Here is a 109,143-nt window from a genome sequence, read left to right on the forward strand (position 1 = left end):
AATATACTTTTTATAATTATTTCGAATTATTTTCACAATTTTTCAAACTTTAATTAGGTGTTTTTGCATAAAACTGCAAACGGTCAAAAATTACCGCACAAAACTGAACTAGGCAACTCTGTCTAGTGAGAGAGCGATCAGCTGACACGTTCTTACGGGAAAAATAAAAATTGTTTTGATTTCTACGTTCCGGGCTACGTACGTACGGGCGTTGCACGTTGGTGTTTTTGTTTACATTGCACACTCATAAGATAGGTCGTGTCAGCTGACACGTTTTTGGCACGTACGTTCGTGAGTAACTGCCGCATAACTGCCGCATTAGGCTTCAAACAGCTGTTCCCTGATCATATGTTTTTGGTTATTTAATTTTGGATTCAGATATGAAATCCGTGTACAAATTATCAAGGAGATTTATACACCTTCAACGATATTACAGCAGCTTGGCCAATAGCAATGCTGATACTACAATTTATAGCCTAAGCTCAGGTAAATTCTTTAATTTCAAAGTATTAAATACATGGCATTTTATTATTGTGGTTTCCTTTAATTTAGGACACGGCAAATGCGGTGTTTCGGTAATACGCGTATCTGGGCCGCGCACAAAGCATGCCCTACAAACACTGATCAGTCCTAAATATGAGCCAAAAGCACGCCATGCCTACCTTAAATCCTTCTATCATCCACAAACTAAAGAAGTTATCGATAAAGGATTGGTGCTGTGGTTTCCTGGTCCATATTCTTTTACTGGCGAAGATAGCTGTGAGTTTCAAGTGCATGGGTCCTTGGCGGTTATTGCTGCAATGCTCGATGCTTTAGGCAGAATACCTGGTCTGCGTCCCGCAGGGGCAGGCGAGTTTACAAAACGTGCTTTCTACGGTGGTAAACTTGATTTAACAGAAGTCGAAGGACTAGCCGATCTTATACACTCGGAAACAGAAGCGCAACGTAAACAGGTTTTTATTACATAGATATTTGTATGGAATTAGCGAACTTCTTTGTTTTATTGCTGTTGTAGTAGCATTCTATTGGCCGTTGCGTAAGCAGTTGTGGTTGTTGTTGTAGCGATAAGGTTACTCCCGAAGGCTTTGGGGAGTGTTATCGATGTGATGGTCATTTGCCGGATACAGATCCGGTAGCACAGCACCATTAAGGTACTAGCCCGACCATCTCGGGAACGATTTATATGGCCACATTAAACCTTCAGGCCATCCCTCCCTCCCCACCCCAAGTTCCATTAGGAGCTTGGGGTCGCCAGAGCCTCGGCTGTTAATGAAAAAATATTCGCCACGGATAGGTGAGGCTGACAATTGGGTTAGGAGAAGCTATATATTGCGTGAAAACTTGAAAAGGTTGCGCTACACAACCCCTTGAATCTGGTATTTTGGTTGCCTCTTACGACAGGCATAGCTACCGCGGATATATTCTTACCCCCTGACCCGCTGGGGGCTTGCTACTAAGCAGTCACACCAAATTTTCCCGTTTCGTGATAACTGACGGCAATTGGAAACAGCAATGGAGATAAGGTGTTCGTTCCTCTAATTGTTCCTCCAAACTGATCGGATGTCTCTCCCGTGTTTCTACATTCAAGCACAAGAATCGATAGGTAGATTTTCTGGCCGGATCGTCTCTCGGTCCTATAACATGATCTAGCCAGAAAAGCCATGAGGCTTCTATTAGTTGCATTGTGCTCATATCAGCGAAAGGCTTATACAGGTCATCACAAAACTGCAATCTTTCTTTGAAGACAGCAAGCTTTTTATAGGATTTCGCATACCGGAAATATTTGGTTTCTGGTAGATTTAGCAGATTTGAAGTCACACTGTTAACCGGCTGGCGGGATCGCCTTTCTTGTGGATTGGATATATCACACTTAAACTCCAATATAGAGGCATGCACGAGTTCGTTTTTTAACAGCTCGGCTCGCCATCTTCTGAAGTTGTTTGCACCTATGCCGTTCTGCTTCATGTATTTTTCTTCTAAGTGGGTGCCTCTATCTTCGCGTCACGGTAACGCTTCCATACACAGAGCTTTGCTCGGCCTAGGAGCGTTGCTCCTCATCATATCGGTCTTTTGTTGTTGTAGCGATAAGGTTACTCCCCGAAGGCTTTAAGGCTGGAACTGGCTCATGACAATTTTTTAAAAAGTGGGAATTGTTTGGTGCCTGAGCTTCCAAAATATTCACACCTGCGCATGAAATTTTTTACCGCTTTTTTGGACTTGTTAATCGATGATTCTCTTAGCTTTGTATTTTGATTTTTCTAATTATATTGTTGTCAACAGGCTATGCTACAAAGTTCCGGTACCCTTTCACGTCTTTATGACAATTGGCGCAAACACTTAATAAGCTGCGCTGCACATTTGGAAGCATACATAGATTTTGCTGAAGAGGAAAATATTGAAGATGATGTTGTGCAAAAATTAAACAAAGAACTACGTCTACTCATATCGGAAATACGAGATCATTTAAACGATCAACGACAAGGGGAAATGTTGAGGAATGGAGTACGTACCGCAATAATAGGTGCACCAAATGTTGGGAAAAGTAGTTTTTTGAATATGATATGCCAACGAGAAGTGGCGATTGTAACACCAATGGCTGGTACAACACGAGACATTATTGAGAGTATGCACAATTTCGGTGGTTATCCTGTGATTTTCTCCGATACGGCCGGCTTACGTAAGCAGACTCAAGATGCTGTTGAGTTGAAAGGTATAAGCAAAGCAAGGGAATGCATACAGAATGCTGATTTAATACTTCTAATAGCCGATGCCCGTGATCTGATGAAACATTTGAAAGTTGATAACCAGATAATGCTTTTTGATTATGAGAAAGCATACTTACAACAGCTAGATTTAGATGCTGATGCGTTGGCTGATAAGCGTGTGAAACTAGTAGCGAATAAAATTGACTTACTAACAACGTTAGAGCGGAAAAAGTTATCACAGATTGAGAACCTCTTGTGTCTCTCTTGCAAGGAACCTGCCACTGATGATGTACAACAATTTTTGCAGGGATTTGAAGGACTATTGCAAGAACTGTGAGTTAAAATAAACTTTTGTTTATGTCTACCTTTTAGATAGTTTTAATGTGATTTTTTTCTTTCCTAGCTGCGGTCAACCTTCCGCTGAAAATCCACGTATTACACATGCACGCTACCGTCAGCAATTAGAACGCTGTATAGAGTATTTGAATATATTCTTAAATGAATATGCTCCAGATATTTTTCCTGATACAGCAATTTCGGCGCAGAAACTTCGAAATGCTCTTAAATGTATTGAACGAATTACTGGGCATGTAAGCTGTGATGATATTTTGGATGTAATTTTTAAGGACTTCTGCATAGGAAAATAGTAGGTCATTAAGCTGTTTTTTAATTTGGCTAAGTAAGCTAATTTTGTCGGTTTAATATATTCATTAAACTACAATATCCAAGTATTACTGTTTTGTATATTTATTTATTTGAATTAGTCTACGAACATGAAAAATATTCTTACAGACTATGAGTAAATTAAAATTTAGCAAATCAATAGATTAAATTAAATTTAAAGTATACAGAAAACACGATGTCGAGACCGAAAAATCAATATCGATAGAATTAGAGATTATATTGAATTCATTAACAGCCCTTGACAAAGGGGCATTCCGAAGATAGTTTTTCTTAAAGTTTTCGCAATAAAAATATTTGAATATCACAGTGTCCTTTGCGGGACAGTGTCCTAAATGCGCCCCAGAAGGTAAGTACAGTCAACAGTTCCTTTTATAATACCAGAAACAAAAGTTAACGAGAAGACAGGTCTTTTTTTCTAAAGATTTAAGATTTATTAACAATGATCGAGACCTGTAGGAGGGAACTGGTTCCGAGAAGCGAAGGCAAAGCAAAGCGTATTTAAGAAACACTTTTTGAACACGTTCTATCCTGTATATCCTAAATTGATGAAATGGACGCCAGCTAAAGGCTGCATACTCCAGATAGGGACGTACAAAAGTGCTGTAAAGCAACTTTAATGTATAGGGATTTGAGAACTCAGAACTATTTCTTCTAAGAAAACCTAGCATAGCATATGACTTCGATACTATAAAATCAATGTGGCAGTTGAAAGAGAGCTTGGTATCAAAAATAACACCAAAATCCTTTATTTCACTGGATATCTGCAGAGTATGAGCTGAAATACTGTAAGATGATGCTAAAAGATTATTAGATTTTGAAAAAGAAACATGAAAACATTTGCTGATATTAAGCGAAAGGTGCGACTTCAGGCACCACAAGTATAAATTATTAAGGTCTAACTGAATTTTCGCCATGTCAGTTAGATTGGTAACTCTCGAAAATATCTTCAAGTCATCGGCATATAGCAAAAAGTAACTGAACTTAAAGCATGAGGAAATTTTGGGACCCCAGTGTCGCAACATACGAATAAGGGGAGGCATTATCAACCAAAACCACGCATGGTCTATTACGTAAGTGCGACTTAAGCCAATTTAAAAATCCAAAATGAAAGCAAAGACACAAGCTTCGCGATCAGAGTCCTATGGGACAAGGCTTCGAAAAGTCCGTGTAGACACAGTCTACCTGACATCTGCTAGAAAAAGCCTATAGACAATACTCTCTAAACACTGCCAAATTTGAAACAGTAGAGTGCCCTGGAATAAAACCATGCTGGTTTGGACTGAAAAATAAATTTTATCCCTAATAATACATTCGAGTAGCTTTGAAACAGTAGATAGTTTAGAAACTGGTCTATAATTGCTTACATTGCTTTTGCTACCACTTTTAAAAACTGGGGTTATGGATGCCAATTTCCAAGCATCTATAAAGACACCCGTGGATAGCGATCTGTTAAAGATAGTTTGTAAAGGGAATATCAAAGTTGGACAATTTCTTAATAACACTGCAGATATTCCATCTACGTCAGTACGTGAGGAAGGCTTCAATTTTGAAATCCATTAGCTACATCTTCATATGCGAGAAGAAGCGACCCAAAACCTGACGATTAATTTGCATCAGAAGAAAAATTGAGATCAAGGTCTGACTCAGAATAAGTGTTATCAAAATTAGACTTGAAGAAGTCGGCAAACAAATTTGCCACATCTACAGGAGTATGAGCTGATTTGTCATTAAGAAAAACGGTTGATGGTATTATAGAACAGGACTTTTCGACTTCAAAACGTTCCAAAAGGTCTTGGGATTAGAGTTGATGCTATGTTCGATATTAAGAATATAATTTCTATGCAAAAACTTATCCAGACAGTTAAACTCTTTCAGCAAACGCTCGTAGGTATTATAATGGCATTGACGGTTGGTTGCCTTATACTTCTTGTAAAATTTATTGCGAAGATTTTTTAACTTCTTCAAACGATCGTTATACCAAGGTTACTTATATGGTTTGATTTTTATCATGGTAGAACAAATGGCTAACAAAATTTCTTTGAATTTGTAAAAACTGGCAGAAACATCTAAGCCATCCAAAGAGTCATCCCAGATAACATCAGAACAAATAATATTTAGATGATCAAAATCACAACGAGCATAATTAAAAGCCATTTCATTCTCCGGAGAAACCTGTGCAAAGTGATAAAACTAAATTTTCAGAACCAGAGCAACATGATGCAACCCTGGTAACGATATTGGATCAAGACATTCAGATAGATCATGATGCAAACCATCATCAACTAAAATTAAATCTAAAATTTTATCGAGCTTGTTAACATAATTGTTAATTTGAGCTAAGTAGATTATCAATAACATAAGTCTTATGAAAAGAAGACAGATTATTAGGAGGTAAGATCATTACATGAATAGCTATTTGACCAGCTAACGCAACCAAGATCAAAATCAACAAAAACGCAAATCTGGTTCTCACCCAGTCGTATTGTGTACAAACGTTATAATGTTTTCAGCATGCTCGATATAGAGGCTGTCAGCACTGTTCGGTGGAATATACGAAGCAAAGATATACAGCGAACTGGAAAAAGAAGATCCACCAATGCACACATACAGCTGATCCAAGTAGTGGGTCAACATTATCAAAATTGATTAACGACGAACAGTATTTTCGTGTTATCAAAAAATTCAGCATCAAAGAAGTCGGCAGTGAGCCACGTTTCCACAATCACAAAAACGTCATATTCCAGTTGCGAGCTAAGCGACAAGACAACGTTAGACTTTGTTCTAAGTTCGGAAGTATTTTGAAAGTATATGCTGAGACTGTTATTAGCGATAGTATTGGAATCACCAATTGCATTAATAAAGTTATTTGTTTATTTTATTCCGCTTGCGAAGAAATCGAAAGGGGCGAATATTTACACCATCTGACTTATATAAGAATACTTCTCGAAAACTCCGCATTCCGGATGCGTTTAAAGAACGTCCTTGCTCAAAACCTTTTTGTTTTTTTTTAAACATCTAACTTCAAGATGTATGCAAGTTAAACTCAAATGGCACGATTTTGGAACATGTTCATATCAAACTCTAACTAGCACTTCAATGTTGTGGTATGCAAAATTATTGCCTTCATGCCCACTGGTCTTTCAGTATAAAAGCTGACATGGTTTCAGTACATGCTGTTTTCTCCAATATTTTAACCGCCTTCTTCGCGGCTATTTGCGACTGAATGTCACAATAGTTAACTGACACTTTGTGGGAATAGCATATTTTGCGATCAGCACAGTATACTCTTCCATTAGCTTGGAAACACACGTGCAAACCGCTTCATTCACTATTTGTGCACCCATGTGTCAGCCTTCCATTCGTACTAGTTATACTGTTTTAGCAGTTAGTTCGACTTGAAAAACAAAAAGGTTTCATCCTACTAAAGCAGAATTGACTGGTTTTTCTTTTTCATGATAATTTATTTATATTTCCTTTATTGCATAAAATAAAATTAACACCACATTTGTTTTTCATAAAAAATAAACAAACTAACAAACATTACATGCAATATACTACGATTTCACAACTTTTATCATTCCGAAAATGTTATAAGAGCATTTCTTACAATTTAATTTTTATTATCGATACAGCCTAATATTTTACTTTGTGTGTTGCATTGTCATAAGTGATTGTAAATTATTTCATAATATTGCATTTTCCGAATTGTTTTTTTTTTTTTTGCTTTATTTTCGCATCCTTAAGTATGTATATGTACATATTTGTTTCATATTTTTATTTTCATTTCGCTATCGTAATTTCGAATTAAAAATTTTAATTTGGTTAAATTGTTTTAATCAGTTGATTAGTTCTTCAGCAGTTTAAAAAAAAACTATAAAATAATTGTATGCTTGCAGCTACATGTAAACTTGTATCTATTCAATTTTCCAAATTAGCAAACCTACATACTTCATACTACAATCTTTTTTTGGTTTTTTTCGATTTCCAGTTAGGGATCCGTACGTTAAGTCGAAAAAAAAAATATCGTAAAAAATGACGAATTTTAAATTTTTTTATATGTTGACATTTTTTTGCCTAAACCCAAAATGTCAAAATGTTATAATGTCGAAATAAAAAAGGCCGAAAAAATACAAAATGTCGAAAAATGTCGAAGAAACTCAAAAAAAAATTTTTTTAATGACAATTTAGTTTTCAATGGACATTTGCAAAATAAAACTAAAATTTTGATAATTTTCCAATTATTTATGATATGGATATATACGTAGTTATAACTATTTCCTAAAAAATGTCATTGCTGTTTTGTGGAATACTTGTGGTGCACTTCATGCCATCCATTTTTTCCGAAAATTTTGAAGAAACGTTTATATTAAAATAGGTGTTTTTATATATCGACTTCGGTCGTAATCTGCGCTTTATAAGCATCTATGAATGTGTTTCGATTTTGAGTATCTTAGATTCATTTTGTAATGGTAGTATGAATATTTTGAGTCAGGAAATAATTGTGTATGTTTCTTTTTTCAAAAGATGTACTACTTCCACTTTGTCACTCAGTTTTCAATCTAAGTTACCTTATTTTTTTCATTTTTAAGTATGCACGAGGCACATATGAGTAATTTTGTAAAACAATGAGGTTTTTTAATATTTTGGGTTTTTTACTTTGCTTTTTTAATCTACGTTACCTTTGCGTTTGTTATTTTTTTTAATTCACTCAAGGAGTATGTGTATTTTTATTTTTTTATTTAATTGTTTTAGTTGAAATTTTTGTTTGAAACAATTTATTCGCTTTTTGTTTGTTGCAACGCCCAAAAGAATGAGTGCCGAAATTGTTACATCTAATAAGGGCAAGAGTACGCTTGTTCTGAAGGGATATGTATATCATTCAGTGTTGGCAACCCTTAATTGTAGATTAAATTCCGAAAATGTTCACTTGGCAAATGTATTTGTATAAGTATCTACTATTGTATTGTGCCGTTCATTTAAATATGTATGTGACATCGCTAATGTATAAAAAAGTGTCAAAGGGCATAACGTGACATACTCCTTTTTCTTTTGCCGAACATCCCACAACCGGTAATTAAATACGCGGTAAGACTTTATATATTTATTTGGTTTTTATGTAATTATGACCTGTAAATTGTATGTTATTTTATGTTTAATAAAGATTGAGCTACGGCTAACACCCGACAAACATAATATTCAGAAAAGTCGTATAAAGATTTGTTTTACTGGAAGTGCGAGAAGAAAAATGAATTTAAATGTAACGCTCGCGTTACGACGGTGTTAGATGGATTCAAGGGGTTGTGTAGCGCAATATATAGCTTCTCCAACCCAATTGTCAACATCACCTTCGAGCGGCGAATCCCGTTTCACTAACAGACGAGGCTCTGGCGACACCAAGCTCCTCATGGAACTTGGGGGTGGGGAGGGAGGGATGGCCTGAAGGTTCAATGTGGCCATATAAATCGTTCCCAAGATGGTTGGGCCAGCACCTTAATGGTGCTGTGTTACCGGAGCGTATCGGATCTGTATCCGACAAAGGACCATCACATCGATAACACTCCCCAAAGCCTTCGGGGAGTAACCTAATCGCTACAACAACAACAACAACAACAACATGGAAACGTGCATATAGTAAAAAAGCCTGCTTCAGCACACGTCCACGATCCATTGGCATATATGAAGCTGAAATTTACAAAGCAAATGCTAATTTAAAGCAACAAGCCAAAGCTAGCAAGAGCAAACCATCACAAATAATAAATGCATCTATAGTTGGATGTAAAAGAGAATGCAGGATAAACCTACCGAATTCCCAGAGCAACTTGCAAAGAATCAAAAGAGTAAGAACAAGCATACTGGCGGAACCTTCAACTTTGGATGAAATCAACGTTCCAGAAGACCTTCAGCTCGTGGAAGAGGAAAGTTTTTTACCCCCGGATAAAGAGTTTGGTAATGAGCGAATTTTAATTTTTAGCACAATAGAAAACTTAAAGGTTATGGGGGATTCGAGGGTATGGCTTGTGGATGGGACATTCAAAGTTGTACCAACAATTTTGAGACAACTATTTACCATGCATGCCCATTTAAACGGAAATGTGGTTCCTGTCGTTTACTGCCTAATGAGTAGCAAAAAAAAAAAAAACAATGTTACGAGGAAGCTTTTTACGAAATCCTTAAGTTAGCTTGCAAGAATAATATGCACCTAAACCCTGATTATATTATTTCTGACTTCGAAAAAAGCAATCATTTCAGCCACGAAGGCGTTCTTTCCAAATGCAATTAATAAAGGATGTTTTTTTTCATTTTGGGCAGATTTTGTGGCGGAAATTTCAAAGCGAAAAACTTGCCTCGATTTAGGGAAAAGATGAACACTTTTCTTTGCAGGTGAGAATGCTAAAATGCTTAGCTTTCTTGGTAGCAGAGGAAATACCACAATACTTCGAGGAAATTAAAAAATCCATGAGCAATCAAACTGTAGGTATATTAAAATGGCTGGAAAAGAACTACATAGCCACAGCAGATAAGTCCAAAAAAAGGCGTGATTTCAGTAAAAATCATTTCTCAGTGTATCCACTATCGTTTTGGTAAATACATGAACAAAGGATATAAACATACCAACAACGCAAAAATGTGTAGAAGCTTGGCACAAAAGAATGCAAGTGATAATCGACAAGGACCATGTTGGAGTATACAAACTTATATATTACTTAAAAGAAGAATATATTGTTAAAAATAAAATAAATTTAATTAGATCGCACAATATTATTAAACCAAAAAAAGCGTATCAAAGAAAAAAGGAAATAATAAATAAAATTTTAAATAAAAAAGAAGAGTATTCCAAACTCCATTTTTTTTTAATTTAGCATATTACACTACATTATCATAATTGTTTTTGCGTTTCGCATTTTCTATTTAAATATTTATGTATATCAATATGTAAGTATTTTACCTCTTGAATTTCCAAATGTTAGCTTTTAGTTGTATAAATATTTTGAGTTGAATAACAACATAAATATCTTTCTTTCTTAACAAATTTGAACTCTGAACATAAATAATTTTGGGACATTACATAGGTTTGGTGGTGCTGAACCACTAAAGTACCCTGAATTTTTATGATTTTTGCAACAATTACCTAGTTGATGTTTTATATGAAAATTCAATTTGTCGAAATAATTCATTAAATAATTTCGACATTTTTTTTTTTTTTTTGAGATTTTTTTTTCGACATTTTTATTTTCGACATTTTTTTTTCAACATTTTATTTTTCGGGCTTTTTGGTGTTCGAAATATTTCTATTCGACATTTTTTTTCGGTATTTTTAGTTTCGACATTAAAATTTTCTACATATCGTACCAGAAACTTGCAGTTAGTTTAAGTACAATTGTTATAGTTGTTTTAAAGCGCGGCTAAACCAAAAAGCTAACGAAAAAAGTAAAAAAAAAAGATTAAATAGTTTTTGTTATGCTTTATCTTTCTTGGTTACATAAGTACAAATTTCGTGCTGAAAGAGAGAGCGTAATGTATTTAATATTGAGAGCAAAATATTTTTCTAAGCATGTTTAAGCTACTAGTCTAAGAGCTAGTAAGCGTTTTGAGCAGGTATTTGAGGCACAATGAAAATTATGTACAATGCTTTTTTAATGGTATCTAAATATAGAAACGCAGAACTGGCTAAAGGGGTGGCGGGGCTGAAACAACCCTTGTATTTAACAAAAAAAATAATTTTTGTATGCTAAAAATGTTTTTGAGGCACTTTGAAAATTAAATATATTAAAATTTAATATTTGAAAAATATAAAATGAAATAAGCCAGATTATTTGGTTGGGTCTAAAACCTTGCCAGGTGATTGCAAAATAATTTTTTTTTTAATTAAAAAAAATGTTTTTGAGGCACGTTGAAATTTTAACCACATATTATTTATAATTTTTAAAGAATATTGTCAGAAAGAGCGTTTAGATGGGACTTTCTACCTGCCAGGTGTTGACAATATTTTCATGAGTGCGAGTGAACAGCGTTATGCCTGCATGTAAGTGTGAGTGAGATCGTATATCGGCAGCTCTCTTCGTCGAATAATAGTGCAATGCGATTAGCTGTGGGGAGAGCACGTGATTAAAAGTTCCCGTGCTGTTGTTAATTAAAGTTTGGGAGTAAAATTATTTGATGTTATGTTTAATATTTTTTTAAAATAAATATTATTTACAGATAGAAAAAATTAGTTTGTGTAATTTGTGGCAAAAGCAAAGATAAAGTTATCCTTTTTAATGAAAATACTCTAAACAAAATGTCTTGAAATATTGATAATTCGGCAATTACATAAATTAAAGTACAAGGATGTTGGTTTGCCATTAAATGTTATCCACATAGTTACACAAATTTTGTTGCTGTAAAGAAAAAATATAACACTTCGAGGGAATCAGATATACGTCAATCAGGTATTGTAATAGTTAATATTTCTTATATTTAGATACCATTAAAAAAGCGTTGTACATAATTTTCATTGTGCCTCAAATAACTGCTCAAAAATGCTTACCAGCTCCCCTACTATACATTTCATTTATAAATATCCTTATTGTTACTATTGATAAACTTTTTTTTTTTTTAGCTTTTCCACACAAATTCTTCACTTTTTATAACATTATCATTAAATTTTTTTTTTTTTTGGATAAAATATTTTCGAACAGTTATTCAAATATATTGTTAAAGCATTTGGGTGAACCATTTACTATTGTATTTAGGAATAACTAGCAAAGTGCAACAGTAATAAGCGTGTGAGCTTTATTTTTTTAAGCAAAAATAGTTTCAAGTCGTTTTAGTAAATTATTTTTGATCTTAATTCCAGTTTTGCTTGTGACTTTCGTTGAAATTATATTTAAAATTATATTTGAGCTTGCTTTGCATAGATCTAATTAGTAATATAGGCTCTTCGGTCGATTGGCAAAGAATAAGCGCTAGATGCCCTTAAGGCGCGTATATCAGTCATCGGCATGATATGAAACGTAAACAGCATCACCACCAATACTTATTAAACATTGCCCCTGTAATAATTTAAAGATAATAGAGTTTTAAAAGAGAATTGAATTACTTAATACTTAAGAATTCATGAGCTTAACACCGGTTTATAATAATTGAATACTCAAATATTACATTTGCTTGAGAGAAACTGAATAGAAGTAAACATTAACTAGCATATTGCGATCATTGTTTACCATATGTGACCCGGCCTATGAAAAAGTGGCTTATGACTCAAACAAATTTTTTCCAATTTTTTTCTGGTTTCTATAGTTTTTGAGACGCTCTTTCACGTGGTGAAAACTAGAAAGTCCTAACTTGTTTAGAACTGTTCTGGACATGATATTTTCATCCACTTCCATTTGACCTTCAACTTGAAACAATGCTTGTAGTTCGTCCTCGTAATTGATACCAACATCATCGAAATAATCATCATCATTCTCTTCGTTTTCACAGAAATATGTTTGAAAAACCTCGCTAAATTCTTCTTCGACAGACATTATTCACAAGTGACACACGTCCTACTCGTTCAGCATTGTAAATTTTACCAAGTAGCGCAACTAACAGCTGATCGGTGAAAATTCGCACATTCACACGCACAGTTCTCGACTCAGTTTCAAAACAAAACTTTAGATTATTTAATTCAAATTTTAAAGTGCGATAATCCTTACAAATTTATGTATACAGAATATATATGGCGTTTTTGTTGTTATTAAAACAATAGTTTTATTTATATTAAAGCTTTTATCATTTTTTTTTTAACTTTGAAAAATCTCCGAACACCATTCCTTCATTATATGACATTCGACTGCCTAGTCCACTGCCTTCCACTCTATTCGCAACATAACCTCTACTTAAGCTGCCAAACTATATAGTAAACAATGTCGTTCAGCATTGCTTTTAAATCTGAGCACTCACACGATTTTTTTTCGGTCAGAAACTGGTTTGTGCTTTGCATTAAAAAAATCGCTCTTGTGTGTATCATGGCGCAACGATACAAGGTGGCAGCATGGAACAGCTGATTATAAACTTTTTTTATTTGATTTGATATATCAACTTCCGGTGCAGTACGATTTTGACATTTGTCCATCGAATTTACAAAAACAAAGTACTTGGAATTTTTATTTATGTTTGTAGGTATGTCACCATGCTGCCACCTTGTATCATTCCGCTATGGTGTGTATATAACACACGAACTTATCTCATTTATGCTCTTTTGCCTTTTTTGGTTGCCTTTTGGGCATGACTGTTCATAATGCAAAAGAAAAACTACTAAGAAACTGAAGAAATGCATTGTATCTTTAACAGCTGTTTCTCGCAATTTCTTTTTTGAGTCATAAGGCCGGGTAACATATAATCTGGTAGCTTAAATTGAGGTTATGGTGCGAATAGAGTGGAAGACAGTAAACGAAGGCGAATATCGAATGGAGTGGAATGAAGAACAGCAGGAAGAGCAGAGTTGCATTGCACCAATATACCTTAAATTTTTGTCTCAATATTAAAGATAAATGTAATATGGCCATTAGTGATGTTTGTGTGTGTGGGTCAATTTTGACCGATCAGCTGTTAGTTGTGCTACTTGTTAAGGTTTACAATACCACGTAATCATCATCAGTCAATTTCGTGGAGGCCGCCGTGGTGTGATGGTAGCGTGCTCTGCCTGCCACACCGAAGATCCTGGGTTCACGCCCCGGTCAAAGCAACATCAAAATTTTAGAAACAAGTTTTTATACTCAGCTGAGCAGAGCTCACAGTGTATATTAATTTTGCTCGCATAATGGTAATCCGTAACGGCATAAACTAATCGAGATAGATATACGACTTCTATATATCAAAATGATCTGGGCGAAAAAAGAAATTCATTTAGCCATATCCGTCCGTCCGTCCGTTAACACGATAACTTGAGTAAATTTTGAGGTATCTTGATAAAATTTAGTATGTAGGTTCCTGGACACTCATCTCAGATCGCTATTCAAAATGAACGAAATCGGACTATAACACGCCCACTTTTTCGATATGGAAATTTTCGAAAAACCGAAAAAGTGCGATAATTCATTACCAAAGACGGATAAAGCGATGAAACTTGGTAGGTGGGTTGACCTTATGACGCAGAAAATAAAATTAGTAAAACTTTGCACAATGGGCGTGGCGCCGCGAAAAAATCATCGCCTGCTTGATTGTCAGCTTCAGGAACAGCAGGAGAAACAACAGTTTGAGCAGCAGCAGAAGAGCTTAACAAAGTAGCACTCGAAAGAGTATCAGCGCCAACATTGTTCTCCTCAGTGGCAGAGCTAGCTTGACTAGCACTCAAAGGTGATGTGATTTGATTGTTTGTGTTATCAGCCGACTCAGTGGCCAACTCAGCACCATTTAATTTTATAGCAACACTTCTTTGAGAGCGTAGATTGTATGGAATGCTGGTAGACTTTTCAGGTGGATTGCACTGAGACGAGTTAGTTACAGTTTTGTTATTGTGCGAAAAATCGTCGAATTTACTCTTTAGAGAGTTAATTTCTTTATTTAAGTTTGATATCATAGCAAAGAGATTCACTGAGATGTTTAAACAGTTATTGCAGATAAAAAAAATGTTTTTGCAATTAATAAATATTTCAGAAGAATCATCAAATTCAACTTTAACACAATAATTATGAAACTTAGAGCCACATAATTTACAGGTAACACAGGTACCGACTTTAATGCGAGTAGAACAGTCCAAGCAAGTTATTGTTTGATGCGAAGACATAACGAAAATTGCTTAGAAAAGCGGAGCGAAAATTAATACGTGCGCGCACGACAGTTGGCAAAGACTTGTAGAAGAAGATGAAAAAGTTCTGCAGGGCGAAATCAAAAGCCCTTGGAATCTTGGCAGGAATACTGTTCGTGGTATTATATATATATAAATAAATTAGCGGTACCCGACAGATGATGTTCTGGGTCACCCTGGTCCACATTTTGGTCGATATCTCGAAAACACCTTCACATATACAACTAAGGGCCACTCCTTTTTAAAACCCTCTTTAATACCTTTAATTTGATACCCATATTGTACGAACACATTATAGAGTCCCCCCTGATCCACCTTTATGGCGATATCTCGAAAAGGCGTCCACCTATAGAACTAAGGATCGCTCCCTTTTAAAATACTCATTACAACCTTTCATTTGATACCCATATCGTACAAACACATTCTAGAGTCACCCCTGGTCCACCTTTATGGCGATATCTCGAAAAGGGGTCCACCTATAGAACAAAGGCCCACTCCCTTTTAAAATGCTCATTAACACCTTTCATGTGATACCCATATCGTACAAACCCATTCTATAGTCACCCCTGGCCCACCTTTATGCCGATTTCTCGGAAAGGGGTCCACCTAGAAACTAAGGCTCACTCCCTTCTAAAATACTCATTAACACCTTTCATTTGATACCCATATCGTACAAACACATTCTAGAGTCACCCCTGGTCCACCTTTATGGCGATATCTCGAAAAGGCGTCCACCTTTAGAACTAAGGCCCACTCCATTTTAAAATATTCATTAACACCTTTCATTTTCCCTTTTAAAATATTCATTAATACCTTCCATTTGAAACCCATGTCATACAAACACATTCCAGGAGTACCCTAGGTTCATTTTCCTACATGGTGATTTTCCCTTATTTTGTCTCAAAAGCTCTCAGCTGAGTATGTAATGTTCAGTTACACCCGAACTTAGCCTTCCTTACTAGTTTCAATTAGAATTAAATGTTTCTAAGCGGGGTCGCCCCTCGCCAGTGTTTGGCAAGCACTCCGAGTGTATTTCTGCCATGAAAGACTCTCAGTGAAAACTCATCTGCCTCACAGATGCCGCTCGGAGTCGGCATAAAATAAGTAGGCCCGTCCCACCAATTTGTAGGAAAAATTAAAAGGAGCACGACGCAAATAGAAAGAGAGAAGCCCGGCCTAAAATCTCTTCGGAGGTTATCGCGCCTTACATTTATTATTTTTTTATTTCGTTATTTCGAAAGGGTAGCGTCGCAATATGCCAGTAAATGTTTCTTTCTTTCCAGTTTCTCTCCAACAAAAAAAGGTAATTGAATATGCAATTATTATAAACCGATGTTGAGCTCATGAATTCTTAAATATTAAGTAAAAATTGAACACACCATTAAGCGTACGAATATTGAATAAGTTATTATATCTGATGCTTACTTGATTTTTATGCTGGTTATCGACCAAGATTAACTCACTCATATAGAACGAAACCATGGCATTCCCACCAAGTGCTGATATATGAGCGCGTACTACTGCCAGTAACTGAAATCGAACACAAATAAGTTGTTTTGAAACAAAACTTCGGCTAAGTGGAGAATTATTGCACCTCTGCTGCTAATTCAAAGATTTAAGAACACCTATCTTAGAATTTCTTTGAGGAGCAGCTTATCTCAGACTTATTTTAAAACCCGCTCTACCTCAGTATGTGTTCAAAAAATATTCTAAAATAATTTCTACCATTGTGTCTTTCTGATCTCCGAAAGGTTGTTATCGTTATCAGATTTATTTTCAGATTACGCTATTCTAAGCACTAAAACCGCTCACATGTTTCGACCTCCATATTTTTTCGATGGTTGCCAGTTTTCGCACTAAGCACATACAGCAAACAATTAGTCTATGTAAACTCGTCTATATTATTTCATAGGCTGTTTTGAAATCAGAAAATCCAAAATTTCCGAGTACTATCGATCATGTTATTTTGCCTGCTTTTGAAATTTGAAAAACTACTATTAATTTTGTGAGACCTTGAAAATTTCACCACGCCTAAAAGCTGCTAAGACCCTATTACAAGAAAATTTTAGAAGTCTGGGACTCAGAAACAGATGTGGAAATAACTCAGTACGAAGATAGCGACTCTCCATGTTGTTGTTGTTGTAGCGATAAGGTTGCTCCCCGAAGGCTTTGGGGAGTGTTATCGATGTGATGGTCCTTTTCCGGATACAGATCCGGTACGCTCCGGTAACACAGCTCCATTAAGGAAATAACTCAGTACCGTTACGAAGATAGCCACTCTCCATGTTGTTGTAGCGATAAGGCTGCTCCCCGAAGGCTTTGGGGAGTGTTATCGATGTGATGGTCCTTTGCCGGATATAGATCCGGTACGCTCCGGTAACACAGCACCATTGGGGTGCTAGCCCGACCATCTCGGGAACGATTTATATGGCCACGTTAAACCTTCAGGCCATCCCTCCCTCCCCGCCCTCAAGTTCCATGAGGAGCTTGGGGTCGCCAGAGCCTCGTCTGTTAGTGAAACAGGATTCGCCGCTCGAAGGTGAGGTTGACAATTGGGTTTGAAGAAGCTACATATTTCGCTGGCAACCTGAAAAGGTTGCGCTACACAACCCCTTGAATCTCGTATTTCAATCGCCTCTTACGACAGGCATACCTACCGCGGGTATATTCTAACCCGCTAATCCGCTGGGGGTAGCGACTTTACATGAAAAGCTATCATTAGAGTTATGAAAAGTTGAAAACGTTTCGATTTGCTTTGAAGTTTTATAAATTTCGAAATAATGTCATTAAATGTATGAATATTCGAAAATATTAAAATTTTTACAAGCTCTTTCGAATTCAATATAAGTAAAGAAAGAAGAATTTAAAAAACTCAAAATAGAGTTTCTGCGCGCATAAAAATGTTTTACTATCCTCTAAAGCGAACCCCGAAAAACATTAGATTTTTTGAACTCGAACTAACATCGAAGGTCCCGGCAAAGCTAAATCAAGCATATAGAAACAAATTTTTTTCAATTATAAAAAAGTTTTTCTAAGCAAAATCGCTCCTGTCGTGTCGCACTGCCAGTGTTTTGGCCAACACTCCAAGTTTATTGCTGCCATTAAAAGCCTCAGTGAAAATTCATCTGCTTTGCAGCTGCCGTTCGTAGTCGGCACAAAACATGTGGGACCTACATCCCGCCAATTTGTAGGTAAAACTAAAAAGGAGCACGACGCGAGTGCCCCAGTGGGTTAGGGGGTCAGAATATACCCGCGGTAGGTATGCCTGTCGTAAGAGGCGACTAAAATACCAGATTCAAGGGGCTGTGTAGAGCAACCCTTCAGGTTGCTAGCGCAATATATAGCTTCTCCAAACCCAATTGTCAACCTCACCTATCCGCGGCGAATCCTGTTTCACTAACAGACGAGGCTCTGGCGACCCCAAGCTCCTCATGGAACTTGAGGGCGGGGAGGGAGGGATGGCCTGAAGGTTTAACGTGGCGATATAAATCGTTCCCGAGATGGTCGGGCTAGCACCCCAATGGTGCTGTGTTACCGGAGCGTACCGGATCTATATCCGGCAAAGGACCATCACATCGATAACACTCCACAAAGCCTTCGGGGAGCAACCTTATCGCTACAACAAAAACAACGCGAATCGGAAGAGAGGCTTGGACCAAATCTCCACCGAAGTAAATAGTGGCAAGTATTTATTTTGTATTTGAACTACGTACTTCGAAAATTTTTAATTTCACAATTTTGGAATACCTTCTCTGAAGTCAGTCAACGAATATAAAAACCGAATATAATATACATATGAACCTTTGTATTCGCAAAAGTTCTTTCGAAGTCGACCATTTTAGGAGTTTCGAAAAATTTTCATTACATTAATTAAAACTCAAAAAACTCACCTCAGTTATGAATGAATGTACAAAACCGCTTATGCCGCCGGTTTCACGTATCGAAGTTGTTTCGCGAATAAAAAAGAAATTTAAATTACCTAAATATTTATCAATACGCCCACCTGGTACAAAACTGAGCGGTGAGATATCAACGCCGTAACGATCGCGTAATGGAAACTGTAAGTAAAAGTAAAAGATGACAAGGCGTATGATTACAAAATAATTATAATATCTTGACTTACATAACAATTACGATTAATCGCATTTGTTTTCTTGCTTTGCTGGCGTGATGGGGATGTTTTTGACAATTTGAAGCTATTTAAGCCGTAAGGCGGAAGATTTGATGTGGGTGTAGGCGTCTCAACCATTTGATCTTCATCTAATGGAAAAATGTAATCCTCTTCTTGTAGTGTTCGCTGTTTATTTCCAGTGGACACACCATTAGTATCGGGTGCATCGGCAGCTGTGCCATTCGTAATGTTTGGAGCTGCTGCTGCTGCTTTACGGCGATATTTAAATTTATTGGCATCACCCAAACTGAGAGCCATACCAGTGACAAGTAGCTGTATTTGATCCTGAAGCAAATTTGAGAAAATTATAGGAAAATCAAAATATTTCATAGTGTGAAATAAATACTTACACTTTCGGGTAGGTCTAATCGAAACCTTAGATCGCAAATTGCACAAGGTATCATTGTACGGAGCTTAAAGTAAATAGTCTGCAAAATTCTGAAAATAAATTATGTTGATAAAATAATATATTAAAACTCGATTTTTTTGGCTACAAGGACCAGATTTGAATTTTCTTTTATAATAAACGAGAAGAATAAAGGCTATTGTAGATAATTCCATCAATTTCGGGAAGATCTGGTTGACTGATTTGGACAAAGCTAATGGTATTGAACACCTAAAGATGTCAACCACAACTGACACAGATGGCCTCTCAGCTGTCCTGTTGAAAAATTGTTCATCTTTGATTGTACCTTTAAGGCACATATTTAATATATCACTATCTGCCGGAGTTTTTATTGATGCATGGAAATTGACTTTTATTACGTCTATCCTTAAAGGTGGTACAAAAATGATATCGAAAATTATAGGCCGATATCCAAACTTACCACTGTGTCAAAGCTAGTTGAGTGCATAATTAAGAATAAAAGTTACTTCTCCGTGAAACATCTACTATGGCCTCAGCAGCACGGGTTCGTTGCGGGTAGATCTAACATAACTAACTTGGCTGTTTTTATGGAAGACTGTTTGGAGTCCTTTCAAAAGGGCAAACAAAATCGACGCGGTCTATACCGATTTTTCTAAGGCTTTCGATAGGGTATCGCATCGAATACTACTGGCAAAACTTGAATGCTTGGGCTTTCACTCTGAGTTTTTGAAGTGGATCCCTTCTTACTTAGAGAACAGAAGTTGTGTAATTCGGCTAGATAATGTGTTGTCTTTTCCATTCGCAGCAACTTCTGGTGCCCCCCAGTGCAGCGTTTTGGGTCCGCTACTATTTGTCATATTTATTAACGACATATCATCTTGGTTTTCAAAGTGTGAGTTTCTTCTTTATGCAGATGACTTAAAAGTTTTCCATGAAATCAAGTGCGTGGATGATTCTTCAATCTTACAAAGTGAGCTTAGAAACTTATACCATTGGTGTGTCCGTAATCTTCTTTTTCTAAATTTTGGTAAGTTTCATTTTACCACTTATGCTAAAGGTTCTGGTTTAGTTCCTACATCGTATAGTATCTCAGACGTTCAATTAAAGAAGTTAACTGATTTGGGTGTGTATTTTGATACCAAGCTTACTTTTACCACTCACATAAGCTATATAGTTTCTAAAGCGTATGCGATATTGCCTTTCATCCGCCGTAACTGCTCATCATTTTCAGATCCTTATACTCCCAAACTTTTGTCCACATCCTTAGTGAGATCGAGGTTGGAGTATGCGGTATTTGTGTGGAGACCTTTTCATACTGTTTATGTCAAGAGGTTGGAATCTGTTCAGACAGCTTTTGTACGCTTGGCGTTGCGGTGGATGAACTTTGTAGACTCTATACCATCATATCACTCTCGGTGTTTACTGATAAACCTTGTGTCACTAGACTCCAGGCGAGTTCTGTTGTCAATATGCGTTGTCTTTGATATCGTTTCGGGTTAAATTGACTGTTCTTACCTCCTCATGAAAATTCGTTTTAATGTACCCTCTCGTATCCTTCGTTGTAAAAATTTTTTTTATATGGGTGTTGCTAGAACGGTTTATGCAATGAATGATCCCCTTAGAAGGACACTTTCTCAATTTAATGCTTATTTCTATTCCTTGGCGATTGATTTTAGTTGTAGTAAATTTACATTTAAGAATCTTGTTCGTTAACACTTGTCATAAAGTTATACTTTTTATATAAGCTATGTAAACTTGAAGTTTCGTACACTAACAGTCTGTAAACACCTTGTTTCTTGATTAAATAAATAAATTAAATAAATAAAAATAAAAGCCACTTTGTTCTTCTTAATGAAGTATATAAGTGGACTGACACTCTTCTTTCACAGCAAGTCTTTCAGCTTGTTCTCGTTCTGAACCTGAATAATTTTTCCGTTAAAATATCTTGAAAAAGATGCCTAGCTTTTTAGATTTATTTAGACATTTGAAGCTTGATGATTAAATTGCGGAATACGGAATTACCTAAATTTACAAGTCATCTCACAAGCGTGGGGAATCCATCACAATATTGACGAGGATAGTAGAGTTGTATTTCACGCTTATCCGAATCTAATTTCGACTTCGATATATATATGCGAAACCGTTTAAGATATCGAAATAAATTACCACCCTTTGTAACAACCCTATAAAGCATTTCGTTTTATATTTTACAATGATATCTTAGAAACCAAAAGTTCCAACGACCAAAAGTGGTTTGTATTTGTAAATGAAAGCCAATAAAAACTACAACCGTTCATTTGTAGAAATGCCAGATCGGTAAAACAACGTTTCATAACAGCAAAGTTGTCAGCCCTATGTTCCGGTAAGTTTTCAGCCCTATGAATAAAAGCAAATATAATAAACTTATAAAAATTTATTTTATGCATATACAGTGTAAACGTGTGGCATCTCGAAGGCAAACAATAGCCGTGTTTTTAACACGCGTATATCCGTTTACGCTTAAACTTTATCAGCCCAATTCTAAACGAAAATTCCGTGCGAGTTTTCTCCCTTCTCCCATTCCTCGTATTCTAAATAAAAATTCCTTGTGAGTTTTTTCACTTCTCCCTTTCCTCCTATTCTGAACAATGTTCGAAAAAGCGGAAACCGGTTATGGGAGAAAAGTAGGTATTATGAATGTGAGGGAGAGGGAGATTTCTCTGCCATTTCATAGGAGTTTTTTCACTTGTTAAATTAAAGGCAATGCATCAAAATAGTTAAAGGAAATTGGTTATTTTAAGAAAGAACACTTATTTGTACAAATTTGTGCTAAAAGATGTATTTATATTCTACCACAATATTCTCACTTCTAATACAACAACAACTACAACCACAATATTCTTTATTTTAAGTTGAAAAGTATATCATAAGCAACGGTAAAGCTCTTGGTATACAAATTTGATGCAGCCATCCAGAAATTGCGCAAGGATTTTTTAATAAGGCTTAAATAGATTTTGGCATATGATGAAGGACGAATTCAACTCAACTTGGCCGCCAGAAAATTGCTTTGCTGAATGAAAGCAAACAACTCCGGCAGATTTGTGTTATGCGGCCGTCTTCTTCTTATGTTCCGCTGTTGATGTTGCTGTGGCACCAATTCATTACTCATTTCAGTGAATACCACATGAAATGCAATAAATACTGTGCAATGTTTATATTTTATTTCTTAATTTCCAACAAATTTGCAACAATAATTAAACTTTTCAATTTTTTAAACAAAATAAGAAATGTGCAACGAAATTTCAATTAACAAAACAGCTGACTTCGAAAATTCGAAATTCCTATTCCCCAATTATTGTTCTCCCTAGGAGAACAGAATTGGAGGAATTTTTCCGCGGGAATAAAAAAATCCGCGAGAACAAAATTCCGCGAGAATATTTAGAATTGGTCTGTATATGGACTACTAAGCCACAAACTTTAAATACACCTCTGAAATTGCTGCGCATAAGTTTTGTCCTACTAAACTTCAATACGCATTATACTCAGATTTAACTGAAATATGTGTCTTTGTTTCACCCTCTACACTAATTCTATGTATTTTATGTGTGCCCACAATTCATCGCAACTGATTCAGCTATATGTTATACCCTATGGTCATCAGAGCGTTGTGTCTGCGCTTTTCGGTACACCCTGTTGCTGTAGCTAGTTGTTTAACCACAGCCGCTAGAACCCTGCTTCGAACTTGAGGAGAACAGTAAAATAGTTGGTTCCGAGAGATTAAATAGCGAGCTGCAAAACTACATATATTTTCCATTAAACTAATATTCTCACATTATTCATTAACTCTGTTAAATAATTAATCACTATTATCAAATGTATTATAATTAAACACGGTTTCGTTAATTCATTCCAAAATACGGTATTCCTGACAACCCATAACGTGTTGAAAATGAGTGAGACGGTTAAAATTACAAAGTTGAAAGTGGAACAATTGAAGGGTATTTTGGCACAAAATAATTTGCCCACAAGGGGAACTAAAGCGGAACTCGTTCAATGCTTGAGTTTTTGGGTACGGACGAAATTATTGAAGTTGATGTGCCAATAAGGGAAAACGAGTAATTGCAGGAACAGTTGGACCAACTACGATCTATGATGACTACAATGATGGATGCTATTGCATCAGTACAGGCGCCTGTTGCGCAGCAGCAGAGAACAGAACTGCAAACACCAGTACAAGAAACGCCGACGAGGACGCAACAAGTAACAGCTTCTATTTCCCAATTAGAAGGTGAACGTTTGTACGAGCGAGAAAGAAAGCTAACGGCTTCGGTTAAGGAAATTGCAGAAACTCTGCCTGAATTCGATCCATATGCAGAAGATTCGGTTAGCGTTGAACAATTTATTAATCGTGTTGGTAATTCGTTAAATGCATATAACTGGGAAGAAAAGTGTATAATGTTGGCAGTTTACAGCAAAATGCGTGGTGTAGCAAAAATATGGTTAGACTCGTTACCAATGTTATGTTCTAATTGGAATGAATTTGCCAAATGCTTAAAAGAAGAATTCAGTCACGAAATGAATGAAGCAGACATAAATTTTAAAATGTGTAATGCCAGTAGGAAAAATGACGAGAGTGTTACTGATTATTGTTTTCGTATTTGTATGCTGGGTCGACGATACAAGTTAAGTGATGCTGCTATCGTTAAATATACGCGTGAAGGACTTAAACATCGTGAACTACAAATGGCTATTGCACCGCTGAAATTCGATTCGGTTAAACATTTACGCGAAACTATTGAAAACTATGTGCTAAATTCAAAATCTCAAAATAATAAGGTGAATATGCAAAATGAACTGAAGCAAAAGTTTGAATTGAAAAACAATAAGTCAAGTGCCAGCCATAAAGCAGACAAAAAACCGGTTGTGTATTATAATTGCTCTGAGAAAGGTCATATCTCTAGTCAGTGTTCGAAACCACAACAAAAACAACGTTGTGCAGATTGCAACAAAGTACATGGCCGAGGTGAAGCTAGGAGCTGTGGCAAGAAAAATGTAAATGTACAACGTGCAGAAAATAACTTTATGAAATCCGTTGTCGTGAATGGACAAAAATTTATTGCTTTTCTAGACACAGGTAATCAGTGCCACATGGCTCGTAAATTGGTTGCAAATAAATTGCAAAACAATCGTGAAAGCTGTAAAATTTCAATTAATGGAATTTGTGGTGGTACGCAAATCGCAAATGAAAAAATTAAATTTAAAATACAAATTGATGAACTAGAGCGCGAAATAGTTGCATACGTGGTAGATGACGAATTAATAAATGCTGATTTGTTTCTTGGTCAAGACATTTTCAAGAATACAAGTGTAAGTGCTTGCAACGGTAATTTCATATTTGGCAGAAATATTAAAAAACGATCGGTTTATAAAAATCTCTATGAAAAAAACGATATTAAATGTAGTAGTGATGATGGACCCACTCAGCATTTAGATGATTAAATTTTGAATTTCACTACATATAAAAACAATTTGACTCCTATTTCTGACTAAATAATGAGTTATCATACAATTGAACAAAAGAAATAATAAAATATGAATATTTTTGATGATCAAAACCCGAAAAGAATTTTTCGATCACTTTTTGGAATAATTTTTGAACTCCTTTGATGATTAAATTTTAATATTTCATAAAAACCAACAAAAAGAATAATCAAATATGATTACCTTTGATGATCAAAAACTGAATATACTTTTTCAATTACATTTTGGAATCATATTGAATCAAATGTGTTTATTTTAGGTGATCAAATATTTATAATAATTTTTAATTCAGCTTTCTGAATCTTTTCTGGCTATATTTGTTGGCTGTATAATGAATTTTATACTTGTTAAAATTTTGCTTTTCATTATTATTATTCACGTACACACATTTTTTCAATCATGAAGTTCAGAAAAAATATGCACATACATATATCAAAATTTTATTATTAAGATATTCTTCAAGACAATATAATGCAAATGCTGTTCGACCGAAGATTTCCCCAACCATTTCTCCGCCTTCGGCTTCCCGGAAAATACATAATAGTTGGACAATAAAAAGGTGTGAGCTATTTGAACCCCAGGTAAGTGAAACTCTCTTGACATATGTACCTGGATATGTCTTCAACATCCCGTACCGTATGGTATTTTAAGATATGTATTGACGATCATAGCTGATGTTGGATGTTGTAGTCGAGGTGTATATCGGTCAAGTTTGTTTGCGAGTGACCTGTGGTTCAAATAGCTCACTTCCGCATGTTTTCTTCTCCTGATGTAATAAGATTACTATGTAGTATCTTGTTTTGAATGAGATATGAAGAATAAATGCATCATAATCGCATTCAAAAATGATTCAAAAATCTCAACCCAAACGATTGAAATATGTTCACGAATATGATCAGAAAATGACTGTGAAAAGCAGTCAAATATTGCTCTAAAACAATTAAAGCTCAATTTTACAATGATATCAAATATGAATAAAAAGCGTTACGAAATAGGAATCACAATGACAATTCAAGATCGGTAATAAACAAATATCAGTCAACATCCAAGAAATTAGTAAAACTAAAATCTAGCATTAAGTTTTTGTTAAAGTGTAGAAAAACTAAGGTCATACCGAATGTAATCAAAAATTCCACAAAATGCAACAATTTATTTGTATTTGACTCAGACACACATTCAAATATATACAGACTCTTGGACAAACACACATACTGTTTTCACACAAAACTATTAAATTTACTAATTAAACATAAGCACAACAAATTGAAGATACAAAACATGGAAATTGAGGAAGTCACAACAAAGCTAAGGAAACAGCTGGACGCGAAAGAATTCGAAGTTTTCATGGAAAGTGAGAAGAATATTACCAATAAGTTAAGAGTGACACTGAAGAAACGACAAGAAATGAAACATGAGAAACTGCGATGCCAACGCAACAGTGTATTAACCACGAATAACAACAACGACTGGTTTGTTAATATTACGAAAACTGAGTTTCCACAAGATATAAAAGCATTGTTAGCTAAAGGGCCGAAGTTCGCGTTACCCATAGAAAAACAACGATTCCCCCTCTTCCAATACATCGCCGACGGAGAGGATCTCATACAAACTCTCAGCGTGAAAGAGGAACAAGAGCAAGCGCGCACAAAGTTCTCATTACTTATGAAACATCACACGACAACTAATAAAGAAAGTGCAATAGACCGTGCAATATTAGACACATTATTTCGGACGCGGGATTTTCTAAGAAAAAATGAAAATATTAGAATTTTAACTTCGGACAAGGGAAACAAAACCGTCGCAATGGAGATAGATGACTATAATAACAGAATGAGTGATATTTTAAATGACTTGACTACATATAGAACTTTGAGACTTGATCCAACCTCCAAATTACAAAACAAAAATAATACTATAGTCGATAAACTATTTAAAATGGGATATATTCCGAAGTCTGAAAAACACAAACTCACCACAACCACCGCCCTTCCCCCTAGACTATATGGACTTCCAAAAATACACAAAGAAGGACTACCACTCAGACCAATTTGCTCAGCTTTGCTGTGTAAGTTCATAATTAATATTTTAAGGAACATAACAGCCAACTCTCCATATAACATAAAGAACGCACTTGAATTTAAAGAGAGGATTAATAATAGCTTGATTTGTGATGATGAAAAACTTATCTCCTTCGACGTGGTTTCTTTGTTTCCTAGCATACCTACACAATTAGCACTTGACATTATACAAGATAAATGGACGATTATAAAAGAACACACCAGGATACCAAAGAAAACGTTTATGGATATACTTAAATTTTGCATCGAAGAAAATAGGTACTTCAAATTTAACGACACAATCTACACACAATTAAAAGGAATGCCCATGGGATCACCTGCATCGCCAGTCATTGCTGACATAATTATGGAAGAACTTTTGGAAAAAACAATGACAAACTAAAACAGAAACCGAGAGTACTTACAAAATATGTTGATGACCTTTTTGCAATCATACAAGAAAACGAGATTCAAAATACGCTGAATACGCTTAATTCCTTTCACAAGAATATCAAGTTTATTGTAGATTTAGAAGACGGGGGCAAATTACCTTATCTGGACTCCATTATAATAAAAGAAGGTAACCAGCTAAAATTACGGTGGTATGAGAAACAAACAGCGTCTGGACGAATCATCAATTTTAACTCTAAACATCCTAAAACGATGATCATGAATACAGCAATGGGCTGTATACGACGCATGTTAAATATATCTGACAAAACTTACCACAAGGAGATTACGAACGAAATAAAATATTTATTAAAACAAAATGACTTCCCAGACAACATTATAAACTCCCTAATTAAAAGATCAAAATACAATATTCAGCATCAAATTCAAGACAAACCCAAACTATTCAAATCGGTAACTTACGTACCCCATTTATCTGAACGCTTAATGATGTCAGATTGCTACGACAAAGAGAAAATAAAAATATCTCACAAGCCTACAAGTACCCTTAAAAACATATTTAACAGAACTAAGTCAAAAATACCGGAAATGGACAAAAGTAATGTCATTTATAAAATCCCATGTAATGGAAACCAGAAAGAGCTGTGCAACAAGGTATACGTTGGTACAACCAAATCAAAATTAAAAACGCGATTGGCACAGCACAAATCAGACACCAAACAATGCCAAAATTCTTTTACACATAAAACTGCGCTAATGGCACACTGTGCATCGAGCGGACACTCTCCCAATTTCGCTAAAGCATCCATCTTACAGCAAGAAGCAAATTATTCCAAGCGTTTCTCACTTGAAATGTTACACATTATAAACACTCCGCCAAATATACGACTGAACTACAAGACTGACACGGACAACGTCGCGCATATTTACAGACATTTAATTACAAATAAAGTAGTAACAAACTCCACGCCTAAGCAAGAGGACGTGTAAATTAATGTATGTCATTTGTTGTTACTGTTTCATCAATATTTTGTTTATATAATGTTATTTGTTTGTATAGATTTTGCAGTTTATATCCCTGAGGACGGTTACCGCGGAGTAACCGAAATATATCGGATTTTTAAAGAAAACTTGTGTTTATTTTTTAATTGACCTCGAGCCGGCAAAAATATATATTAATCATAAATAATTATTCAAGAATAATCACATTTAAGATACATTTTTCTCCCGGCGATACATTAATTTTCGAATAGAAAATGCTTTTAAATTTAAACATATTTAATCATCTTCGGGTATGATATTTAAATATTTTTTGATCAAAATTTTCAAAAAATGCTGGCTTGGGGTAATTTCAAACGAGTTTGATCAATCTAGTCAACGAATATCGTGATGTTTTTGCAAATGACTTGAATGAAATTGGAAAAACAAATGCCATTGAAATGCAAATCGAATTGGATACAGATGTTCCTGTAGCACAAAAACCATACAGAATTCCGGAACCGAAAAAGGCAATCGTAAGTAAAATATTAGATCTTTTTGAAAACGATATTATTGAAAGATCAGATTCAGTTTATGCTAGTCCAATAAAGTTTGTGAAAAAGAAAGACGGTACAGACAGAATGTGTGTTTACTATCGTAAAATTAACTCCCATTTGAAAAAAGAAAATTTTCCTATGCCTAACATTGAAGAAACGTTACAAGAAATTTCCAATTTTAAATATTATATGACACTCGATTTAAATTCAGGCTATTATCAGGTTCCAATAGCTCGTGAAAGTCAGAAATATACAGCGTTTATTACATCTGACGGTCTATATCAATTTAAGTGTATGCCATTCGGGCTTAAGAATGCGCCGGCTGTTTTTCAGAGGCTCATGCGAAAATTAAAGACAAAGTTAAATCATCAGATATGACAAACTACATGGATGATATTTTGGAAGGGAGTCATACAACTGATAAGATGATCGAGAAATTAAAGAGTATTTTTCAAGCGATGCGAGATCTAATCTAACGCTAAATGTTAAGAAATGCGAAGTTTTGACAACAAAAGTAGAATTTTTGGGCCATGGTTTTGGTTCTCGTGGTATTAAACCAGGGTCAAGGAAAACTAATGCAGTCGAACAATTTAAAACTCCATGTAATGTTCATGAGGTACGTCAGTTTTTAGGCCTTAGTGGGTATTTCCGACGATTTGTCCCAGGCTACGCTATTTTGTCCGAACCATTAAGAAAACTTCTACGAAAAGAACAACAATTTCAATGGACAGAAGAACAACAGACAGCTTTTCAGAGACTTAAAGACGTATTGTATTCGTAACCTGTCATGATTTCATACGACGCTAATGCTGAGCACGAAATTCACACATACGCCAGCTCAGTTGGTTTAGCCGCATTACTTTTGCACCAAGAAGGTCATAGCTTCAAACCCGTACTCTATTACAGCAGATCAACAAACGACAATGAAAAAAAGTATCATAGCTACGAGTTGGAGACGCTTGCAATTGTAGAAGCTCTTGAACGTATGAGGTATTATGTTTACGGAAAGCGAGTAAAGGTAGTAACAGACTGTAATGCCATTAGTACAGTAATGCAAAAACGCGAACTCATACCACGAATTGCGAGATGGTGGTTAAAGGTACAAGACTATGACATCGTTATTGAACATCGAGTTGGACGGCGAATGGAACATGTAGATGCGCTTAGTCGTGCACCAGTTGAAGACGCGCGTGATGTTGATACCGCATCCTTACGTATATTGAAGACGGATATAACAACCGACGTTTGGCTTTTCGCAATGCAATTGAACGACGAAGGCATCAAACAAATAATAGAAAAAAACGATTGTATTGTATTGTTCATGACAAGATACTTTTGAGTTGTTCCTAAGTCACTTCGTTATCGTGTTGTACATGACTGTCATGACAAGGCTGGACATTTGAGCGTAGATAAGACTATCGACCATATTCAAAACTTTCTTTGGTTTCCACGAATGCGAAATTTTGTTAAGGCATATATAAAATCTTGTGTTGAATGTGCCTACAATAAAATACCTAGTGGGAAAAAAGTGGGAGTATATTATTTTAATGAAATGGAACCGATACCATTTAAAACGATTCATTTAGATCATCTTGGTCCTTTTCCAAAAAGTTCACGTAGAAACGAACACATATTCGTATTAGTTGACTCATTTACTAAGTTTACAATAGTTCGTGCTGTTAAGAGTACTGCAATTAAACATGTGATCGTGGTTCTCGACGAAGTCATCAGCTACATCGGAGTTCCTTATCGTTTTGTAACAGACCGCGGAACGTCATTCATTTCTAAAGAGTTTGCTAAATACTGCAACGATTACGATATTAAACATATTCAAAACGCAGTTCGTACACCTCGTGCGAACGGTCACGCTGAACGCGTTAACAGGACATTGCTTAGCATGTTACGCACTATGACTCAAACTGATAAGAAATGGGACGAAAAGCTACGCGATATTCAATGGGTTTTTAACACAACACGTAACCAGACAACAGGACAGACTCCATACGAGTTGGTATATTCATTTAGACCCCGAGATATCCTCAAAAATAAGTTAACAACGATTTTACATGACGACGAATCGCAAAGCACCGTCGACATCAATGATCTTCGACAATTAGTAGCAAAACGAGTTACACAGCAACGGTAAAAGGCTAATATACGTTTTGATCAAAAACATACAACCCCAAGAAAAATTAATGTCAACGATTTGGTATTAGCCGAAAACGAACCTGCGAGCACAGGTGAATCCCGGAAACTAGAACCCCGTTACAAAGGTCCTTTTATCATAAGTAAGGTCCTTGATCGACATCGGTACGTTATCACTGATCTACCAGATTTTTCGCGAAAGAAACGCCAGTACACATCGGTATATTCTTCAGATAAACTTCGACCGTGGTGTAATATTTCCGCTCTCGACGAACAAATGTACGATATTAGCGACGGTCCCGATAAAGAACTCGACAGCGAGGGCGCTGGTATAGTCAGGAGAGGCCGACTGTAAACGTGTAGCATCTCGAAGGCAAATAATAACAATCCTTATACAATCTTCAGCAACGCCATACATGCAACCCTGCTTCGAACTTGAGGAGAACAGTAAAATAGTTAGTTGGTTCCGAGAGATTAAATAGCGAGCTGCAAAACTTACTACATATATTTTCCATTAAACTAATATTCCCAAATCATTTATTAACTCTGTTAAATAATTAATCACTATTATTAAATGTATTATAATTAAACAAGGTTTCGTTAATTCATTCCAAAATCCGGTATTCCTGACAATAGGTACATCTATACATTTGTGGGCAGATGCACAGACGATTAATATACAAACAAAAACCTAAGACCAGTATTTGTTACCGATCCGGGATGACCGTTATGGGATCTTAATCACTTTTCAGCCAAGTCTGAAACGAGGATCGTACAAGTAAATTGCCAGTGCGGAAAAAACAGGAGTTTTCCCTTTGCCCCGTCTGATCTTCAGAACTACCAGTTTTTACAAAATAACGGAGTATTTTTGCTCTTACAACCATAATTTCAAAGATAAAATCGCCTTTTCCTCTAAAAAAATATCCCAAGGTACATACGAAAAGGCTATAGTTTCGTTAAAACTTAAAGAATTTTCTGAAGGTTCATTATACAAAAATGACATGTCTATAGATATATATTCCACTTCTAAATTATTCTTGACATACTTGCTTTCAAAGACATTAAATATAAAACTTACCGCTGAAAATGTTTCGGAAATCCATTTATATTTTGATTGATGTCTAATTTAGCACGCCATATTTGAGTAAACATTTGCAGATTCTTTACCGCGTCTATATCCAACATGCCGGGAACACTTTGTGTATTGACCACGTGAAAACCTTCCGGTGGATAGGTTTCCATGAGCAATGAAATAATTTCTAAATCATCAATATCATCTACTTCTAGAACACATGTATCTTTATTGCCACAATTTAAATCGACCTCTATCACTTCATCATCCGACTCATCCGTATCTGATTGCTTATTGTCTACAGCTGCTCCATTAGCTGCCACACCACCGCTACTCACTACATCTGGATCTATACATTTTAGCTGATAAACTTCTTGATTACGATCAAATGTCTCTTGCAACTTCTTTTGTAATTCATTTAATTTTTGTTTATCTGTCCAAGAATTTCCAGCAACAATCTTTGGCACCTCAGGCATTGGCAAAGCGGTAAGAAAAAGCGCTGTGCCTGTGGCTATTAGAGCAATCATTCGTTCACCTATCGCCACTTGTGCTCTCAAACCAAATATGGCATTCATACCTTTCGCTTTTAACTTATTGATCAGTACACGATGCAATTCATATTCCAAGAAGGGCAAACCATCTGATATTTCTTTAGCGTTTAACTCTGAACGCAAGTCTTTTTTTGTGCGTACCACTTGAGCTTGCATAAAGCAACCACGCCCAGTAACATGTAAATGATCCGGCACCTCAAGTGTTGCTAGTAATACATCTGGTACACGTCCTTTACGGCATACAGCACATTTCTTCATTTTCACATTGAACGGCACCGATGCAAGACTATAGGGCACATGACAGACACCACATGCAGAATTTCTTAAGAAATTTACATGCGGCGGTTGGACATTTCTCTTGCTGGCGGTGCCGTGCGTTGTGACACCAACCGATGAAGACATGGATTCTTTAACAACTGGCGCAATAGCTTCATTAGCAATACCATTACGTATATCTCTGAGCGTTTCTCGTTCGTCTAGTGAAGCTGACATCATAACACCGGCAGGAGCCACGCTAATACCAATGCCGACCGGTTTCACTGTTGTAGTAATTATATCGGTTTGGGATATTGAGCGGTTGTATGCCATATTTATGACGGCTGCTGTTCCTGTAGCAGATAAAACGCAAACGTCGTCGCTGTGAATTTTAAATTAAGTTACCATAGACATTTTCTTTATGCATATTTCTACTTACGAGATAGTCGTAGTTTCCGAATAGCCCAAAACGACATTACAACCTAGCGCACGTGCATGTGATCGTATTTCCATGCGCAGCTCAGTCCACCATGAATCACGCACTTCCGGTTCGTCAGGATTTGGCACACGCTCCAACAATTTCACTGAACGTGCTGCCACAGTTGCACCAATATGTAATATAAAGCCAGGTGGATATTTGGTTAAGGTCAAAAATGGATATTCCAAAAGGCCATCCATGGCTTCTGCGTTTGCGCTTTTGCTACCCAGCGGTTGATTGAGACGCATTAGCGCAGTAGCGGCTACCAATCGTTCACTCGGCACACATAAAGAGTTTCCTAAGGAAATGGAAGAAAAGTAGTTTTCTGAGCATTTTAAACATATCTGCAACCATTCCTACATACATATATACAAATAAAATATATGTGACCCGGTCTATGAAAAGGTGGCTTATGACTTAAAAAACAGCTGTTTACAGCTGTTTCTCGTAAAAAAAAACAGCTGTTTCTCGCAATTTCTTTTTTGAGTCACAAGCCACCTTTTCATAGACCGGGTCACATATGGCTTTCTTTAATAAATATTAAAAATGTATGCAATACAATTATATACTTTATTTGTACAATGCCTAATCAACATTTACCAGCAATTACAAAAGATGTATGTGTGTAAGTAGTATCTGTGATATTCACAGAGAACATTGATTGCCACAATTAAATGAAGTAGAAAATTTGCGTAGTACTTTTATACATTTGCGTCTCATATATTGAGTGCCATATAGTGCTTCGTAATAACAGTATACTTCTCTAAATTGTTCAAATTTAGCCACCTCGCTGTCACCATATGGGACGGTTTCCTTTGACCCTGTCAACATTTTCTATCACACAAGTCACTTATTCGATACATTTCTGAAGAAATTATCGCCCTTGTTCCAAACTCTTCTCAGCTTTCGGGAAGAAATGTTCCCCCAATGCGAAACGACATTTAAATATGAAAGCGACACAGCATTGAGAAATCATTTCGATAGATATAGAATTTGCTAAAGCGATAAGAAGAAAAGGGTCGAATAATAACTTATTCGATGCATATTTTGCGAAGTTTAAGTCGAACAAGTAAGGAAGGCTAAGTTCGGGTGTAACCGAACATAACATACTCAGTTGAGAGCTATGGAGACAAAATAAGGAAAATCAATCTGGGGTAACCCTGGAATGTGGTTGTATAACATGTGTATCAAATGAAAGGTATTAAAGAGTATTTTAAGAGAGAGTAGGCCATAGTTCTATGGATGAACGCCATTTAGGGATATCGCCATAAAGGTAGACCAGGGCTGACTCTAGAATTTGTTTGTACGATATGGGTATCAAATGAAAGGTGTTACTGAGCATTTTAAGAGGGAGTGGGCCTTAGGTCTATCGGTGGACGCCTTTTCGAGATGTCCCCATTAAGGTGGACCAGGGGTGATTCTATAATGTGTTTGTACGATATGGGTATCAAATGAAAGCTGTTAATGAGTATTTTGAAAAGGAGTGATCCTTAGTTCCATAGGTGGACGCCGTTTCGAGATATCGCCATAAAGGTGGACCAGGGGTGTCTCTAGAATGTGTTTGTACGATATGGGAATCAAATGAAAGGTGTTACTGAGCATTTTAAGAGGGAGTGGGCATTAGGTCTATAGGTGGACGCCTTTTCGAGATATCGCCATTAGGGTGGGCCAGGGGTGACTCTAGAATGTTTGTACGGTATGGGTATCAAACGAAAGGTGTTACTGAGCATTTTAAGAGGGAGTGGGCATGAGGTCTATAGGTGGACGCCTTTTCGAGATATCGTCATTAGGGTGGGCCAGGGGTGACTCTAGAATGTGTTTGTACGATATGTGCATCAAACGAAAGGTGTTACTGAGCATTTTAAGAGGGAGTGGGCATTAGGTCTATAGGTGGACGCCCTTTCGAGATATCGCCATTAGGGTGGGCCAGGGGTGACTCTAGAATGTTTGTACGATATGGGTATCAAACGAAAGGTGTTACTGAGCATTTTAAGAGGGAGTGGGCATTAGGTCTATAGGTGGACGCCTTTTCGAGATATCGCCATTAGGGTGGGCCAGGGGTGACTCTAGAATGTGTTTGTACGATATGGGTATCAAATGAAAGGTGGTAAGGAGTATTTTAAAAGGGAGTAATCCTTAGTTCTATAGGTGGACGCCTTTTCGAGATATCGCCATAAAGGTGGACCAAGGGTGACTCTAAAATGTTTGTACGATATGGGTATCAAACGAAAGGTGTTACTGAGCATTTTAAGAGGGAGTGGGCATTAGGTCTATAGGTGGACGCCTTTTCGAGATATCGCCATTAGGGTGGGCCAGGGTGACTCTAGAATGTGTTTGTACGATATGGGTATCAAATGAAAGGTGGTAAAGAGTATTTTAAAAGGGAGTAATCCTTAGTTCTATAGGTGGACGCCTTTTCGAGATATCGCCATAAAGCTGGACCAAGGGTGACTCTAGAATGTTTGTACGGTATGGGTATCAAACGAAAGGTGTTACTGAGCATTTTAAGAGGGAGTGGGCATTAGGTCTATAGGTGGACGCCTTTTCGAGATATCGCCATTAGGGTGGGCCAGGGTGACTCTAGAATGTGTTTGTACGATATGGGTATCAAATGAAAGGTGGTAATGAGTATTTTAAAAGAGAGTAATCCTTAGTTCTATAGGTGGACGCCTTTTCGAGATATCGCCATTAGGGTGGGCCAGGTGTGACTCTAGAATGTTTGTACGATATGGGTATCAAACGAAAGGTGTTACTGAGCATTTTAAGAGGGAGTGGGCATTAGGTCTATAGGTGGACGCCTTTTCGAGATATCGCCATTAGGGTGGGCCAGGGTGACTCTAGAATGTGTTTGTACGATATGGGTATCAAATGAAAGGTGGTAATGAGTATTTTAAAAGGGAGTAATCCTTAGTTCTATAGGTGGACGCCTTTTCGAGATATCGCCATTAGGGTGGGCCAGGTGTGACTCTAGAATGTTTGTACGATATGGGTATCAAACGAAAGGTGTTACTGAGCATTTTAAGAGGGAGTGGGCATTAGGTCTATAGGTGGAAGCCTTTTCGAGATATCGCCATTAGGGTGGGCCAGGGGTGACTCTAGAATGTGTTTGTACGACATGGGTATCAAATGAAAGGTGGTAAGGAGTATTTTAAAAGGGAGTAATCCTTAGTTCTATAGGTGGACGCCTTTTCGAGATATCGCCATAAAGGTGGACCAAGGGTGACTCTAGAATGTTTGTACGATATGGGTATCAAACGAAAGGTGTTACTGAGCATTTTAAGAGGGAGTGGGCATTAGGTCTATAGGTGGACGCCTTTTCGAGATATCGCCATTAGGGTGGGCCAGGGTGACTCTAGAATGTGTTTGTACGATATGGGTATCAAATGAAAGGTGGTAAAGAGTATTTTAAAAGGGAGTAATCCTTAGTTCTATAGGTGGACGCCTTTTCGAGATATCGCCATAAAGCTGGACCAAGGGTGACTCTAGAATGTTTGTACGGTATGGGTATCAAACGAAAGGTGTTACTGAGCATTTTAAGAGGGAGTGGGCATTAGGTCTATAGGTGGACGCCTTTTCGAGATATCGCCATTAGGGTGGGCCAGGGTGACTCTAGAATGTGTTTGTACGATATGGGTATCAAATGAAAGGTGGTAATGAGTATTTTAAAAGGGAGTAATCCTTAGTTCTATAGGTGGACGCCTTTTCGAGATATCGCCATTAGGGTGGGCCAGGTGTGACTCTAGAATATTTGTACGATATGGGTATCAAACGAAAGGTGTTACTGAGCATTTTAAGAGGGAGTGGGCATTAGGTCTATAGGTGGACGCCTTTTCGAAATATCGCCATTAGGGTGGGCCAGGTGTGACTCTAGAATGTTTGTACGATATGGGTATCAAACGAAAGGTGTTACTGAGCATTTTAAGAGGGAGTGGGCATTAGGTCTATAGGTGGACGCCTTTTCGAGATATCGCCATTAGGGTGGGACAGGGGTGACTCTAGAATGTTTGTACGATATGGGTATCAAACGAAAAGTGTTACTGAGCATTTTAAGAGGGAGTGGACATTAGGTCTATAGGTGGACGCCTTTTCGAGATATCGCCATTAGGGTGGGCCAGGGGTGACTCTAGAATGTTTGTATGATATGGGTATCAAACGAAAGGTGTTACTGAGCATTTTAAGAGGGAGTGGACATTATGTCTATAGGTGGACGCCTTTTCGAGATATCGCCATTAGGGTGGGCCAGGGTGACTCTAGAATGTGTTTGTACGATATGGGTATCAAACGAAAGGTGTTACTGAGCATTTTAAGAGGGAGTGGACACTAGGTCTATAGGTGGACGCCTTTTCGAGATATCGCCATTAGGGTGGGCCAGGGGTGACTCTAGAATGTTTGTACGATATGGGTATCAAACGAAAGCTGTTACTGAGCATTTTAAGAGGCAGTGGGCATTAGGTCTATAGGTGGACGCCTTTTCGAGATATCGCCATTAGGGTGGGCCAGGGGTGACTCTAGAATGTTTGTACGATATGGGTATCAAACGAAAGGTGTTACTGAGCATTTTAAGAGGGAGTGGACACTAGGTCTATAGGTGGACGCCTTTTCGAGATATCGCCATTAGGGTGGGACAGGGGTGACTCTGGTATGTTTTTGTACGATATGGATATCAAATTAAAGGTATTAATGAGGGTTTTAAAAGCGAGTGGCCCTTAGATGTATATGTGAAGGCGTTCTCGCGATATCGACCAAAATGTGGACCAGGTGATCCAGAAAATCATCTGTCGGGTACTGCTAATTTATTTATACATGCAATACCACTAACAGTATTCCTGCCAAGATTCCAAGGGCTGTTGATTTCGCCTTGTAGAACTTTTTCATTTTCTTCTACTTAATATGGTAGGTGTCACACCCATTTTACAAAGTTTTTTCCAAAGTTATATTTTGCGTCAATAAACCAATCCAGTTACCATGTTTCATCACTTTTTTCGTATTTGGTATAGAATTATGGCATTTTTTTCATTTTTCGTAATTTTCGATATCGATAAAGTGGGCGTGGTTATGGTCAGATTTCGCCCATTTTTTATACCAAGGAAAAGTGAGCTCAGGTAAGTACGTGGGCTAAGTTTAGTGAAGATATATCGGATTTTGCTCAAGTTATTGTGTTAATGGCCGAGCGGAAGGACAGACGGTGGACTGTGTATAAAAACTGGGCGTGGCTTCCACCGATTTCGCCCATTTTCACAGAGAACAGTTACCGTCATAGAATCTATGCTCCTACCAAATTTGAGAAGGATTGGTAAATTTTTGTTCGACTTATGGCAATAAAAGTATTCTAGACAAACTAAATGAAAATGGGCGGAGCCACGCCCATTTTGAAATTTTCTTTTATTTTTGTATTTTGTTGCATCATATCATTACTGGAGTTGAATTTTGACTTAATTTACTTATATACAGTAAAGATATTAAATTTTTTGTTAAAATTTGAATTTAAAAAATTTTTTTTTTAAAAAGTGGGCGTGTTCTTCATCCAATTTTGCTAATTTTTATTTAGCGCATATAGAGTAATAGTGGTAACGTTCCTGCCAAATTTCATCATGATATCTTCAACGACTGCCAAATTACAGCTTGCAAAACTTTTAAATTACCTTCTTGTAAAAGTGGGCGGTGCCACGCCCATTGTCCAAAATCTTACTAATTTTCTATTCTGCGTCATAACGTTAACCCATCTACCAAGTTTCGTCGCTTTATCTGTCTTTTGTAATGAGTTATCGCACTTTTTTGGTTTTTCGAAATTTTCGATATCGAAAAAGTGGGCGTGGTTATAGTCCGATATCGTTCATTTTAAATAGCGATCTGAGATGAGTGCTCAGGAACCTACATACCAAATTTCATCAAGATACCTCAAAATTTACTCAAGTTATCGTGTTAACGGACGGACGGACGGACGGACGGACGGACGGACGGACGGACGGACGGACGGACGGACGGACATGGCTCAATCAAATTTTTTTTCGATCCTGATTATTTTGATATATGGAAGTCTATATCTATCTCGATTCCTTTATATATGTACAACCAACCGTTATCCAATCAAACTTAATATACTCTGTGAGCTCTGCTCAACTGAGTATAAAAAAGGAGTTCAGATATAGAAACCGTCGCCAAAGCTGGGATTAATAGGAAGCACCGCTGGGGAGTCAGGGTATCCGGAAATGCGAATAAATTCGTGCCCCATATAAAAGACTGCGATGTATGTCCTTACAATAGTCTAAGAGCCCGTGACTGCCAGACCTTCATCATTTTATAAAAGATTAAATTTCGTCAGTGCATACTTCCAACTGAAGCAGAATCGTTGGTCTATTATAAAACTTGAGACATGGTGGCTTTAACAAATATCGTGCAAACATTTTGCAGAAAAATAGACCTTTCTTTCGTCATTTTATAAAGACTGATTTTCATATATTGTCTTCGTCACGATATAAGAAGCAACTAGCCTCATTGCCAGACACTTTCCATAGACGAATTCAATACCAGGTGTTGTTATCCCAAAAGCTGATTGCTTCTTCTTGATTTTTTTCCATACAACGCCTTGTACAATATGCAAGGCGAATTCAGTACCAGGTGTTGTTATCCCAACATCTGATTGCTTCTTCTTGATAATTTTCCATACCAAGCCTTGTACAACAATATGTCAGTTAATCGAAATCAATGAAAATTTTCTTTTGAATTGACATTCTTCTGCACGGCGAATTAATTGAATTGGCTTTGCCACCACCTGGTATGGATTCGCCTTGACAATATGTCAGTTAATCGAAATCAATGAAAATTTTCTTTTGACTTGACAGTTAGTTAGGTTGCTAAAACCATTAACATCTTTCCCATCATTTGTATAGGACATAGAAGACTCGACGACGGCCGACTTCTTCTCAGTGAAAATTTGATTTTGAATTGCAGCTGCCGTTCAGAGTCGGCATAAAAAATGTAGGTACAGGCCCCGCGCGGCCACCGTGGTGTGATGGTAGCGTGCTCCGCCTACCACACCGTATGCCCTGGGTTCACACCCCGGGCAAAACACCATCCAAATTTTAGAAATAAGGTTTTTCAATTAGAAGAAAATTTTTCTAAGCCGGGTTGCCCCTCGGCAGTGTTTGGCAAGCGCTCCGGGTGTATTTCTGCCATGAAAAGCTCTCAGTGAAAATTCATCTGCTTTGCCGTTCGGAGTCGGCATAAAACATGTAGGTCCCGTCCGGCCAATTTGTAGGGAAAATCAAGAGGAGCACGACGCAAATTGGAAGAGAAGCTCGGCCTAAAATCTCTTCGGAGGTTATCGCGCCTTACATTTATTTGTTTTTACAGGACCTGAAAATCTGTAGGCAAAAACTATAAAAAAATCGATGCTAATTGGAAGAGAAGCTGAGTCTGAATCTCCTCGGAGGTATATTACGCCTTGTACAACATTTTCATCCATATACCGGCCTAATTTAACATTAGCTCTTAATTTAGGCCTACTTGCAGAGCGGGAAGTTATTCCATATTGTAAGGGATATTTTAAATCATCACCATATGGGCCTCCCTTTACTGTTGAATTGATGATTTCAATGACTGTAGTAATGCGAATAATTATGTGTGAATGAACGTGTACGTGGACCATATGTATTCTTACAACAAATTAGACAAGGCAATAAAGTTTTATTAGCACCTCGTAGAAAAGAAGGTCGATCGTATATTGAAATTATATTTAGGCAATTCACCATAGTATCGTATTCGTTGTAAACTCTTAAGTTGCATGATTTCAAATATAAAATTAGATTTAAATATAGCACATACGACGAATAGCAGACATTGTAAAATTAAGCAGCTAAGAAAACAAAGCTTCAAATAAGAAATCATTGCTTTTTCCTGCACCCGAATTCCAACATTCGCTAACGCTAAAACTCGCATCGCTAAAAAAATCTAAAACAGTTACAGTACGCAGAAAAGTATGCCACATTTAGTAGGATATGATTACAAAGAATACCAGCTAAAGGGCTAATTAAACTTCCTTAACCCTAACGCCAGTCGTAACCATACCCATATCCATAACCATGTGATCGATTAATGGTGCCTTAACCTAAAAATCGTGAAAAATTCATAAAAATGAAGAAAACGCAAAAAATTACAAACACATTCCACAAAAAATAAGTCTCTTAGTCATAACGTATTCAAAACAATGAATAAAATCTACAAAAAGTTATTAAATTCACCAACCCAAATATTTTTAGGTTATGGATATGGCGAGAAACCAAAAACCAATAGGATAGCTTTTTATGGTTATGGCGTTAGCGTTATGGTATGGTACCATAAATCGATTACATTGATTTCCATAAGGTAGTTTCGATCAGCTGTTTTATCTGGTTATGGGTTTATTTTTATAAGTCACCATTAATTGGCCCTTAATCTCTAATACTCTATTAAGGATATACGCCGCCACCGCCGCCGATTTGCGACGTTTTTCGCACCCCGCCGCCGAATGTCAAAAATATCTTTATATATAAATATATTTTCTACTATTTAAAATTGTCTAGGCCATTTATTGTTCATCTCAGAAATTGGTCCGATATGGTCGAAAGGGGTATCAAGGGATGCGCATCACTGCCAGTTATAAAAATCGAATAGCGAAATTTAACACTTTCTAACCGTTCAAAAGTTATTTGAGAAAACGGCGATTTCTATGCCAGCTTAACACGGATTTTGCATCACCGAATTCATCAAGTAATTGAAACAAAACACTTAAAGAAAAGTTATATAATAAATTTAAATGCTCACTTCGCATAATTTTTTAAAAAAATTAATAAAGAACAATGAATTTAAATAAAATGTCCCAAAATGTCGCACATTTTTTCAAATAAAAAGGTGCCGAATTTTATATCCGGATTGGCTGAAAGAAGAAGCGAAATCAGTGATGCAAAATCCTTTAGTAGGATCCAGTGGTTTAAATTCTCCTTTGAAATGATTCGCAGCTCACACTGAAGTTGCATATATCTTCAACACGTATGAGAAGGGTTTGAAAAATCACTTTATTTGCTTAACTATAAAATAGCGCCTGAAATCTTACTTTTGATTTTCACACTTCATCATTCAACCCCCAAGTCTCCCGGTTCGACATTTCCTAAAGTTGGCGGCCCTATCCCCAACTAGTCCTTTGGAGTGAATCACATTGGATATAACCTATCAACCATTTTTATACTCAGCTGAGCAGAGCTCACATAGTATATTAACTTTGTTCGCATAATGGCAATCCGTAACGGCATAAACTAATCGAGATAGATATAGATATATATCAAAATGATCTGGGCGAAAAAAGAAATTCATTTAGCCATGTCCGTCCGTCCGTCCGTAAACACGATAACTTGAGTAAATGTTGAGGTATATTGATGAAATTTGGTATGTGTATTCCTGGGCGCTCATCTCAGATCGCTATTTAAAATGAACGAAATCGGACTGCAACCACGCCCACTTTTTCGATATCGAAAATTTCGAAAAACAGAAAAAGTGCGATAATTCAATACCAAAGATGAATAAAGCGATGAAATTTGGTAGGTGGGTTGACCCTATGACGCAGAATAGAAAATTAGTAAAATTTTGGACAATTGGCGTGGCACCGCCCACTTTTAAAATAAGGTAATTTAAAAGTTCTGCAAGCTGTAATTTCGCAGTCGTTGAAGATATCATGATGGAATGTGGCAGAAACGTTACTCCTATTACTATTTGTGTGCTAAATAAAAATTAGCAAAATCGGAAGACGAACACGCCCACTTTAAAAAAAAAATTTTTTTTAAGTAAAATTCTAACAAAAAATTTGATATCTTTACTGTATATAAGTAAATTATGCCAACATTCAACTCCAGTAATGATATGGTGCAACAAAATGCAAAAATAAAAGAAATTTTCAAAATTGGCGTGGCTCCGCCCTTTTTCATTTAATTCGTCTAGAATACTTTTAATGCCATAAGTCGAACAAAAATTTACCAATCTTTCTGAAATTTGGTAGGGGCATAGATTCTATGACGATAACTGTTTTCTGTGAAAATGGGCGAAATCTGTTGAAGCCACGCCCAGCTTTTATACACAGTCGACCGCCTGTCCTTCCGCTTGGCCGTTAAAATGATAACTTGAGCAAAAATCGATATGTCTTTACTAAACTTAGTTCACGTACTTATCTGAACTCACTTTATCTGGTATAAAAAAGGCCGAAATCGGAATATAACCGCGCCCACTTTTTCGGTATCGAAAATTACGAAAAATTAAAAAATGCCATAATTCTATATCAAATATGAAAAAAGGGATGAAACATGGTAATTGGATTGGTTTATTGACGCAAAATATAACTTTAGAAAAAACTTTGTAAAATGGGTGTGACACCTACCATATTAAGTAGAAGAAAATGAAAAAGTTATGCAGGGCGAAATCAAAAGCCCTTAGAATCTTGGCAGGAATACTGTTCGTGGTATTACATATATAAATAAATTAGCGGTACACAACAGATTATGTTCTGGGTCACCTTGGTCCAGATTTTGGTCGATATCTCGAAAACGCTTTCACATATAAAACTAAGGGCCACTCCCTTTTAAAACCCTCATTTTTAATTTGATACCCATAACGTACAAACACATTCTAGAGTCACCCCTGGTCCACCTTTATGGCGATATCTCGAAAAGGCGTCCACCTATAGAACTAAGGCCCACTACGTTTTAAATAATCATTAACACCTTTCATTTGATACCCATATCGTACAAACGCATTCTAGTCACCCCTGGTCCACCTTTATGGCGATATCTCGAAAAGGCGTCCACCTATACAACTAAGGCCCACCCCCTTTTAAAATACTCATTAACACCTTTCATTTGATACCCATATCGTACAAACACATTCTAGAGTCACCCCTGGTCCACCTTTATGGCGATATCTCGAAAAGGCGTCCACCTATAGAACTAAGGCCCTTTCCCTTTTAAAATACTCATTAACACCTTTCATTTGATACCCATATCGTACAAAGAGATTCTAGAGTCACCCCTGGTGCACCTTTATGGCGATATCTCGAAAAGGCGTCCATCTATAGAACTAAGGATCACTCCCTTTTAAAATACTCATTGCCACCTTTCATTTGATACCCATATCGTACAAACACATTCTAGAGTCACCCCTGGTCCACTTTTATGGCGATATCCCAAAATGGCGTCCAACTTTAGAACTATGGCCCACTCCCTTTGAAAATACTCATTAACACCTTTCATTTGATACCCATATCGTACAAACTCATTCTAGAGTCACCCCTGGTCCACCTTTATGGCGATATCCCGAAATGGCGTCCACCTATAGACCCACTCCCTTTTAAAATACTCTTTAATACCTTCCATTTGATACCCATGTCATACAAACACATTCCAGGGTTACCCTAGGTTCATTTTCCTGAATGGTGATTTTCCCTTATTTTGTCTCCAAAGCTCTCAGCTGAGTATGTAATGTTTGGGTACACCCGAACTTGGCCTTCCTTACTTGTTAAATATGACCAACACGTGACGGCTCCTGTTACAAATGTGAATACGTAGGCACATTTTTTAACAAGGTTAGGTTTTGTCCTTCGCAAAAACACTCAAAGTGGTGAAGCAAAAGCTTTCTCAAGACAATCGAACAAATGACTGTGTGTGCTACTACCCTAACGTAGGGGATAGTCGAACTAGTCTGAAAACTGAAGGCGGTCATCCATAAGGAGTTCTTATATTATAAGGCCGGAAACGAAGACTATTAAAGTCAATGTATCGAACACAAACGTCTGTAAATTTTGGTCTACATTTGAATACTTTTATCCACGTTCCTTGTAAAGTTTAAATTATATAGATGCGCCAAGGATATCACCCAAGTATTACCCAATGATATCCACTTAGACTGCTTATAATTTCGAAGGCGGCATCCTTGGCCGAATAGTTAATCCCTAACGTTTCAAGGTGTTTTTTGGTGTAGCTCGGAAGCATAGCGCGACACAAACATTCGTCAGAAAGTCTTCGGAGCTACAACTAGAGCTTCTAGGAAAGTGACGTCGACGAAGGTATGAGTTCGAGGCAAAAACCGCACATCTTTCCGAAATGGCCGAAACGTCGTGTTCCTAAAATACATATAAAAAAAATTTCCAAATATTATTTTTTTAAATTTTCGCTTTAAGAGCCTTCCAGATACTCATCTGTAAGTTGATATTGTTCCAGACCGTCAAACATACCACTGACGTCAGCAGTATGTTTTCATTAGTTGTGGATAATGTGATACTCTGAAGTTCAGCCATTCAATTCAGATGTTTACCCATTCAATTCAGATGTTTACGCCGATCACTTTCTATATAATACAGCCTACGCTGCCGCCGCCGATTACGTGACCGGCGTAAACCTCTAACTCTTATATGGGACTTAGGCGATTATTTCTTATGACCATATGGTACTAAATGTTGTATACTTTTCTATGCACTTGATACTGTTTTAGTTTTTGGTAATAGAGTTTTAGCGTTAGCTACTTTTGGAAATTAGGGGCTGGTCAGTCTTAGCTAAATACTTAATTCGGCTACAATACATACAATAATTGAAAAAAAAAAATTGCACCCAATTGTTATTCATTTCAAGGAATCAATGGGGCTACACATGTAAAAAAAATATTTTGCGCATGCTCATAGTAAAAGAGTAAAGAAAAAAATATCAGCATGCCACACACAGATATCGATTCAATATAAAAAAAGGTTGTCCCGAAATAATTGTATAGTAAATTCCGTTTCTGTTTTTGATGGTGTTCTTGATTCGAGCAAGAAAAAAAGTTTTATTTTTCCGACGAATATAACGACGTCCAAAAACTTCCCTCCTAAATATGGAAAAATCTTGTGGCGTTCAGAAATATTAAATGTGCGCGAAAATACTCCGATTTAGATATCTCTATTCCGGCCTCTAGTAACTGACAATTAATATAACTCAATTCCATGGCGCTACGATACAAGGTGGCAGCATGGAACAGATGATTATAAACTTTTTTTATTTGATTTGATACATCAACTTCCGGTGCAGTACGATTTTGACATTTGTCCATCGAATTTACAAAAACAAAGTACATGGAATTTTTATTTTTGTTTGTAGGTATGTCACCATGCTGCCACCTTGTATCATTCCGCTATGCTCAATTCCAAATTTTCCTAAAAAATTTTACGGGCAGTGACAACCATGATACAAAAAATGGAGGTAGTTCCATTTAGTGTGACGTTAGCCACTTGACTTTTGCGGGGACAATGACAATTTCACCAAAAACAAGCTACCTGATTGAAAAATGTTACGCATTTTTCTAATTTTGATGGATTTAATATTAACGAATACGACTGAATTACTTTCATAGTTATTTTAAATAAAAAAGAAAAAACAATGAGCGCCAAGCCTTGGAAATATTTTAATACGAAATATCAGCCTTGAAAAGAAGGTTTTTAATGAGTTTTCGAGCTCCCGAAATTTGTTTTGGTGGAAGAAACATGGATCGAAGTATGCAAAGCAAGGGAATATAGCCCGTACGTTCCCAAGGCCGTCGGTTCTATGTACGGAGCGACTCGGGATTTTCCCGACCAAGGACTGCCATTTCATTTTAACCCCATTTAATTTGTTGCGTCCCTCCCACAAATTGTTCTCCTCCCAGCAGCTCATTGCAGCGGAGCTGCTCCATATTCTCTTGCTCCAGGAAGGTATCGAACCCAATCCGGGTCCGTCTCCTGACCCCGGTCCTGAGAAATGGTTTTGCTGCATCTGCCGGAAAAGAATATTTTTAGGACGGGCATACTCTTGTCAGTGTGTCTCGTGTAAGGGAAGGTTGCATCGGACAGGTTGTTCTGGGCTAGACAAACCAGACGTCCACGTAACTTCTATAAATCTTTTGTGGCTCATTGCTGTTCACGTCCTAGGACGTCCCGTAGTCTGCGCTTTAGCGCCCCCGTTACCTTCCAACAGCACCGCTGCTCAGCAAGCCACAACAAGTACCCGCTGTTGCTCGCGCCCCACGGCGCCACCAACTCACACGGCTGCTCCCACTTATACCTAAAATCTCCGTAGTAGAGCCGGGAGCAATGCCGAGCATTAGCCCCTGCCCCCGTCTTCTTCCCCCCTCTTTTCCGACAGCAATTGTGTAGGTCAGGGAAACAGACTCTTAGTCCCTACCTCCCTTTGCACCGTTTGCCAGTACAGAATATATACGTTTGCGGCATCCACCCAATGCAGCTCCTGCCATGGACGGTGCCACTTTCCTAGATGTTCTGGTCTCTGCGACGGCAACCCCCCGACGGGTTTCATTGCGCCATGTTGCCAGGCCGCATACCCAAATACACCGGGTACCCCAATGCCTACCCAAGGACGTCTAGTCCCAGGGCCTCAACGGTAATCGCGTTCTGGCCTTCCACAACCCAAGCGTAGTCACCCGTCACTTACTCCCAGAGTGACGAAGTCTCCCCCTATGCACTTCAGAATTCTGCAGTTAAACTGTAATGGATTAACTAGGAAGATCACGGAGATAGTCGACTTCATGAAGCGGCACAACATCCGCATTGCTGCGATTCAAGAGACTAAACTCACAGCAAGATCTGCATTGCAGACCTGTTCTGGGTATAATGTCCACAGAAAAGATCGCGAGAGCGGAAATGGAGGCGGCCTCGCGTTTATCATACACCACACTGTGCAATATCATATATTTGATCCCAACATCGACCGCAGGGACAGTGTCTTAGAACGTCAAGGATTTGCTGTCCGGTCGGGCGATGCAAATCTAGAAATCATCAACATCTACATCCCTCCTGTCACCTGTTGCCCTAGTGCATACCGCCTTGATATCAGCGGCGTACTCAATGGAAACAATCGCATTATCTTAGGCGATTTCAATGCCCATCACGATCTATGGCATTCAAACTTGCGGGTGGACAGTAGGGGTGAGATGTTAGCGGATCAAATAGAAGAAACGACGTTCTGCACTAAAAACGGAGACGCCCCCACACGTATGGTAGGAAGCTGTAACAGTTCGCCGGATATTTCAATCGTGAGCGCAGAACTCGTAAACTGCGTCAACTGGCAGCCGATGGTAACATTGGCATCCGACCACCTGCCTATACTTATTTCGCTCGAGCGTCCCGCCGACTTCGTCGTCGCAGAAAAACGCACTTTCATTAACTTTAAAAAAGGAAAGTGGGACGAATACAAATCCTTTACAGACAACTGCTTTGCTGCCCTCCCTATCCCAACTGATGCCCGCCAAGGGGTCATTGAATCCGCCTCGGCTCGTTTCATTCCCGCCGTTAGAATTCTCGAAATTCGGCGCCACTTCCCGGCAGAGGCCGCAAGTTTAGCGAGAGAACGTGACCTTATAAGACAGCTCGATCCATCAGCACCCATATAAATTGCGGTTTAAATCAAAACCCCCACCATAGAACAGTACTCGTAGCGCTAGACCTATCAAAAGCTTTTGATACGGTCAACCATGGCTCGTTACTGCACGACCTGGAAGGTTCTACCCTTTCCCCATGTCTTAAAAGGTGGACCGCAAATTATCTGGGTGGTCGTTGTTGTTGTTGGTGGTCGGCAGGCATCGGTGCAATTCAGAAAAGAAATATCAAAGCCAAGAAGAATTAAACAAGGGTTGCCTCAGGGTGGTGTCCTATCCCCACTTTTGTTTAATTTTTACATATCAAAACTACCTTCGCCACCAGAAGGAGTTACTATCGTTTCTTACGCCGATGACTGCACAATAATGGCCACAGGCACGGGCCCAAAGATCGATGAGCTTTGCAACAGAATAAACGGCTACCTCCCTGATCTCTCCAGTTTTTTCACCCGCGAAACGTGGCATTATCACCGACTAAATCATCCGCGACCCTATTTACAACTTGGACGTCCCAAATGTCGACAATTTTGAACATCCACGTCGATGGCACTACGCTACCGACTGTCCTACACCCCAAAATCTTGGGTGTGACGTTTGACAGGGTCTACATTTTGGTGAGCACGCAGCCGCAATTGTTCCGAAAATCCAGAGCCGTAATAAAATCCTCAAATCCCTTGCTGGCAGTACTTGGGGAAAAGACAAAGAAACGCTTATCACCACATACAAAGCAATTGGCCAGCCGTTTGCGTGCTACGCGTCCCCTAAATGGTCGCCAAGCCTAAAAACTACCCACTGGAAGAAGCGACAGGCCTGCCAAAATACTGCGCTCAGAACCGCCACGGGCTGTCTTCTTATGTACCCAGAACACCATCTACATAATGAGTCGAGAATACTCCCCATCAGGGAGAGAAATGAGATACTGACCAAACAGTTCCTGTTGAATACCCAGAAACCTGGGCATCCCAACAGACATCTGATTGATGAGCCAGCACCGCCTAGGGACTTAAGGAGTCATCTTCGTAAGCATTTTGAGGAAATACGGCACCTGAGAACTCAGCCGTATGAAGCAAACACAAGCAGGTCCTTGGTGAACTCCACAAACAGGCGTCGGACCTTTATGCCGGGAATTGCCCGGTGAATCCAGTACTCGGGGAACAGTACCCAAAACTTGCGAAAGAGGAACGCATACTCCCCAGGGAAACGCGGGTCACTCTGGCTCAACTTCGTTCTGGATACTGTAACAGGTTAAACTCTTACATATCCAGAATCAACGTCGACATACAAAATGTATGCCCCGCTTGCAATGTGTCCCCACATAACACCAACCATCTCTTTAATTGTAATGTGGAACCAACGCTTCTAACACACCTTTCATTATGGTCCACCCCTGTCGAAACAGCAAGTTTCCTTGGACTCGCGTTAGAGGATATTGATGACAATTTGTGATCGGTCGCAGCTATTAGGTGGGGCGAAACATTGCTACAACAACAACAACAGCCCGTACGTTTGCACAGAACAAACATACACGTTGATCAATTGCTTGCTCAAAGGTCCTTATAAACCGACACCGCAATTTCTTGATAAATTGGCCACAGGTCCACATTTTTTATTTTTTTTATTTATTGTATAATTCAAGCGTTGCGCTTTAGGAGGGAATCATTAGTTCTTTTTTTAGGGAGAACATTACCCTGTAGCTCTGCAGGTTAGCTACTAATTATGAGAGTGTTTTTGCCCGTTGTACCAGAGGTCACCTTGGGGCAACCCCGCCTATACACATTCTGTTTTCTCAACATGCCTTGAGAAATATTCACTGTAGGGGCATGATGCTTAGCTGTAGAGGCCATGCTAGAACAATAGGATTTTTCATGTATTTTTTTCTGTCTAGGGGTCAAGCTGCCATAAAGATATGAGTCATTAACCAATGCAACAATTTTTCAATAAAATTGCATGTTTTACTGTATTCTCAATTGATATGTATGCACATAAATCGTGCTAAAGCATATTATTATTGTCTCAGATGACCATTGCGTTTTCATCCCAAAGGAATTTTCCATCCCGAAAAACCACAATTTCGCCTTAAACAATAACGGTATGGCAACGCTTCTGGCAAAACAACAAACATTATGAAACTTCAAAAATCCCCAAATACGTCAAACAATTTTGAGTGGAACTACCTTCTTTTTTGTATCATGGTGACAACTGAGCTATCGCGCTGGAAAGCTAATCGGCGTATTTTGATTGATAATATATATGATATATGTACATATGTATTTCTGGCAGATGTATTTGTCTTAAAAGTACAGCAAACACTCAAACAGTAGTGACAGATACAATTCAGCGAGCTTAAACACGAAAAAAATTATTTCATAGAGGCACAACAATTTATTACTGGGTTCATCTTTGACTTTTACTTACGTTTGCGTTGGAAAACTTTTTTTTTGTGATTTAACAATTTTTTTGTATAATTATGTATTTTAAAGGCGGGTGAAATGAAAAGAGAATAAATTACGGTAAATTTCTTTATTACAAGTCCATGTGCGAACTTTGTTTCTATGACTAAAAAATAAGACTTTAAGAAGGAACATTACGCGGATCAAGAAAGTTTCATACGACAAAAAGCTGACATTTAAAATTCCGTAATATGTATGTATGCGATTGTGACTGTCAATAAGCAATAAAATAAAGAAATTCAAATAGTTCCAAGACTTTCTCGTTGGTTAGGGCGCTTCATACTGCAAATTTTTCAAACTTATGGGTCAGCAGATACAATCCGTCACCATCATGATGTGCACATACCGAGTAACGTGAATCATTTTATTTAGCAATAAAAAAACAGGTAAGGACGGGACTGTGTTCGGCTGTGCCGAAGACTTCATACCTTTCATGAATGGGGCTGAACAATAATCTTATCCCATACGTAATCTCCAAATAATCGGCTGTATAAGATAAGAAATATATAGTGAACAGATGTACATACCTAAACGATTTTTAAGATAAATATAAAATAAAACAAGTAAAGGTGTCTAAGTTCAGGTGTAACCGAACATTATATACTCAGCGTGAATTTTAATTGTACATTTCATTTCAGATAAATTACTTTTCTACATAACACGTGGCACCTCCCGTTTAAAAAAAAAATTTCTCCCCATTTCCTCTAACACTAAAACTTGATAAGTGAAATATCATTGATTCAAAACTATTTTTTGCTAAGTTATAGCTTATTATTCTAGCCTACGACCCTTTTAAACTTGTTTTATATCTAAGTTGCCGTGATCTTTAACCGATCCCGTCCATTTTTACTAGAAATATTTTCTGCTATAAGGAAAATATCTGTACACAATTTCACTCTGATATGTTAATTTTTCTTCGAGTTATGGCTCCCGAAATATGGAAAATTGCTTGGTCATAAAAGGGGCGGTGCTACACCCATTTTCAAAAATTTTAGTGTTTTCCAATTTAATGTTATAATTAAATTTAGAAAGTAAAATTCAATTGATACAATACAAAGCTCTTTTTCGCTAAGATATAGTTTATTATTTTCGTCTACAACCCTTTTTAAAATATTTTATATAAAAGTGGGCGTGGTCTTTAACTGATCTCGTCCCTTTTTTCTAGAAATATTTCCTGCTATGGGGAAAATTTGTGTACCCAATTTCATTACGATCCGTTAATTTGTCTTCGAGTTATGGTTCCCGAAATATGGTAAATTGCTTAGTCATAAAAGGGGCGGTGCCACGCCCATTTTTTTAAATTTGAAGTTTTTCCTATTTATTGTTATAAATCCACTTGGGAAATGAAATACCATTGATATAAAGGTATTTTTGCAAAGGTATAGCTTATTTTATTCGTCCACGACCCTTTTAAAAATTTTTTATATAAAAGTGGGCGTGGCCTTTAACCGATTTAGTTAATTTTTCGTCAAAGCATTCTCTACCGAATTTTGTTACGATAGGTTTTTAATAACATTTGTAAATTGATTTTATCACAAGGGGCGGTGCAACGCCCATTTTAAAAAAAATTTTCAAATTTTTTTTCAAGTCTTTGATGAAATTTGAAGCTTCTAGCCATAAAAAGGGGCAAAAATTACAGTTTATATGGGGTATATAATATATATACCACCGATCTCTATGATTTTTTCAGATAAAAAAAAAAAAAATAAATATAATAATAATAAAAAAAAAAAATAATAATAAAAAAAAAATAATGCAAACGAAAAACTACTAAGAAACTGAAGAAATGCTTTGTTTATGTTTAACAGCTGTTTCTTTTTTGAGTCATAAGCCACCTTTTCAAATGCCGGGTCACATATGGTGAAGTTTGAAGCTTCAATCTGATAAATTAAGGAAGATATGACAAAAATCCTCTTTTTCTGAAAAATCAGTTGTATGGAGGATATATGCTATAGTCGTCCGATCCGGCCGGTTATGACAAATGTCTGATCGGACACCTAAATATACCCGCTCACCAAATTTTATCAAGATATCTCAAAAATTCAGGGACTAGTTTGCATACAAACAGACAGACGGACAGACGGACATGGCTAAATCAACTCAGCTCTTCCTCCTGATTATTTCGGTATACAATTTTGAGATTCCTGCCAAAGTTAATATACCATTTCACTTTCATGAAAGGAATAATAATAATTTATCAATTAATAGCATGCAAAAAAAAAATAAATAAATGTAAGGCGCGATTACCTCCGAAGAGATCTAAGGCCGAGCTTCTCTTCCAAGTTGCGTCGTGCTCCTCTTGATTTTTCCCTACAAATTGGCCGGACGGGACCTAAATGTTGTATGCCGACTCCGAATGGCATCTGCAAGGCAGGTGAATTTTCACAGAGAGCTTTTCATGGCAGAAACACACCCGGAGCGCTCGCCAAACACTGCCGAGGGGCGACCCCGCTTACAAAATTTGCTTCTAATTGAAAAACCTTATTTCTAAAATTTTGATGTTGCTTTGCCCGGGTGTGAACCCAGGGCATACGGTGTGGTAGGCGGAGCACGCTACCATCACACCACGGTGGCCGCGAATTAATAGCATAGCTCAATCTTATACGCCAATTTTTCACAGACGCGTACCATAAATGGCAAATGCCACATATGTGACGAGCCTGAAGTATGTCAAAATTAGCAAATTGGCAAAGCATGACGGGTGCGACAAGTGATTCGTTGCATATCTGGCGTTTTACTTTTTAAATAAACACAAGCAACTCAGCTGTCAAGTTATTCCTTGTCCGCCAAGTAAGTGATGTATTGTATCTGTGTAAGCCATTAATGTCACTTCCTAGCAAACTTATATGATGAATTGCAAAATACATTTTGAAAATTATGTGCCCGTAAGGCTCGGTTTTTCAGTGCACGTTTATACTCCAGTCAAATTGACTAGAGTTTAACCCTGCCATTTCGGCTGCTTAAGCTGAGATAAATCGCAAAATTTTTTATTATCGGACAAAGTGGCAAGGTTAAACTATAATCAAGTTTAGTAAAGAAATAAATTTTTGTGCATTTATTTTAAAAACCCGCATCTATTAGTTAGATGCATGTAAATAAAAATGGAAAATATAACTTTAGAGGGCTATTCTGATTTTCAAAAAAAAATCAAATCGATCGGGCCGCTCCGTTACTTTGTCCACTGGCTTTTTATCGGCGCGAGGTTCTTACTCTATGTATAACGTGCATTTCTTAATAAGGATAAGGCCAAAAGAGCTCGTTTGTGGGCCTTTGGAATATTCAGGTCGACGGTACTACGCTACGGCAATTGCACCTAATGTACAGAACCGCAAATACAGAGTCTCTCGCTAAGAGCACCTGATGTATATTGGAACAATTCTCCGTTATCCATTGTCAAATTTGGTTTGGAGACAAACCAGTCTCGGCGCACATAGGTAGATTTTCAAGTTTTAGGCGGCCAAAAATATTTGATTGCCTATATCTTCTTAAAACTGTTTAATAAATGAAAATTTATACAAATTTGTGTAATTAATCGGTTATATTAAGAAATAGATATTACACTGTGCAACACTAAAAAAAAAACCTGCGCAGTGAGGCTAGTTTTCTTGTTGTACAGCAAGAAGTGTAATAACTTAGTTCTGTCTTTATCTAGGTTGAATTTTTAATCGGTTTTATGAAAAATTATAATAATTTGTGTAACTAATCGGTTATATTAGAATAGATATTACACTGTGTAACACTAAAAAATACCTGGGCAGTGCAGTTGGCAAGCTAATTGTGCCAAGTACCATGTTCGAAACTAATTTTCACTTGGACGGACTTGGAAACATAACAAAACTGGTTTTGAACACCAAAAATCAAAAAAAAAAATTAAACATTTTTTTAACATCCTAAATAAAATAGGTTCTTTATCAATTTATAACTTTTAAAAATCACAAACACCATTAATAATGTTAGTATTTACCTGAAATATTAGAATCCATCACAATTACTCAATTCAATTATCTTAAAACTTAAAATAATCACGTTAAAACATGCGATTTCACATAGGTTAAAAAAAAAAACTATAACACGCGTTTCAGAAATAGCTAAATTCCAATTACTTGATAGCTAATATCAGGTATGCGATGGCTGGGAAGGGGTAGAATTATTGTTCCCCTGTCTATTCTTAAGCTGTGGGAGTGCTTTTTTTTTTGTAATTGTGGCAACTTTCAGAAACTCAATTATGGCCGCCTAAATGTCTAAAATCTACCTATGTCATCAGTCATTTTTCGTTCTAATAACTACCTTTACAGCAATTGGATAGCCGATTGTGTGCTATGGATAAACAAGCAGGAGGAGGTTGCAGGTATGTCAAAACACCGCGCTCAGAACTGCCACAGGATGTCTTCTTGAGGTACGAGAACCACATCATTTAAACAATGTGGCGGGCATAATCCCAATAAAGGAGCGAAATGAAGTGCTGAGCAAACAGTTCCTGTTATATTCCCAAAAAAAAAAATGGCTGACGAAGGCCCGGCTCAAAGGAATATAAGGGTACATTTCCATAAGCACCACGAACGGATTCGGCACACAAAAATTCAGTCGTTTGAAATAAAATAGCTGGGCCCTCAGTCTCATCCATACTCGGTCGTTCGAAGCTGATAAATTCCCTGCGAAGGCCGTTCTCAATACATGAAACACACAATAGAGGAAAACTGACTTCCCAGGGAGATACGTGACACACTTTTATGAAATTTGAAGCTTCTAGCCGTAGAAAAAGGTGAAAATTACAGTTTATATGGGGTATATAATATATATACCACCGATCTCTATGATTTTTTTAGACAGCAATATATGCTATATACGTAAGCATTCGTTGAAATTTGAAGCCTAGCTCTTAAAATGGGGCAGTTACGAAGTCTTTTATCTGAGCAATCGGTTGTGGGGGATATATACTAGACTGAGTTGGTCCCCATACAAAAAAAAAAAAGTTGTAATGTCCGCCTCTAAATTTAGAGATTATGTTGAGAGGGTTTCGGAAAAATTCTTTTGAATTTTGTATAGAAGTCAGAGTCTGACTTTTCACCTCGTATAACAGCTGTTATCTAAATTTCTCAAAAAAAAAGAATTCAGCCCTTCAAATAAGGGGAAAGAGCGGACCACGCCCACATTTTTACTTTTTAAATTTACCGAACGCGTTAACAAAAAAATAAAATAAAATTTCGAAATGTAGAATTTCGAACTTCGTAAGCCTATATCTATTTTTTGGAGGCTAAGTTCGGAAAACGGAGATAGCACTTTGTTTACTTAAGCCTCGATCTCTACGAATTTTAGAGACGCGTGAAAAATGGGATATTGATATAGTAAAACGGTGGTAAAACGTGTAAGAAGGCGCCGCAAAATGTCCGGAGAATCGGCTAGAGATGTTCCTCTTTCCGCAGAATGTGAAATTTCTCGCGTTATGAAAAGTGTTCTCGATCGTCTCCAACAAGAAATACGCACAAGATTTATACGACTAAACGACCTTAATTTTAAATTTGGATTTCTCTTAGACGTTGGAAATTTGATAAACAAGATAATAAGAGAAAGAAATTGTAAGAACTTGGGTGAATTTTATAATACAGATTTCGATGGAACAAAACTTTTTATCGAAATATGTGACCGCAAAATATATAATAAAAAGTATTTGCCCCAGGCGCAAGAAAACCTCACTACGTCACTGGTTCTACCCTTATCCCTCATATTCTTCTAAATGTTCCAGGCATGACTGTAGTTACAATAACTCGAAACTATTTGCGCTGACTATTGATACTACCTCCAGAATAATGAACTGCAATAAAACATCAGCGCACTTTTCAGTGAGCGAAAGTAGCAGAAATAGCATTCAATCAATAGCACTAAGCCCCTGAAAGGTCAAGTTCCGAACACTTGCCGTTCTACTTTCATAAGCAGGCGTTCGTTTTGAAAGCCCTTCTTAAAAATGTTATCGAGAATTTGGTTGAAGAACGCTTTATCTCAGAGCCAGTTTCGGAGACTTTTTGTCAAAGAAATTTTGAAACACCTTTTCGAAGCAAATTCTACGTGTGATAACACGTTCTAATAACGACATAATGAAAGGTATTTTTTTTATATGTATTTAATTAGCGAGCTTTGCTCATATTGCTTTATACAATGGTTTTTTTTTTTTAAATCAAAGAGTTCTTCAATCATCTACTGAAATAGTCGCTTTCTCGAACCCATTGTCGAGATAGGGCGATCTTCAGCTATATATAAATGTATATGTATGTAATATGAAATAAAAACACACTTACCTTTTGGGGTTATGCTTAGATCTGAGTCTGAAGAGCGTCGACACATTTCGATTGGCATCTCTTTAGATGTACCCGCCGCCGTTGCTGTCGTAGGTATTGAACTCGTTGCCGCTTTTGATGCTGCATCAGCCGCTATCGGCGCCCCTGTAGATGCTGCTACCGAGTTAGGTGCTGTTGTTGTTGCTGTTGTTGTTGCTGTTGTTCCCGTCGTATTATTTAATGGTGTCTTTGATGGACTGGTTGATGGTTTTGCACGGTTACCACCGCTGTTAGTACTCGATGATACGGTGGATAAAGTGGTGGCAGCACCAGTATTGGTGCTCGATTTTGATGAACCCCCAGCTGCTACAATAGCTGCCTGAGCTGGTGATGTAAAACGTTTCAAACTAGGACTGTCTGTGATGCCTGAAGTTGTGGCAGATGCGGTTGCAGCTGCTATTAATGCGCTGTTGGATGCAACTGCCGCTGTTGCTGCATTAATCTCATTCAATGACCTATGATGGTGGTGTGGATGATGATGTTCGCGTTGACCATTATGATGGCGATTTTTAGTGCAAAGTAGCGGTGTAGATGGTGGTGAAGTAGGCATGGTCGCGGGCACGGAGGATTCAAGTGTTGGCGAATGCGTCAATAGCATTGGCATTGGCGTTGGCGTTGGCGTATGCGTCAATGATAATGGCGAAGGCAATGGTAATGGCGGTGGCGCAAGCAAGTGTGAAGTTATATTACAACAATTACTATTATTAGTACAAGTTTTATTTGCATATAAATAATGTGGGGTAGGATTGGGGAGACTAGAATTTGAGGAGCGCTGTACACTGCTAAAAATATTGCCTATTTCTACGTACTTTCTGCTATTTATAGGGGAATTAGTTTTAACTTCAATATCGTGAGCAGATGACGCTGCAGCTGCAGCCACACTAAGTACGCTGCAACCCAAAACCGGGGTAGGTATTTCATCGGTAGCTGCCTCTGAAGCGCTGTCATCTATTACTGTGGCAGCATCGTCGTCGTTGTAGTCTTCTATAAAAGGAATATTCAAATCAATTTCGGAGGGTGTGGGAGTTGAGGGACATATTTTAAATATAGGATATTTATTAGTCGTAAATGTTTTAATGGTAACTGGCAAATATGCAGAGCTTGCATCAGAATCTGAAACATAGCCAAAAGCATTGGCATTAGTCGCATACATATCATCCTTTGTAGTCGTTAAATCAAATCCTTGAACATTATTAGTATTGTTAACGGCAGATAGTGGCGTAATACTTGTAGCGCTGCTTTTCAGATTCATGAGTGAACGTGAATGAGAAATGAGTGTAGCTGATGGTGGCGGTGTATACATATCGCCATCCCAATTTAAGCTAATCTCAGGCTGCGACGAATAATATGATTTACTATCAGCGGTAGGTAGTTGAAGTAGTAGGGATTGTGGTGGTGGTGCTGTACGACGTTGTTGCTTTGGTGATGGCGGTGGTGATTTTTCAATTTTTTTTGGTTTTGAATGTATAAAATCCTGGAATGAGGCAACTTGCAGGTGAGAAAATGCACTTTTTTTTAATTTATCTTGAGCTTATTTTTGAACACTTAATTGTATTAAAGGTATACGAAATAGAACTCAATACGAAACTCTAAAAATTACCCGAATCCAAAAATCATGATTTGGGATAAATTAACTTTCTTATAAAAAATTATTAAAATAAGGATTAACAAGTAAGGAAGGCTAAGTTCGGGTGTAACCGAACATTACATACTCAGCTGAGAGCTTTGGAGACAAAATAAGGGAAAATCATCATGTAGGAAAATGAACCTAGGGTAACCCTGTAGTGTGGTTGTATGACATGGGTATCAAAGAGTATTTTAAAAGGGAGTGGGCCATAGTTCTACAGGTGGACGTCATTTCGGGATATCTCAATAAAGGTGGACCAGGGGTGACTCTAAAATGTGTTTGTACGATATGGGTATCAAATGAAAGGTGTTAGTGAGTATTTTAAAAGGAAGTGGGCCTTAGTTCTATAGGTGGACGCCTTTTCCAGATATCGCCATAAAGGTGGACCAGGGGTGACTCTAGAATGTGTTTGTACGATATGGGTATCAAATGAAAGGTGCTAATGAGTGTTTTAAAAGGGAGTGGCCCTTAGTTGTATGTGTGAAGGGGTTTTCGAGATATCGATCAAAATGTGGACCAGGGTGACCGAGAACATCATCTGTCGGGTACCGCTAATTTATTTATATATGTAATACCACGAACAGTATTCCTGCCAAGATTTCGCCCTGCAGAACTTTTTCATTTTCTTCTACTTAATATGGTAGGTGTCATACCCATTAAACAAAGTTTTTTCTAAAGTTATATTTTGCGTCAATAAACCAATCCAATTACCATGTTCCATCCCTTTTTTCGTATTTAGTATAGAATTATGGCATTTTTTTTTTCATTTTTCGTAATTTTCGATATCGAAAAATCGGGCGTGGGCATGGTCGGATTTCGAACATTTTTTATACCAAGATAAAGTGAGTTCAGATAAGTACCTGAACTAAGTTTAGTAAAGATATATCGATTTTTGCTCAAGTTATCGTGTTAACAGCAGAGCGGAAGGACAGACGGTCGACTGTGTATAAAAACTGGGCGTGGTTTCAAACCGATTTCGCCCATTTTCACAGAAAACAGTCATAGAATCTGTGCCCCTACCATATTTGACAAGGATTGGTAAATTTTTGTTCGACTTATGGCATTAAAGGTATTCTAGACAAATTAAATGAAAAAGGGCGGAGCCACGGCCTTTTTAAAATTTTCTTTTATTTTTGTATTTTGTTGCACCATATCATTACTGGAGTTGAATGGTGACATAATTTACTTATATACTATAAAGATATTAAATTTTTTGTTAAAATTTGACTTAAATTTTTTTTTTTTAAAAGTGGGCGTATTGTTCATTCGATTTGGCTAATTTTTATTCAGCACACATATAGTAATAGGAGTAACGTTCTTGCCAAATTTCATCGTGATATCTTCAACGACTGCCAAATTACAGCTTGCCAAACTTTTAAGTTACCTTCTTTTAAAAGTGGGCGGTGCCACGCCCACTGTCCAAAATTTTACTAATTTCCTATTCTGCGTCATAAGGTCAACAAACCTACCAAGTTTCATCGCTTCGTCCGTCTTTCGTAATGAATTATCGCACTCTTTCGGTTTTTCGGAATTTTCGATATCGAAAAAGTGGGCGTGGTTATAGTCAGATTTCGTTCATTTTGGGATGAGTGCCCAGTAACTTACATACCAATTTTCATCAGGATACCTCAAAATTTACTCAAGTTATCGTGTTCACGGACAGACAGACGGACAGACAGACGGACAGACACACGGACGGACTGACGGACGGAAATGGCTAAATTAATTTATTTTTTCGTCCAGATCATTTTGATATATATAAGTCTACATCTATCTCGATAAGTTTATGCCGTTATGGGGTACCGTTATGCGAACAAAATTAATATACTCTGTGAGCTCTGCTCACCTGAGTATAAAAACTCCAACTAGGTATTACTTCAGAGTTTTTTCTATCAAGCGACAAAAAATAATTTGGAAGTTATACACATTTTTGGAATAACGTCTTTCAATAGAATTTCGCATTTCATTCCATTCCCATTTTATCACCCTTAATTCACCTGCACATGTTGTGACAATGTCCTCAGGTCGCGCAGCAATGAGCGCCTTGGCGTCAAATCAGTTAAACTGTCATCGAAACTTTCCAACTCACTTGGCTGTATCCATTTCGCATCAACTTTCTCGTTATCCTTACATATTTTCAAATATTTTTGCATTTTCAAACGTTCCTCCTCCTCAGCACACAACATTTTACACATCATTTCTCGCTCCGAATCAGAACTATCCGAATTGCTGAGCGAGTGTGCGCTATGCGAACACATCGAAAGAACCATATCTGTATCATGTGCATTTAACTGCAACTCGTGTGCTGCGTGCTTGTCCCTGAAAGGATGATAACTACCAATAGCAGCTATTACATCAACAACATCGCTACGCTCGCAGCTACCGCACGCCAGCGTTGATGTTTGATTGTAGTACTCATTAATTTTATGTTGATTGTGATATAATTGATTTTGTGGTTTGCTGCTGGCTATGCCATCATGTAAACGTTGCAACTCAAGCAATGCATCCAAACAGTTTTCATCATTACGTGCAGCAGCATCAACAACGTTGGCAGTGCTGGCAGTATTACGGTAGATATTTGGTGAAGAGCGTGTACTATCAGAAAATTCAGATATAGATGCGACGTTGGAGTGAGCGACGATGCTGGATTTATTCGCACACACACCGCTTACGTCTGCGCTTCGTTTTACTGTTGAATCAGCGCTCACTGAACGCATGATTGAATAATGCGGCATGTTAGGCGTATTCGCATTTGCAACGCCACTACTACGCTTTGCAGTTGTTGTTGTGGGTTTGCATTGTAACAATGCTGATTTTGAGGCAATATTATCATATATTTTATCTTTGGCTTTAAAACTTTGTCGACGGCGCATATCGTAAGCGGTAGCGTTTGAACTATGACTCGAAGAGCCCGAAGTGGTGCCGCCGCCATCATCTCTTATAATACCACCACTAACGCATAAACTGCTATATGAACGTGAAGTGCTACTTGGCGATTTTGAATCGAGACTATCGCCAAATTTACGTACTATAGCATTATATTTCTCGTTGAGCATATTACGTGAAGAATGCGTAAATCGTTTCACATGATGACGCAATTTTTTTGCTGGTTTTTCGCCACGTTCATCCTCTTGACGCATTAAATCGTACATTATTTCATTATCTTCCATTGCACCAGTATTGGCATGCTGCAAATCAAAATTTGTTGATGAACATGATTTGCGTATGTGTAATTCATATGGACCCGTTTGTTCGGCGAGATTGATGTGCGAACCTTTCAGAAATTCTATATATTTCATAGTGCGCCTAGCACCAGCAACAACGCCAACAAAGGCAATAATACAATTGAGGTGAATTTGTTTAATTGTTTTTTGTTAATATGGTTAGAATATAAAAATACAAAACGAAATAAAAACGAGCAGGCGCATTGATATTATAAATTTTGATTATAGCATGAGCGATGTACGTAAATACATTGTACGTAAAGGGATTTTTTATACAAGCCATTTGGATATTCGGGTGTTAAAGTAATATAACAAATACATAGGTTCGAAAATACAATTCAATGTTATTAACAAGTCTCATAGAAAGTTACGCAATTTTTTTGTACAATGAATTCGATTTGAGCATTTTTTTGTTTGGTAAAAAGGGTAATTTTTGTTTTTTATTTTTTTTATTTACATACATACATTGTCAATTACATATTTGTAATAGCAGCGCACAAAATGAGTGGGACGAGTAGAAGACGTGTTTAAGGCGGTATAAGGAGGAAAGGAAAATAATATTTTTTTTTTTTATTTATTACCATAGTAGATTGTGAATAAAAAAAATTGAATTCATTTGAGGTATTCATTCATGTCAGCTTGATTATCAATTTAGATGATTACCAATGACTCTACCCTTTTCAGTTTAACCCAACGAATTAATTATAAACTACATAACAAATCTACAAAAGAATAACGGTTAGGTTAGGTTAGGTTGAACTGGCCGGTCCATGAGGACCTCACATAGGCTGATTCAGTCCGTAGTGTTACCAGAAGTTTGTTTTAACGACCAAACTGAAAAACCCTATCAAAAATCAGGACCTTAGTTATAAAATAACTCCGTCCTCTTGGCAAATACTAGGAGCTTCCTAGGATTTAAGCCACTTGCTGCTTCTAGATCTGACAGCTGTATCACTCCTAATAGCTGGAGTCTTAGCCTGGCAAGTGCAGGGCACGAGCATAGAACGTGCTCGATCGTTTCCTCCTCCAACCCGCACTTCCTACATCTGCTATCACTGACCAAGCCTAATTTAAAGGCATGTGACGCCAGAAGGCAGTATACAGTCAGAATACCCGTCATGAGTGTCATATATAGGGTATAACAATGTGCGTATACGAACGTAACAAAATGCAACCCTTTAAGAATAGAAGTCAAGATGTAATTAGTAATAAGAATAATGTACGAAGAGAATGAATAAATGGTCAGTCACTATCCAGAAAGCAAACCCACGAGTTGGTCACATTAACTGGCGACGAGATAAAAAAAAAAAAACACGTGTGCTAATTTATCAAGCTGAAGAGCTTATCGGAGTATGCCCACCGAATCACCGAACAATACGGGAGGAAGCACCGCTAATGTACAAAACGCGCCAACGAGCAACATGGCGGTCAATAACACTAATGCGAGAACAAATCTTTTTAACTTCGAAGCCTTCGACGCAAAAATTACTACATTTTCGCGTTGGGTAAAGCGATTAGAGGCTGCAATGGCAATTCATGGAATAAGTGACTCCGCCGAAGTCCGGCGTAATCTCCTTTTGTATTACATTGGAGCAAATACGTACAATATCCTCTGTGACAAATTGCTGCCACAAATGCCAGAGGAAAAACAGTACGGTGAATTGGTATCAATGCTAAAAAACCATTTCGACCCTAAGCCTAACGAGATATTGGAAAACTACAGGTTTAATTCCAGGAAACAAAATGGCGGTGAGTCGTGCACAGAATTCATCACGGCACTTCGACGATTGGCAGTAGGTTGCAATTTTGGTGCATATTTAGATACTGCATTGAGGAATCAATTTGTGTTTGGTCTAACAAATCAACGAATTCAAAGTCGACTTTTAGAAGAAAAAACCTTCACGCTAGATCAAGCCATTAATTTAGCAATGGCAGTCGAAACGGCAGAAAAGGGAGGTGCAAAACTGCAGATTAAAGAAGGTGCAAAAGAAGGGGTAAATAAAATGGTTGAAAGAAAAAGCGGATACAAAGGTAAAACAAAAGGTAACATAAAAAAGTCATCAAATGATGGTAAAGAAAAGCACCAATGTTTCCGCTGTGGCAACACTGCGCACACAGCGAAAGAGTGCACATACAAAGACGCAAAATGTCATTTCTGTAAGAAACGAGGGCAATTACGAAAAGTGTGTTTTCAAGAAAAGAAAAAGAAAATAAATCAAATAGACACAGGAGTGGAAAAAACTGTGGAAGAGTTACTGCAAGTTAACGAAAAAAGCGTAAACAATATACGACAAAAAATTAAGTGCGAGCTCAAAGTAAGCGGCGCAAACATACAATTTGAAGTAGATACAGGCTCGCCAGTATCAATAATTAATATGAAAGATGCAAAGAAACATTTCCCCAAATTAAAAGTATTCCCTACGGACACTGAGTTAATAAGCTATTGTGGCACTTCACTAAATTGTGTTGGGTATGTATGGGTTAGCGTAGAATCCCAGAATAATACAGTACCAGTGAAGCTATACATTGTGCGATCCGATCGAATGCCTCTACTCGGTAGGGAGTGGCTTCGCAGTATTAAGTTAAACTGGGGTGACGTAATGGAAAAACAGTTAACGTGCAACAAAGTCCATTCGACGCCATTAAAATCTAACAATGTTATTGAAATGCTAAAGGGCAAATATCCCGAAGTTTTTTCTCCTACAGTAGGTAAAATAACAGACATGCAAGCCAGATTGCACTTAAAGCCAAATGCTACACCGAAGTTTGTAAGAGCGCGAAGGGTGGCTTTTCCACTGTATGATGTGGCGGAAAAGGAAATAGACAGGCAAGTGGAAGAGGGGCTTCTTGTGAAAGTTGAACAGATTGAATGGGCAACACCTTTAGTTGTAATACCCAAGAAACAGGGTGGCGTACGGATTTGCGGGGATTACAAGGTTACCCTTAATCCAGCTTTGGTAGTGGACCAGCACCCATTGCCCACAATCGATGAGTTATTTTCCAAAATGTCAGGTGGAAAGAAGTTTTCCAAGATCGATCTGTCGAGTGCATATCTACAATTATAGGTGCACCCGGATGATCAAAAATTTATGACGCTGAGCACTCACAAAGGTTTATATCAACCCACGAGACTCATGTTTGGCATTGCCAGCGCACCCGCTAAGTGGCAACGGTTAATGGAACAGTTGGTGGGAGATATTCCCGGAGTGTCGGTATTTCTTGATGACATTAAGATCACAGCAGCCAACGATGAAGAACATATCTTTCGGCTAGACACAGTTTTTCAACGACTGCACAATCACAATATGCGTGTGAATATACAAAAGTGTGAATTTATGAAAGACCGTATAGAATATTGCGGATATGTGATTGATGAATGTGGTATACATAGGGTCAAAAGCAAAGTGGATGCTATACAAAAAATGAAAAAGCCTACAAACAAAGATGAAGTACGGGCGTTCTTGGGCCTAATTAATTACTATGGCCGTTTTGTAAAAAACTTGAGCAACATCACCTATCCGCTAAATAAGCTGCTACAAAATGATGTAAAATTTGTATTCGACAAAAACTGCGAAAAAGCATTCGCTAAAGTGAAAGAGCAAATGCAGTCCAGTTTATTTTTAACACACTATGATCCAAAGCTGCCGGTGGTATTGGCTGTAGATGCCAGTCCCGTTGGAGTAGGTGCGGTCCTCAGCCACGTCTATGAGGACGGTTCGGAGAAACCTTTGCAATTTGCATCGCAGACCCTTGACAAAACGCAGCAAAAATATAGTCAAATTGATAAGGAAGCATATGCTATTATTTTCGGTGTTCGCAAATTTTACCAGTACTTGTATGGTAAACGTTTTATACTAGTAACGGAGAATAAACCGATTTCACAAATATTTTCACCGCATAAGGGCTTGCCCCTGTTGTCAGCCACAAGAATGCAGCACTACGCAATATTTCTGGCACATTTCGATTTTGAAATTCGATTAAAACGATCCAAGGATAATGCTAATGCGGATGCAATGTCGCGATTACCGATTTCGGAGATTAATGGAAAGATAGAAGAGGTAGACATGATCGAGCAGGAGATGATAGATAATCTACCGGTTACAGCCAACGAGTTAAGAAAAAAAACTGAAGAGGATGACGAAGTAAAGATTCTGCTACAATGTTCGAAATTGGGAAGAGATGCGGACCCAAAACATCGTTTTGGAATCACTCAAACAGAATTCAGTCTACAACACGGTTGCTTAATGCGAGGTTTACGAGTGTATATACCAGCACCCTTACGAAAGAAAATTCTCGACGAGTTACATTGTGCGCATTTTGGAATTAGTAGGATGAAGAGCCTGGCAAGAGCATACTGCTGGTGGAACAGGATGGACAAAGATATTGAGGACCTAGTCTCGAATTGTTCAGAGTGCCAACTTTCTAGACCAAACGCAAAGCTAGTAAAGCCGGTTCACAGCTGGGTGGTCCCAAAGAAACCGTTTGAAAGAGTGCACGCCGACTTTGCAGGACCATTCATGGGTAAATACCTTTTCATTTTAATCGACGCTTTCAGTAAATGGCCTGAAGTACATATTGTACCGAACATGACAACGAGTATCATGATTCAGAAATGCCGAGAAATATTTTCCACGTTTGGAATCCCCGACGTTTTTGTTAGCGATCACGGAACGCAATTCGTTTCCAGTGAATTCCAAAATTTTTTGAAATTGAATGGGATTATCCACAAGATGGGAGCTCCATACCATCCCGCAACCAACGGCCAGGCGGAAAGGTTTGTCCAAACGATAAAAAATAAACTTAGAGCCTCGAAATGCAACGCGGTAGACATGAATTGCGAATTGACAAAGATCCTACTCGCATATAGAAGGGCAATTCATCTATGCTTATGTTGGGTCGACAAATAAAATCGCGCATAGATTTACTACTACCACAAAACGCAGGAAAGCCGAGCGAACGTAAAATTGTAGAATCAAAATTTTCGGTCGGAGAGAGAGTGGCGGCACGCGAGTACCTGGCAAAGGAAAAATGGCGTTTTGGAACGGTTATTGAGGTGTTAGGAGAGTTACATTTCAGTATTCGATTAGACGATGGTCGTATTTGGAAGAGACACGTTGATCAGTTAAGGAAAATCGGCAGTAAGACGAGCTTGGAAGTAGAGGACGACCAAACATCTGCTTCGAAACCTACAACATATCGGTTTGTATATCCTAATCCTAACCAAGATAAAAGTTTCATTCTAGGTTCGAGCCGACAACGCAAGGAGCGTCAAACCCGGAAGGGGAAGCCAATAAAGGAGTCGAAATAAGAGAGGCAGTAGAGACCCCAGTTAACATTGAAGGTGACAATTTACGTCGACAATCAAAACGAACACGGAACATACCACTACGTTTCCGACAATCATAATTTCAAATGTAAAATATAAATAGTCATGAATTTCATTTGTTCTATTTTCCATATCAATGTAAACGTACTTAGGTTTATAAGCAAGGAAGCTTAATCCTTACACTAATGCCATATGAATTAATAAATAAGTGAAGGATTAAGGAGGGGGAGAAGTGTCATATATAGGGTATAACAATGTGCGTATACGAACGTAACAAAATGCAACCCTTTAAGAATAGAAGTCAAGATGTAATTATAATAAATAAATGTAAGGCGCGATAACCTCCGAAGAGTTCTAAGGCCGAGCTTCTCTTCCAATTTGCGTCGTGCTCCTCTTGATTTTTCCCTACAAATTGGCCGGACGGGACCTACATGTTTTATGCCGACTCCGAACGGCATCTGCAAGGCAGATGAGTTTTCACTGAGAGCTTTTCATGGCAGAAATACAATCGGAGCGCTTGCCAGACACTGCCGAGGGGCGACCCCGCTTAGAAAAATTTTCTTCTAATTGAAAAATCTTATTTCTAAAATTTTGATGTTGCTTTGCCCGGGAGTTGAACCCAGGGCATACGGTGTGATAGGCGGAGCACGCTATCATCACACCACGGTGACCGCCAGATGTAATTAGTAATAAGAATAATGTACGAAGAGAATGAATAAATGGTCAGTCACTATCCAGAAAGCAAACCCACGAGTTGGTCACATTAATGAGTCTACAGTCCTCTCTTTTTAATGATAGAAGCAACTTTGTTAGTCTAAGGTTGTAAGACCTACACATAATCTTCGACACTTTACAGCTCCGCGCTTGAACCCACGCCTTTCCTGCTTGGTCGATCATGTGCACCTCTCGCCTTCGCTCAATCTCCCCCAGTCTAATTGGGACGTCTATGGAGCAAGCTTCAAGGGATGTGCCCTTTTTAGCTAGTTCATCCGCCTTTTCATTCCCATCTATTCCCATATGCCCTGGGACCCAATATAGATGTATGCTTCTCCATGTCCCGATTCTCTCCAGAGACTGCTTACACTCTAACACGCATTTAGATGCTGTGCCATGCGAGATTATTGCCTTAATTGCTGCTTGACTGTCAATATAAAAGTTAACACGGTTGCAGCTTAAGCTATTCTCTTCCAGGGTTTCTACTGCTATGGTTACGGCTAATATTTCCACTAGGAAATCGCTACAGTAATCCGGCAGACCCTACTTTGGAACCATATGTGTACACATGTATCGCCTCGTCCGCCATTTGAGCACCCTTGCGCCAACCGTCCACCTCTATTGTGGCCTTAAGATCTGATGGGATGATGAGATAAATAACGGTATTTTATACAGAATAGGCGTGACTTTCCACAAAACAAAGCTTTGTTCACTCTGGGTTCAAATAGTGACGCTATCGTACGTCAAATTTAAGTGAGAAAAAGAAAAGTTAAAAATTCCTTTTTTTCAATATGGCACGTCGGTAAGTTCGCGATTATATTAATAATTTTTAAGAAAAATTTAATAAAAGCTATGCAAGTCGGTAACTAATGAAATAAATTATTATATTTAACTCCATTTTTTATTTTAATCTAGTTTATTTAATTTCTAGTTTTTTTTTACATTTTATTTAAGGCGTTACCATATGGTAACCGTGGGTCGAGTAGGGTGCAAGTTTTTTTCGTATTTCATGGGATTTTCTATGCTAGGGCACAGTTTTCTGCGCGCTTCAATGGCTTTTCTGTGCTTTTTCGTAAATTTATCTGATATAATCTGCAGAATTTTTTAAATACTACGACTTTCAGAGGTTTATAGTTGCAACAAATACTTGATTACATTGAAGAGCGGGATAAGCAGGAGATCAAGGGGTTGTCTAGCGCAACCCTCTCAGGGAGTTGCCAGCACAATATATACATAGCTTCTCCAACCCAATTGTCAACCTCACCTACCCGCGGCAAATCCTGTTTCATTAACAGACGAGGCTCTGGCGACCCCAATCTCCTCATGGAACTATGGGGTGGAGAGGGAGGGATGGCCTTGAAGGTTTAATGTGGCCATATAAATCGTCAAGATGGTCGGGCTAGTACTTTAATAGTGCTTTGTTACCAGAACATACCAGATCTATATCCGGCAAAGGACCATCAACATCGATAACACTCCCCAAAACGTTCGGGGAGTGTGTTTATCGTTAATACAACAACAACAACACCAAGGTCAACTAGCCGATATACCAACCACTCTTTATATCGGGCCTCCTGTAGATGGGAACATATCTGGCGAAGATGATGCTGAAGATGATTGTGCTGGAGTCCCAGATAACGTATGCCCCGCTCAGTTAAAAGGCGGCTGTGGAGTAGTAATGGCTAGTGGACGACGTTTCGCTTATCCGCTGTTGGCTTACCTCAAGTCATGTGGATATAATGCTACGGAAACAGTTCGCGAAAATAGAATTTCAACAGGCTGTCCACTGATGAATAAAAAAAAAATAATTCAATGGAAAGAAGTTACTCGGAATCTATTGAAATGAAAAGCACTGGCATATGTTTGGTTTGGTAAAATGGAAAGATAACAATGTTGTGTGAATGTTATCTACCAGCTTCGGTGAAAATCGGAAATCAATGACACAGCGTTATTCAAAGGTACGTGGAGCCAAAATTAATGTATCCTGTCCTTGTGCGACCACGGAATGCAACAGATATATGTGCAGAGTAGAGCGATTCGATCAAAACTTGGCGCAATATCGCATCGCATACAGGGGAAAAAAGTGGTGGTCAAGCATTTCTACGTCGCTGTTATATGCCTGTATTTAAAATGGATTTTCCGGAAAAGCGTAACAATTAATTAAAAAATGGACATCATTTTCATGCTCAGGAGGTCAAAATCTATAAGTCAGCTTCTTTCCAACTAAATACAAGACAAAAAAAGTTATGGGAATAACCGGGTTAAATTCAGAAAATTCAATTCAAATTAAGAATACTATCATTCAACTTTCGACAAACACAATTCAGATATTTCTATATACTTAAAACATTCTTCCCTATTGAAATTTATATTTGCTATGTCAAGGTCTGTTGATTCTGTCTTAGTGGCTGGCGATTTTAATCTACCCTTTGTGTCGTGGAATTTTATTGACGGAATGCTAGTTCCCACTGCTTGTAATGTTGTATTCTACGAGTTTTTAAATGACCTTGCAAACATTGGTCTTTATCAACTTAACAGAATTCATAATAAATTTGGCAAATATCTTGATTTGATTTTTTCAGACGACACATCGAATTGTTCTGTTACTCGATGTGATCCAGTGGTATTGCCTGAGGATGTTTATCATCCAGCACTTTCAATTTACCTGGATTGTCTTAGCTTACCCGTGCGGTATACTACCGATCCGAATGCGTCTTCCCACCGGTTTCTGTTTAGAAAGGCCAATTGGTCTTTACTAATCGACGAAGTCTCTAAAATAAAGTGGCCTGAGTACGACGGAGATATTGAAGCGAGCTCCGTCCATTTCACCAACGTTTTACATGCGATATTCCTCAAATGTGTGCCTTTTTCAAAACCTCCTCAGCATCTCCAGCTACTGCTTGGAGCTCTAGAGAACTTAATTATCTAAAAAAATAAAAAAACACGCTTCTTCAAGCGTTTCAAATTATCTGGCTCTAATAGTGACTATGCTGTATACTCCATCTTGCGCCTTAAGTACAACAGGCTACAGATAAGATGCTATAAGAATTATCTGATGAAGATTAAGCATCGGATCTCTTCCAATCCAAAAGCATTTTATTCCTTCGTCAACTCCAAAAGAAAAATTAAAGGGTTTCCTTCTGTAATGAAGTATAGCGATCGGATTTCCAGTATTGACTCCGAGATTGCAAATATGTTTGCTGACTTTTTTAAATCTAATTACTCGACTATCCCTGACTCCCCTCCGGTGGATGATCAATACATGTTACCTTCGCTTAACTCAGTAGGTATCCCATATATTCATACAGATGTGGTACTAAGGCATCTGGAAAGTCTGAAAATTTCCTACTCCAGTGGACCTGACGAAATGCCATCTGTTGTGCTCAGAATTTGCGCTCAATTTCTTTGTCAAACCCTTACCTGCTTATTTAATGCTTCTTTGAGGCAAGGGATAGGTAGAAAGCAAACCGTTGTGTTTAACAATTGTTTGTCTGAATTCATCAATGTATCTTCTGGAGTTCCACAGGGCAGTCACCTTGGTCCAGTGTTGTTTCTGCTCTTCATTAATGACTCCCAAATGTTTTGAAGCGCTGCATACCGCTGATGTACGCTGACGATGTCAAACTGGTTATACCCATTCGCTCACCTGAAGATAGGTCACTTCTTCAATTGGATCTGAATAATCCGGTTGAGTGGTGTGACGTGAACGTCATGTCACTAAATTTACCGAAGTGCAAGTTTATGTGTTTTACGAGGAAATCTTTTAAAACCTATCAGTACATGATAGGCGATTATATCATTAAGCAAGTCACAAACTTTACTGATCTTGGCGTTATAAGGGACCCTAAACTGGACTTCAAATTACATATCGAATCGTGTGTGAATAGGGCTAGAGGCACTTTGGCTTTCGTAAAAAGGTGGTCAAAGGAATTCAATGACCCCTATGTCACTAAAACTCTTTTTTTATCGTTAGTAAGACCTATATTGGAATATGCTTCCATTATCTGGAACCCGCGTTATCAGGTTCATAGCGAAAAATTGGAATCGGCCCAGAAGCAATTTTTGCTCTTTGCTTTAAATCATTTGCCCTGGGATCCATCAAGGAACCTACCGCCCTATTGCAGCCGGTTAAAACTTGTACAGCTGCATTCACTACAGAGCCGTAGGGAGATGCTTGGCGTTTTATTTATGGTAAAACTATTAAGGGGGATGATAAACAGTCCATTTCTGCTTGGCGAGGTGATGTTTAATGTCCCTTTTAGGCCCTCTCGGTATTTCCAACCGCTATATTTAAATACATGTAGATCGAATTTTCAAATGCATGAACCTCTTCATTGTCTGTGTCAAGATTTCAATAATCACTGCAATAGTATTGATAATTGCGACACACTTTACAGTATAAAAAAATATATACTCACTGGCTTGAACTCATAACTGTTTCAAAATCACATGTTAAACTAAATCTGTTACCTGCTCCAGTTACTTTGGGCGGGTGGCTTGGAATCGCTTCCTTTCCAACCTCCCACACATCGCAGCCCTACTCATTGTGTGTTATATATACATCAGCTGCTCGAAATCACGTCCATTCCGACAGCACTAATAATCAATAGTTACTTTGGGCGGGTGGCTTGGAATCACGTGCTTTCCAACCTCCCACACATCACAGCCCTACTCATTGTGTGTTAAATATACATCAGCTGCTGGAAATCACGTCCATTCCGACAGCACTAATAATCAATAATTACTTTGGGCGGGTGGCTTGGAATCACGTCCTTTCCAACCTCCCACACATCGCAGCCCTACTATTGTGTGTTAAATATACATCAGCTGCTCGAAATCACGTCCATTCCGACAGCACTGATAATCAATTCCGTTGCTCGGCATCACAGTCCATCCCGACAACTAATTCAATAATATATGTATATACATATTTTATAATATAATTTTGCTCACTATGTATGCTTGTTAATTTTACACTGCAATCCGCATTTATGTATATTCATTCATTCATTCATATTTAGTCTGATTGATTGTAAAATTTGTAGACTAACAAATAAATAAATAAATAAATAAAAAAAAAATAAATAAATAAAATAATAATCTTTCCGAATTCAGCAAGTTGCAATTCATGTTTAGAAAATGACAACTCATATTAAAACAATTACAATTAAAGTTTATAACTGAACTTGTCTTAAAATGGATTGCAGCTTTCTGAATTTAAACTGAAAAAGGGTTGGTGTATTTTGTTTATGTAAACTAAGTAAAAATAGTGTCTAGATAACCTGGTAACCAAACCTGTGTGAATACCCCAGTTATCAACTTATACATACGTACAACTTATAATTATACTATTCAATATTTGCAGTATCATTTGCATTCTCATATACATTCCACTACTTCAGTACGCGGAAATCCTATAAAGGTAAGGCCACAGCTGCCGAATACAGTCAAAAAAATAATGCACAGATATTTTACTGTTTTAGCGAAGCCATCAGATCCAATTTTAAGTTTTTTTTTTTTCAAGTTAAAGTTTTAGAAGCACTTTGGGCCTTATTTCCGATATTGCTAGGTGTTTTACCTTGCGGGATAATTTAGATATTAAGGGAGAAAGAGTTTTATGATTTTGTTGGCATTATATTCAGGCCATTTTCGTTATCCTTTTTTCGTTTCACTTTGGAGTTCGGTTTGGAATGACTTCAAATCGGTTTAAAGTTAGTTTTACGTCTTTTGAAATTGCTAAAAAAACAGTTACAGGAAGTGTCTAGTGTCATTTACATCGTTCCCGAGATGGTCGGGCTGGCACCTTAATTGTGCTTATTACCGGAACGTACCGGATCTTTATCCGGCAAAGGACCATCAACATTGATAACGCTCGTCAAAACTTTAGGGGTGTGTTTACCGCTACAACAACAACAGTGTGAATTTTTTAATACTTTGCATAAGGTGTAAATAAATTTGAAACATATTTCTACGAGTTTCCTTTTCTCTTTCTCCGGCATTATCACACTGGATCACAAATTCCAACTTCTTTTCTGCACCAGAGACGCCATTATGAAATTCCTATATAAAATCACCCCCTGATTCCGAAAATCAAGGTAATTTTTAATCCTATGGCAACGTTTTTGCGATATTTACGAATTACCGTTTTTTCAAACAAAAAAAAATTGGGGCCACTTAATCATATATATCTCAAGAACGAATTGAGCAATTCCAAAACGGTTTGAAGCTTTTAAAAGATAATATTCGCTAACTAACTGATATATGAATACTAACACATATGTACCAGTAGGGTACTTGAGTATTAAATGGATATATTTACTTAAATGCTTATAACTTTTGTATTAGTCCATCGATTTTGTTGAATGAAAGCTTATTTTTTTTTCTAATAAAATAGAGCTTAGAGAGAAAAAAAAATCTGCAAAAAAATAAAGTTCTCGAGATCTTTCCTCGCAGAGTAAAATTTTTTTATATTAAATTGAAAAAATCCGTTGTTGTTGAAAGTCTGAAATTACAGAAGGGTTGGAGAAACTGATTGAAAAAATCCGTAATGATTGTTCGTTATCTTTGAATCTGCAGGGCATACCAAAAAGTGTTGTATGCACAGTTTATAGCAAATTTTATTACCTTTTAAAAACTTCAAACCGTTTTGGAATTGCAAATTCGTTCTTGAGATATATATGATTCATTTTTAATTTTTTTTTGTTTGAAAAACGGTTATTCGTAAATATCACAAAAACGTTACCATGAAATTAAAAATAACCTTGATTTTCGGAATCAGGAGGTGATTTTACATAAGAATTTCATAATGGCGTCTCTGGTGCATTTTGGCTGTAAACCAGTGTTATCCTTCGACTCCGCTTATAGCCGAGGTGTCAAGTAACCATAAAGTTATAACACCCAGCTAGGATTAAAAACTTTAAAATCTTGTGGGAAGAAACAGCTGCGAACAACAACAACATCTTATGAATTTTTGAAGCTATACATTATGTAGAAACGAAAACATACTAGATAAATTTAGAACTGATGCAAGGCTCATACATACATACATATGTTCGTATGTTCGAAACAATTTTCTATGGAACATTTTTTACTTTTGATTAACTCACTTCTTACGTTTAAAAATGATGCAAACATTATTTTTATTCTCATACATCGATGTTTACGTAAGTATGAATCAATGTTTGCTTCATATTAGCATTATTTCATACATATATAGTTATTACGTTTGTACATATGCATATGACCTTAACCACATTCATATAAACGTACATCCGTGCAATAAAATTGTCGCAAAAATATACGTCCTGTGAATGTGTTTGCGTGTACGTCGTTTGTGCTTGTATTAATAAACACAAACGCCAATAGGCGTCATTAAAGAAACCTCATACACAGTAAACTGCAAACTTGCACATATATATTATTTCCTATTACGGCATAGATCTATAGCGAATACTCACTCTTCAATTAATGCATTATCAGCAGCAGATGATGTAGTTGGTGCATTTATCTGATTGCTTGTTATATCTTTGATCAAGGTGACGGCGGTGCCAACGCCACGTGCAACCACGCCAACATCTCCTTCCAAATCGAAGCATTGCGTATAACCAATAACAGCATTTGCACCCATATTAATGGCCTTAAGACCCATTTTTCGTTGCACCTATCAAATGTAAAAATTAATGAGTACAGAGCTTGTGAAATGTATGTTTAGAACTTGGGAGGCGGGTTGATAAGCGCAATTCAGAGCTTCCGCAACTCAATTATCAAGCTCAGCTACGCGAGGCGAATCCTGTTACAAATATGAATGTATCATACACATATTTAGCAGGCGACCCAAGTTCCTCATGGAGCAAGGATGTGGGTGGCGGGATTGTCTAGAAGGTTCAATGTGGTCATGTTAAATCGCTCCCGAGATGGTCGGGCATGTACCTTAATAGTGCTTGTTACCGGAACGGACCGAATATACAGTTCTCCGACAAAGGACAATCAATATCGAGAACACTACCCAAAAACTTCGGGGAGTGTCTTTATCGGTACAAAAACAACAACAACAACAACAAAAAGGTTAAAACTTACCTGTCCCGACAGCTTAAGAAATACAACTTGTCTAGCCTCATTGGAAGCGCGTGGCGTACGTATTTTATCAATCCATTGATATTCGGGATCATCATTGATGACTAACTCCTCGACGAAACCGTGTATAACTTGCGCACGATATCCGAAAGGTATACATTGCGCTATAAATGTTAATTTTCAGTTTTATCTATTTGTGTAAGTAATTTTGTTTATTTCTTACAATGGAAGAATGGTATGCCACACGAACTCTGTCGAAATTTATTTAAGTCCGAAAAAAGATCCACCTTCACAATGACATTGACTTCGCCTCGTATACCGTGCATTGTATCGAAAACGGGTATCCAACCAGAAAGGACTGTACCTTTACCATGCATTCCTGGCCCAGATGTTTCCAAGCATAAAGGGTTCAAGCTTATATATACCTTGCCAATGGCATCATTCGCCGAGTATGTATCATAATCCATCAAACGTATTTGCAATGGTTCATCTTGAAGCTCAGCATCATCCACTTCGAAACGAAACCTTGATGAAAATTCATGAAAGATAAATAACTAAGTACAAAGTATAAATAACTAAGCTACAAGTACTTAAGAATCATAACTAACAGCAGGACTGGAGTGTCATTGGCACCCAGATAAATTGCGGTTTGAATTAATACCCCCACCATAGAACAGTACTCGTAGCGCTAGACCTATCAAAAGCCTTTGATACGGTCAACCATGGCTCGTTACTGCAAGACCTGGAAGGGTCTACCCTTCCCCCATGTCTTAAAAGGTGGACCGCAAATTATCTGGGTGGTCGGCAGGCATCGGTGCAATTCAGAAACGAAACATCAAAACAATGGAGAATTAAACAAGGGGTGCCACAGGGTGGTGTCCTATCCCCGCTTTTGTTTAATTTCTACATATCGAAGCTACCTTCACCACCGGAAGGAGTCACAATCGTTTCCTACGCCGATGACTGCACAATAATGGCCACAGGCCCAGGCCCAAAGATCGATGAGCTATGCAATAAAATAAACGGCTATCTCCCTGATCTCTCCAGTTTTTTCGCCTCGCGAAACCTGGCATTGTCACCGACTAAATCTTCCGCGACCTTATTTACAACATGGACGCCCCAAATGTCGACCATATTGAACATCCACGTCGATGGCACTACGCTACCGACTGTCCTACACCCCAAAATCTTGGGTGTGACGTTTGATCAGGATCTACATTTTGGTGCGCACGCAACCGCAATTGTTCCAAGAATTCAGAGCCGTAATAAAATCCTCAAATCCCTTGCTGGCAGTACCTGGGGAAAAGATAAAGAAACGCTCTTGACCACATACAAAGCAATTAGCCAGCCGATTACGTGCTACGCGTCACCCATATCGCCAAGCCTAAAAACCACCCACTGGAAGAAACTACAGGCCTGCCAAAATACTGCTCTCAGAATCGCCACGGGCTGTCTTCTTATGTCCCCAGAACACCATCTGCATAATGAGGCGAGAATACTCCCCATCAGGGAGAGAAATGAGATGCTGACCAAACAGTTTCTGTTGAATACCCAGAAACCTGGGCATCCCAACAGACATCTGATTGACGAACCAGCACCGCCTAGGGGCCTAAGGAGTCATCTCCGTAAGCATTTTGAGGAAATACGGCACCTGAGAACCCAGCCGTATGAAGCGGAAAAACACAAGCAGGTCCTTGGTGAACTCCATAGACAGGCGTCGGACCTTTATGTCGGGAATTGCCCGGTGAATCCAGTACTTGAAGAAAAATATCCAGAACTCGCAGAAGAGGAACGCATACTCCCCAGGGAAAAGCGCGTCACTCTTGCTCAACTTCGTTCTGGATACTGTAACAGTTTAAACTCTTACCTATCCAGAATCAACCCCGACATACAAAATGTATGCCCTGCTTGCAATGTGTCCCCACATGACACCAACCATCTCTTTAATTGTAATGTGGAACCAACGCCTCTAACACCCCTTTCCTTATGGTCCATTGTTATGTTGAAACGGCAAGTTTCCTTGGACTCCCGTTAGAGGATATTGATGACAATTTGTGATCGATCGCGGCTATTAGGTGGGGCGAGCATTGCTACAACAACAACAACAACTGGAGTAGTATGACTTAACTAAAGCATTAATCTTAATATCTAAAATCTTCGAAGCATGTTACTTCCGTTATAGCAGAATTAAGAATAACAACGATATTACCAATAAAACAACTAACTTAGCGTGTGCTACGATACAGAAACAACATGGAACTTGGGGTGTGGAGGGAGGGATGGCCTGAAGGTTTAATGTGGCCATATAAATCGTTACCGAGATGGTCGGGCTAGCACCTTAATGGAGCTGTTACCGGAGCGTACCGGATCTGTATCCGGCAAAGGACCATCACATCGATAACACTTCCCAAAGCCTTCGGGGAGCAACCTTATCGCTACAACAACAACAACAACAACATACAGAAACAACGAACGATTGTGGAATGCTGCTGATTTAGAGCGGAAGCTCCGGCTAAGAAAGAAAAAACATTTTACAACTATAAAAACAATGCAGTCAACTCCTTTCTAAATTCTCGAGTTTTAGATGACCTCTATTAGAAGCCTGTTATGTATGTGACTAAATTGCCCATCTTATCTTATGGACTTATCATTTCTATGCTATGCTATCGTACCACAAACACATTTTCATATGTATGCGGTTATTGTTTACTAATAAGTACCCCACCCACAAATGTGACTTACCAATCCGTGTTCCATTGTGGATTTAAGCTTTTACGACAAACATCCGTTTTATGCGTTACATTTCCTAATTTTATTTCCACATAAGCATCGGTAGTATCACTACTTCTATCCATTACGGGCAAATTACGCCCTGCTTTGATCTTAACACCAACTTTTCCAGGCATATTTTAAACTTTCTAATTATCACTGTTTATTGGTGGCCTCCAGCCTCGATTGATCTATGCAATTGTGCACACACATGCAAAATACCTCTGGTTATTGGTGAATTGACCAAGATATACCACACGTTACTCTGCGCCCCGAGCTTACATATACTCTTCCAGCAATTTACGCTGCCTCCATCCGTTACAATTATGCTAGTTCACAACAGCTGAAACTTCCTTAAATGAAAAAATGAGGTTCATTAGTAATTTGCATAAAATTAAACGCAGGAAAGTAAAAATGCACCTCCTTTTCGCACTGGTTGTGAAGGAAAATCTATGCACTCTGTTCCCAAAATAACCAATAAAAACTGTCAAAGTATGAGAACAGTTTAAAGCACTGTAGGAAATCCGACCAGAAATTATCTATTATATCGATATTAGGTTGCTTGAAGTTGAATATATGCATAGCAGCCATTTTGCTCCCAAATCGAACTGACACCCGTTAACTGTGTTGTTTCTTTGCGAATTTTTGAAAAATATTAGTAGTAGAAATAGGAAGCAATCAGTTTACAAATACCCTTAGACATTTTTTTTTATTTTTATAGTGAATTTATTAACTATGCCTCGATTCATTAATATGGCTGAACATTGAACATAGGTAATTTTATCAAAAGTGAGGACACCAAGAAATCGTGCACTTTTGTAAACATATGAATATACGAAACCTAAACCAATTCAAAATTCATCGTTCAACGTCAAAACCTCGACTATTAAAACGATTCACGCAAAAATGTCATTAGTAAATAATGGAGATGCCATAACGAAATGTACTCATTGGGCATGTTAACTTATTCAGTCTAGAACAGGAGAGAGAGAGGTGACCTCGACAACAATAACCCGATGCCGGAAAAGAAAAATTGTATTTCTTTCCGGAGATATTTGCAGTAGAAGTTGGCAGTTTTCATGTGATTGTTGTAATGTTTTTGTGCCCTGAAAAAGATTTTGTGTACAAAGGGATTTTTCACGCATTTAATTTTAATCCCACTTCATTGGTGGAGCGGCCAGGGTAATTTTTTTATAAGCTCGGCTGAAGGCCGCCAACGCAACCCGGGACAATTTTTCGGTTTTTCGTCAATATCTTTTCAACGAGCTAAAATTTTTATTTCCGCCTTCGAATTATTGTTATCGAGGTCAATACGCGTTTTTTGACACTTCTCTCGATATTTTTGGGCACGTATTAAAAGTCGACCTTCTGTTCTATTAATTCCGTATGTTCGGAACATTCGTCTCCATTTAAGAATTTGGGGAATCGGTTTATATTTGGAATATTTTGTATATACTTATTTGATATATTCGGATCTCGTGAGGTAGTATCAAATGAACGTATTCCGGATATTCTAAATTAACGGTTTATCCGGAACGCTTCCATGAATATTTAAACAGAAAAGACCTTTCAGAAATTTCAGAATAAAAAGGTGAATACTCCCTGTGTAGCAGGACCGCGCAAAAGCTTAACTCTTCTGTCAAAGTCAAGGTAGGAATATAAAGTTCTAAGACATTAATCCATTTTCTTTTGTTTTTGTTTTTTTTCAGTTCATTGCGGCTGCTGAGTAGGGTATTACCGCATGTCGGCTGCCTGTTCAAAATCGCGCTATCTCAAAATATTTTTCAAAAATTTCCCAATTCAGGATTTGTCACAAAACCGCCCTGTATTGGAACTAGATTGAACAATGCTTCATCTCAGAATGCTTTTCTTAACTCCCTCTTATGACAAAATGCATTGAACTTATGCTCATATAGGAGTTTTTGAAACAAATTTTGAAATAGTGCATTTTTGAATAAAATTCTAACGTACGGTATTCTTCAAATAATTTCTGAAAGAATGACCAAACCAACATAACTTTACCAATTCTTGAAATATTTAGGAGAAAATGAATTATTTCCCGAAAAACTTTTGGCAATTATAAATTTATTATCACTACTAATATACTACCAAAGATACTTTTCTACTACAATTTTCACTGAAGGGGATAGAATTATTCCCCGTTTTCATAACTTCGTAAAAGAAACCCGTCCAGCTTTTTCAATTTGGGAGTGTCAAAGATTTGTCATCATTGGAGAACAAACCTCTAGTAATTGAATCATGGAATATATGGTTCTATACGTGTCAAGACATTAACCAAATACCTATATGACACTACTTTATCTTTGCTTGGATTCCAAGCTAAAAAAACTGACGAAACTTTATCGGAAAGTCAAATTACAAAAACAATTTCCAACAAGAGGAAGAGAGACCAATATTGTCCACAAAATAAAATAATTTGGCATGTTTTTCTTTATGTTTAAAATTTTATTTTTTCATTAACGTTTTTCAAAACAAACACAATGCAAATAACAGGAAAAAAATATTTCCCGCTCTGGTGGGTCACTTATTTCACACGAAAGTTCATTTTAGTGGTGCATTTATGCACAAAATTTTCAAACTAAAAACAAAATTTTGATTTGTCAGAAAAAATTAAGAAAAAACAACCGAATGTCAGAAAAACGTAACGAAATACAAACTGGCTCGTTTGTTTTTAACAAACTAGATTGTATTTTTCTCGTATTTTCTTTGTTTTTTGGAATGTAGCTTACAATCTTACACCAGTACCGAAGTCGCAATAAAGGCCCGATTAATGGTGACTTATAGCCATAAAGCCATAACCAGATAAAACAGCTGATCGAACCTATCTTAAGGAAATCAATGTAATCCATTAATGGTGCCATACCATAACGCTAACTCGATTACATTGATTTCCATAAAGTAGGTGTGATCAGCTGTTTTATCTGGTTATGGCTTTATGGTTATAAGTCACCATTAATTCGCCCTTAAGAGGGAGTGCAACAAAAAATTGAAGAATACACGAAAATAAAGTAGTGTCATATAGGTAAAAGAGCTAAAGATTGTTGTTTTCGTGTGGTCCTTCAGCCAGCTTATAAAAATTACCCTCGCGGGACCACAAATGATGTTCGATCAACAACACATGAAAATTTTCAACATCAACAGCTAATATTTCCGGACCGACACACGATTTATATTTTATACTGGTTGTGCTCCTATTAATTTTTCCGACAAAATGGCGGAATGTGACTTACAGGTTTTAAGGGCCAATTAAACTTCCTTACCCCATAACCATTTCCAATGTGATCGATTAATGGTGCCTTAACCTAAAAATCGTGAAAATTTCATAAAAATGAGGAAAACGCAAAAATTTACAACCATAAAAATCATCAAAAAAAAAAATAAGTCATTTAGTCATAACGTATCCAAAACAATGAATAAAATCTACAAAAAGTTATTAAATTCACCAACTCAAATATTTTTAAGTTATGGATATGGCGAGAAACCAAAAACAAATTGGTTGGCCATGGTATGGTTATGGCGTTAGCGTTATGGTACAGCACCATTAAGGGCCATTTAATGGTGACTTATAACCATAAAACCATAACCGTATAAAACAGCTGATCAAAACTACCTTATGGAAATCAATGTAATCAATGTGTCCATCCCGACAACTGGTTTAATAATATATATACATATTTTATAATATAATTTTGTTCAATTTGTATGCTTCTGTAATCCGTAACTACATTTAGTCTGATTAATTGCTAAATTTGTAGACAAATAAATAAATTTTCTGCGCAGCAATTTCAGAAGAGTAGATAAAGTTTAATGCTTAGCAGTCCATATAAAGTTGGAGTGTAAATCGACCCAGTCTAATGTAGAAAGGTGTAAAAAAAAACACAGCTCTTTAGTTTGTAATTCCGGCCCCACCGCCTTCTGCGCTTTGTCGAAGCGATTCGTTCTTTGCAAATCCGGCCAATGAGAAAATTATACTGCATCTCTTCAAAAAACGCGAGTACTCCATAAATAGTGTAAGGAATACTCCTTTAGGAGTATAGGAGTGTTCAAAAACTAATCTGTATTCATACAAAAAATGTGCCCCAATTAACATTGCGATGTCCTAGGAGAGGAGTAGGTAATCCCACTCTCGTTTGTTTGTGAGTATTCCATAGAGTACATGCGTGAGAGTACTTTCCAAAGTACTTTCACTGTAGTACTCCATGGAGCACCCATACAGGATCATATGCCAAAGTACTAAAGAGGAATTGTGTCGGAAAGAATTATCGAAGTGAATTTAAAATAAAATGAAAGTAAATGAAGAGGGGCAATACAACTTTTATATTTTATACTACGAATATTCTTATGTTATTTAACATTTGCGTGAATAAAGAAACTAATATTTCTCTATACATACTATAGTAGGTGTTTTTTTTCCAAGCGAGCTTGAAAAAAACGCTTCAACTAGCTAAACAGTAACATTATTCCAAAACCATACAGATGGTGGAAGTTTATCAGCTAATTGTCACTTTTTTTAGCTGCTATGACATTTCTACTTCTAGCGCAGTATATTTTTGATACTCAACCAGAGAATTACAAAAACAAAATACATGAAATGCGTGTGTTTATTTGTATGTATGTCACCCTGCCGCCACGCTGTTATTTTGTTAATTTTGTTTTTCTGCACATTCGTATGTTCATTTCATTCGCTCGTTCACAATAGTGCCCTATTTTTGAATATGCAACACTATCAATCAGGTCGACAATTACCTAAGCCAACTCAACTCGATTACTTTTTATTGTTGCTTTCCATGCAATTCGGTAAGCTAGCTAGAGTTTTAATTGTAATAGTTAAGCATATATGACACTACTTTATTTTTGCTTGGATTCCAAGCTAAAAAAACTGACGAAACTTTATCGGAACTTCAAAACACAACAACAATTTCTATCATGAAAAAGCGAAACCACTATTCCCCAAAAATTTGCGAATTTGACATGTTTTTGTTTATGTTTTACATTTTATTTTTACATTAACACTTTCAACAATAAAAAAAATGCAAATAACACGCGAAGATTATTTCGGTCTTTAATGGTTCACTTTTTTCACAAGAAAGTTGATTTTAATTGTGTTTTTATGCACCAAATTTTCAAACTAAAAACAAAATTTTCATGTGTCAGAAAAAAATAAAGAAAAAACGGCCGAATGTCAAAAAAAAACCTATCGAAATACAAACTGGCTCGCTTGTTTTTAATAAACTAGATTGTATTTTCCTTGTATTTCGTTAGTTTTTTGAAATATAGTTTACACACTTACATCATTACTGAAGCCGTATTAGAAGGGAGTGCGACAAAAAATTGAGCATAAAATACAAGAAAAAATACACGAAAATAAAGTAGTGTCATATAGGTATAAGCAAAGAAATACAGCTGTATATCCCCTTGAGTATCTTGTATTTATTAAGCACTTCCGGTTATATTAAAAACTTATTATCTATCCTTACTGATATTCGTTTCTTTTTCATTCTAGGTAATTCGATTTGACGATATGGGCATAGCAATATTCCAGCTGTGGCTGTAAGAAGAACGTACATTTGCTCAAACTACAAGAAAGCTGCGACAACTGTCCCTCGGCCTTTTTAGTATCACATTTAAGGCCCTACCACGCATATTATGGGAAAGGGTCAAGTTCAAAGGCTCAACATCACCTGCAAATCGACTTTGATAGCACGAAATGGGGCTGCATATATTCCAGCATTATATCTACAACACTCATATCTATGCAAACTGATACTAACAACACCACCCGCGCAGGAAAAATTGAGCACCATCAGTGTGAGCTTCGAAACTCAAAATGGTTTCAGAAAGGGCACGACTACGAATAAGTTTATGTCTTTACATATGTAGTTTGTACATATAAATATGCACATATGTAAGGTTTACTAGAAGGAAATTATTTGTAAAAACCATTGTATACATAATTTATTCATAATTAAATATTATTTAAACAAAAGGGACGTGTTTCATTCATATAAAAAGCGAATTGACAGAAGGTAACCGGTACGGGTAACCGATAGGCCAGTTACCCGTGTTGTTGTTGTTGTTGCATATGTTTTGGTTAGCGATAACGAAAACATACCTAATGAAGTAACTTAAAAATGTAAATAACATCGAGCGAGAAGGAATGTCGAAAACACAATAGGTAAGAGCGAGAAAGCGAGTCACACGTACACTATTTTGAGAGAGCGCATGCATTACCTTTTTCACGACAGCAATGTAAAAGTCATTAAAGCCGAAGTCATTGGTGCCGTATGTCGTATCGCTGTATCCTTATCCCTAACGTAATCAGCTGTTTATCGTTACGACGGTAAACCAAAACCCAATTGGTTGGCTACGATACGGTTACGACCTTAGCGGCACCAATAATCGATTGCATTGATTCTCATAAGGTTGGTCGAATCAGCTGTTAAAATGTTACCGATACGGTTACCGATAAAGCACCAATGTCTCCAGCTTAAGACTATAATTGGTGACCAAGTTATTGGTAGCGACTAAGTAATCGATTAGGTAACGGGTACCTGTCTTGTAGGGATGTATACATAAAGCTGGAGTCATTGGTGCCGTATGTCGTATCGCTGTATCCGTATCCCTATCAGTAATCAGCTGTTTATCGTTACGACGGTAAATCAAAGCCCAATTGCCCTACAAGACACGTTGATAGTTTTACTCAAGAGGCGTCACTCGATACTTTGTTGTTGCCAAAGCAACCCTGTCATGTCGAATGTGATTCTCAAGGAAGTTTTGTTTAGTTTTTTTTAATTGAATCCTATATAGTTATGCGGTAAAGTGACTTTGCATAATTACGATTTTTGGAAAGAGAATTAATTAATTAATTTAATACAATCAATAAAATAAACACAAATACCTCACGAAAATGTATAGAAGGCGTTTTTATAAATACATCTGATAAAAAAAACCAACGACTACCTTGAGAAAACATCGAGTAATTTGCTTTGGCAACAACAAAAGTATCGAGTGACGCCTCTTGTTTTACTAATACACTCACACTTGTAATTGACAATGCTGATCCTGCGATGACGTAAACATTGATACTCAAATTTATGTATGTTCCTTTGTTCGCTCACGCATGTCCGCATGTACCCAACGACAGCCTATAATTATGAAAAAGAACTCAAACTGGGAAAGCTTCGGACACCTGGTACAGAACAAAAAAACATACAGCAGATACCATTATGCATGTGAGACAGATACATAATTCTCAACGGAATTTTATGTATGCGAGAACAGTTTATCCGATTTAATCATGTTGTCACTACTGACTGTCATATGACAATCAAATGATTATCACGGTTGTTTTGTTATTTTTTAAATTCCGCCGTTTTCAACCGACGAAAACCATATAAAAAATAAATTTAAAAAATGAAAAAGAGAGCATTTCAAAGCTCCATGCTAAAAGAAAAAAAATCTAAAATAATATTAAAAAATACCAAAAGCTGTCGGAATGTGTGGGGCGCACTCAAAAAATTGATACGCGAAAAATAACAGTGGTTAGTGGTGATTCATTTTTAAACGTGTTTCCGCATGAGGAAAGCGCTCTTCTGTTGTTTTGTTATATTCTGAATTTAAATTGAACATTTTGAACTCTAATTCTTATAAAACTATTTATTTTAAACAAATAAGAAACACGTATGCTTTTATCACGTACAAAATTAAAAACGTAATGAAATAAAGTAAATAAAAAGCAAAAAGTATTGTTTCATTTTTGGCGGAATATAACAATGGTCATTTATGATAGTATAACAGTCAAACCTGATATCTACAGTAAACTATCATTTATGACACTTTTTGATAGTTAGAGTGCTAGCACTGATCCAGGAAAATGAATGAGAGTGAGCAGTATGGCTATATACTTAATCAGTAGGCCACGTTGGTGTATAAGAAGGAGACAAAAACTCACACGTACACAGTTTACATCACATTTGCGCAAGTCCCCTTAAGTTTGTGATAGAAAGTTTGTATGAGGCGCTGATCGTTAGGTTGACATTGCTGACAATCAGATGATAGTCATATGATAGTCAGTATTCTTGTAGGGTGGTTGGCTACGATACGGTTACGATCTTAGCGGACCAATAATCGATTGCATTGATTCTCATAAGGTTGGTCGAATCAGCTGTTATAAGGTTACCGATACAGTTACCGATAAAGCACTAATGTCTCCAGCTTAAAACCAGTGCGCGGTTGCATTTTATCAGAGTTGCCATAGTAAAATTTTATTATCAGTTATTTGCATGCAATATTTTACTTTTGGCAACTCTGTTCGATCGTCATCGTGTCGTGATCACTGTCGTTAAAAACGAGCAATGATCGGCTGATGGTGGTCCGCAAACGCATTGCAAAGGAGTATTGTTAGAGTACTCCAACATGAAGAAAATGGAACACGTAATCCAACAATTTTTGCGTTTAACATAAGCTTATGCATTACAATAGCATCGCCACAATGAACCAAGATGTTGCGTTTGTAAATATGAACGAACTTCAGACTTGCAATTGAAGTTAATTACGCCTTGGCCATTCACATTCAAAATTTTGCGATGCACTGTTGTAAACATTCTCCCTATACAACAAAAATACTTGCTAACATATTTTGTGTCGTATTCGATTGCTATATTGCAGTTTTTAATTGTGAAAAATGTTAGAAAATTTACCAACCAGTGGGAAAAATAATTTCACTTGGAAAGTGTGCCAACACCCTTAGCCAAAGCAGATGTCAAATTCTTCTTCTTATGATTTGCTTGGAACCAAATTGGGCAGTTGGCTACATTTCAATATCAGATGCCGCCAGTGTCGCTCATTCTACCATTCTCCATAAAAATACGTGCAATCTACTCATATTCATAAGCATGTGTTAAACTCATTGTAATAACCTACCAATTCAATAATTTATAAGTCACAGTTTATTAATATATTTGGTACTTTATTCATCAACGAGATGTTCACTGTTTGAATGTCTACAACCAACTAACTACTCTCTCATTCGGCCTGTATGGTATGGCTCTCGTTCTCATTGTCAGTTCTCCACATCCCTCCTTTATTAATAAGCTTCAAGCGCAACTTGGAGTTACCAGCTGGAGCACTACTTCCGGGTCGATCGGGATCAAGTTCCCTAGGTGTTTCTGATGAAGCTTCCGTTAATGGTGGTGTCATGTGTGTATATACAGATGTCGGTGCGGCTGAAAATAAAGGTGGGACGGTGGCTTTAGGTGAATTAGTCTCCCCAGGAGTAGCAGTTGTATCCTTCGATTGGGCTATGGTTTCAGATGGCACTTTTTTTATATGGCTTATATTTCGACGTATTCGTTTCCCATCTGCCGTGACTACAACTTCATTTCCATACCGTTCCAAGACTATGAACTCCGTTGGATCAAACGTTGGTGTCAGCTTATGGGAGAAAACGACATTTCGAAGTAGTACCCTATCTCCAGGAACTATATCAGATGTTTTGGCTCTTCTTGCCGTATCCCCTTTCTCTTTCCCTTTTTGCTTATTTATCAAGTCTAAATCCCTCGCTTCCGAATCCAGCATGTCATTCGTTATATCATGTATTCCAGGAATTTTATCCCGAATAATGCGATTGAACATGAGTTCTGTTGGGGCTGATCCCGTGGTGTCATGTGGGGTGACATTATGCATTAAGATAAATTTCTGAATTTCCTCCTTGTAGTTATTTCTGTTGGTATGAGCAATTTTCAAGCGTTTCACTAAGGATCTATTCATATTTTCGACCTCACCATTCGCTTGAGGCCAATAAGGTGGCGTGGTGATTAGCGTAATGTTGTTGTTTTTGCAATACTCTTTGAACTCATTACTTACAAACTGCCTACCGTTATCTGCTCTAATAGTTTTGGGTATTCCCAAACGACAAAATATTTCATCTAAAATTTTTATTATAGCTTCAGACGTAATTTTCCGTAGAAACTTTATTTCTTGATAACGTGAATAATAATCTATCATGACGAGTACGTATTCATTATTGGGTAGAGGACCCAATAAATCTGTAGCAACACTTTGCCAGGGACCATTAGGAAAAATGTGCCTCTGCATGGGTGCTGGGTTATTTGGTCTGGAAACTCCCAAACAATCTCTACAGTTTTTTACATATGCCTCCACCTCTCTGTCAACAAGAGGCCACCAAACTTTGGCCCGAACCCTTCGCTTCATGGCGGACTCACCCGGGTGTCCCTCATGTGCCAGTTCTAGAATTTTTCTTCGTAAAGCTGTTGGTACTACAATGCGAGTACCTCGTAGGACGATATAACCCACTGTTGACAATTCATGTCGAAACGGATAATATTTGTTCCGGCCGTCAGAAGGCCACGAATCGTTCTTAATATATTCGATGGTGTCAGCGATCCTGTTCCTGAGAACTTTTTTTTGAAATCTCGGTGATGGTCACCGCAGATGGGGTTGAACGGCAAACTATATGGAAAATTGATTGTTCTCCCTTCTCGTCAAAGGATTTCGTTTGCTCGATTTTGCATAATCTCGAAATAGAATCGGCAATATTTTCTTTTCCCGGACGGTAAATAACTTTAAATTTATACGGTTGAAGTCTTAACAGCCACCGCTCAATCCTGGTGGGTGGATTCGAAGTCGGTTTAAAAATAGCTTCAAGGGGCTTATGGTCAGTGACCAGTTCAAAATTCAAACCAAGTAAATAATAGCAAAGAGGATAGATATACAAGAGGGCGCACTGTAGAGTTTCTACATGGCGTTGAAACAAGTTGGTGTTCCTCTAGAAAAACCAGATTAGGTTTTCACCATGCGTTTTGTTATTCTGTCCGCACCAGCCTGAGCTGTCATTTTTATTTCTTTCTTGTTTTGTTCGTGCGCGCGGCCATTTTTGACACTTTTGTTTTGTTTTTTCATTTGCATAGTTTGTTTTGTTTATCCAATAGAAGATAAATGTTATTCTAATTGATCGGTGGAATAGTGAATAAATTTTACAAAGTGAATAATAAATATTAAAATAGCAAAATTTTAAGTGATAGTGGTGATTGTGCAAATGCTAACTTGTGCAGTAACATTGTTTAAAAGTAGAAATATGTTGTTACGATGATAAGTGCATAAATGTATGTATGTATATATGTACATGTATACTTACATATGAAACCGCTGAAATGCTGACGGTTCTGGGCCTTTCATTTAAATAAATTTTTATATAAAATTTTTAGAAAATGTTTAAATGTGATATAAGAAATGTGAATGTGCGTTAAAATTTGCAAAAATGTGACAAATCAGAATATGTGATATGAAGTAAAAATGGTGTATAAACGTATACGTATATGAAATTTATAAAATGCCGACGGCTTTTGTGCATTCAAATGATCCAAAGGTAAAGTGTTAAGATAACTTACGTTTGTTTCTAAAATCCAACAAATTCATTGTACATATTATGTATAGATAGTATGTGCTTAAAAAAATCCATACATATATATATAAGTGTGCAATACTTTGTGTTCATCTAAATCATTATAAATAGACTTTTTTCCAATTGGACTGATTGTATTTTATAAGTTAGCTTTCCCCCCACTACTCCCACTCAAAATGACAAGTGAAAAGTGCGCCAGAATATCAAAAAATTATAACGAATTGTCCAGTTATCTGGAATTCGATTATTCTAAAGTGAATTTATATTGTGCGCGTACGCGAAATTTTTAAAAGTGTTTCTTTAAAAAATAAAAATGCCGATCGACAAAAAAAGGGTTGTTTTGGGATGTGGGCGTACAAACCTGTCCACCCCAAGACCAAGATTTTTTAAAATCACCCAGGAGGCAGAGTTGCTGGCAAAATGGACATCCAACTTGGGAGCTGCACCTAATCCTAAGGGATTCATCTGCGATCTTCACTTTGAGGAGAAAGCAATTGGAAAAAAGAAGCTGCTTAGCAATGCAATACCTACGTTGCATTTAGGTAAGTAGATTTTCTTCAAAATATGAATAAAGATAAGTGCATTTGTATGTACGTTTGAACATCACAGTGTAGCTTTATTAGGGTGCTCCCATATTTTTTGTTTGCGATATTCGTAGTGCCAAGTGAAATGCACAAATAAATATGCATATATGAGCCGTTTATTTTGAAAGTGGCATAAGTCATTTCCAACTCATGGTCTTAAATGCATTGTTATTTTTGAACGAATATTTGAACTCCAAGTAAGTGAAACTATGTTGACATACCTGGATACGGCTTCAACATCCCGTATCGTATCCGTATTTTAAGATGCAGACGATAATGCTGATGTTGGATGTTGTAGTCGCAGGTGTATATCGGTCAAGTTTGTTTGCGAGTTAGCTGTGGTTCGATTAGCCAATGATGAAATAAGATTATTATGTAGTATCCTATTTTGAATGAGATATGAAGAATAAATGCATTATAATGGCATTCAAAAATTATTCAAAAATCTCAACCAAAACGATTGAAATATATTCACGAATATGATCAGAAAATTACTGTGAAAAGCAGTCAAATAATACTCTAAAACTATTAAAGCTCAATTTTAAAATAATATCAAATATGAATAAAAAGCGTTTCGAAATAGGAATCATAAATGATTATTCAAGAATAACCACATTTATGGTACATTTTTCTCCCGATGATACGTTAATTTTCGAATAGAAAATGCTTTTAAATTTGAACGTTTTTAAAATTTTTTAATCAAAATTTTCAAAAAATGCTGGCTAGGAAATTTCATAAACTATAAGATTTGCGTCTTGTTGCACTGCCATAACCGTTTAAACGGTTAAGCGCTAATTAAGTAAGTAAAGTACCTACCCAGCAGGCATTTTTAAAAATAACAACAGACCATATACATATTTACAGTTTCTTTTATAATTTTTAAAATTGAAAAATATACTTTTCATTGCCAATAAAAATAACCAGTGCTGCTCAAAATTGTTTATATGGAAGTGCGAATCACAATACATGTACAAAATTGTATGTGCACTGAAACTTTTTTGTATTTAAAAAACTATATTTAAAATTTTTTTAATTGTTTGAGGTCGGAAAAAGTTGAATATTTGGTTTCATGTTACAAAATATTTGCTTAATATATTATGTCAATAGTTATATCACCAACATACAAAAGCCAATAAATAAAATTCTGAAAGTAGCGAAAAACTACGTTGACCTCTAGCCTCAAGTTTTTTTTGTTTGTTTTCATAGGACACGATGAGGCACCCTTGCACAGCTTTACAAAAGTGTTGAAGCGGGCGTGCTGTGTTCCAAGGTGTCAGCCTACGGACGGAGTAAAGGTTTTTGAGTTCCCAAAATCCGAGACTGAACGTAATACCTGGGCTTTGGCATGCAACTTAAATTTGTCAGAAATTGCAAATAAAACACTTTACATTTGCGAGTGTCATTTTAAGCGTAGGCATGTGTCAACCAAACGGCTTTTGAACGGTGCTTTTCCGACATTCCATCTAGGGGTAGAAAATGATGAGGCGATTGTTGCAAGCGAGGCTTCTAGCCATCCCTTGTCGCCTAATGATTTAACCCTAGAGGAGTTTCAGCGTTTTTCTGATTTGGAATATAACCGGCAACGTTACGATATACCCTACAGCTATGAAGGTCTCGAAGAAGGACTTGAATTGGTTTGTGACCATGAGAAATTTGAAAAGCAGGCTCAGGGTTATCGTAACATTATCCGAGAAAAAGACAATATAATCACAAGTCTTAATAAAGACATTCAAGAAATAAAAGCTAAAATTGAAAAAATGGAAAATGCCTGTATAATTCCTTCAATAAATGCTAGTCCTGATGCTGTGACATTTGCCAAAATGATCGTCAAGTCGAAGCATACTCGGTATTCACCTGAGGAGAAAACATTGGCACAAAACGTCCAATACATGTCCTCTAAAGCATATGGGCTCTTGATTAACGATTTGGGCTTTCGACTGCCTCATAAAAAATCTTTACTGCGATATCGTCCGATACCATATGTCCGCCCGGGCATTGATAATAATATTATAACTAATTTAAAAGAAATGACAAAGACAATGTCAAAAAAAGAAAGAATATGTGAGATTTTGTTTGATGAGGTTGCCATTAAAAAAAGATCTCATATTTAATAATAAAGAAGATATTTTTGAAGGCTACGTTGATAGCGGCAATGGTAATCGTAAAAATTTAATCGCAGACAAGTGCCTATTTTTTATGGTAAAAGGTATTTGCAGTTCGTGGAAGTACATTTTATCATATTACGTAGTGCATACCTCTGACAAGGATTATAATCTTTTAGATAAAATTAAGGAAAATATAGATGTCGCAGAAAAGATTGGTCTTAATGTTAAAGCTATTTTATGCGATCAAGGTTCATCCAACCAGAAAGCATTTAAAGAGCTTAACATAAATCAGTCCAATTCTACATGGATTTACAATGGGCAAAAGATACATGTTATGTATGATTATTGCCACTTAATCAAATCTATTAGAAATAACTTTTTAAATAATACAGTACTTCATACACCTGATGGACCTGTAATGCATGCCGTTGTAGAGAAACTTTACAATATAGATAAAAAAAATGAGAATTTTAAAATATGCCCCAAGTTAACCAGATCCCATGTGCATCCGAGTTCCTTCGAAAGGATGAGTGTATCCAGAGCTACGCAACTATTGAGCAATTCGGTGGCAGCCGGGATCCAAATGTTGAGTGAAAATAATATGCTTGGAAATGAACGGCTTATTTTGAAGAGTGCGAAACCAACTCAACTCTTCATCAAAAGAATGAATGATTTATTCGATGAGCTCGATTCAAAGTATATTGGCCACAAAAATCCCTTGAAATGGCCTCTGAAAAGAGGTGATGTGGATAAAATTGCTCGCATTAAAGATCACATAGCTTACTTCGAACGACTTATCTCAATGCACACGCGGAAATTGCAATGCTTTGAGGGTGTTATTTTAACACTAAAATCTATGTTAAATTTATGCGAAGATATTTTTGAAAATTATAGTGACATTGATTTCGTCATTTTGGGAAAGTTAAATCAGGATGCGCTAGAGAATTTCTTCTATAAGTTACGCGCGAGTCAAGGTGTCAATTGCCACCCAACAGCTAACGAAGTACAGTACATTGTCGCAAGACTGATGTCAATGCAAATTTTACGACACCGGTTCAAGGACAAGGGCAGTAACTGCGAGGATGACGATGATGTGTTTCTCGATTGGGTCGAGAACAAACATCCTCTGAAAGTTACTGGTCAAATCCTTATGGACAATGATATTGATGAAGATCCAGATGACAAACGAGCAACAGAGGATGAAGATCAAGTAGTAAACTATCCCGACACAGAAATAGCCGTTTGTGAAAACACTGGAAAACGAATCGCGGAAGAAGATCCTTTTGAGGGCATTCCCGATGAAATAATTTTAGAAGATACTCCAAAAAGACGGAGGAGATTGGATAGTTATATTGATGTATATCCAGAGGACAAACGAGCGACAGAGGATGAAGACCAGGTGGCAGACTATCCCTACAAAGAAACAGCCGTTTGTAGTAGCACAGGAGAAAAAGTCGTGGAAGAAAATCCCTTTGAAGACATTCCTGATGAAATCTTTTTAGAAGAAATTCCGGAGAGGCCTGGAGAGCTCCAGGTACAACGTTATTATACGGGCTATTCGATGCATAACCAGTTTAGGAATAAGATAAATTGCGAAAAATGCATAGAATTAATGTCCAAGAAAACCATTGATTTGGCGAATACATCTGAGGCCCTTATAGTAGCGAAAAATTATAAAGCGCAAGATGACCTACGTTTAATGAACCCAGATGATGACTTTTTTGAGATAAGTCGTTTGCACATGAAATGGTACATGGAAATGTTTAGCATCAGCAATCACAAACCGGGTATAAAGAAAACAATCATCGACTATATTCGAAGTAAAAGCGATAGGTATTTTCCATTTTGGTTTAATAAAGCTGACGAATGCGCGGAACACCGCTTACAACTGTTGAATTTCATGGTAACAACTTTATTGTACAAAAATGCGAAATGGTCAGCACGTAGAGTGGAAGCTCAATTGAAAAGAACAAAATATTTAGCAAAGAAAAAAAAGCACAGTAGTTAAGCTGCAGCCACAGCAAAGGTTTTACGGGCATCTTTGGTCTTGGGTAACTTCCCACCTAATGAAAGTACAACCGAGGTAATGAATAAAAATTTTAAAATGTAGAAAAACATATAGTTCAACTTTCCTTTTTACTTTCTTTCTTTTCAGCTTTCATTTACATACATACATACGTATATAAAATGTATTTATTTCCATGTCCTAGGGCTTACGAAATTTGTAAAGATTTTACTAATCATGTATTTCTTCTTCTTTTTTCAGCTAACACGAGCCTAGACGAGTTGGTGTCAGGTGAAAATGATGTATTCTTCATTGATACATCGTGTGAGAGTTCGCTATTAAGTGGTAGGCGAACTCGAAAATCGTGTTTACCTTAAAAAAATCTCGTAAAATAAACATTTGACACACGAGCCTAGGTTTTCAAAATCGATTATGTTAGTCGTTTTTGTAAACCAGGTGAAAAAATCAGAGAATATGCTCTTTTGCTTCTCTGAGAAATGATTCAATCTTAATTGATTATATCCTGAGAGAATTCGCCATTAAGAGTGTGGCGAATTCGTAAATCGTGTCTAGTTATACCAATTTTCATTAAACTGATTAAATATTTTTAATAAATTTTTCCTTTTTTTTCTTTTTAGATTTTTAATAATTCTTTTTGTTTCTTTTCAGCTTTTTTATTAATTATTCTTGTTTTACTTTCAGGTTTTTAAATAATTATTATTACATACCTTTTCTAATTGTTTTGCATCTAATTTTCTCTTTTCGTTTTAGGTTTTTCAATAATTTGTTCCTTTTCTTCGTTTCAGGCTTGTTTAAATTGAGTGGGAGTAGTGGGGGGAAAGCTAACTTATAAAATACAATCAGTCCAATTGGAAAAAAGTCTATTTATAATGATTTAGATGAACACAAAGTATTGCACACTTATATATATATGTATGGATTTTTTTAAGCACATACTATCTATACATAATATGTACAATGAATTTGTTGGATTTTAGAAACAAACGTAAGTTATCTTAACACTTTACCTTTGGATCATTTGAATGCACAAAAGCCGTCGGCATTTTATAAATTTCATATACGTATACGTTTATACACCATTTTTACTTCATATCACATATTCTGATTTGTCACATTTTTGCAAATTTTAACGCACATTCACATTTCTTATATCACATTTAAACATTTTCTAAAAATTTTATATAAAAATTTATTTAAATGAAAGGCCCAGAACCGTCAGCATTTCAGCGGTTTCATATGTAAGTATACATGTACATATATACATACATACATTTATGCACTTATCATCGTAACAACATATTTCTACTTTTAAACAATGTTACTGCACAAGTTAGCATTTGCACAATCACCACTATCACTTAAAATTTTGCTATTTTAATATTTATTATTCACTTTGTAAAATTTATTCACTATTCCACCTATCAATTAGAATAACATTTATCTTCTATTGGATAAACAAAACAAACTATGCAAATGAAAAAACAAAACAAAAGTGTCAAAAATGGCCGCGCGCACGAACAAAACAAGAAAGAAATAAAAATGACAGCTCAGGCTGGTGCGGACAGAATAACAAAACGCATGGTGAAAACCTAATCTGGTTTTTCTAGAGGAACACCAACTTGTTTCAACGCCATGTAGAAACTCTACAGTGCGCCCTCTTGTATATCTATCCTCTTTGATACGGCGCATCGGTTGCTTAACTGGTTTTACGGACTGATCAACTGATAATTTTACTTTAATATTGGGTATTTTAGGAAAAGGCTTTACTTCTTCAACGCTGTTCACACTCAGACCCAACTTCAACACTTTAAGCTGGATGGCAGTATCGCGGCCAAGAAGTGATTGCTTGCCATCTTTAATAACGTAAAAAGTCGCTATATTTTCTGAATGCTTTTTTACCGGTCTTGGTGCCTCGAAAACAAAAAGAACTTCTAAAAGCTGACTCGCTGCATATGCTTTGAACCGGTTAACTGATTCTGTGCGAATGTTCCACATTACTGCTTTTCTACAATTAAGTTCGTCCCAGGCTTGCTGACTAAGCAAATTGAAACGAGACCCTGAGTCGATAATCATAGCGATTTCGCAACCTCCGATATGACATTTAATCATTTCGTTTACTAACTCCGAATTTTCTACCTGAAGGCAGTCATGTTCGTACGAGCTATCCGATAAATTGTCTCTATTTTCCTCAATGCACCTTACTTTTGACGGCTGAAATCGACGATGTTTTGATTTGCTAACCCCTGACTCATGTTTTCGTTTCAAACTTTTTGTTTTGCATTTGCGAGCAAAATGTCCCAATAGTCCACATTTATTACATTTTGATTTCTTTGCCGGACAGTCAATATTAAAACTTGCATGACCAACCCTGCCACATCTAGAACATTCAGCCATACTACTTCCAGCTTTGAGAGATGTCGAAGATACCTTGTTAACTGTTTCGTTCTCTTGCTTGGGAAACATACCTTGCGATTGCTTCTGGATTTGTTCATGAATTTGGCACGCCTCAATGATTTCATTCAAGCTTTGCTCTTTTTCAAGAAGGCGTTTTTTTAATTCTACACTAGCCCAAGAGTCAATAATTTTATCCTTTAATGAGATATCTTCAACTTCTCTTTTAGTTTCTCCGAAAGAACATTTGGACGCTTGGTGTCGTAAACGCAACAAAAATTTGTTAAAACATTCGCCTTCTTGTGGGTTAATGCTTCTAAACAGGTGCCTTTCGAATGTCGAGTTTCGGTTGGGTGAAAAGAAATCATTGAGTTTTTCTATCAACACATTAAAAACATCACTTTGGTTTTCCGTGTCAACTTCTATTAGTGCTCCAGGAATATTAAAAATAACTTCCTGTAGTTGGGGCCCGCCCAAATGAAGTAACTTACTTCTTTGCTTCACTGTATCTTTGATATCTTCTGATTGAAGATATAAAGTAAATGATCTCACCCATTTCTCCCACTCACTCCGCAATATCGACTTGTCAATGCTATCGCAAAGGAATGGTCTCATTTCAGTCATATTGTTTTGTCAAATTTTCCAATCCGATTTTCGCCAATTTAATGGACTGCACACTTGCTACTTATTAAACCAATTGAATGGACACCAAACTCGCTACTTATTGGACCAATTGAATGGATCGTACTCTTTTACTTACAAACCCAATTGAATGGACTGCGCACTTGCTTTGTAATTTGGAATTTTTCCTATAAGTAATAAAGTGCCGAACATAACCTTTATTTCACCAATGTCGATTTCCAATTAAATGGAATGAAACTTTACCTTTATTTTCGTTCTGCTTGCTTCCAATTCAATGGAACGAAATTTTACCAATTAAATGGTGGAAGTGGATAATTTTTATTTCTTCCTCTTTGTTTTCGTTCTGCTTGCTCGGTATACACACTTGCTTATATGTATGCACCGTCTTCGCTATTCAAATCGAGTTACTGTGTTTACTTGTATTACTCGTTACTTGATTTTGGCAACCAAAAGCAAAAACAAAATTGTGTGATGCAATCGTGTTCGCTGCGCAATAAAGAAAAATTCCACATGTTATTTTACTCTCTTTGCACTACATGTAACCAAAATATTTATTCGTATTATTATTAAATTTTCTGTTGATGATCCCATCCTCGTCGCCACTGTAATAACCTACCAATTCAATAATTTATAAGTCACAGTTTATTAATATATTTGGTACTTTATTCATCAACGAGATGTTCACTGTTTGAATGTCTACAACCAACTAACTACTCTCTCATTCGGCCTGTATGGTATGGCTCTCGTTCTCATTGTCAGTTCTCCACACTCATCAATATGAAAAACTGCTTATGTGTCGGAGCTATTATAATTTAACGAAAACGTCAAGTCGGTTTTAAATACATCCCTGCTCAATAAAAATCGATAACTAATGCGACGCCATATTTTTTCACATCGTTCTAGACATTGATTGTAAATTGCATTGTATGGTTGAAAATTAAATTTCAGCAATAAAAAGTGCTTAAAATAATATGAAAACAGCTGAAATACTAATAAATCAATACGTTAGCTATCTAAGTAAAAAGTTTTAACATATTCAACTTACAAGCAGAGCATAATTGCATAAGAAGTTTTGCACTCGATTGCCGGTTTGAACTTATCGGTGTCACGTATATAGAAGCATAGTGTAGAGAAATTTTATTTGTGAAAATTTGTAGCCGTTGGCCTTAATAATTTAAACTGAATTTTATTGAGATGGAAGCACCACCACAAGTAGTAATGGCTCCTCCCGTAGGAGCTCCACCACCACGTGGTGGTTATCGTGGCAGAGGTGGACCTATGCGTGGAAGTTTTGAACGCGGGCGGGGTAGAGGAATGGGTCGTGGTCATTTTATGGGCCGCGGAGGTGGTGCCATGATGGGTGGGGGACCACCGCCGCAAGGTATGGGTGGTCCAGGTGGGCGAGGAATGCGCACACCTAGAGGGGCCGGCTATCAGGGGCGTGGAAGTTATATGCCACGCGGAGGTGGTCCTCCGATGCGTGGTCGGCCACCCATGTATGCGCAGCGTAAGTACCACATACTATTTTATTTCTTTATTATTTGAATATATTTTTGACAAATACACAATAGCAAAACAACACACGGGTGCTGAAAACAATAAAACAGTTTCACCTGTACCAACAGCACCATCAGCCACCCCAGCACCAGTTGTCGATGGCACAACACCAGATATGTCTGCTGCAGCAAGTAATGGCAGTGCTACACCGACAGAAGCACCCGTTGTATCATCTGTTCCCGTAAGCCCCAACGGTGGTGTTAGTAGTCTACCTCCACGTGGACCCCCACGTGGACGTGGTTCATATCGTGGACGTGGAGGCTACAATCCACACTTGAATGGCGGTGGTATGCATGGGGAAATGGGCCCTGGCGGAGAATATGGACACGTGTCATTCCGACGTGGAGGTCCACCCCGAGGACGTGGTGGTTACGGTCAAACCATGTCACGTGCGCCAATGCATGCACAACCACATAGTGCTAATACACAAATAGCACCAGTACCATCCTTAAAACGAGGTGCTCCAGGTGGTCCGCCAGGACCTAAACGTGGTCGCTATGAAGGCGGGCCATATTCACAACGACCAATGGCACCAAAATATCACCAAAGTATGCAGCATACAGCACCTATGGCTCCACCAAGCTACGGTGCACCACCCAGTCACCATCAGCAGCAGCATAGGTAGTTACTATTTTTTAACGGCACGTTTATTGAAATTTTTTAAAATAATTTTCCCTTTATATGCACTTATCACAGCTATGCAGCACATGACCAATCTCAAGTCGTCGATCCATATGCTCAATCTTATGCAGCACCTGCAGCACAATCATCTTATAACGGTTATGGACAAAGTGGCTATGCAGCACATGGAGCTTCAGCTGCACAGACTAGCAATGCCTATTCTGCACAGGGTGCTGAATATGATCAAAGTCAATACCAAGCATACAGGTGCGTAAAATTGAAAAAAAAATTTACATGGAACTTTAATACAGACTGAAATGGCTTTAAAGTTATATTAACTAAAAGCCTCGGATTGGCAGGTATAGCTATGTTCGGACTAAATAAGGACAAAAATAAACAAGCCCCAACTCATTAAAAGCTCAATTCGAAACCTAACTTATAATTGTGGTTCTAAGAAAATTTCCCATCAAATATAAACTTCAAAGCTTATACAATATTCACTTTGCCCAATAAACTCGAGTTTATGGACCATTTCAAAGTTAACCAGTACCCTTAAACTCCGAAATTAGCCATAAATCGTGTAATATATATTTGTAGCAACGCCTCATATACTAAACAAACTTTATTCATCTTTCCGATAGCTCTAGCAATTACGGCGCACAGCAAGATACACGTTATCAAACTTATGGTCAAGATTATACCCAGCAATATGGTGCACCAGCTGTTGATTATAATACTGCACCCCCGGCAGACTATTCGCAACAAGGGCAGCAATCTTATGATGAACGCGCATATGCTGGTTATGGTAGGTGGAAATAGATGCATGTTGCATCGTCAAGTTAATTCTTTGAATAAATTTCTTTCTGAAATAGATTCACAGTACCAACAAGGCTATTCAAATGCAGCTGGCTATTATTAAAAAATTTAAATATGATTGTCTGTGGGGATACAATTCAACGCTGTGCGTAAGTAAAACTTCCATTAAAAATGATTGAAGAAGTAAAAAATTACTGCACTTGCTGTGTGAATGAAATGATTAAGATTTAGCTATCGTATGCTACGTATAGTGAGCATATTTAAAACATAATTTATAAAAATTAAGTAAAAAATTAAACAATTACATTAAAAGTTAATGACCAAGAAAAACTTAAACATCAGCAAAAGCAAGTTGCTGATAAATATTAAAAAAAATATTAAAGGGGAGGGCCATCTTGACATATTTAAACAGTATACGCTTGAACACTCGTATCTAATGTTTTGCAAAGTAATAATATACCTATTTGATCTATATGTTCTAGAGTTAAGGCACGACAGGTAATAAATATACATGTTTGTAAAATTTATTTTGCAATAAAGCGAAAACTGAAGTAGAAACTCCCTCTTATTAACAATTTCCGACGCCCTTATTTAACACTTATATGCATAACTATATAAAAAATGGACAAAAGAAGTAACTGGCTATGCAAATACATACCAAAATAAGACGTACAATTTTTTTTAGATTATATTTAATACATACTATGCCAATACATTTCTGATTTACAAAAAGTTTTAATAATTTGACAATATTAAGATTTTTTAGATGATATGAAAATAGAAACAGGCTCCACTTGAAAAATATTTTTTTTTTAAATCTGAAAATAGCATTTATGCCAATTATTGTTTTGTAACTTAATACAAAAAACAAAAACGAACTTGAAGAAAGCATGTTTTTCTTTTATGTGGAAAATAAAATTAAGTGTAATATAACTTGCTATAATTTGAAAGATGGTCAGCAGTCCTATCGTATCAATTTTTCAATAGTTTTAAGTTTAAATCAATATATTCATGTACCGTTAACCTCAACAAATTGTATATTTTATGAGAATTTGACAAAAGGATTTTTCGTTTTTTTATAACTTTTTTTTTTTTTTTTGAAGAAGTATTCAGTTATATTTTTACCAAAAATTAAAATATATTATAACAATAACTTCGGCTTAAAACTCTTAAACTAAATACATATGTACTATTTACATTGTATATTTTTGTCTCGCAATAAATAATGCTTGTATACATATAATTGTGTATGTATAACATACGTGTAAATCCAGTACACCTAATTGCATGTATGTAAACACAACTTATTTTGTGAAGAGAACAGGACACGATCAAAAATTTGTAAGTACGAAGCGCCTAGCCATTTAGCGCGGCACAAAATTTGAAACAGTAGCTACATCAAACATATACATATATGAAACAAAAAAATGCAACAACTCAATAAAAGATAATATCAAACTCGTTGCAATTGATTAATTTTACTTAAAAACATTAACTAGATAAATAGCAAATAAAACAAGCAAAAAAAGTAATAATCTATAAACCAAACCAAATAAATTCAATAAAATACATAGTATTCTACAAATAAAACGTTTTTATTCTCACTGCAATTAAGCGTTAAAAGAGTAAGCGCAGTGAAACCAATGTTATACTATTTTTATGTTTTTTAAACTTTTTTTATTGTTTGTTTTTAATGATATATTTACTATGTAAAATAAGGTTAAAAGCATTAACTTGCAAAACGACTGTGATAAAACAAAGTTACTAACTTACTCCTCGCTAGCAAGCAATATTCATGCTACTGCATTGGGGAAATTTAACAAAACTAAAAATTTTAATATATTGCACGAGAGCATGCAAGTTTTTTCAATGAAGCATCAAAAGAGCTGTAGTCTATAACAAAAATATGAACAAAAGAACAGGTCATATTTGAGTCAACAAATTAAGGCGCGACTTAAACAATGTAGTGAAATAATTTTATATTCGATATAATATATATATATATATATATTTTTTTTTTTTAATGTCGGGCAGTAGTTGTAAGATCTAATAGCATACGTTCTAACCTATTTGTATGCCCGTGATAAAAAGGGAAAATGTCATAGCTTAAAATGCTTTTACAAAGCGACAGAATTTAATGAAATATGGCATAATGAATAAACAAAACACCGTGATGCACAACAAACGGCTTAGCTTAAGAAAAACGAATTTAATAGAAAATATAAGAAGAAATCGGCCTTTTTTCCTTATAAAGTGAATAAAGAAACGAAATTCACGAAGAAAAAGCTATCTATATCACATGAGAATATGTTACATTACGTTAATGTTAATCTCAAACGACGCAAAGTTTTTATATGCAGATAGACTGGCAAGCATTTGGATGAAGGAATATATATTAGTTTTATTAAACGAGATTATCTGATATTTCAGGAATTTCCTAATAATATTTGTTAATATTGTCGAAACAAAGAAGACTTAACAACCTCGGGCTACCAAATGATGCAAAGAGCTACTAAAACATATTTTAATACGAATTGAGTGTACTTTTTTTTTAAAATTATTATAATCATGGACTTCATTCGCGTATATGAAAAAATGCTTTAAAAAGTAAATGGACCGAAATATTTATTTATTTGTTTAAAATTATAGTCGACTCAAAAACACAGCGGTCGACTGCTAAGAATAGATTCAATTACAAGAAAAGAACGTACATAAACTTACAAGCCAAGAATTAAAGTAAATTATATATAATTATACGCATAACAATTTCAATTATAGTATACAGAAAGTAACAATGTTATTTAAGAATTTATTTAAGTGTGCCCAGTGGGGGGCCATCGTGAGTAGCTCAGAACGGAGCTCGCGCGAGGTGCTCAGAAAGGAGGTCGATGCCCATAAGGGGGCTGACGCGACGTACTCATAAAGGAGCCGGATGCCCAGTAGGAGGAACACGCGAAAGAGAAAGAAAAATAAAATATCAGGCTAAACCTAAGAGTATGGCAGTATGTAAAGCGGTAAACGAACATTCAAGGCTAATGCAGTTGTACAAATCATTGTAACGTGAGCACCAACGACGCAGGGGACTATTTCTAGCAAAAGTTTGCCGGCATAGAGGTAAATGAAAAGGCACAAAATGTAGGCCCTAGCAGGAACAGCAAAATTTAGTTGACTGAACTAGGTCGGGGGAGTCAATCACGCTGATGATGAGCTTATGAAAAAATATAACAAGCAACAAACAGCGCTTGTGTATATCAAAACGGTTTTAATACGTTTATGTTTAAAAATAGCAATGTTTATTTTGCAACTTACAGATTTTCTGCATCTTGATTGGTGCCGTGAGCTACAGAAATATAAAAAAGTCCTTCTCGTACTTAAGTCACGTAACAGACTTGTTGCATATTTTGCAAAAATCAAATGCAACTTCACTTACTCTCTTTGGAAAAGGTTAATTTCCTGAATTTCAATTTGGTCCTTAAAAAATTTGTGTTTTCCAGGCAACATAAAATATACTACAGATATCGTAAAATGCATTTCGGAATAGTCAATAGTAGTTAAGAAACCATAAATTGCACTAGAAAAGACTAACAATTTTTATTAAGAGTTTTTTCTTGTATTTATTTTTGTAAAATGATTTGCCGTTAAGTATTGGGGCTCTTATTGAAATTTCTGAACTTCAATTTAACTTTCTGAAATAAAACTAACAAAGGTGTAGCATCACATAATTTTATTCGTCCTCTGAAGTATAATTTACTGTTTTGTACATCTGCAGTGCTGTTGAACAAATTTATGTAATGCCCAAACTAGTGCAATAGCAACAAAATAATAGAGAATCAAATTATGCTTCTTCATTAACCCTTAACTACCTTAAGCGTTTGTTTAATATAAACAAATCATTGAAACAAACAAGGACATTTTGATAAAAGAAAATTTTTTCGCAAATATGGTAAAAAAAATTATAAATTTATTCAACAATTTAGTAGCTAGTAGGGCTGGGACTATCCGCATATTCGAATATCCGGATATCCATACGAATATGTGTTGACACGGATAAAATGCAGACGGCATAGATATCCGGTTAATATTCGTTTGTGAAACTATCCGGATATCCGGATTTATGAAGATCCGGTTCATAACCGTATTTTTGGATACCCAGTGAAAGCAACATGTGCCATATACATATGTATGTTTATTTAACATTAATAACAAAAAAAAAAAAAATTGTAACTTTATAATTTTTGACATTAGTTTAATAATCCACAAACATATTTTCTGAATAATGTTTCGATAATATCCGGTTTAAGCGGATAGTTGAAAAATTCGGATGCAGTTCACAGCCTTAGTAGCTACGTGCATGCATGAACGTATTTTATCGCAAATTTAAGTGCAAAATTTTCTAAAATGCGACGCATGCAATGCATGAATTTTTTTATAAGAGCATACGCTCACTTCAGATTGAGAAGAGAATAAAAAATTATAATGAAAATGGCACAACGCCAAAACGGTTTATCTTCAAACCAAATTTTTTTTCCGGAAAAACGTTCCAATGTACAACAAAATAGCGATATGTGACCCGGTCTATGAAAAGGTGGCTTATGAATCAAAAAATAAATTGAGAGAGACAGCTGTTAACAGCTGTTTTTTTTTTTTTTGAGTCATAAGCAACCTTTTCACAGACCGGGTCACATATAATAACTTTTTGCAAGCGTCTTCAGTTAAACTGGCGGCCAACAAAGTAAAAAAAAAGTGTTCTGTGCATTTGACAGCAACGATGGATCGGGTCAAATATGCAAAGCACTGTTTGGGTTTGTGTGCCAGTTTTATTAATGGTGTTATCGAAAAATGTGTTACAAACTCTAATGACTAAATGAAATTAATTGAACAAATGTGCAATAAGCTTATACCGTATGAGAATGATATGGGTATTGAAAATGACATACAAAATTATACAGATAATTTTGACCTGAGATTTTGCTCACGATACAAAAAAAAAAAAAAACATTGGTTGCTACAACTGCAAAATTCAGACCGTTATACAAAAAAAAAATATTTATTAGAACTAAAACCCAAAATGTTTGCATTTGCAAGCAGGAAAAGTACCATATATATATTTTTTTTTAGAAAACTGATGAAAAATCAACAATATTAAAAGAAATTAAAATGGTAAGTTTTAAAAAAACTGTGATATATGAAATGTGATACGTTGAATGTGCAGTGCTCAACGACATAGCAAAGCATTGTTTATTTATAAATAAATATAAGCGAAATAATTTTCCTAGCTTAGTTTTTTGCTTTTACAGGCTTTAAAGGCGTTATAAGTGAAAAAAAACTGTTTGCGAAAACGAAACAAATTACACAAAAAAAAAAAAATCATTACGAAAAATATTTGTTCAACATGGATGCAAGTAAGAAATCGCAAGGATAACGCTTAACCAAGGAATGGTAAATTTTAGAATTCCTTTGAGTTACATACATACTAACGTATGCGGCATGAAATACGAACACTTTTCAAAAATCGCTAAACACATTCTAACAGCAAACTACAGCAAACCGTTAAGTGAAAAGTTGTTTCACTTTAGAATAAGCAGTTCAATTTAGTTTTTCGTAAATTTTTTTGTGATGGAGATCAAGAAATACTCTAATTATAATACAATATATTATGTAAGTAACTAAAATTTTGTAAAGAAAATAGCGATTCGGCAAATATGTGAGCTATAGAGAAGCAAAGAAAGAGCCCAAATTGGAACGTTTAATTGCATGTCGATCATATTGAAGCACAAAAATATAAAATGGGCGATAAAACAGTGAAGATATATATACATACATACATTAGAGTGGGTCAAATTTATTGTTGAAAAGGCACATCCAGTTTCTGAATCTATGGGTCGTACTGAGTAATATTGCCCATGGAACCATAGGTCTGAAATGAATTTCGAGCCTTCCTAATTTTGTTAGAAAATATTTTTTTTAGAAATTTTTATTATTTTTGTTAGAAAATATTTTGGGCTATTAAAAAATTGAATTTTCCTTATGGAAAAGTAAAATATTCGTCGCCATAGGGCGCCTTCCTACTATTTTTCGCATTTTATAGCTTCTTTTTGACGAAAATCGCCGAATTTTTTGCAAAAATCGACGAATATTTTACTTTTCCATATTGCAAATTCAATTTTTAAATAGCCCAATATATTTTCTAACAAACATTTCTAAAAAAATATTTTCTAACAAAATTAGGGAGGCTCGAAATTCATTTCAGACCTAATGAAAATCAAGTTTTTTTAATAACCATCTTTTTTCTGTTACATCCGCTCGTATTTCATTCCGCGCACGTTAAATACCATACGTAAATGTATAATTTGTTAAAATCATTTATTTTTTGTTATTTTAATCCATATATTATGCATAAGTTTGCAAAAATGATTTTTTATTTATATACTGTTGATTTGTTATTATAATTTTGAGAAGAAAAACAATATTGATACAACTACAAAAGACTGCAAAATAAGTACAATAAATAAATAAGAAACGAAAAAGACTCATATCAAATGGATACAAATATGGCAAAGAATAACAATTCAACCACATACAGGTTGAAAAAAAATAATAATAATTGCAATAATACAAACCAAAAGAACTCATAATTAAAATAAAAAAATTGTTAAAAAAAAAATAAATGAATAACACATTTACAAATTTGACGGCAGCTTATTAAAAGAAAAAAGTAAAAATATAAAGTGCGAAGAAGACACTTAGATATGAAAACTAGTTCAAAAATAACTATAAAATGTTTTCAATATTCCTAATGTGAAATGTTAAACCCAATGAAAATTATCAAAAAATTGATTAAAAAACTGAAAAAAAAAAACAAAATTCACGTTTTCGACCGAAATGCTGCAAACACAAATCGAAGAGCTTCGACATACATAAAAAAAAGACACCTGGAAAAAATTTCAAGCAGAGCCTTGAAATGCACATGAAAATTGCAAACATAATTATGAAGAGCTAGATAAACAGACATACAAATCTGAATAAAAAAAAAAAACCTCTAGCTAACACTTGAAAAGTGAACTAAAAAAGTAAAAAAAACTTAAGGTTAAATATTGATATACAATAAAGCAATTAACTAAATAAAGAAGCTGAAGCTATTAACAACGTTCTACTATCAAAAACTATTTAAATTCTTTAAAATGCCTTAAATTTAACTCTTGGTCGAAGTGGCAGAAGAGAGTAGAAAAATAGCCAATAATACAAAAATACTTTGGAGTGTGCAAAGAAGCGAAACTTTTGTACTGTTTCCGACATGTAATACTTGTA

At 36.9% G+C, this 109,143-nt stretch overlaps 4 protein-coding genes across 6 annotated transcripts; 2 read left to right on the top strand and 2 right to left on the bottom strand.

Annotated features, from left to right (window-relative positions):
* The first annotated feature begins 312 nt into the window (after window positions 1-312).
* On the top strand, window positions 313-7,015 carry LOC137251705 (tRNA modification GTPase GTPBP3, mitochondrial). The gene is made up of 4 exons (XM_067786495.1): window positions 313-486; window positions 553-953; window positions 2,281-3,038; window positions 3,109-7,015. The coding sequence occupies exons 1-4, from the start codon at window positions 381-383 to the stop codon at window positions 3,350-3,352; spliced, it is 1,509 nt and encodes a 502-aa protein (XP_067642596.1). The 5' UTR covers window positions 313-380; the 3' UTR covers window positions 3,353-7,015.
* A 1,098-nt stretch (window positions 7,016-8,113) lies between these two features.
* On the bottom strand, window positions 8,114-80,168 carry LOC137251687 (C2 domain-containing protein 5). 3 transcript variants are annotated; one of them, XM_067786459.1, is made up of 15 exons: window positions 80,071-80,168; window positions 79,933-80,003; window positions 79,624-79,841; window positions 77,105-77,406; window positions 76,885-77,045; window positions 76,266-76,468; window positions 61,542-62,850; window positions 57,879-59,391; window positions 33,683-34,019; window positions 32,444-33,625; window positions 19,681-19,768; window positions 19,283-19,615; window positions 19,050-19,217; window positions 16,585-16,689; window positions 8,114-12,421 (listed from the first exon to the last, which is right to left on the bottom strand). In XM_067786459.1, the coding sequence occupies exons 3-15, from the start codon at window positions 79,785-79,787 to the stop codon at window positions 12,359-12,361; spliced, it is 5,928 nt and encodes a 1,975-aa protein (XP_067642560.1). In that variant the 5' UTR covers window positions 79,788-79,841; window positions 79,933-80,003; window positions 80,071-80,168; the 3' UTR covers window positions 8,114-12,358. The 3 variants fall into 3 exon arrangements, with proteins under 3 accessions (XP_067642560.1, XP_067642552.1, XP_067642568.1); XM_067786451.1 differs by having other exon boundaries at window positions 79,624-80,003; window positions 80,071-80,167; XM_067786467.1 differs by lacking the exon at window positions 61,542-62,850 and having other exon boundaries at window positions 57,879-58,372; window positions 79,624-80,003; window positions 80,071-80,166.
* A 17,061-nt stretch (window positions 80,169-97,229) lies between these two features.
* On the bottom strand, window positions 97,230-99,533 carry LOC137236433 (uncharacterized). Its single transcript, XM_067759032.1, has 4 exons — window positions 99,458-99,533; window positions 99,085-99,327; window positions 97,428-99,008; window positions 97,230-97,273 (listed from the first exon to the last, which is right to left on the bottom strand). The coding sequence occupies exons 3-4, from the start codon at window positions 98,821-98,823 to the stop codon at window positions 97,230-97,232; spliced, it is 1,440 nt and encodes a 479-aa protein (XP_067615133.1). The 5' UTR covers window positions 98,824-99,008; window positions 99,085-99,327; window positions 99,458-99,533.
* Window positions 99,534-99,710: 177 nt separating this feature from the next.
* On the top strand, window positions 99,711-103,425 carry LOC137251562 (collagen alpha-1(I) chain). Its single transcript, XM_067786293.1, has 5 exons — window positions 99,711-100,348; window positions 100,413-101,019; window positions 101,095-101,286; window positions 101,661-101,824; window positions 101,892-103,425. Exons 1-5 carry the CDS (start codon window positions 100,036-100,038, stop codon window positions 101,936-101,938), a joined length of 1,323 nt encoding a protein of 440 aa, XP_067642394.1. The 5' UTR covers window positions 99,711-100,035; the 3' UTR covers window positions 101,939-103,425.
* Window positions 103,426-109,143: the final 5,718 nt, after the last annotated feature.

Source organism: Eurosta solidaginis, chromosome 1 (genome assembly GCF_040869045.1).
Source record: "Eurosta solidaginis isolate ZX-2024a chromosome 1, ASM4086904v1, whole genome shotgun sequence".
Taxonomy (NCBI): Eukaryota; Metazoa; Arthropoda; class Insecta; order Diptera; family Tephritidae; genus Eurosta; species Eurosta solidaginis.

Bases quoted from the DNA above. Each gene is read 5' to 3' on its own strand.
- LOC137251705 (XM_067786495.1), top strand. From the start codon at position 381: ATGAAATCCGTGTACAAATTATCAAGGAGATTTATACACCTTCAACGA. The intron at 954-2,280 runs GTTTTTATTACA...TGTTGTCAACAG, and splicing joins CAGAAGCGCAACGTAAACAG to GCTATGCTACAAAGTTCCGG. The intron at 3,039-3,108 runs GTGAGTTAAAAT...TTTCTTTCCTAG, and splicing joins GAAGGACTATTGCAAGAACT to CTGCGGTCAACCTTCCGCTG.
- LOC137251687 (XM_067786459.1), bottom strand. From the start codon at position 79,787: ATGCCTGGAAAAGTTGGTGTTAAGATCAAAGCAGGGCGTAATTTGCCC. The intron at 77,046-77,104 runs GTAAGAAATAAA...TAACATTTATAG, and splicing joins TGGCATACCATTCTTCCATT to CGCAATGTATACCTTTCGGA. The intron at 12,422-16,584 runs GTAAGCATCAGA...AAATTATTACAG, and splicing joins ATAACCAGCATAAAAATCAA to GGGCAATGTTTAATAAGTAT.
- LOC137236433 (XM_067759032.1), bottom strand. From the start codon at position 98,823: ATGACTGAAATGAGACCATTCCTTTGCGATAGCATTGACAAGTCGATA. The intron at 97,274-97,427 runs GTTGGTGTTCCT...TCATTTGCATAG, and splicing joins TCTACATGGCGTTGAAACAA to TTTGTTTTGTTTATCCAATA.
- LOC137251562 (XM_067786293.1), top strand. From the start codon at position 100,036: ATGGAAGCACCACCACAAGTAGTAATGGCTCCTCCCGTAGGAGCTCCA. The intron at 100,349-100,412 runs GTAAGTACCACA...AATACACAATAG, and splicing joins GCCACCCATGTATGCGCAGC to CAAAACAACACACGGGTGCT. The intron at 101,825-101,891 runs GTAGGTGGAAAT...TTTCTGAAATAG, and splicing joins ACGCGCATATGCTGGTTATG to ATTCACAGTACCAACAAGGC.